Here is a 144,179-nt window from a genome sequence, read left to right as displayed (position 1 = left end):
AGAGTAAAAAAAATATCCCATGAAGATCTGAAGAATTAAGTTTTGGACCTTGTTAAAGGTCAGCAAGAGGAAAGTGAATCTAGTGGGTCAAGTGACCGCCCACGCTCATACCCCCATTAAATGCCTGTGCTTATACCACCATTAAATGCCCCAGTTAAAAGTTGAGCTTTCATCTTCTCTATTTCTTCTGCTCTTACTCTCCCAGGTTGCTTTGGGTGCTGCCTTGCAGGGGTGGCATTGAGCTGCCAGAGTGGATTTGGGGTGTGGGTACAGGTGTGTACCTGTAGCCTGAATTGAGGCAAGGTGCTGGGCCATCTGGAATAAGAGGAAGGCGCTCCTTTGAGGCGATGAGACTGAACACATGCCACTCCGCGTGTAGAAGCCCAGCTGGCTTCGGCTGAGAGTCAGAAGAAGCTGGTTGGGCGTTTCTTGATACTAATCCCCAAGCCTTATTTCCATCTTCTGAAGCGTATGGGAACAGGGAGAGTAGGGCACAAGGAAACACGATAGTTGTTTCTTTAGCTTAGACTCACCACACCCACATTATGAAACAGGACCAGTAGGGAAAAGAAACTTTCCCAGGCTAGATAGCACATAGAACGTAGGGGGAAACCCTACTTCCTGGCAATGCACACAGCGTGGCTGGAATAATCCAAAGGGTAGTGTTTGACTTCAGTGTGCATCTCAGGCCGTGTGGAAGATGGCATGGTTTCATTATGGCTCCCTGCTGCTTCTCCTGTGATGTTCTCTCATCCCCCGTGGCACAGAGGCTCAGAAGTAGAGCACCGAGTGCAGCCAGGCTTCTTGAGTTTCAGTGGTGTCCTCCACCCCGATCAAGGCCGTGGTCACGATGCTTCCTGAGCCTTCATGTCCTTGTGTATGAAGCTTAGGAGCAGCAATATCTGTTTTTCACAGGGACAGTGAATTAAATCAAGAATTACACATCTAGTACTTAATGCCTAAAACAAAGTAAGTAGTTGATTCATGTCAGCTACTGATAATATTTTCCTAGCTCTAACATTTCTGGTTCTTAAGTCGAGCATCCACTTTCAGAAGAAAATAAAGTCATAAAAAAAATCAGGTATTTTTGAGCTCTGGTATGGGATTCAGGGCTTGTTGATCCTATCTCCTTGAATTAAGTTTAGCAAAGTTGGCCCTTCTCATGTCTAATTTACAGCATGATGCTGCGGTTTTGAGTTTTTAGCATGGAGCTACTTCATTTCTCAGTGAGCTTGTACGAAGGAAGCTATAGTGGGGACTGGGAGTGTGTCTTAGCAGTAGAGTGCTTGCCTAGCATGCATAAAGCCCTGGGTTCCATTCCTCAGCACCACATACACAGAGAAAGCTAAGAGACTCGTGACAGAAGCTGGATATTGTACACTCCAGTGCTTCATTGTTTTATCCTATACTTTGCCTCCTCCCTTAAGAGAATCTCATAAAGTTGGCAGGTAAAATGATAAACCTATATCCACTTAAAATTAATTCTACTAATAAACTGCCGTGTTGGCTCGTGTCTGCAATCGTAAGTACCTGGGATCTAGAGAATCATAGTTGGAGGACAATTCAGCCCAAAGCCTAGTGGGATCCCATCTCAATGAATAAGCCAAGCTTTATGGTACGCGTTTACAGTCCCAGGTATGCCGGTGACCCCATGTAGGAGGTTTACTGCCCCCAACTGGTCCTGTGCGAAAACACTAGAAGAACTATCTGAAAAATAAATAAGGCAAAAAAAAAAGGCTAGGGGCATGGTTCAAATGGTACAGTGCCTGCCAAGCAAGCATGAAGCCCTTAGTTCAAATCTCAGTATCTACAAGAAAAACAACAACAACAAAACACTGCAATAAAACAAAAAAAAGCTAGGTAATGGTTCTCATCCTAACTACTTAGGAGGCTGAGATTTGAAAACTGAGGTTTGAGGCCAGCCCAAACTGACGAGTACTAGGTACTCTTATATCCAATTACCTAGCAAAACACCTAGAAATGGAGACGTGGCTCCAATGGTAGAGCACCAGCCTTGAGCCAAAAAGCCAAGTGCTCGAGGCCCTGAGTTCAAGCCCTAGTACTGACTTTTTTTTTTAAAAAAAGGGAAAACTAGAACAAAACAAGAATGAAAAAATACCTTTATACCTACAGTTACACATGTGTGATACAAATCATTAAACAAACTCCCCTTTCCATGTCTAATTACTATTATTTTAATTATAAATTAAAGTCACCTTAGGAAGATTTTTTTTTTTTTTTTTTTGGCCGTCCTGGGCCTTGGACTCAGGGCCTGAGCATTGTCCCTGGCTTCTTCCCGCTCAAGGCTAGCACTCTGCCACCTGAGCCACAGCGCCCCTTCTGGCCGTTTTCCATATATGTGGTGCTGGGGAATCGAACCGAGAGCTTCATGTGTAGGAGGCAAGCACTCTTGCCACTAGGCCATATTCCCAGCCCACCTTAGGAAGATTCTTGGAGGACTGCTGTCCTGGTTTGTCACCAGATTTGATGTATCTTCTTTAGAGGAAGACGTGAAGAAGTCAAGAGCACCTCACTGTGTTGTGTAGTCTCTGGGGGCGCCTGTGTTCACACAACCTCGCATCTGTAACTGAGGGGTCTGATAGTGACTCAGCCACCATTTGCTTCTCCAGCTTTTCAGAAAGAAACCTCGTTTCCACACGAGTTCAAGGTGGCAGGCCACATATGCATAAATACTTCTTTGCTCTGGTCAACAGTCCTGTAAGATGTCTCAAGTGTCCTTGCAAACATAACCTCCATAAAGACCAGTAGTTTGGGATCTTCTTTCCGTAATATAGTCCTAGAACATAGAACTGTACCTGACATATGTTACCAATTAATAAATGTTCTTGAATACATTTCTGTTACTTCCTTTTCTATGAAAGATAAATACCTTGGGATTCAAAAACATAACACTTCCCAATCCCATGCTTCAAGGACTAAACATAAGTTTAAAAGTTAGTTTAAAAGTTAGATTTCCAGCTGTGACTAAATGCCTTAACCACTATACTCTGCTCTTCAATGAGTGGTCTCAGGGTAGCTTGTAAGAACATAAAAGTCATCAAAAATAAAGTTTTTAAGAGGCTATGGTTTAATGAAAGACAAACACATTCAGTACACATAAACCACAGGGTGAGAATACTGTCATGATGATTTTTACAAAGCACAAAATCCTAAAATGTGAAGAAAAACGGATTTTGTCTTGGTGCCAGTCCTGGCCTTGAACTAGGTCTCCCAGTCTTGCATGGCTTTTTTGGCCAAAGTTGGCCCTGGATCCCTTGAACTACACCTCTGCTGGTTAATTGGAGCTAAGAGCCTGTCAGCTTTGTCTAATCAGGAATGGTTTTGAACCGCCATCTTCACGTCTAAGTCTCCTCGGTAGGTCAGATTCCTGGTGTGAGCCACCAGTTTCCTGATTAGCAACTACATTTTGTACTTGGAATCTGTGACTTCTTCACGGAGCTCAGTTTTGCAAGGGACTTCAGGAAATGATTAGATTTGACAGAAAATGGGGGTGTTTGGGGACTTGGGGAATAGACATTGTTGACAGAGGAACAAACGCATGCACGGGACGGGGATGACGAAAACATGAAAAGAAAGGGTAGGATATTCAGCAAGTGTCTGAAAGTGGCAATAAACATGGAGAAGCTGAGAAAACCTCGAGCTTTCTGGACATAATTGAATGGGTACAAAGCTTCCTACGATAAGAACAACATTGCTCCATTTGTAAGGAAATGGAAAGACTGGAAAAAAATGATAGAGTGAAGTGAGCCAGACCCAAAGAAACATAGACTTTATGGTTTCCCTCCTTGGTAATAATTAGAGGACCGATGGGGTAGTTATGAGAAAAGGGAAAGAGCAGAGTCTAGGATGATTAGTTCTGGAAGCAAACTATAAAGTAGAAACTGGTAGAAACCAGGTGTTCTTGCTAAGCTCAGAGCTTGCAGTATTTCCTTAATGATCCAGTTTGTAAACCCTTTCAGGTTAATGCTGGAAAATGTGCCACTTCATGTGTAAAAAAGTTCCCTAAGGAATGGAAAGAGAACACATTGTCCCATTGATTTACTTCTGTGTGTGGCTAATGGGACAGTATTAATTCAGCTGGGGTCTCTAATCTGTACTTTGTATACTTCTTTTTGTTTTTCTTCTCATTTTTATCAGTGATCATTGGGAAGGTGCAAAAGCAACCAACATAGAAATTGTAACCGTGAAAACGAAGCACCTGTGACTTTCAGTAACCGCGGAGATCACTTGAGAGCGACATACGACAAGAAGATCCGCTTATTCCCGTGTAGATATGGCTTCTGATGTTGATCATTATACTGAAGAACCAGACATAAGTCATAAATTCAAACTCAGGAAAAAACTATAAGAATTCATTCATATCTATCTAAAATATGAACAAAAGTTTAAAGGCTGTGTAGAACTTCCAGGCCCAGCAATGTAGCTCAGAGCATCTTCTGGAGTATGACTTTCAAAATCATCTGTGAAGCCTTTTCTTGTTCTTTTAAAAAAATCATCAAGTAGTTGTACAAAGAAGTTACCGTTCAACAAGTTGGTTTATAAATATAGAGCATCTGATCTATGTACCCTTTCATCTTTCTCCCTGCTCCTCCTAACCCTACTCTTTCCCAAAAGTTTCTTAATTTTTCAGGATATGCATTGTTTTATAACTGCGTTCTCCCCTCCTCCAAGCTAGGTAGACACAAAGTGGGATAGAAGGACCCATCCATTTAAAAAATAAATAAATTCGACAGTAGCTCCTGCAGCAGGTGGATCATCCATCACATTTTCTGGAACTCTCATAGGAAGTCTAGGTAAGAGGGCACGAGAGAGTAGAGGCTTCAATGGTGAGAAGGAAACCACCTAGAGAAGTACAGATCAGCGAATCGGATCGTGGAGAGCTGGAACCAGAGGAATGACCCGGAGGAAAATGAAGCCGAAGGTGCAGGAATAGTGTGAAACCAGAGATGTCTAGGCAGGGACTTAGAAGTTGGCTGAGAACTCAGAAGGACGTTAGGATGGGTGAACTGTCTCTAAGGCAATCCATCATGATCAAAACACCCAGATTCACAGGTTGTCTAAGTTGCCTCCAAGGAGAGATTACCCAGTGTTTCCATTAGCCCTTTTGGGCTACTCGAGGTGCAAGCCGTACCCAGCACTCAAGGTGTCTTTTACCGAGAGCCCTGAGTCAGGACCAGAGCCGTCTCCCTGTACTCTGGTCCAATGACTTGCCTCCTGTCTCTAGTCCTGAGATTAAAAAATACTCTGTGGAGCTATTTGGTGGCCATGAGCTTAACCCAAAGATTCAGAGCATTTCGTTCAGAGGCAAAACACTCAGGTACACGTGTTCCAATGAAAAATAATGATTTGGCCTTTCCCACCTATTTTTTAAAATTAATTTTAATGCAATGTGATTATTATCGAGCTCAAACAGGGTGAAAGCAAAGTTTCTCTTAGTGTTCAGGACCCCCCACGCATGGACCGTAAGACGAAGTCCAGTGCATTTTCAATGATTTCTGTGCCCAGGATGCTTAGGAATTTGGGGAAATCTTGGTCTTTTCCTGAGTCATCTGGTTTGTTGTCTTGTTTGTCTTCCGAGTTATCACTGGGTTTGTCCTCTGAAAAAACAAAGCAGAAACTCAGATACAATTCTTTTCTAACCACTGAAAGTGTATATTATTACTTTTAATAGTGTATATGAACTATACCAATGCACGATGATTTCACTGTGATATTTCCATGCATTTCACCCTTCTATTACTCTTTTGTGGTTGTAGGCCTTGAACAGGCCTGGGCCCTGTCCCTAAACTCGCTTTGCTCAACAATAGTGTTCTACCATTTTGAGCCACAGCTCTACTTCCAGTTTTCTGGTGGTTCATTGGCGATAAGAGTCTCCTGGACTTTCCTGCCCTGTCTGGCTTCCAACCCTGATCCTCAGATCTCAGGATCCTGAGTAGCTAGGACCACAGGCGTGAACCACCGGTGCCCAGCCCTTCCATGACTCTTTATCTTCCTTCTTTCCTTTGTAAGATCATTTTGACCGAATTCATTCTTTTACTTCACAAGAATATAAAGCATTTTGATCATATTCATAGGGTCTCGCCCTGCCCCAGGCTGGCCTGTAATCACGATCCTCCCAATTTCTCCCTTACAAGTACCTGAGATTGCGGGGGGGGGGGGGGTAGGGGTGGTGGGGTGGTGGGTGGGGGTAGGGTGGGGGTGGGGGGGAGGACTCACCATACCCAGCTCATTCTTTGTAAGCTAGATCCTGCATATGAGAGAAAGAGGTGTCTTTTCCCACCTGTTGAGCCCTCCGAAGCTTTACACCTCCACTATTTATATCACCAAGAATTAGTCATTGACTACTAACTACCTGAAGTCTTCACATGTGCTAGCTCAATTGTTTCTATAAATAGACTGATAGATAGGATACACAGGCAGAAAGTCGAGGCTCACAGAGTGAAGAGGTTAGTTGCGGTTGAAATACAGAATTGCCCGAGTTTTCCAATGAATAACCAGATACCTATTTTTCTATTTAATTCCTAGGTCCATATAACAGTGGATAGTATTTGCTCAGCAAATATCTAGAGCCAACAGCCTGTAAGTCAGCTCATTTTATCCACAAAACAACTCGGTGAGGTAGGAGAATCATGATACCAAGTTAATGAGAAGAAACAGAATTGGAGAGAGGTTTGCTTTTTCTTTCTTTCTTTTTTTTTTTTTTGCCAGACCTGGCATCTTGAACTCAGGTCCTTGGCACTGTCTTTGAGCTTCTTTTGCTCAAGGCTAGCACTCTACCACTTGAGCCATGGCGTCACTTCTGTCTTTACCTGTGTATGTGGTATTGAGGAATCAAACCCAAGGCTTCATGCATGCTAGGCAAGCACTCTACCACTAGGCCACCTTCCTAGTCCTGGAGAGAGATTTTAAAGCTAATTCAGAGTTAGTGAATTGGCAGAAGTATTATTTAATCTGGTGTTTCATGATACTTCATACTTCTCTGATGTTAAATTCTTGAATTTTAAGCACTCAGTGATACTATAGTTTTTGACACAAGAGTCATGTAATTATATGTGTGTGTGTGTATGTGTGTGTGTGTGTGTGTGTGTGTGTGTGTGTGTGTGCTGGTCCTGGAGCTTGAACCTCAGAGGCTGGACACTATTCTTGAGCTTTTTTGATCAAAGTGAGCATTCTCCCAGTTCCACTTTCAGTTTTTTGGTAGTTAATTGAAGATAAGGATCTCATGGACTTTCTTGTCTGAGATGGCTTTGAACCTCAGGATTCAGATCTCAGCTTCCTGGGTAGCTAGAATTACAGGAGTGAGCCACCAATGCCCATCGATTACACTTCTTTATATGATTAGAAATAGTATACTAATAATGAGTGCAAAGAAATTCTGTCACTTGTACATCATCATTTAGTTCTATAACAAATAATGACTTTATAAATGCTGTATAGCATTACCTTCAGGTGATCTTGTATTCTATACATCTTTCAGCTCATAGAAGAGAGACATTGGAAAGATTAGGACTTTAATGATCTTTATTTCCAGGAGATAAAAGTAATATAAGCAGGACAGCACCCTGCCTCTGGACTCTGGTGGCAGGTGATAGGTTAATCTTCTAATTCTGGCCTAGCCTGAAAAGTAGTATGACCAGACTTGGTACACAAAAACATAGGATTGTCTCTCTACTCCAGCACCTTAGGAGATTGTTTATTGGAATTTCTAGTAAACAACAAATGCTTTCTTATGAAATCATAATGCTAAAGCACCATTTATTGCTTTTTTGAGAGCTCAAGAGGGGTCTTATAATTTAGCTGGCAACCCACACCCAAGTTTTGACTCATGAAATCTCAACTTCTAAATAATGACTTCAATGGAAAGACAACAGCTCTTTGTGGAGACTGATGAATGATATCTGAAGTATGATCAGAGGGGGACACACAAATGAGGGAAGAGTGAGCAAATGTAGTCATGTAATTCAATGTATATTAAGTAAAATTTGAACTATATAACTTGAGGGTAAGGATAAGATGAGGAATGATGGAAAGAGTGACATTGATCAAGATGTGCTCATAGCTTGACTTCTGGAACTGAAACTCCTGTGTACAACTATCTAAGAAAAATAAATAAATATTGTAAGCCCATATCCATACTATATCTTAAGTAGAAACTATGCATTTTAAAATGTCCATATCCAGTTCTACAAGGTATTGCTACTAGGCCAAATCTAAAGCTTTTACAGGCACACTAGTTTGGACCTATAACCAAAACATATACTAACTGTTAAGTATCCACTGACCTAGCCATTAATTCTTTCATTTAGAAACTGATTTCTTTATTTTTCATCTTAGAGTTATATGAACAGCTTCTTTACCAAAGTGTTAAGGTTCAAAAAGGACAAATACAGACATGACTTCCACATGCAAAATTCAGGGCCACCATCTCAACCAGGACTGGTTTGTTTTCATCATGAGAAAGGAGAAGGAAACACACTTCTTTTACTGGATGCCTGTTGTTCAATCCTAGGCTACAGTTTTGTCACATAACTTTATCCTCATCTAGCTTAGTATCAGTGTTACAGTGTCACTCAAGAGAAAAAAGGCTCGGAAAAAACTTTATATGAGTCACATAAAGCCATTCTGCTGAAAAGTTGCTGAATGAGGGCTCAAACATACTGTGTGAATCCGTACAGAGCATGTTTTTTTGTGTGGTCCCAACTGTACTACTTCTGTGAAATTGTTCTCTGAAGGCATTTTCTAACAGCAAAGAAGTAATCCCCTACACTTAAGGTGAGAGATGTTTATTCTTTGCTATGTTCCTATCTACCTACTTGTATAATCATTTAGTTTTGTTGACTTCTAAATTTAATACAGCATTACTAGTTTTTTGTTATTTGTGGAGGTTGAGATTGGAGCATGAAGAGAAGAATCTTAGCCTCAATCTGAGAACAACATATACATTGAGAGGTAAAAGAATGTAGTCTTCCAAGTCTTCCCATTTCCTTACAAATGGGGCAATGTCATTCTTTCTGATGGAAGCATAGAATTCCATTGTGTATATGTACCACATCTTCTTGATCCATTCATCTACTGAGGGGCATTTGGGTTAATTCTATATTGTTTTTAGCTATGGTAAATAACACTGCAATGAACATGGTTGTCCTGGTAGCTTTGGTGTGACCTGGTTTGTGGTCTTTTGGGTAAATGCCCAGCAGTGGGGTTGCAGGGCCATAAGGAAGCTCTATATTTAGTCTTTTGAGAAACCTCCACACTGCTTTCCAGAGTGGTTGACCTAGTTTACACTTTCATCAACACTGTAGTAGTGTTCCCCTTTGGCCACATCCCCTCCAGCATCTGTCATTACCAGTTTTCTTGATTATGGCCACTCTAACTGAGGTGAAATGGAATCATAGGCTGTATGGTTTCCCTCATTTGTAATAAGTAGAATATGTCTATGATAAAGCAAAAGATTACAATAACTCAATAGCGATGTGTATATGTCCACACAAAATGATGCTTATTGAAATGAACTCCAGGAAATGGAAACAGGAGGGATTTTTGTTGTTTGTTTGTTTTTCAGCGTACTGTTTATAGTTATTTCTTTATTCTTTTTTCCTTTGATTTATTAATTGTTTTCCCTGTTTTTTTTATTTCTGTACCTTATGTCTTGTGTATAAGTTTATTCGATTTGGGGAGGGGAAGGGAAGCACAGAAATGATGGGACAAAGGGTGAACCAATTCAACAGTGACACTCACTAGACACTGTTGGAAATGAACCTTACAGCTTGGAGTGGAGGGGAACTGGGGGCAGGGGAAGTGGGAGAAAATGAGGGAGAGGGTAACACTGTTCAAAAAATATGTACTTGTTACCTTAATTATGTTAATGTAACCCCTCTGTACATCATCTGTACAGCATTTTTAAAAAAAATAATATAGTCTTTACAGGGTTAGCAGTCAAAAACCTGAGTTTGTTTCCTGTTTCCAACAGAATATTAATCAGTCAGGTAAACCTGAATGCAATACTCAACCACTGTCTCCAAGTTCCTTCATTGTGTAATGAAGGTATTTTTGCATATCTCTCTTATATATCTTATATATTCACGTACACATGCATTTATTTACATAATGCACATACCAGTTACCACCGTGTTTATGTTCTTCATTATTATTACTATTATTCATAATAATGCCAACAGAATTATATATAGCTTCTTCTCTCCTCTGAAACTTTAGGACATTACAAAGATTAAAAATGCTATTAAGGACTAGCAGAGTGGCTTTAGAGGTAGAGCACCTGTCTAGAGAATATAGGGCTGTTAGTTCAAATCCAAGGACAACAAAAATGCTATTAAAATTCTAAAATTTTACATCTATAAACAAAGCATCAAATCCTATAGGAAAATATTTTTCTTTTCAAATGTAGGGAATATCTCTTATTTATATCAATTCTCTGGTTGATTTTTTTTAGTCAAACGTGATTATTTAATTCCGAACAGGTATAGTTTTTCTGCTATTTATAGTTTACAGTGAGGTTATAAATCTTGCTTATTATCTGGTGAAAATGAAAGCTGCCTCACTTTATTGATGAGGAAACTGAGGGCTAACAGGCAAACTCATTTAACCATAGTTACAGGTTTAAGAGAAAATGGAGTTGGTTGAAAGTAGTGCTTAGGATAAAAATCACAACGTTCACTTCAATATATTGATTATTTTAGTATTAATCAATGAACTTCTCTGTGTTCTACACTTGGGTAATTCCTTTGCTGTACCTGCAAATGATACAGCAATAGAATGTGTGTTGTTCTGATAGACCACACAGCCTGGGATGAGAGCTATGCCACTTTACATGGACTCTGTCAGTAAAGATTCTCACTCTATGTGTCTGTGACCTATCATTCTCAGTAGAGGCAAATCACCAACTTGCTCTCTTCTGCAGACCAAAAGAATGCAATTAATGAGAATACTGTGTGTGGCCTTATGGACCTTTATATCTGTGGACCAGCTATGAAAGAAGAAGTTTAACTATCATATGAAGACTCTAGAACCTCAAAAGTCAATGCCAGATGCTATTTATGCTTCTATCTACGCTCAAGCAACTTCCAATTTATTAACATGTATAAACTTTCATATTTGTTTAACGAGATTGTATTATACATTACTATAATGAGTTGCTATTTATTGTTATTATTGACTAAGTACTATCCCAATTTAGTCATTCTCTTTCACTTAACTTTCATGGTACCTATGTGGTAGTAATATTGCCTTGTCTCTATGATGCCCAGAAAGATTAAAAAGCATTCCTAAATTTGTATTTCTCATTAGTATTGAACCGGAATAGAAGTCTCAGTGCATAGTACACAGTTCTTCACCACGGAATAGTGTTAGTTGTGATCATCAAAACAGCCACAAGTCCTCAGAGAATTTATAGTACTGAAGCGTCATGACTACCTAAGAAAAACAGTTATTCCTAATGTCACACGCTAAGGATGGAGGATTTAACTAAAGCAAATTGGGGCAAAAAACACTTCCTTTGTTAAAAGAAGTGCTCCTGCTCGTTTCCCAGTCCAGTGCTCCTTCCGTGTGACTGAGACCCGTCGCCCTTTGGGCTTCCGATCGATGCCAACTTCCTCCAGGTCCCCGCTAACCCCTGAAGAGCTCACGGGCGACGCTCAGAGAAGCACTTACCTGCGTGGCAGGTCAGGATTAACACGAGCAGTCCTAGTGCGATGGTCTGCCGCAGTCCCGAGACAGCCATTCTCGCCGTGCCGGATATTGATGCAGATAAATTGCTCCAGCGCACCTGAAGCGTGGCTTCATTTATAGGGCAGGCAGGGGTGACTTCATCTGCTGTGGAATTTAGGTTGTTGCACAAGCAGCCTGCACACCGTGCTCCAGGATCTCTACCAAGGAGCTCTGTCTTATCTTTCAAAACCAAAAGGGTGTTGTTGTTGGTTTGGTTTTGTTTTGTTTTTCCAAATAAGAGGAACAAGATGTTTCTTTAAAGAATAGGCATCTCTGAACGGCACCTGGGGGGACGTTCTAAGGTCATTGTGGATAGTTAGATGGCCATCAGGCAGAAGTGCTACTGAGGATCGGGTGGTGAGCAGCAGCTCCGTGCGGCCCCTGCCGTTTCCCCGCGCGCTCAGCTCCCCCCTCGTGCTCCGTGGACACGCGCGGGCCTGCTCCTCCAGCCTCCACGCCTGGCCTTTGCTTTTCTCCTCCATGAGATGCTTTTCTCGTCATCGGCCCTCCCAGCGTTCCTGCGTATCCTGTAGGCATGGGCCCAAATGCTCCTTTTCTGTGAGCCCTCCATGATAACCATTCCACCCGGCTCCTGCTACCGCTCCTCCCTTCATCATCTGCCCTCCGGGACCCGGGAGCCACAGTCGGTAAACCACGTCTTGCCATGCTCTCTTTCTTACCCAGCCTGTGGATCCGCCTGTCTGCTTGAGCGTAAGACACGTAAGAATCACAGGTACCTTATGGCACACAGCACGATGACTTAAGATCTGCACCGAGCTCAGGCCTCTAATTCTAGCTACCCCGGAGAGTGAGGCCGGAGGATCATGATTCCAAGGCACCCCGGGCAGGAAAGTCCACGAGTCTCTTATCTCCACCTAGCTACCAAAAAGCCAGAAGTGGAGCTGTGGCTCAAGCGGTAGAGTGCCAACTTTCTGCAAAAAACTACCGGAGAGCACCTAAGCTCCGAGTTCAAGCTCCAGTAGCAATACGGAAAAAGTATGTGTGCATCGTCAATGGCTAAGCCAGACGAATTAACATATTAATTACCTCATATCTGTACCATTGAGTTGTGGTGCAAGATCTTAAAATCTACTCAGAAATCTTCACACATGTAATTTTGAATAATTATGATCACCGTGTTGTATGATAGGTCTCTTGAATTTATTCTTTTCGTCTAACCAGTATTTTGTGTACCTTGACAATGTCTCGCTAATCTGCTTTGTCAACCTCTGGTCACTAATATTGCAGTTTCTGCTCCTATGAGTTTACTTTTTAAATGTTCAACATAAAAGAAAGACCATATCTTTTTGTCTTTCTAGGTCTGGTTTATTTCAGTTACCGTAATGGCTCTTGCAGAAGACAGCCCTTGCTGCCTTCCTTTTAAATCGTGAACGGTTTCTATTCTGCACAGACTGCTCTTCCTGTATCTAGTCAGGAACACCTAGGACGACTCGGAGCCCTTGGATTCCTTATCGGCAGAGGATCATTATTACTTTTCAGTCCTCCAGGAACAAAACCTGTCACTGGCATAGATCTCAAACACAAACAGGAGAATCGTAAATTTCAAAATGACTCGTGCCGTGTATTTACGTAAAAATTTGGAACTGGAGTGAGATGGGGCTCCGTGGTAGACTGCTTGCCTAGCAGGTGGAAGACTTGAGTTCAAATCCTAGTGCCACAAAGAAGGGAGGAGGAGAAAGGTAGTTGAGTTTAATGTCTCTCCTCCCCGTAGGCCCTCCTGGTAGTGAGTGGTCCCTACATCTATCACTCTGGGCTGCTTTCAAAAGGAAAAGGAAGACAACAATTAACGGTGTTAAGTTTATTTGCATTTGGGGAAAGGAGATCTGTGCAAAGTGAACTGCTGATACATCTCACGTGTTTAAAATGCCTTCGTGTTTTGAATACATAAACCGTAGATTATTTCCCCAGTAAAACACCATGCAACATTTAAGAACTGATGGACCGAGTCTAAGTCATTGGCACGGATCTCAAACATAAGCAGAACAGCAAGTTTCCAAGTGACTCACGCAGGGCACGGATGTGAAAATTGAAACTGGAGTGAGAATGCTGTTAGGGCACCAAAACAGTCACGGTCATAAAATCAAATTCCCGATTGCGTCTGTGACTCTGTGGAGGAAGACAAAGGTAAGTGCTTAAGAGTACTAAACTCGGTTCACGTTTAGATGTAGGCATTATCCTCAAGAGCACTCGCAGCGTGGAGGCAAAGAGGTCTAGGTTGACCCAAACGGGCACTCTGTGGCGTCTTAGAGGAGTGTGGTTATGAATATGAAAACCAGCTGAGCTGTGTGTGGGAAAAGCAGATGGGTCCAGGACCCCAAGTCCGACGTCGGGCAAGGCCTGTCCTCATTTGTACGCCGAAGGGCACCGAACTACTTCTTGAAGGAAGTCAAGCGGCCTTGCCTGCACCTTGTGTCAGGTGGACTTCCCGGTCCTCTCCGCACGCTGTCCTGGGGAACAGGCCGGCCAGTCCTGTGCTACGGGATCACCTGGAGACAGCCGCCTGGTTTGGAACACTTGTGTGGAGCACTGGGCTACCAGAGAAATGACTCTTTTATTTGCCAGTCCTGGGCTTGGACTCAGGGCCTGAGCACTGTCCCTGGCTTTTTGCTCAAGGTTAGCACTCTGCCACTTGAGCCACAGCGCCACTTACGGCTTCTTGTATATTTGTGGTGCTGAGGAATCGAACCCAGGGTTTTATGCATGCAAGGCGAGCGCTCTACCACGAGGCCACATTCCCAGCCCCTCTACAAGTGACGCTTTTGAAGCCATGGGTTCTGATATACATCTGTATCATTTCTTCCTCGACCTGAAAGAAGGTCTAACGTGCCTTTTCCTAAGACATGTGTAAATCCAGAAGCGAAGGGTTCTGGACTGCCTCGGTCACAGCTTCGGTCACTGGTGAGGTAGTTTGCGTGTGGAAGATACCCAACAGATAGGTATTGAAGAAATGGACTAATGAAGACATTTCAGAATGGCAGCCAGGACACCTCTAATGGCTCTGTTTGCTTGCATCTGTGTACCACTGCCAAATAAAATAACATCCGGAGCCACACTTAGTTCATCTGTTAAAAAAAAAGAGATATACAAATTAAAGAAATGTTATTCAATTCCAGTGAATATTTTCATAATTAAGTGAATAAAGGTATGGCTCAAGTGATGGACTGTCACCCTTGAGTGGAAAAAAACCACCTAAGGGTAAGAAAGAACTTTATCTAATTTGGTTACTGAACTTAATGAGAAATTTTAGTATAAAAGTTAATGTTGAGACATTCAGATATTTCCCAATTTATCTATGTCTTGGATGCAAGTCTACAAAAGAGAAATGATGATGTCTATTGGGGCTGTTAGGTGAATTGAGTGAGAAAACAGATGCAAGTAGGAGAATGCCTTGATCATACAAAAGAAAAAAATAGATGAGATCCTTCCTCATTATTCTATTCTATTCTATTCAACATTGGGTTGTCCCAGAGAAGGAAGTAACATCTAGCCACACAAACAGTATTAGGACTAGTAATAATAACAGGCTGAATACAATAGACAGGTAACATACTAGGTACACCATATCCACAAAGCAACTGGGAGGTTACTATTATTACTGAAGGGTTGACCCTGGGCCTAGCGGGGCGAGGCAAGTCCTTCAATTACCCTCATTTTATACAATGCAATTCAAGCTTGCAGAGGTTAAGTCATCTTGTCCAGGGTTGTAAATCATGTATGAGCCAGGGTAGGGGATTAGACCCAGTAACATATGACTCTAAAGTACCTGCTCTTAATTAGTACATTCTACTGTATGAAATTTGCTGAGCAACTGCTAGCTAGCAGAAGGCCTGGGCCAAGCCAGGAACTTGGTCGATTCGTCTCTGTCTGTTCTGTTTTCTTCCTTGGCTTCCTGATTTCCTGTTGGCCCGTTGGTGGAGTTCCAGTACACTTCACCCACCTATGCTTTAGCTCAGTTGCATCTGCTCAACATTCAGAATCCACAGTGCCTTCCTTCTTAACTCTTGGCAATAAGTAAACTAGAGATAGGACTATGGAATACATTACATGGTGATCAATTGAATTTGAATTTCAAGTTAACAGTGGGCAACTCATTTAATGTAGGTGTACCCTAGAATGTAACTATACTAAAAATTACTTGTTGAGCTGAATTTGCTCATTCTCTGGTGACTGAAATTGAAATTTAACTGGAGACTCTGTATTATTATTTGCTAACTATGATGACACTATCTGGAGCAACCCCTCTAACTTTTGCTACATAAAATAGAATGCTTGGACAGTCCCTGGTGGCTCATGCCTAGAATCCTAGCTTCTCAAGAGGCTGAGACCTGAGGATTGAGGTTTGTATCCAGCCAGAGTAGGAAAATCTGTTGTGTTCTCATCTCCAAGTAACCCACAACAAAACCAGAACTGGCACTATGGCTCGAGGGGCAGAGCGCCAGCCATGAGTGGAAAATCCAAGAGACAATGCCCAGGCCCTGAGGTCAAACCCTCAGTAACAGCACTAAATAAAAGACAGACAGATAGACATACTGTAGGCAAGCCATTACGTTCACATATGGAAACTAGAATTCATTAAAGCGCTCTAGTTTCTCTTTTATAAGACGCCCAAATATATTTCCCCTATATGTCTCATAGAGAAGCGTAAGCCCATCTTTTTTTCTTTGGTTTATTCCAACTGAAGTTTCAGAGCAGCTCTGGAAGGGGTGTATAGGAGTCCAAGCAGTTTCTACTTGTGGAAGAGTGACAATATTCTCTCACCTTAAGACCGTACTGTCTGTAACTTATAACTCCGTTTCCTGGTACAGAACTGTTTATCGATTCCTTACTGAGCTTTTATAAGTTGCCAGGGGCTCTTCTAAGCACTGGAGGCACAAAAATACGACACACTCCCCCCCCCCCCCCCCCCAACCCGAGCTCGTACTGTTCAGCCCACATGCATGTAATCCTATAATTACAATTTAAGTATGCAAGATGCTAATGGGCTTAGGAACAGATTCCAAGAGGAGCGGGCCGGGAGTGGTTGCCATTTCCTGGGGAGGGTCAGGGGATGCTATTTGTTTGTGCATGGAGAGGTCATCGGGAAGGTGTTTGCTATGCATGCGAGGTGCAGAGAAGTCATTGAAGGTAGGAGGATAACACCTGCCAAGGAGGTGCAGCGCATGACCAAGAATGAACCCCAGAATTCCTGAGCGCTGACAGGAGAAGGGAAAGAAAAACATTGTGCAGGGGATGGACAGAGGGGTGACAGTTACACAGGTCAGGTAATGAGGACGCTTTTTAAAACAGTGTCACCCTTCCCTCATTGTTTCCCAATTTTTCCCCTCCCAGCCCCCCTCGCCCCCCAAGTTGTGTAGTTCGTCTCCTACATGGTGACTAGTGAGTTTCACTGCTGAATTGATTCATCCTTTGCCCCTCAGTTTCTGTGGTTTCCCTGCCCTTCCCCAAATCAGATAAACTTGTACGCAAGACAAAGGGTAGAAATCAAAAACAGTGACAAGAGGGAAAAAAACAGAAGAAAAGAAAAAGACCTGTAAACAGTACCGTAAGAAACAAATTGAAGCGAGCTTACTAAATTCTAAAGTTTGTTTGAACTAAAGCACTCCTTAAGAAGGGATAAAAGGGAAAAGAAGAGAGCAGGGGAGGAGAGGGGAGGAGAAGGAAAGGGAGGGGAGGGGAGGAGAGGGAGAGGAGGATTTGGGGGTAGAGAGTAAAAATATCATGAAGTATTTAAACTCATCGCTCACAGATCTTCCTGAGTTCTCTAATCAGAATGTGAAATAAGGGCAGTGTCATCCATCCAGCTGGCCTTAGAAATGATTCATTTTCTTTTTTTTTCTCCAGAGAATCAATGTCGTCACAAAGCCCTATCAATTCCCCTCTCACAGGAAAGGAGACAGACCGGAGGTGCCAACCTGGGAAAAAGTGTCATTGACACCTCATCTCAACCAACAAGTGGAGCTTGGTGGCACATTTCCTCGGTCCAGGTGAGGTGAGGAACTGGAGGTAGACGGGGCTTGGGAACGGAGCTCCGGCGGCTCCTATCCGCAATGCTAGCCGGCTACACAGGAGGCCGAGCCCTGCAGGTGGCAGTCTGAGGTCAGCATCTTCCTGCCAGCACTGGGCTTGAACTCGAGGCCTACCACTGTCTTTTAGTGTGTTTACCCCCCACATCAGCATCATTCTGAAACACAGTTCTGTTTCCGTCCTCCGTCGTTTCTTTGATCTAGTAAGTCCCAGGGCTCTTTGCTGCCCAGGTAAGGCCTTGTCTCCTTTACTCGCAGTCGGTGTCTCTAGCTGTGTCTCGGGAGCACTAAGTAGGCACCGCTCGGCTGCCTGGCCCTCGTCGGTCCACCGTGGGTCGGTCGTGTCCTGGAGTGCACAAAGCGTGCACGCACCCAGCCCCGCGTGCCGGGATGCTATCCGCAGCCGAGCTGTTAACAGTGAGGTAGCCTCTCCGGTGCCAACGGACGGCTCCATCGGTCAGGGCGCTGATGCTCTGTGAACCTTGGTTCTCCATCTTCAATAGGAAGATATCCAGGTATCAGCCGCATGAAAGAATCTGAGTATCACGAAGGCTTCAGTGCAGATGGTTTGATACCGGGGGTGCCTGATAAAGGTCGGTTCTGCATTCTAACCTCCAGCCGCCTTCTAAACATGTCACTTCCCCTCTTCCAACACTAGGAGTACTGTCATGCCTTCATTTACCAGTTTGTTTTTTTGTCCTATTTGGAATATCCAATCCCCACTAATTTATTGTATAAATGCTACACCCTTCAGAAAAGACATTGAGATTATATCACTGAATGGAGCCCTGGCAAAATTAATCACGTCTGTGGACTCATTCTACACACACCTCTATTATCGTATGCATTATGTTGAATCATAAGTCATTGTTTATATATCTGCCGCCTTAATTGAGCCACAGGAGCCTCAAGAATGAGCCAGGCCTTATTTATCCCTAAGTGCTTCTCGCTTGCAAACATGACCGGTGAGTAGAGATTGTTGAATAAATACAGCGAATGCCCGGTGGATGCTTATTAAATGTGTGGACGGGCAATTGGGTCAGTCAGTAGTGGAGGTGATTCCAGCGCCCTACTGAGAGGTGAGCTGAGGCTCGGGCCAAGAGGCCAGGTGTCAACAAGGCAGGGGACTTGTTGTTTTTAGCAGGTAGAACTAAGAGAGCCCGGGGAGGAGACGAGGTTTGCATAGGGTACTTCAAGATGAGGTGCTTTGTCATACCTCCCGCTCACAGTTGGCTTGGAGGGATGGAGAGAGAGATTTAGATAGATAGATAGATAGATAAATAGATAGATAGATAGATAGATAGATAGATAGATAGATTATTTCCAATTAACCAGAAAAAACCTGGAAGTGGCCATGTGGCACAATTGCTTTTCAGGCTTGGATGAAAAAAACACGTGAGGCCCTGAATCCAAGTCCTAGTCCCTGCACATAGCAAACAGCCAGACCCCAAAGCAGGCCTACCAGGCCTCAAGGGTCACAAACGCACAGAAGAAACTAGGCCTCTTCCTCTTCACCCGGGCCATCCAAATGAAAAGCCCTACTCGTTCCTTGAACTTGGCCCGTCCCTGTCCTGGTCCGCTCCCGTAGGACATGATGGGGTGCAGGGGTGTGCTCCCCAGGGGCCAGCGTGGCCTGGGAGGCGGGACTTGGCAAATCCGCCCCCGTGGGCAGGCGGGGCCCCACCGAGGGAGGGGTCGGTGCTGCTCACCACCCGTCCACCCAGCAGGAGTGGGTACAAATCCCGAGGTGAAACCCAGTTTCCAGGGCAACACGGAATGCGGAAACCCTCGCGTGGCACTTATTTATGGACGTATTTGCCGTTTTGTTGATACTGGGGGGTTTGAGCCCAGGATCTACCCATATCGCCGGGACTCACAGGAGAAACGGGTGGAACAGGTTTGGGCACTTAATCAAAGCCAGAAGCTCCTTGGAAAACCAAATGTAGGTCACGTCCGTCCTGGCATTGAGAGAGGAGCAGCTTTCACTGGGGAAGCGCTGCTCCCGGACTCTAGGGCGTGTCTCTGAATGTCACGGGCATGGAAATATGTCTTTTTCCTCACATGCAGGCAAGAGGGGATCCTTAGGTTCCTATACAGTTCCCACACAGCTCTGGCTTTGGAGACACTAGGGTATCCCCACTTCCTCTCACTGGTACAGAATCCGAGGACAGAGACTTGCTCAATCTCAGACACAAACACTGCTCGCAACCTTCAGTTTTCCCATTAACCTGGACGCCTGCTCTTGGGAAACCAGCAACCATTGGACCAACCTGGCCACCAGCTCTGAGGGACTTGGCAAAATTCTCTTTTCTTCTTGGCTTTCTAAAAGAGTCTCTCAAAGTACTGTATTCATAAATGTCCTTAGAGACACACCTAACGTCTTCACTCGTTACTGTGACAGAATGAAAGGAGAAGGAAGGAAGGAAGGAAGGAAGGAAGGAAGGAAGGAATGAAGGAAGGAAGGAAGGAAGGAAGAAAGGAAGGAAAAAAGGAAGGAAGAAAGGAAGGAAGGAAAAGGGAAGGAAGGGAAAGGAAAAGGAAGAAAGTGAAGAAGGGAGGAAGGGGAAAAAGGGAAATAGGGAGAAAAAGAAGGAGGAGGGAGGGAAGGGAAGGAAAAAGTACAGGGGAGTAGAGAGAAAGATAGGGAGAGAGAGGGAGGGAGAAAGCAATATCTTCATCAGAAACATTGAATTATACGAAGTTAAAGAGCTGTCTCATTTGGCATTTCTTGAAGCCTTTCCTATGTCAAGATGGCAATTTGGTTCTCTAATACAGAAATAAGGTCCTAAGCTTATTTAGGCATAGAGCACAACTTGGGATATGCCAATGTAGCACCTGCATTTCTTTTAATTGTGAAAAAGTCTGTCTTCTCAAATCCCGTATGCGACCTGACCATGTGGGCAGCTCTGAGGCTGCTGTGCAACCGGAACAAACCTAGAACACCGAACCCGGAACGACGGATGGAAAGCTGTACAAGCAAGTCTATTCTGCCCGGGTGCAGTGGGCACATAGTAGGTCCCAACGGCAGGTGCGTGGGACTTTCCGGGAGCGCTTGAAGCGCGCGGGGACAAGGGAGCGATGGGGTGCCAAAGGACTTTGGCCTCACAGTGAAGGAATAAAGCTAACGCTGGTTGCGGCGGCTCAGGCCCGTCATCCTAGCCACTCAGCAGGCTGAGATCTGAGGATCCAGGCTTGAAACCAGCAGGGGGCGGAGAGTCCACGGGACGCCAATAAATCCCTGAAAGTGGAGCTGTGGCTCAAGTGGCGGAGCACTATCCTTGTGCAAAGAAGTCCATGGACAGCACCAGGTTATGAGTTCAAGTCCCAGGACCAACCCCTCCCTCCTCCCGCCACCCCCCCCCCCAAAGAGTGAATTTAAAATCTGCCTCTGGCACCTCCTGACGTGATTCTCATGCAAAGCATAACACGCGTAGGAACCTCCTGACCCTCATTTTGGTGTGATAGGGTGAGGACGACCTTGTTTCCTTTCCAAGAATGTTCTGGCATTCAAATGAGATGATCAAGCTTAAAAATTAGAAAGATCGGGCTGGGAAGGTGGCTTAGTGGTAGAGTGCTAGCATGCATGAAACCCTGGGTTCGATTCCTCAGTACCACACACAGAGAAAAAGCTGGAAGTGGCGCTGTGGCTCACGTGATAGAGTGCTAAGGTTAAGCAGAAGCAGCTCAGGGACATTGCCCAGGCCCTGAGTTCAAGCCCCAGAAGTGGCAAAAAAAAAAAAAATTATGAAAAGAAGCAGACATATGAGTTCTTTTTGTTTATATTACATTTTAAAACGGCGAGGGAACTTCTTTGCTTAGTTCTGGCTTATCAGTAAGTTTAGAAGGATTTGTTTGACAGGTTCTGCTTTGAATCTAGGAGCACGCACGCGATGTCAGTGATTGTGTGAGCAAGACACGAACACGTGGACAGCGCTGCTGGCGTTGAGTAAGCAGAACAACCCGGGAACCAGAAGTTCCTGAAGCTCCGGGAGAATCAGCTGCCAAGAAGCTAAGTTGGATATTCAGTGACAGATCTTTGCTTCCTCTTCTGGCAAAGATCAACGGGCACTTCATTCATCACTCACATCATTTTCCCGCCTTTGCTTTTCCGTCCCTCCCAGCCCTCGTCTCGTAGACTCTGCCACCAATCTAAGCCTTTGCTTTAGGCCTTTCTGATCGCACGGATCACACGCTCCCCCACTGAGTTTAAACAGTCCCGAAGACGCAGTCCTACGGTCGAAACGGCTTCTGCTTATTTCAGCTTCTATGCGTTAGTCTCTTCTTCTGTGAAGTCGTTTCCTTCCTGGTGAAAGTTTCACCTCTTCACGTCTCCCTTTCTCTTGCCACTCCTTTGCTAATCCCACGGCAACATTTAAAAAAAGGAGCAAAACTGTGGATCCTCTTTTGGAATTGAGGAAGGAGTGTCGCTTAGTGGAAACTTAGTGGGAAAGTGCGAATAACCACAAGGTAGTATTTACATATATTAATTCACTGTGGCTTGTTTTCATCTTTCCAAAGGCAAGGCTAAACTGTAGCTATGCGCGTGTGACTTTTGTATTATGCGTAGACCTGGGGTAGCCGTAGGAAATTGTTTGGTTTTTGTTCCTCATTAGGACTTTCCCTTCACATCGTCTTTAAACATTTATTGAGGGCCTGTCTTGTACCCTAAACTTTTACTTTTGCCCAAATCCCCTTTAAGATTGGCTTAAAATATCTTTACCTAAGAGAAGCAGATATTGCCAAGTACTAGTGGCTCATTGTCGTAATCCTAGCTTCTCTGGGATCTGAAATCTGGAGAATGTCAGCTTGAGGCTTAGCCGAGGAATAGAAGTCTGCTAGGATCAGCTTCCCAACGAATCAGCAAAATGCAGAGCTGGGGATGCGGCTCCACAGGTAGAGTACCACGTCTCCCAGGATCTGACTTCAAACTTGAATATTGACAAAGGAGAAGGAGGGGAAGGAGCGGGGCAGCGGCGTGTATCTTCAAGCACGCTCCTCATGCTCCATTTTTAATAGGGGAAGGCAGGGCTCCCCACATTGGAACATGGATTTGGTTACTGGTTGAGGATTGCTTGACAGACAGGGCACACCACTCTCTGTCTTTGTGTGCCATCTTCTGGACAAATATCTAAGTAGGAATCCCCAGGGTTTTGCAATTTGCCATCTGCACAAACCAACGACTTAACCTGTCTGAGTTGTCTCATCTGCAAATAAGGACAATCTCCTAGCTTGGTAGTGGCTGACTTCCTAGAAGCACATCGACCTACTAAAAAGACGCCTTCGACGTTCTCAGTTTGCGAGACATTCACAATTAGCTTGCTATATAGAATCAAGTAGTTATACAAGTGTAGCTAGCAGTGACCCAATGCCCACCTGTGGCGGTCATTATGCAGTGACCCTGAAGGGATTCATTTACTGTGCACACAGGTGCTCCCCACCGAACACTCTCGATGAATGCGCTCAAGTCACAGCTGAGAGAACGGGAGCCCTGAAGTGAACTGATTCGTCCTCGAATCTCAGCGTCCCGCGGAGCCAGGATTCCAGGTGTGTGAGAAACAGGGTTTCCGTGTTGAAAAGTGTCCCCTTTGCCTCCGCCTTCTCTTCCTGCCGGGGCTTCCAGTTCTGAGTCCGGAGGCAAAGTCGCTTTACTTATTTGAGTTCAGCCACAGGTAAAACAACTGTGCCCGCAGGGTCTCACCGGACACGCTTTATCTCCGAGGCAGGGAGTGGGAGAGGGGCGCTTTTCGGGGGACTCTTGTTTGCCGTAGCGATGTTCAAACACTGAACAGTAAACGAGATCGGGCGCCCTGGCTACCGGCTGGGGTTACGGGCTCCTTTGCCTCATTCCGTTGCCTCCAACTTGATTAGCTGTGAACCCAGCAGGCCTGGCGGTTGTAATTATGACCTACGTACACGCGAGGGCGCCATAGGACCGCCGTTCTCGTCTTTAAGTCAGTTACCAAACTGGAAAAACAACAGCAGCCATATTCCCTTTCCCGAAAAGCTACTTACATTTGAATCGAGGCATTTAGCCTTAGTGTTTAGATTTTAAGATGAACTGAAGTTCTGCTCCAGAGCTCTTGACGTGTTTCTATCATTGTGCACAAATGCAGTAGCACTTGGAGCAAGTAAGAATAGTTGAGGGGCTGGGGATATAGCCTAGTGGCAAGAGTGCCTGCCTCGGATACAGGAGGCCCTAGGTTTGATTCCCCAGCACCACATATACAGAAAACGGCCAGAAGCGGCGCTGTGGCTCAGGTGGCAGAGTGCTAGCCTTGAGCGGGAAGAAGCCAGGGACAGTGCTCAGGCCCTGAGTCCAAGGCCCAGGACTGGCCAAAAAAAAAAAAAAAAAAAGAATATTTGAGATTATCTTTCCTTTCATCCCTTCTCGCTCTTTTTTTCTCTTCCACGCTTTTCATTATATTTGTGACACCGTTAAATAAATCTTTGTAGCCTGGAAAACAGCATAATATAAGTGTGTGTGTGTGTATGTGTGTGTGTGTGTGTGTGTGTGCGTGCACGCATTAGAGATTAGATACTGAGGTCCAATCTCTGTCCTTAATCAGGTCTGGAGATGTTTGTATAACCTCAGGTTGTCACATGATAAAGTTTAAAATAGCCTTGCTAAAGGTCAGGTGGCTAGCACCTATGACCTCAAATTCAGCTCTACTTATGTCTTTTAGATAGATAGATAGATAGAATCAGATGACCACTTTAAAGTCATGGAGGAAGAAAATCAAAGAAGAATATCTATTATATGGAGTTCACATTTCAGTGTCTGTAAGTAAAGTTTTATTGCAATACAGAAATTTTCACTTTTATTTGTGTTGTTCCTGGCTCTTTTCATGTCTCAGATACAGAGTTGAATTCATTTACAACCTCGACTTCCCTAATAGTCATGTAAAATAAATAATTTCAATAAACTATTATTGGATTTGTAACATCTACAGTGTACAGATGATGAAAAATGGTGAGATATGACTTAATCTGTAAATAGTCATAGCACTATAGCAGTACCGGAGTAAGATTTCAATGTATCGCTTCAATGATGTTAGTGCAAACCTGGAATACATTGTAGTAAGTTATATTGTGTGTAATAAGCCCTATCACAGTCACCAAATGCCTGCTAAACATTGTGAACGAAAGGAATTAAAATGATATATTAGAATATACCCACTTAAGGGAAAAGAGAGCCTTAAAGGAGAAACAGAAAGATCAGAAAGACCCACTGTGTCGTGTGGACGCCTCCTCCTTCCGTCAGACCTGGTCCCTGCCGCTCTGCTCTCTCCCCTCCTCTGCTTTCAACCATGTCAGACACCATTAAGTGAGGTGTGCTGCAGCTGTCCTTGTACGCGCATGTGTATCTTATCTCCATCGCCGGGACACACTCTGTATCGGTTGACTCATGTGGGTGCAAATGGCAGCCTGTTCTTATTTGTAAAGCATAGATGGCACATCTTTATCTGACGGACCTTGGCTTGTTCCCACGTCATAGCTGTTACGATTAGTGGTCGGTGAACACGGGTGTGCAGACCCATCCCTTCCACTATTATGATGCATTTGGATGCATGTACCCAGAAGTGCAACCTTTAGAGCACATGGGAATTCAACGTTTAGTGTTTAGGGGAATGCCCCTATTGTTTTCCAAAATGGTTTTATTTATATAAACCCTCACCAACCTATTACAAAGGTTCTTTTCAGGAGGAGAAAGTGAATTATGCAAATAAGTCAAAGAATAGAGAATGATATGCAAATTACAAGAAAACTTGAAAAACTATACTAGCATAAAATACAGCCCTTAAAACAGAAAACATACGGCTTGAAAAACCTAAAATATTTGCTATCTGTGTCTTTACAGAAAATGCTTCCAACCTTGGCTCTTTCTTATGAGTCACAAGGATGGAGGAACACATTAAAATATTGTTACATTAAAAATCTAATTATTTAAATATATTTGGTTGTACTATGTTTTATACTAGGCATACCTCTCCAAAGTGTTTTCCTGAGCTCAGTGAGAAAGTAAATGCTTTAGGAAACCGCTCTAGACTAATCCCACTGTCTTCCAAGCAGGAAAAATAAAAACAAGGTAGGTTAAAAAGTGATTTTTATAGAGCGTGAAGCCAGTTTTGGTCAGGATAAGGGAGACTTCCACTCTGTACAATGTGGCTTTGAAGACAGGCCCCCTGCCTTTCTTGTTCCTTCTATTTTCAGGTTCCAGAAGTTGGGTCTACCTGTGCTGATGTCTGGCACTTCCTATTGCTGGATTTATTCGTGGATAATACCTTAGTCTTTACATGGGTCTTAGTATATTCTGGCGTTACAAATGCCCTCTGAACTCTAGAGGGAGGTTGAGGCATACCTTAAATTGATCCCAGATACCTTCTCTAAGTTGAAATTACCTCATAGATGAAGTAGAAATCTGTATCTAGGTGGTCCCACCATGCAGCCTTTGATTTAAGAGTCGGTGTTAGGAATGAGACCATGAACGTTCCTGTAGTTGAGTTCGGACTTCTTTGATTGGAATGATGCAAGTAACTTGTCGGAAGTCAGCTCGTACGCAGTAATAGATCCACACATGCAGAAGAAGGCTCAGGACGGGAGGAGAGGAGCTGCACCGTGCTTGTAAACATAATCGCAACAGAGACCGGGACGGTGGAGGTGACCAGACAGTTCTCAGAATGGCTGTCCCGGGAAGAAGGCGCTGCTTCTCCTGGGCCCAGGGGGTCCCACGGGTGGAACTGGGGTTCCTCAGAGCCGCTCACTGTGAGAGGAGTCTAATGATGGCCTGGATGCTACATAGATTCTGACATCAGAAAACGCGTCGGTGACTCTTGTCTTCGCACCGAATCCACCGAATGACCCTGGAAGTTATACTGACGAAATGTAGTAATAACTGCACGAATGCATGTCTTTTCTACGCTCTCCCACGCATTCTTGCATCCCAGTTTCCCACTGCTACCTAATATGAGATTTTTGAAGCTCACTATTCAGAGACTACTTTGACAAAAGGCGTTTAATTTTGAGATTATCAAAGGCCAGCGAAGGAAGTAGACTCTAAAATATGTGTAGAGTAGCTAGAGCTCATCTTTTGCTGGTTAATTGGAAATAAGAGTCTCATGGGCTTTTCTACTTGGATGGCTTTGAACCTAGACACTCAGATCTCAGCCTCCTCAATAGCTAGGATTACAGGTGTGAGCCACCAGTGCCTAGCTTTATGCCTGAATGAGTTAATAAAACTGCTTTGAGGTCCATTCTACCTCAGTTATCTCTGAAATAGCAACCTCAGGTACTTTTACTCATCACGACCTGTTATATTAACTCTCCAAGATCTTTCTATTCTATTAAAGATTGTAACACTACTTTTTTCTAAGGGTCCTGTGGGGTTAAGTGACATAATACACGAGGACATTGATTATCCAAGGATATGTAATAATAAATGGGAAGGTGTTATTATTGAAGCCACGATAAGACCACAATCCTTTAGGTATTCTTGTGAAATTTGATGACCACTTGGTATTTTTGTGGTAACGGGCACTTACAGTTCCTGGACGGAATAGTGGTTGCTATTCTAGATTTACCCATTTTCAGCCAGTTCTGCACACAGGCACGGTTCGGCTCTTAGGCTTTGAAAGTCATCTACGTCTGGGCCCCCATCCAGGTAGGGTGACTTAGCAGACGCAGCGCAGGGTTCAAGAGAATGCATTATTCAGCACCTGCTTTCTTCATGAGCCTCGAGGGGAAAACCCGGCGGCCGCTCCCAACTCCGAGGCTGCCCACGCTCCTGGGCTCCCGGCACGGGACCAGTTTCTGCTGGCCTTGCCACACAGCCTTCTCCGCCTGCTCCCTCCTGGCCTCGGGATGACCGCCGTGCTCATGTTGGGCCCCTTCGATGATCCCCGGGACTCTCCCCATTCCGGGGTCCTCCTGCGAGTCACGTTTCCAGACGCACCTTTGGGGCTCAGGACGCGGGCATCTCCTTCAGTCTAGGCTGTCAGGGACCGTCAACTCCACGGATGATTCCTTTCTTCCCCACCCACGGCCATGCACGAGGGGCTTTTGCTTTTTCTCCCTCCTCTAAGCACCCAGTCCCCGAGCGCACATCTGTCCCGCGGTGCGGGTGGGAAGGTGGCCATTCCAGGGTAGCCACAAATACAAGTGGGGGACAAACGAGCGCTGCGCTCAGGTGATGAGGGCCTGCTGGGCGGCCGGTGCGGGAGGCTGCCCTCGTGGAAGGAAGGCCTCCGTCAGCGTCTCCCCGCAGACGACACGGGGCCATGCAGCCCAGGGAAGTAGCTGGCGTCCTTGAAGCGTCCTTGAAGCATGGCCGCGTGTGCCGCGCACTCTGACAGACCCCGCTGGACCTGCACTCAGCCATGGACTCCGCACTGCCCGCGGGGTCTCTCTGGGGATGTCCCTGGAGTCCTTCTTCCATGAAGCTTTAATCCTCCCCCGTTGCGGCCACCAGCCTTTGCCTTGGAAATGAGAAGTTTCTCTCCAGAGAAGCTCTTCCAGGCGCGTGCCAGGACAGCCTCGTGGGTCTGTGGTGGAGGTGTAGCTGCCCAGCTCACTCTGCAAAGGGACACGTGGACTTGTGCTGTGCTGTGCGTTCACGCTGAAGGCCAGGACAGAGAGAGATGCTTATGTCCAGTGAATACTCAGCAAGTGGGGATGTGGCTTCAGTGGGAGAATGGCAGCTTTGAGTGAAAAAGTCAAGTGAGAGAGTGAAGACCTGAGTTCAAGTCCCACTATGCATACACGTGCACACAAGACAAATAACAAATACACGCAAATAAATACATATGATAAAATAAATTCAGCATCCATCTGTACACAGCTCTGATATCTACCACTCACGAATGGAGCAAGGAAATGTGCCAACTATCTCTCTACATGTATAAAAATTGATCCCACCATTAAAAGTCCAAGATCCAGTTTCCTCAACGGACGGTGGGAGTTTGCTCCACTATGTGCGCTTGATGTATCCATGGCAATACTGGCGTTAGCACTTTGTACCTTTACCAACAAATCTCCACACTGCTACTCAATCCCTTTTCTCACTGTTGGGAGAGCATCCTGTTCTCCAACTCCTGGGAAAGGCTGGAAAAATCCAGAGAGGTGTACCACCCTGGCTACGGCTGCTGGTCTGCCTTTCCATCATCCCAGCCAACTGTCTGACTCAGCGTTCTGTCTGCAAAGCCAGGCGGTGACTGGTAGAAAGCATCTCCTGCCACTTCTCTGCTCCCAAGGAGAATAGGATTAGCAGGAGATACATCCGGGCATAGGGCAGCTCCTTTTTAGTTTGTTTTGCTGGTGTTAAAAGAGGATGAGCAGTCGCTTAAGGTCTAGCATGAGCTTCTTCCCACAGGGTCCTGCCCACCCTTTAATATCCAGGTTCACGTCAAGAATGTGGGCTCCCCGTAGCAGTTCAACTGGTCCTGCTTCCTTCCTGCAAGCGGCTGCATGTCGAAGCCCGCCTCACCATTCCACTCTTCGCTTCCAGGTTTATGGTAAAACAGTGAATGCAGGGAGGCAACTAGATTAGCGTGCGAGTTACCTGGCATCTGCATCAGACAAAACATGGACGGAGTCTCAGTTCTTCTGCTCCCTAATTATGTGGCCGTGGGCAAGTGATTGAATTCCCGAAAGTTTCAGTTTCCTCCCCTGTAGAAGGATGAGACACCTGACACTCCAGGCTTTCTCTTGTATGTGGAAGTGATATCTAAGTTATCGATATATACAAAAACATATACGGGAATATATACATGTATACACAAGCATATTAACTCGAGTGCGGTATACATAGGGAAGAACTGCAACGGTGTGACTCCTTTCAATAACTAGCTTGCAGTTTAACAAAACGAATACCAGTAAGCTGGAATATCTATAATCAGAAGGGAAGAGGACCAAGGGGAGGGAGGATAGACAAATGAAGAGAGGAAGGGACAACAATCGCCATCATCGTATTCAGTGTCCACAGAGGTGAATGGATCTGGGTAAACTGAGGGCCGACGAGGTTGGGAGAGTTGGGTAAGAATGAAGGTAGGGTGACATTGATTAGGGTGGACTCACAAATGGGCATAGTGAAATGAAAGTCTTTACAAATGGCTCGTTCCTGTAATCCTAGCTACTCAGGAGGCTGAAAGCTGAGGATTGCGGTCTGAAACCAGCCCAGACGGAAAAGCCTTTGCGACTTTTATTTCCAATTAGCCAGCAAAAAGCCAGGAGTAGAGCGGTGGTTCAAGGGGCAGAGTGCTAGCTTGGACGGATCAAGCTCATGACAGCACCAGGACCTGAATTCAGTCCCCAGTACCTGCACAAAAATGATAATAATAAAATATTTTAAAACTGGGCTGGGAATACGGCCTAGTGGTGGAGTGCTTGCCTCACATACATGAAGCCCTGGGTTCAATTCCCCAGCACCACATATATAGAAAATGGCCAGAAGTGGCGCTGTGGCTCAAGTGGCAGAGTGCTAGCCTTGAGCTAAAAGAAGCCAGGGACAGTGCTCAGGCCCTGAGTCCAAGCCCCAGGACTGGCAATTTTTTTTTTAAACTAATATGTGTACAATGCTTCTTGGTCAGTCCCCCTCTCCTGACTTATGGAATTGGAACTCCTTTGCTCAGCTACATACTACTACTACTACTACGACTACTGATAATAAAATGAAATAAAATAAGGCCGGCGTAGTAGTATTGTTTACAGCACACATTGCTGTAGAAGCAGTATTTTTGTATTTTGTCTTATTTATTAAGATTCTATTAAGTATCTATGGTGAAAATTCATGTTTGGTATGATAGGAGGAAGGCGGAAAAAGAAATCGTTTCCTTCCAAGGGATGCTGGAGACTAAGAAAACTACCAATGTCCCAAAAAGTAAGAGGTAAAGAAAGGAGGAATGGACGGCAGGGCGGTGAGGCGGAGTCGCAATTGGAAGGAGGGCAAGAGGGAAAGCGATTTGTCTGGGTGGGAAATAGCCAGTCTGGCATTGTTTCCTGCCCCTGAAGATGAAAGCTCCCAACCCCATGTTCTGTGTGTGTGTGTGTGTGTGTGTGTGTGTGTGTGTGTGTGTGTGATTGAGAGGTCCTGAGGCTTGAACTAAGGACCTGGGCGCTGTTCTGGACCACTTTGCTCAAGGGTAGGCCTCTCCCACTTGAGCCATAGCTCACTTCTGGCTCTTTTGGGTGTGGTTAAGTGGAGGTAAGAGTCTCGTGGACTTTCCTGCCCGGGATGGCTTCGAACCACGATCCTCAGACCGCAGCCTCCTGAGTAGCTAGGATGACAGGGGTGACCAACCAGTACGTGGTGTCTGAGTGACGTTTGTGCTCAGAAAGTGTGGTATCACAACAATAAAAAATGGATGCTTCCTTTACTTGATATTTCCTGGGATACACCCAGGTTAGAGCTACAGTTAGGACCTGTAAAGAAATTAACCAAAGCATAGCCTTTTTGCAACCATCTATCTTACTCTCACCCTGACATGACAATGTCCTTCGTCATCAACACTTCCAAATTTGGGGGAAGTTGGTATGCGTTCGTAGCTGCTGGTTCGCTCTCAGATCTGAGGTGGAAGTCAGCTGAGTGTGTGTATGCCAAGCTAAACATGAGCACCTTCTGTCTACTCCAGACAAGGGGTGGAGATTCTCAGAATAGTTGGCCGCGCTGTCAGCAGCATGCGTGGGCCGAGTCCTCTGAGTGGTCTGTGGCAAGATGGCTGGTTCATTCTTCAGCCAGCTTGCACAGAAGTGCCACGAGTCCCCTCTGCTGGGAATGTCACAAGGAGACAATGGGGTCTGATGACTGACCCCCCCGAAACACCTGTGCTTTAGTGCTAGCCCAACTGTAGCAAACCTAGGTCACACGGAGCACATTTTCTTCATGGCTTTCTTATTTGTTTATTTGTTTTTTTCTTCATGGCTTTCTTAATCAGAAAAGTAAGTAAAAAAAAATGCCTACCCAGGATCCTATAGAATACCAGCATAATTAGCTCTGGATAATTCAATATTATTTAATTACAGAATGGTGGGAAACAGCATGTTTATATTGGCTTACTTTACCTGGTGGTGAAAATTTGACAAGATAACATTTAGAAACTTCTACAAGGTGGGGGTTTAATTGTGAGGATTGACTGTTTCTCCTCTGAGATGTTTCCGGGTTGCTCTTTAGTGGGTTTATTTCATTTTTGTGTCAGCTCTGGGGCTTAAACGCGGGGCATCACACTCTCAGTTGGCTTTTTCCACTCAAGGTTGGCACTCTATCACTTGCTCCACGCCACAGATCTGTTTTGCTGTTGGCTAATGGGAGAGCAAAGTCTTTTCTGTCTAGGCTAGCTGCGAATCGTGATCCTCAGATCTCAGACTCCTGAATAGGTAGAGTGGCAAGCATGAGGCACCGTCTTCTTGATTTTCCAACCTCTTGGCATAGTTTCTAGACCTCCCTGGACCTTCCCAGGGAGCACTCTAGGCCTTCGAGTGGTTGTCTAAGCCGGGCATTAATCATCCTGAGGTTTTCCAGTAGAGGCAGAGAAGCCACGGGACAAGAAGAGTCTTCCAAAATTCGAGTTCCTCAAAATAAGGTATTTTGAAGAGATAGTAAGTGCATTACGATGTACTTAAGTCATCCTAACGCCTTCTTGCCTGTGGGGAGAAAGGGCAGACTACCAAAGACTGGCCGCATTCTCTCACTGTAGGCCCCGGTTTAGCTGGAGCAACCGGCATTCTGACCTAGTCACGCGGCCTTCCCTTTGTTCTCCATAGCTGTCAAACCCACCCCTGCCCAGGGCTCTTGTTCTTTTCTTTTCCTGTAAGACTGTTCCTCAGATCTTTGCGTAACTACGTCTCCTTTTGTCTCGTCCTTCTTGTCTTACTCAAATCTTACTTGGTCCTTCAGGTCATTTTCTGAGGAAGCGCTGTGAGACTCTTATCTGGGTCCCAGCTGATTCCGGGATGCTCTTATCAGGATCTGCTGGCTTTCATTCCCTGTGCTACTTGGTTGTTTCTTCTCAGTAGAACAGAACCTGTTCTCCCAGAGTGCTATTCCAACGACTTAATCGACTTAATCGCCAGTAATATATGATGATCATCCATCAGAACTGACCTTCAGAAACACTGATTTATGATGTTGAAAGCCTGGGCTCTAACACACACACACACACACACACACACACACACACCACACACACACACACACACACACACACACACACACGGAGGTGAATTCATAGCCTTACCCTTACTTGCTAGGCAAGTAAGTAGGCTGTATCACTTGAGCCATACCCTCAGCCTTTTTCTGTTTTTAAGTTTTAGGTTTGGACCTTGTTATTTCTTTCCACCCACTCTGCACTGCAGTCCTCCTATTTAAGATTTCCGAGTAGTTATGATTGTTGGAACATAGAGCACCATGCCCAGCTTTGATTGGTTAAGTTGGGGGTACCATTAACCTTTTTTCCCAGGTTGCCCTTGAAGTGTGCTACTCTCAATTTCTGCCTCTTCAGTAGGTGGGATTATAGGAAGAAATCACTATACACAGCTCTAATGGTTAGTTTGTTGAGGTTTATGGAGGTGTAAGAGTTCTGAGAGAAGGGCTAGAGCAGAGAGTGGTAATGTAGGTAAAATGAGGGACTCAAGGGGATGTTGTTTTACCACTTGGTATAAAGCTTTTTCAACCTCTTGGCGATCCTTATGGCTTACTGTTCCTACTGCAACATTGTATTCCAGAGCTTAGAACAGCAACTGACAGAGTATTCTCTCACATGGGGAGCGACATTAACATCATTGAAACTTGGGCATGCTCCCTTTCTCCCATTTTGTATTTTCTAAAAGAGTCAAAGTGTCTTACGTCCATGCCACTCACTCCAGAGGTGAGTAAAGAGGTATTTAGACCATAACTTATCCTCTAATGATAACTACTATTGATCACTCTTCATAGTTTATAAAATCCGAACACTAATTTCTCATTTTATCCTCATACCCATCTTAAGAGGCCATCAGGACAAGACTTACTATGTTCAATTGCAGCTCATTCTGTAAGTGAAGTCAAAGCTCCATGAGGGCAAAGACAGAGGTATGGTAGATAGGCACTCTACCCCAGCCACCTTCCCAGTCAAGGCATCTGAAGTTTTCTTTACAATTGGACTGTAAAAGAACAAGAATTGTAAACAATTGTAAAGATACTTCTGAAATAAACTACAAAGTAATGAACAGGTGACTGGTGTTTGTGACAACTATGTTATTGGAGGACAAGGCTGTCACTCCGAGTGACCAGCAACACATTCCTAGCATTGTGATACGTGTTACCACATGGAGATGAGGTGGAAACCTGTTTAATAAGTTTGTGGAAAGTATTCAATGGTTTAATGCATGGGAAATAGTTAGCACAGAGTTCAGCACATAGTGAACCTAATAAATGTTAGCTATTGTTTTTTTTGTTTTGTTTTGCTTTTTTACCTTTTATCCATAACCATGAGAACACTTAAACTATGAAAAGCTACCGTGTGAGGCACAAAGCTCTTCATCCCTGAAGATGTGCCAAAGCACTAGGTGAGATTTACCAGGGAGATTCTTTTCTGGAATTGAATATTTTTTAATTGTCATGATAAGTATAATGTACAGAGAAGGGGGCCTCTGACATTTGTGGCGGAGAGCTCCAGCAGAGTTCCCCACTTATGCCTGGCTCTTTGGTGAATCCCAGTTGAGCAGATGACTTGAACCTGGAGTTTTCCTCCCACGTTTCAGGAGGACGCTTGGTTAGTGACCATCAAGACTCCCAGGGCCTTGGCTCTGTAAAGCCACTGCTGACTAAGACACTGAGAGGAGCCTTCTCCTCCCCCACTCCTCTGTCAGGAGGGAGAGCCATGTGTCAACCACGCAACTATTGTCACACCGCTCTTGCCCAACCGGGAAAAGTGCCCGCTCTGTCCTCCCAAGCGTGGGAAAGGCCGCGAGGGCTTCTCAGGAGGACACAGGGATCCATCCCGTCTCGCTTGCCAGTGGAACCTGGCCGTTACCCAGTGGTGGCTGCGGACAGGCAGCCCGTCTCACCCGGAGAGCTCTGGGAAATCGTTGTTTAAACAAGTGGAAATCTGTTTCTCTGTCCCTTTCATCCACGTGCCCTACTTCATCTCTGGAAATCACAAAGAGCCATTCTTTCCCCGGCCTTCCCGAGAGCCCTTCAGAGATTTGCAGGCTGCTGGAGTGTTTGCCCTGTGTTCTCTGGTTCTTACCTTGTTTCCAGTCCTCTCCCCTGCTTTGTCACCATCTTCATGTTCAAATAGAGGTCACTGATGACTTCTAATAAGGCAGAGAGCGTGGAATCTGGGCCCCCTGCTTTCTCCAAAAGGGAAGCTGACCTACCCTCCGTAACCAGTCACTTGCAGAGAACCAAGGGTGTGCTTGGGTGAATTCTTCAGAGACAGACGGTGCTTTGGTTTGTGATCTTTAGTGCTCGGTCCTCTTTCCCACACTGCACGTGTTCTGGAAGATCTAGTACTGCTACCTCAGTTTCCTTCTTCAGACTGAAGACTGTAATGTGTTATTGTAGCGCCAGTTCTCTTCTGAGGACCAGGATCACGTACAGTGACCTGCTGGAGGTGTATGTGTGTTTCTGCCTCACAGAGTCCAAAGCAGAGCCCATCCACCTTCTCTCCCATTTCCCATGTCTGCACACGTGCTCTATCGTCATGCCACGGTGAAGATTAAACACGTGCATATGTGCAAATACTGTGCTTAACCCAGCACTTCATTCAGAAGAGGAAGACACAGGAGAGGCGGACAGGTGCCGGACCAGACTTGACAAAGCTGCCGGGCATGTTTTTTCTTGCTTTCAAGAATTACCTCTAAGCAGCTGTGCAAAGAAGTTTCGGATCAGCCTATGTTTGTGAGTAGGCTGCATCTTGACCGCTGTTACCCTTCCAGTGTTCTCCCAAATCATCTCTTCCAACCCCACCCGTCCCTCCGTTTCCCTGGTCCCATTTCCACCTGTGTACATGGGCTGCTGTCACTGCATTCTCCCTCCCTCCTTTCCTCCCCTGACCCCAGTCCCCTTGACCTCAGCCCCCCAGCGACACACGGTCCAGCTTCCTGGTCTTCATCTGCCAAAAGGAAATGTTGGAAAATGGATATTTCTCAACATGTGCTTATATGATGTAAGTGTCTCAAAATATTCATAAATAGGTATGACATTGACAACTACCTATGCTTATCTTTATGCAATCCCTATAATCCTCACATATATGTTGTAGGGTTGGTTGGGCATTGTCTTTTTCAAGTTTGTTCGACACATTTCTCCTTTTTTTTTTGGTCAGTGGTGGGGCTTGCTCTCAGGGCCTGGGCGCTGTCCCTGAGCTCTTTTGTTCAAGGCTAGAGCTCTGCCACTTTGAGCCACAGCGCTACTTCCAGTTTTCTGGTGGTTCATTACAGATGAGAGTCTCATGAGCTTTCCTGCCCAGACTGCCTTTGAACTGTGATCCTCAGGTTTTAGCTACCGGAGTAGCTAGGATTACAGGTGTGAGCCACCAGACCCGAGCTTTAGCATGTTTCTTAGGGAGGGCTAAAGTCACTACTAGGCTGAAGATCCTTTTCTCTGGACTCCTGGGTGGAAACGAGTTCATGGTGAGGTTAACATCCCAGGATTAAGGGATTGCATTTGGAGAGACTACAGCTTGCTTGGGCGCATGTAAATCAAGCACCAGCATGTCACGGGGCGGGATCTTGTGAACCTGGGATGGTAGCTAGCTAGACCAGACCAATGGAGCGACGCTACTCACCCACCAGCTCCCCAAACTACTGCATGAAGTGAGCACCTGACTGAGAGTAAGCCCTTCAACAGCCATGTGATCATTTCACAGAGAAACATTGTATCTATTGAAAAGAACAATGAAGACACATATTTGGCATATGCCTATGCATTTTCATTAAGTTCATTGCATTGGTATGTGACGAACAGAAAACAAACAAAAGGAAAAGGATAGAAAGAAGAAGGAAAAAGTGATTGATTGTTCATAAGAATTTGTTTGACTTCCCTGAGGCCAGGGTGGCTCTGTGAGCTCTCAGACAGCCTCTGGCATCGACTGCAAGGCTCTGCGCAGTTCTTTGGGAATTATTTCCCTCACACAGAAATTAAAAGACTTGGAATAGCTTCTCTTACATTTCTATTTATCTTAAAGAAATGTCCTGCAAGTATGGAATTGCATAATAGATAAATAGGAAGATTTTAGGGACATACCTGTGTGTGCAAGTTGGAACTCTGCTAGTGCTATATTCGCTCTCAAATATTAATTACAAATGTCAATGACATTTCAATGGGAGAGATCAGATGTGGTAGGAGAACAAAGGATCGCAGCGAAACAATGAGACAAATGCGCAGCTTACAGGTTGGATGAGGTTCTAAAACAATTGCTTAATTTGTACAAGGTTTTTGTCTAAAATTCTAGGAAATGGTGATCATAATATCTACTTAATGTAAGCTGCTCAAGAGGCTGAGAGCTGAGCATCCCGGTTCAAGGCCAGCCTGGGTAGAAAGCTCTGTGAGATTCTTCGATTAGCCATCAGGAAGCCAGAAGTGGGGCTGTTGTTCAAGCGGTAGGGCACGCCACCCTTGATGAAAAAGCTCAGGGACAGCACCCAGGCCCTGAGTTTAAGCCCTACCACCAGTCCATACACCCGGACCCAAATAGTATTCTATGGACATGAATGCAAGTGAAGCGAATGTCAAATCTTTGGCTAGGATAGCTCAGTGCAGATGGCCACGTGTGTAAACAAGTAAAAGAACTTCTCGAGCCTGTGCCGTCTGCGGCTCTATTTCTTTGCCACCTGACCTCTTTCAGAACAGAAATTGGCCATGGGGGAGGGGTGGGTGCCCAGAACTTGGGAAGGAGCAGAGGAAAAGAGCAGATGTTTGGGTGACCTCTTCTGAAATCGCCCAGGGGGTGCTGCAGCTGGACAAGCGGGGAGACAGCAGCCAGGAAAGCTCTGTGTCCTCCACTGAGGGAGGGACGGAAGAGGGGGACTGCGGGCTGCCCTGGGGAAGAACCACAAACGATAGCAGTCAACGGCTCTGATGTGTTGCAGAAGCAAAAGCCGGTGCCCAGCGCAGGTCTAATACTGAGCATAGTTGGTTACGTTAGTTAAGTTTCCTGTGAAACATAACATGGAGACAAAAATGCCTTCTCCTTCTTAGGAGGGAATGCATGTAAAGTGACATGCACATATTTTTGTTGGGTGCTACTTTTGTTACTTTGAACAGCGAAGAACCACTTCTCTTTTTTAAAATGTATAATGCTTTCCCTCACATTGTCACCTTGTTCTTACCCATCACACAGATAAATGTTCAGTTGGAACATGCCACCTCTCATTTTCAAGGCTGACATCATCGAAGGAAAAGCTTTTGCGGGTGGGTAAGGTGGCTCACGGGTGTCCTCCCAGCTATTTGGAAAGCGGGGGTCAGGGAGTTCAAGGTTTGAGGGCCACCCAGAGCAGCTGGGCGCAGGGGTTCACATCTGTAATCCTAGCTCCCTAGGAGCTTAAAGTGTGAAGAATCATGTTTGGGGAGCTACCTGGAAAAAAAGAAAAAAGTAAATCCCCCCAGTCTCTCACAGTAAATCACTGGGGGTGATGGTGGGCGTCTGCCATCTGGGCCACGCCAGTCCAGGCAAGAAGAAAGATTCAACTCAAAAGAAAAACAAGCCACAAGGACTGCGTGGTAGCGCTGGGGTCACACTTTTCAGTGAGGGAGGGTACAAGGTCTACTCCATCCCGCACAGAGAAATTTTGACAGATATGATGAGTGAAACTCCCAAGAGAAAGGAGACGTGTGGCCAGGCTTGAAGCGGAGGTGGACAGAAGAGCCGGGCCTCTCTGCAGGTGATTGGCGGCTACTGATGTCGCTTTCCAAGCCTGGTGATGCTTGTAGTCTGATTTAAGGACAAAGCATTGACAGCTCAATACATTTTTTTTTTTGGTTCTCTATTTCTTTTGTTCACAAATGGTGATATTAAACGGCTGCTTTGAATAAGTTTAAAAAAGCTGACATTATTCCTTGCGTCCCGTCAGACCACGACATAATAAAATTAAAGTTCAACAGCAAAAACAATCACAGAAAACTCTCTAGGCTCGTGGAGGCTGAACAACACATTACTGAGTGACCAGTGGGTCATTGAAGAGGTTGGAAGGGAAACTCAAACAGTTATGGAATTTAATGAAAAGAATGCACACAACGCCAGCCCCTCATGGGCACAGCAAAGGCAGTACTCAGAGGAAAATGTATAGCCGAATGCCTATACCAACAAATTGGAGAAATCTCAAATTAACACTTTAATAATGCATCTCAAGCGCCTTGAAAAACAGGAGCAAGCCAAATCCCAAACCAGTAGACACACTAGATGGTTAACAAAAAATACACTGGACATCGTAAATTATACAGGTGTCTAGACAGTCACACGGTGAGACCATAGGAGGATATTCTTAGAAGAGGACCACATAGTTATGTACACATGATCTTCTAAAATTATATTTTACAAAATTTATTCCAAGAAATGGAAAAATAGTTTTTTTTTGTAGTTGGTGTTTCTGTTGTCTTTTCCTTTGGTCTTGTTTGTTAGTTTATTTGTTTGGGGGAAGGTAAGGGGAGCACAGAAAAGGTGGGACAAAAGGTGAATAAATACAACACTAGTCGCTGTGGAAAATGAACTGTACATCTCGTGGGTGGACACAGGAGTGAAAAACTGAGAGAGAATCCAGGAAGGGGTTACATGGTTCAAAGAAATATTCTCAATACCTGAAGTATGTAACTGTAACCCCTCTGCACGCATCTGTATATCCCTTCTACAATAACAATAAAATATAGGTTCAAAATTTCTCCTTTCTGTATGGGGTTTATATTAATAATTCTTTCTTCTATGTTGAGATGTACAATGTATTATTGCTAATTGGTTCCACCCTATTGTGTCTTAGAACACTAAGTTTGCTCCTCACATCAAACTAGTACTGGAAAATCCATCTTCCTCCCTCTCCTTTCTCCCCAATATCTCCAGTCACTGGTAAGAATTCTCCTCCCAATTTCTATAAGATTAACGAAGAGCACCATTTTCATGCTATATCTTCATAAATGTGTGAAGTAATCACAAATTACAAAGTTGAAGAAATGTTATGGAACTTAGACTGAATTCTCTGTGTATGTGGGAACATATACATACACACATTTATTTATATATATATACACACATATGCGTGTTTATTCACATATGCTCATGTATACAGACCTACACATAAACTTTTATACACCGACATGCATATACACGTATTCATATATATACCTATGTTCACACACACCTGCCTACATATCCATGCATGCTCATATATATGGGTGTGCTTATAGATATGTGTATTGTGACATATGTACACTGTATTTTAAGTATGAATGCCACAAGAGTATGAAACATGAATGTAATACATGTGAAACACAGAGCATAAAATTATGTGTGCACTATAATTACAACTGTCTAAACTGTGTAAGCGGTAGTAGCAGGATTAGAACAATTTACAGGAAAGCAGAAATGGTTCGCAGGTTGGATACATCCCAGATTAAAAAAAAATACATGTACAGCTCTTTCAATGTTTATAGAGTGTATTACAGAACATCAGGTTAGAGTCCCAAATGTCTGTGGTAGGTGTGGACCTTTTGGTCTTCTCTCTTCCATGTGAAATCTGCTGAGCTCTTACCAAGGGACGGGTGAAGTCTTTGCTGCCACTGATGAGAGCTGAGTGAATTGTATTGGGAGGAGTCGAACCCGGCCCTTCCCTCCAGAGGATGACTAACTGAGCCACCTTTCCTGACTGGGTGTGACCGTGGCTGACCCTCCGAGACCAGGAAGGACAAAACACAGAGTGCTCACTTTCCCTGCTTTTTAAGTGCGGTCTGAAGTGGGTCTAAGTTTTATGAACAAGAGGGATTTACCAGGGCCTTTTATTGAAAGCATCAGAACCAAAGAAGGCAGCTGAGTTCTTTCAGCTCGCGTGGAAATCCTTTGTGACGCATAGGCAGAATGAGCCCGCTCACGCGAGCCGCCATCGAACCCAACCTCTGTTTTGACAAGGAGTGTGTTGACTTAACAGCTGACCACACTTCCCATGGAACAAGTCCTAATGTCACTGTTTTCTGGAACATAATTTAGAAAATGTTGAATAATAAACGGGACTTTAAGCTTTAAACATCTATGACAAATGAAGAATCTTGAGATGTGAAACTTGGATTATATTCATTTTTTCACAGTACCCAGGGGATTAGGATGAGATCGATGAATGAAAGCAAACTAGACATCTATAAAATATTATTTTGTCTAGAAGTCAAGCTTCCTATAATTAGTAGTCCTTTAATGTGGACTCGATGGCTGTTTGTTGTTCATCTTGTTTGGATAACTCAAATTTCAGGCTAGAGGTTAGAGGAATTTGGAGGATTTGGGATTCCCAACCCCAACTGAGCATCAGATTGGGAGGGAAAGGAAGAAAAGAAAGAAGGAAATGAAGGAAAGAAAGAATGAAAGAGAAGGAGGGAGAGAGAGAAAAAAAGAAAGAAAGAAAGAGAAAAAAGGAAGGAAGGGAAGGAGGGAAAGAGGGAGGGAGGGACCAAAGGAAAGAGGGAGGGAGGGAAGAAGGCTGGGGTTAGCATAGAAGGTAGAGAAGAAGAAAATAGAAGAAAGGGAGATATCTGGGCCATTTAAGCATGACTGAATACTAGTATCTGGAGTTGGGATCTAGGAATATAAATGTTGAATAAACTGCCTAGGTAGTTCTTATTTTTAGGGCCTGAGAGTGAAATAAAAATGAATGGCCTAGATACATGTATAGGTATGCATGATTTTGTGTGTGTGTGTGTGTGTGTGTGTGTGTGTGTGTGTCTGCTTTGGCAACCAGGCATGGTAAAGAAGTAACATTGCTCTTTGTCTTCTGGGAAGGAGAGAATAGGAACTTCATCTCTCAGGCTTCCAGTCTGGGGACAATGGAATCAATCTTTTCTGAGCTTCTCACCTTCTTCTGGAAGATGGCTGGAAAGAAATGGGAATGAAGGAAGGAGGAGGAGGCCTGGGAGGGCATTTTAGAAACAGCTTTCTCCACCCATGCACAATCCCTTCCTTGCATTCTATTGTACAAGCCTAAGGTTTTGATTGCTGGAATCAGTGGCTATTGCTTCACGGTGTTTAATGAAGTTCATTCCATACAGAGAAGCTGCTGGATTTCTCAGGTGGTTATTACAGGGCGTGGCTTCTTGTATCACAGTAATTCATTTAATCCCTCTCCCAACCAGGCAATCACCAGTCCCAAAATATAGCTAGTTCCCAGTTCAGAAGGTGGCTTGCACAGCTGGCTAGTTCTTGCAGGATCTAAGGCTCTTTTTCCACGTCTGTGAATAATTCCTGCTTCTCAGGGACGCCCTCATTCTGGGAAGCTGGAGATCATTGGAAAAGCCATTCACCCATTTATTTACCCAGTGCCGATCACTATAGTAGGTACTGAGCAGAAAACACAGAATTGATCAAAACCAAGCTGGCTGTTTACAGACTGGCGTAAGTCCTGTATTTGCCGACCAGCTACACAATGGCTACTACCTCTCGGCGATCGTCATTCTCACCATCATCACTGTTGTCATCATCATCATTATGATCACAAAATAAGCATCATGGTGGCTAATATTCATGGACTGAGAGCTATGATCTAAAAGCATTTTAGAGGGCATTTCCCTAATGAGATGAGTCTGATGACCACAACCTTATTTCAGATGAGAAAATGGAGACATGTAGATAAGGTCATTGAACCAAGTTTCCTGGCTTTAATTCTTTGTGAAGGTGGCAAGGGGAAAGTCGATTTTGTGTTCATTTGATCAGATGCACGACCTTGGGCCTTGTTTGCTCTTGACCTCTTAGGATCTAAGCTGTCAGGCTCCTCTAGGACTGGGCCAATAAAGTATAGTCCTTATTAGCAAATGAAGATGAATCTCAAGTATTGGGATTAAATTCAACTTTTAAATAAGGGAAGAGGAATGAAATTGCCAGTGCTATCTTAGACTCTAGAAAGGAGGAAAGAGTTTGGAGTATCTGGAGATGGCTGTAGATGAGTTTTCTTTTGACTGACCCCAAAGGTGAAACTCTGTCTACCAAACTATCAAGGAGCCAAGAGAAGACTCCTCACGACTTCTTATGCTTACAAGGGTCACCTGGGCCTGGCCCCAGTGGGTCAAGGAGATGCCAGACTTGAAGAGCTGGGTCCTGACCAAGCAGCTCAGATTCAGCGAAGTTAAGCCTAAAGGATGTGATTCACTTTAATGACCTTTAGGTGTAACTGCAGAGTGAGGTTCTTTCCAGCCTGTAAATTCTGATCTAATGAAAATAGTAACTTCTTATCATGTAAGTTACTCTTTGCTTTTGAACACAGAATTTTTCTCTAGGATCTTAAGTTAACCTTTCAGCTGTCCCTTCTCAGAAAGGTGCAATATAGTTTAGCTCTACCCTCAGGAAGCACATTCTAAATTGTCCCTCAGATGTGTCCTGTCCTTTGTTTTGTATTCCTGCTGTAGCTGGTGTTCATGTATTCATCCCACGTATCAGAAACAGCGCCTCTAGTAGTCTTGTACCTGTCCCATCCTCTACATCCAATTAGTCACTAAATCCTATAAATTTGCAGTCTGAAACAGTTATCATTATTTCTATCATGTATTATACAATTAATCCTATCACTTCCCTAACTGCCCTGCTTCTGTAGTTACTCAACTAGAATGATGACTGGGGGAGATTTCAACTGGGCCTCCAGCCTCACTCAGTCTCAACACCAAGTTTTGCATAGCTACCAAGCTGTCTATTTATCTTAGTCCGATTTTAATGGCCATGGAGCAATGTTACCAAATGGATGCCTTATGAAGACTGAACGCTCCTTTGCTCCGCAGTTTGCCAGCATCTTGCCTGGCCTTCATGCTGCCTCCCAGTGTAGCAGAAGGGCAACCAAACCCGAGACAGACCGAGCTGGGGGCCACAGAGGCCACTCCCCTCTAGACACAGGTGGCTCACACCTGCAACCCTAGCTCCTCAGGGGGCTGAGGTCTGAAGACCAGCGTCCAAAGCCAGCCCAGGCAGGAGAAAATCTAAGGAACTCGGTCTCCAATCAACCAGCAAAAAAACGCTGCACTGCGGGCCTGGCTCATGTATGGGTGCATAAGGCCCTAACTTCAGGGCCCAGTGCAGACAACAAACAGACAGACAAACAAACACCTACTCTCAAAGGGCAAACTAATGCAGCAGTTTTACTCAGCAGACGCTTTGTTGAAAGTGAACTACTCAACGTGTGGGTGTGGTTAGGTTGGGAGAACTGCGAGTGAGGGAGGGGTGTCCCCTGTCCCCAAAGAAATGTACTCGTTACCTGACTGCAGGAATGGCGACCCCCTGTATGTCTCCTTCATAATAACAACCAAACACAAGACGCACTCTCTTGCCAAGCATCCCATTTCCCCGCTAATTCATGGTCTCTGTCCGTTTACGAGGGCAAAGCCCTCGTGACTGAATAATCATCTCTAAGGCACGGCTTTCATCTTTTTACAGTGACCATTAAATTCCCCAAAGCGTTTTGGAAAGGATTCCCACAACCGCGGAAACCACAACCGCGTTCTGAGGAAAATGAATGGAATCAAATCTCTTGTAAACTTCGTAACCACTTCACGTTCTCCTCCATTACCTGTAGAACGTACCACGTTTTCCCTAGTATAGCAAATGAAGCTCTTTTGGATGACTTAATTCCAGGAACTCTACTCATTCCATAAACATTCAGTGGATAGTAACCTTGTATCCATTCTTTTCTGGCCTTGTGGGAGACATTTGGTACCCTATCTGGGGAACACATGGGATATCTCCAGGTACAGACATATCCATATATCTGCTTATGTTTGACCTATTTCATTATGTCATATTCATCAGGTTTTATGGACATTGTGTTGCTCAGGATGAAAGGAACAGGGTAAAGCCTCAGAGAAGCTAATTTCAGTAGAGAAAAATCCCTGAGAAGTCTCACATTGTGATTAGGCCTGGTTATAGGAAATGTACAGTTTCGTGGGCTTGGCGGGAGAGAATCTGCTTCACAAAGCCCAAAAAGTCACCAGAGGGGAGAATGCATTCGAGTAATTGCATAAGAGTTGGCCGAGTCGGCTGAGGGGAGGAAAGCACCCCAAAGACAGGAGCAGAGACTAAGGGAAGGAGGCCTGAAAGCCCTTGCCACGTTTAAGGAGCTAAAGGAGTCCGGGGTGGGAGAGGGGAGGTGGTTGTTTACAGGGAGCAGCAACCTCTGGAGAGACTGGCAAAGTCTGCTGGGCTAGATTTGAAGGAACCTATCTGCACAGGTAATTACTATGAACTTTCTCTTAAAGACCTCATTGGTGCCCTGTTACTCAGAGCAGAGAGAGGCTAGCATTTGCATGTCAAAGGGAGAACTTGCTAATCCAGTGTGCTACCCTGGGGAAGAGACATTGGAGCCCAGAGAGCAGTAGGAGATAACTGAATTGGGCTTTTTATGATTATGAATACAAATGCAAACTAAAGTGTTGATAGCAATGAACAGCAGATGGTGAGTTTAGAGAAAGGATTCTAATATTTGAGTTCATAGAATGTGGTTTTCAGACAGGATGAGAGAGAATGGTGGAAAGGCCAACTCTGCTCTAGAAACACTAGTCACATAGATGGACATATGATGCCCTGAAGTTCTGAAAAAATAAAATTAAAATTATACAAAGAATTTAGTGAACTGAGGTACAAAAGGAAAGAGAGCAAAGAAGATGGCACAAGAAGAGAATGCAGCATGATTCTTCCTCTGTCACCAGGAAGGCTGAACGCCCCTGATAGTCAAGTTCATGAATGAGAAGTTTAGAACCGAACAAAACATAACAAATAAATAAACAACATAAGATTACCCTGTAGTTGTAGTATAGATGAATAGCTGCAATGTTAGATGAATAAGGATTACTATTGTTCATTTCTAGACCCTCCTCATAATTGTGCAGGTGACTCTTGCAAGAATACAGAGACAATAGCAAAGCTGAGTAACAAAGCAATACGTACCAATTAAATGTAGATTAGGGGGTTGGGCTTATAGTTAGTAGCACTTTCCCACAATGCATCTCTTCTTTACCCCTCAAACTCTATAATCTCATTTTCTGAGCCAGAAGTCACTTCTGTCTTCACTTCCCACAACTAGACATGCTGTGTTTCAATTCCTTCAATTGCCATCCTTCCTTATTCATACAAATTTCTGAACAAAGCCCCTCTGCTGTACCTTCAAGTGAAAAGTCAGACAGTTTCTCTGCTGAAGAAGCAAATCAAGTTCAGCCCTGGAAAGTGAGACCACAGCTACGATTGCCCCACTGTTCACTGAACTCTAGTTGGACATGTTTTTAAATTAGGTAATTGGGCAAATTTATAATTTGTAAATTTATAATTTATAACCTGGAACATATATTCATTTCTACACATAGATTTTTGAATATTGTATTAAGACTAACGTTATACTTAGAAAGTTGAGTCCCTTATCATGTTGCCACAGAGCCCTAGGAAAACACATAATACTGCTTGAGAATCATAGCTAGGCCTATAGAGTTCTTGTAGCAACAACTCCACAGAGTTGTCATAGCAACAACAATAGAAGGTTGTATGAAAGTTGCTGGAGAAACTGAGAATTGTTGCTCAATGGATATAAAGTTTCATTTATGCAAAATAGGTAAGTTTAAAACATCTTCCCTAATCATAATCCCATATTAAACAATTGTGCACTTTCTATGAATTAATGGGATCTATCTCAAATTAAGTGTGCATATTATAAAACATATGCACATACAAACATACCATATATAATATCATACACAAAGAGAGAGAGAATTCAAGATATTTTTGGATGATTTTATGAATACGTTTAGTCTTTAATTATTGTGATGTTATCATGAATATATTCCAATGTCCAAACTCAAAATGCCTATATATTTGGGGGTGAGTGGGAGAAAAATAAGGGTGGGGGTAACAATGTTCAACAAGAAATGTACTCATTACCTCATGTATGTAACTGCAACCTCTCTGTATATCACCTTGACAATAAAATTAAATTATAATGCCTATATATTCAGCATGTACAATATTTTACATACCAATTATCTCCCAGTAGAGCAAACAAAACAACATAATAATTTTCTACTACTAATTAAAAGCAAATGCCTACTCTTTCATACTAAATATATGAAAGGAAAGTATACAAGTGCTTTTCGTTTGTTATTTGTGCTAGTACTGGATCTTGAACTAGCAGCCTGGGCACTGTCCCTCAGTATTTTTGCACATGGCTAGCACTCTGCCACTTGGGCCACAACTGAACTTGTGGATTTTTGCTGGTTAATTAGAGTTAAGAGGCTTATAACTTTTGCAAACCATGCTGGTTTGCAATCACAGCCTTTAGGTCTCAGCCTCCTGAGAAGCTAGAATTTCAGGTGTGTGCTTTCGGCATCTGGTTCAAAGTTTATTTAATGCATTCTTCCTACCAAGCTCTGGCATTAAAATAGAAAAAGTTAAACAAATTCTACATATATATACATACATATATATATATATATATATATATATATCAGTAGTACTCGCAGAGAGTTATAGAGTTCCCAGATATTCCAGTTCCTCTTATTATTGCCATTTTACGTTGGTGTGGTACATTTGTTAAAACATATGAACCAGGGTTGACTCACTATTACTAACTAAAGGCTATAGTTTACATTCGCCTCATGCTTTGTCTTTTTCATTCTGTGGGTTTTGACAGAACCCCCAAAGTCAGCTTTCTCTCCTGACATCATCACACACCGTAGTGTCACCACCCTGAGCAATCTCCTCGCGTCTACCTAACTCATTATTCATTCCCACATTCCAGTTCCGTGGAAACAATCATTTTATTGTCTCCATTGTTACCCTTTCCAGAATATCTTATACTTGGTACCAAATAACATAAAGTATTCTTCAGGCTGATTTATTTCATTTGGCAACGATCATTACAAACGTTGTCGCCACAGACGATTCCTCCGTACTTTCCTGGATTGATGGCTATGTTTTTCTTAACTAACACTCCCTCCCATATGTGTAAAACAAGGTGTTTTTTTAAAAAAATCATCCATTCACATATTGAAGGGAATCTTCATCGCTCCCCATTTTGGGTGAAGATGAATAAATGAAATATCACTGCACATTTGTGTACAGATTCTGGGGTGGGCATTCCTTCTCAACTCCTTTCAGTAAACACCAAGGAGCATGATTTCTGCATAAGAAGAATATGTTTGGCTTTACTAAAAACAAAGCAAAACATGCTGTTAAAGTGTTTTCCTAAAGAACTACATCCTTCAGCATGTCTATCAACCACGACCGAGATTTAATGAGGGTCCTCATTGCTACACCCCATTGGGTACAGCTACTGTTCTATGATACCATCACAATCTGTCTTCTCCTTCTAGGGAACTGGAATCTAATTTCATCTGGTAGCTACTGTTCTTCTTTCCTCAATTCACTTTTCTAAAGAATGAAGTGGGCTGGGAATGTGGCCTAGTGGTCGAGTGCCTAGCACCCATGAAGCCTTGGGTTCCATTCCTCAGCACCACATACACAGAAAAAGCTAGAAGTGGCGCTGTGGCTCAAGTGGCAGAGTGCTAGCCTTGAGCAAAAAGAAGCCAAGGATGGTGCTCAGGCCCTGAGTTCAAGGCCCAGGACTGGCAAAAAAAAAAAAAAAAAGAATAAAATATTTTTTAATGGAAATGCATTTTCTATGATGCATTGCATATTTGGGGTGGACTCTGGAGCAAATATTGCCTGAAGATGTAAAGTGCAGCATTGTATGGATAAATCACAACATGTTTATTCACTTGTCAGACATTTTGATTATCCCAATATTTGTTTAAATATAAAATTCTAGAAATATTCTAACACAAATATTGATGTGAACATGTTTTTATTTCCCTGGATCAATATATACTTAAGAGTAGAAAGACTGAACTGCATAACACATTTGGGTTTAACTATGTAGATAAGTTGTACTTTTTTTTTTCTGAAGTAGTTATCTATTTTTATGTGAGAAATCTAGTACCGCCACATTCTCTCCAACTCTCCGTATGGGTAACCATTTTGAGCACAGACATTCTAGTGGGAGTGTGGCCTGTAATTTATATTTCCCAATCATGAACGGTGTTGAGCATCTTTCCATGTGCTTATTTGCATTTTTGGCCAAACACCTGTTTATATCACTTGATATTTTTTAGTTTGTCTTTTATTTTTCATAAGCGACAGGTGCTCATAAGAAAACTTGGGGCTGGGGGTATGGCCTAGTGGCAAGAATGCTTGCCTCCTATACATGAGGCCCTGGGTTCGATTCCCCAGCACCACATATACAGAAAATGGCCAGAAGTGGCGCTGTGGCTCAAGTGGCAGAGTGCTAGCCTTGAGCAAAAAGAAGCCAGGGACAGTGCTCAGGCCCTGAGTCCAAGGCCCAGGACTGGCCAAAAAAAAAAGAAAACTTTGGGTGGTGAATGTGTTTATGGACTTTGATTGGTGCAGAAGGATCCCACAAGCCCAGGTCTATTTGCCTTTAAAGCTCATGGCTTAATTACAACTGAACTGTCCCTCCTGAGCCTTGGGTGGGCGGGCGGTGTCCTCACAGCTGTTCCGTGGCCAGCTCCCCGAGGAGTCCCCGTCGTTCTCCGTGCTCTCTGAGGTTTCTCTTCTGTAATGTGTTGCTGCTGCTGTCCTGTGGGTCAGTTCTAAGCGTGTGCTTGCATGTTGCCCAGCCATTGGCAGGACAGAGTTGAAGGGAACAGCTTCCCTTTTAAACCTGGTGTCAATCAGACTTCCCCGCCCTCTGAGAAGGCGCCTGCTCGATTGGCTGCCTGTGTTTGGTGGTGATGTTGTTTTATACTTTAACTCAGAACTTTTATGTTGCACTTTATAAAAAACAAAACAAAACAAGCAAATGAACCGCATTGTATGTTTATATTTCTAAGCGAGCTGAGACTTAGATGTGCATTCCGAGAGCCATGCAAAGACTTCTGAAAGTGCATTTGTAGTTTTCTACGAACACAATCGTAAAAGCCTGAGGAAGAACCAGACCGTGCCCATTTAAAGGCGATTCCTCACGAGATGTCTGAAGAATTGAGTTTAACTTACAGCTTTAGAACTTTGCTAAAAATTGAGCAACGGTAGACAATAAGTTTTTGCCAGTGTGTGTGTGTGTGTGTGTGTGTGTGTGTGTGTGTGTGTGTGTGTTGCTAAAGGCTGAGTCCATAACTTCACGTGTGGTAATCTCTAGCACCCAGCTTCACGCCTAACCCACAATTGTTTGGATTTAATTTACAAACGAGATTGACAGATTAGAAGGAATGCAAGATTTATTTAGCCACTTAGAAAACAACCTGCTTTCTTGTATTACCATATAAGTGATTCAATATTATTTTTTGCCTTTGCTTTTAGACTACGTAAGTTTGCTTTTAGACTACATAAGTTCTTGGTTATTTAGGGAAAGGTCCATTTCAGAAAGAAATTCTCTGAAATGATTTCCCCCGCTCTTCTGGAAATCATGTTAGAGGGGATGGATAGCAAGAAGAAACTGATACAGATACCGAATTTGGAAAGCCAACTATTGGAATCCAGGAACAAGGAGGAAGAAAATAGAGTTTAAGACAAAGGTAATGGGAATCCAGTTAAGAAAGTCGGAAACATAACTGAGAGAAAAAAAATTAATTCAGACACGAAACATGGGACCTGTGAAAAAGGCAAAGAGGAGGCAACCAAAGGAGAGACTGGAAAAGAAAGGAAGGAAAAGGGATGTCCAGAGAGGGAAGTGAGTACAAACGTAAGGAGCTGCTACAGAATGTGAAGCATGAGTCAGGGAGTCAAAGCTGGAGGGGAATCCATAGGTGGGAAAAAAAAGCTCAGCAAGAATTACTGAGAACTAGTCTGTGTGAAAGGAAACGTGCTCATTACCTAACACATGTAACTGTAATCCTTCTGGACATCGTCTCTATAATAATAATGAAGCACACTTATAAAAAAGGATAATTGAGAACTGGAAAGAAGAAACTCAAAGAGAGGAGAGTGGAGGAAATGGAGTTAAGAGTAGATTCCCCCACACCTCTTTTCGTTCTTTCCACATTTGAGGTCATTTCCAGAGGCTAGATTAACTAGGCATTTTTTATGTACTCAGAAGGCATGTGGTATAATTGTGAATACACTCCAGTCAGGATAAATTACTGCCCGAGTGCGCTGCGTACAAGTACACCAGCCTTGAACTAGTTCCATCGGGAATGCTTTTCATCTCGTTAGCATAACGACAGCATTTCTCTTTACGTGTGCTTTTATCGTTGTGAGTGTGTCAGTCCTCTTCCTGTCTCCCCCCTCCTCACCCTCTTCCTTCCTGGCTTCTCTCCTCTCCTCCCTCTCCCCCCTTTCTCTCCCTTCCCTTTTCTTCCTCTCATCCTTAAGTTCCCTTCTGGGTTGACAGTGATTTCACAGTTCTTGGTGTCCACTCCTTGACGACAAACAAGTTAAGCTTTATTAGTTTTTTTGAAGATAAAGTGCCCTAAAGATTTCTTAAATGTAGTCTTCCATCTCACTTATTGGACAAATATTGAGCACATTTAGTAACTGCCACGCGCATGCGTGAAAGAGATGACACTGAAGAACAAGACAGGTCCAGCCCTGGTGGCTCACACCTGCAATCCTGGCTACTCGGGAGGCTGCGATAGGAGGATGGAAGTTTGAAGCCAGCCGGGACAGGCCAATCGGAGAGATTCTTAGCTCCAGCTCACCAGCACAAAGCTGGAACTGGAATGGCAGACTGTTAACTCTTGAACAATAAAGCCGAGGTCCAGGCCCCGGGAGGGGTAGCAAAAAAGAAGAAAGAATTAGACAAAGTCCCTGCCGGCACCGCCCTTCAGAGCTTGCGGCCCAGTGATGTACGCCGCTTCCAAGAAGTAGGGCGATGAGGGGGCGCCCACAGCGATGGCAAGCAACGCTGAGGTCAGCTGTGGAAAGCACAAGTAGGACATGTGCCAGGTGTTCAGGGAGGGTGGTTAGAGGACAAGGAAGGCCGGGAAGAAAGTAGACAGGAACCGCCACGTGGAAGGTTACGAGCTGTGGAGCCAGGCGAGAGGAGAAGGGTAATGGGGCTCCAGGCAGAGAACTGGCACGGCTTGCGGGGAGCAGAACGGAGTGCAGCATCCTGGAGAGGAAGAGCTGTGGTTACGCCATGCGTGCTCTTGATCTGCGGGGTCTTAGTAGATCTGTGCTCCACACAAAGCCTTGGCTCGTAATTTTTGCCAGTTGAGATGGTGTTCATGTCTCCACCACGATCAGCTTTAGGCTGCCACTCATTGATCGAGTGACTTGTGAAATTCCAACGTCGTGAACCAAATTGTTTCTCAGAGGCTTACAAAAACCCGGGTCTAGTCTGCCAGAGGCAAACAGTAGCCAGACAAGGATTTCCCAGGACTAGATTTCTCTCAAAAGCAGATGATGAATCCCCAAGTGTCCAGGTTAAATATTTCCATCAGGAAGGTCATACCAGATGGAAACAACGTAGGGGAGTGACCTGAGGGAGGACACGGCTAGAGGTGGCCCTCAACCTCCCTTGGGTGCCACTAGGGTTAGGCTGTGCACTAGGGGCCTGCCTTGTTATCTGCCTGCCCACCATCCCAGCGCCTTTTCTTGGTTTAAGCTTCAGCTCTCTTATAGATAAGGTCTCCTGTGTGTCCAGAGCTTGCTCAAGATCATGTTCATTGTCCCCGTGACTCCAGTAGAGCTGACCTGACAGCCACGCTTCCTCCTTATTTTTGGATGTGTCTCGTGAGCTTCTTGCCTGGACTAGCTGGCAGTCAGCTTGCCATCTCCACTTCCTGAGTAACTGAGATCGGGGGTGTGATGTCCCTTCCACAGCCGCAGCTTAAAAGCCCAGCGCTGCTCCTTGAAGCTATAGGAATTGGGACATATCATTTAAACTGTGTGTGTGTGTGTGAGAGAGAGAGAGAGACAGACAGACAGACAGACAGACACAGAGACAGAGATTTTCTTTTATCAAGGAGGCATTAGCCCAGTGCTGGCGCCTCAGACCTGTAACACTGGCTACTCAGGAAGCTAACATCTGAGGATCTTGTCTCTTATTTTTCAGTTAACTGTCAAAAAAGCCAGAAGTAAAGCTATGGCTCAAGTGGTAGAGGGCTAGCCTTGAGCAAAAGAGCTTCCAGACAATATCTAGGCCCTGAGTTCAAGCCCCAGGATTAACACAAAAGAGTGGGGGGGGGGAGGGGGGAAGAAAAGAAACTATTAAATAATATTAATGACTCTATACAAGTTCTTTGGCAGACTGGAGTGGGTATAGAATGAGAAGTAATTATATGGAAGTGTTTTGCTAAATGTAAAATCATTCATTCACTCCTCCTCTAATGTTCCTAGTCTTATCCTTTTCTTTCACTATCTCTTCATTTCTTCATTTCCATAATATTTCTCTCATCCTGTTGACTACAGAATACGTTAAATTGGAAGAAGACTTTCTTGGACCTGCATGTTTCTTAACTATAGTCTTAATTGCTCTATTTATGTCATAGGTTTTCTTTGGACTCTGAGGAAATAAAAGCAGTTGTTGCTTATATTACATATACAATTATTTTAAAATAAATAAATAAAACAAATGAAAATTCACCTTTCATTATCTTTATGTCTTGTACACAAAGGATGGATTGAGAATGAAGGAAGAGAATGAAAGTTGCTTTACTTTTCTCTTTTTGCTGATTTAACAAGATAAGAATTATTGTGAGCAACAATGCAGTAATACTTATCCCTGAATAAAATACAAATGTGGGAAGGGAAAAACTGGCAGAACATGAGAGAGGGGTAATATTATCAAGAAAGTAATGTACTCTTGACTTATGTAATTATAACCTCTATGTACAACACCATTATGTTAACAATAACTTAAAAAATCTAAATGTATTTATTCAAATTAGATTTCATTTCCTTAAATAATAATTCCAATCCAATAACAAAAGGTAGGAATAAAATAAAAATGTGTTCGGTAGCCAGAGAGTACTATATAACTGAGGAAAATCTGACTACATTTATGTTTAAGTGTCTTTTTTTTTTTTTTTTTTTGGCCAGTCCTGGGCCTTGGACTCCGGGCCTGAGCACTGTCCCTGGCTTCTTCCCGCTCAAGGCTAGCACTCCACCACTTGAGCCACAGCGCCGCTTCTGGCCGTTTTCTGTATATGTGGTGCTGGGGAATCGAACCTAGGGCCTCGTGTATCCGAGGCAGGCACTCTTGCCACTAGGCTATATCCCCAGCCCTGTTTAAGTGTCTTGAATCTTAGAAAGTATTTTGCTTCTGTTATCATTTACCATGGTTTGTAACATAGATATTTTTCCAAGGAAAACATGCCACGATTAATTCACTCCTATTATTATTATTATTATTATTATTATTATTACTATTATTATTATTTTTTGGTCAGTCATGGGGCTTGAACTCTGGGCCTGGGTGCTGTCTCTGAGCTCTTCAGCTCAAGGCTAGTGCTCTACCACTTGAGCCACTGCACCACTTCCAGTTTTCTGGTAGTTAAGAATCTCACAACTTTCCTGCCCGGGCTGGCTTTGAACTGTGATTCTCAGATCTCAACCTCCTACGTAGTTAGGATTACAGGCTTGAGCCACTGGCGCCTGGCTACCAGGGGGGTATAGTTTATATATATATAGTTTAATGTATAGTTTTAGTGTATAGTTTAGCACAGTGGTTTCTGTGTCTGTCCATCAAGTGCGAATGGTTGCCAGTGGTTTTGGACCCCCGGGACGATCGTGGAATGATGGTCCCGGGAGCCACGGTGTAGTAAGGCTACGGGACAGGGGTCTGTACACGTTCTGTGGAGTGCAGTGAACACTGGGACTGCTTCCTTCCTTCCTTCTGGCTTCCTACTTAGAAGGCTCATAAATGCAGAATCGAAAATGTGTTGGGTTACAGAAAAGAAATTAGATTCAAATGCTATGATATACTTTTTGCAGATTTAATATGCTAATGATTCCTGAAGTAACCACTGAAATTTGTAAGTAGTGAAGAATTAAAATGGTGTTTTGGGTATTGCAATGAGAAAATACCTAGGGTGTCTCCTGGTGACAGGTTCGGGGTCCTTCATATTCCTTTTACAGTATGACCTGTCTCATTATCAAGGGGCACACTAAATTTTAGTTTGATATTCAAGAAAGGATTTAAGTTTTTAAATTGAAGGTCAAAAACTACAGGCTATAATTTTTCTCCCCCAAACGTACTCTTAAGCACGTTGTCAGAGAAACATTGGATTGAACGAACTGTAGAGATTTTTCAGAAATATTCCCCAGGTTTTATGATCTGTGGCTGTAGATGGAGCCTGTGTGAGCTTTCCTCTGGCAGGGCGAGGTTGGTCCCTGTTGATTGTAAACTAGCAGTTCACAATTATTCAATAACCACGTGTGTAATGATCATCTTTCATGGACGGATGCTTCCATAAGACTTTCTCTTGATAAATCCCCTTAGTGAAAGAATACCAAGGCCACCTGAAATCATAACAGAATTTGGATTAGAAAATCAAGGGTGTTCATCACCAAAGTCTGTGGTCAAACTATTAAAGGGTTTGGGGATGTGTTGGGTTTTTTTTTTTTTGTAAGATAAATTCCAGGGCTTTGTTTGTATGCTCTTCTTAGTAAAATTTTAACCACCTATTCATAATCAGGTCTTGAATTTCAGAAGGCAGCCATATGTTAACAATACACACTTGTTAAAAATGTAATGAAGCGCGGAACTCTTTTATCCATCCTAGAGATATTGATTCAGGAGGTCTCGGTCAGATGGAAGACTGCATTTTCATAGGCAACCTAAACGATTAGGATGTAGATAAACAAGGGACCACATTTTGGAAACACCATCCGTGATGAGAAGCTCGTATTCTCACTCAGCATCGCTTACCCACCTGGGGCAAGCGGCTGCATCTCCTCTTGCTTTCAGTTTCCTCATCTGTAAAAATAACAGTGCCGCTGCTATTGGTAACAACAACAACAACAATAAGCCACAACTATCTGGCAGTTTTCTGATAATTAAATAAGGTTTTATTTATATTGCCTTAGTGCCTTATATAGGGGGATTCCATTCTTTATTATGAATTTTAGCTACGTTTTAGGCTTGCTCTTTAGACAGAGTACCCTTCATAGAAAGCTGTCCGTCACGTCTTCAGCAAATTCAGCTTGTCCTCTGTCAGCCTCCTTGGTCTTATTAGAAATGTCTTTGGGAAAACTGGCCACGCTATCAACCAACATCTTCACACAACTAAGTGGAAGAAACTATCTCTGACAGATTGCAGGGATAGGTACATAGCACGGTATTTGTTGTTTTTACATAATAGAGTATAAAGGTTTTCCAGTCTACTATTGCTAAGACAAAAGTATTTTTTTGTATGGAAAGCATTTGTTGTATTGATTCTTGATTTCTCTCTCTCTCTCTTTCTGTAGTTGTTCATTACCTTGACCCAGTGAAACAAGCCATCTCCGAATACTATTTTGTATAGTATAGGAAGACACCTGCTACTTTAGAGGAGCTTATATGTCTGTTTCCTCTCAACTCTAGAGCACACACGCATCGTGCTTGCATTCCCAGTGCCTAGAACACTGGCAAGCATAAAACATTTGCTCGGTGAATGCTTGTTAAATCATTTAATGACTTATGTGAATGAACTACTAACAATACTATACTATTATTATTATATCTTACATCCTCCAAAGTAACAATTTTCTGTCATTCAAGTTAATAAACCATGAAAGTATATTTATTATGTCATTACACTAAAATATCAGGTATGGGTTAACATTATCTACCTGTGTCTTCTGAGTTAACATCCACTGATCTACTTTTCCCATCTTTCTTCTCACACTCTCTCAGACTCTTAATTTCCATGAGATCCACTGGTTTGAGTTTCACAGAGGAGGGAGGCTGGGTAGTGCTGGGGTTTCTGTGTCGGTCCCAGTTAATATCATGTAATGACCTTCAGTTTCATCGATGCTGTCACAAATGACAGCATTTCATCATTTTTATGACCCAGTGACATTCCATTGTATCTATGTACCATATTTTCTTAATCCGCTCATCAGTTGGTGGACACCTAGGTTATTCCATTTCCTGGCTCCTGTGAATAGTGTCGCAATAAAGGAAACTCTGTCATCTCGTGTCAGACTTCCACCCGAGCAACCTTTCTTGCAGCATGGCCGTGCTCGTGTATTGGCTTCTGCTGAGCACTGCTGTCTCTCTGTCACCAGGCAGATAGGTCTACCCGCCTCCTAGAATATGGGCTTTGTTCTCCTCTATTCATTCTTTCACAGTCCCTTCCCTCTAGAAGCCGAGCTTACCTATAGCTCTAGTCAAGGCCCCTTTGCTGGGAACTGGCTCAGAAACGACCCACACTCGATGTAGGTCAATGGGCCGTGTGGAATGAGCTTCTGGGAAAGGTTCTGCTCTGTTGCAACGACGCCTGAAGATGAGATGGTCTTTCTTTCCTGCGGCTGAACACGCAGAGTCATCGAGGGCACCTGGACTCTGCCTGAGGAGGAGGCAAAGTCTGTCACTGAGTCACCCGGTCTTCAGGCTTGCTCTACCCCGGAGCTTCCTGTTATGTGAGATAATACATTTCTTGGCTGTTAGGATTTTAAAAAGAAACAAGGCTCATTTTGAATAGGGCGTTAAGAAATGATCTGCATGTCGTGGTTCTTGATCAAGGGGCCCGTGTTCTTGTGATGGGGAGTGGTTTCCTGAGGTTCTGCAGGTTACTCTCGACTCTAGGTGGGTATTAAGCATTCTTGATAGATCCCATAGATGCAGACACAACTTTAAATTTGGAAGTTTACTTATTTGTTTATGGCGCCATGACTGGGGTTTGAACTCAGGGCCTCATCTTCTTGCTTAGGTCTTCATTCACGGCTGACCACTTGAGCCGCACCTCCACTTCCAGCGTTTTGCTGGTGAATTGGACGTGAGAGTCTCGTGAATTTGTCTGTCCAGTCTGGTGGCAGAGCTCAGCCTCTTAGCCTCAGATCTTAGCCTCGCGATGACAGGACTTCAGCTTATCCGTCACAGTTTTGAAGTAGGGTGCGCTGAGAACAGGGAAGACAAATGAAATGGTTGCTCTTCAGTCTTGCATGATAACATTCATGCTGCAGAAAAAAAAGGCAAGAATGATTAACTAGAAGTCTGATGGCCTCCAGTTCTTACAGAGAGAGGGGCTCGGGAAAAATACTGACCCTCACTGAACTGCTGCCATCTGCTTGTAAAATAAGAAAATCCCCTCACTGGCTTTCCTGCTCAGTCGTGTGGGGAATGGAGCGAGATGTAGCCGTCAAAAGGGCTTTGTGTATAAAAAGGTGGACTCGACCTGGGGATCGGTTACGGCTGTCTTCATTCACGACGCTCCCAGTCCCCCTTTCTTTAGTGGCTTGAAGACTTTCTCCTTTTCTATGTTTGCCATTTACTTTCAATGTTAATAGTACTTTACCATGATCACGACACCTCCTCTGATCTTAAACCCCTAATTTATGCTATATATATTGCATAAACCCAGTGGATTACGGTTCATGATGTCTGCTTCATGTAAAAATAACAGCCTGGGTGAATAATCATATTCTTAGCTCATGGTTCACTGGCTGTTTTTATTTTTAGATAGGATTGGTACAGAAAAGATGTGCATGTATATTCTACCAAAAAAAAAACCCTGGTAGATAAAGGAAAGATAAGGAAAAACAAATATAAAACCAGCCATGAGTGGTAGCTCAGACCTGTCATTCTAGCCAGGAGAGGTTGAGATTGGGAGTTCCACAGTCAGGAACCCATCCAGGCAAGATCCCCTTGTCAGCCTTGTCATTTAAGTTCTGGGGAAAGTGATGGGTGCCTGTCTGTCCTCCTAGCTACATAGCAGGCTGTGATTCCAGGGCAGCCAGACAAGTAAGCTAGTTAATACGTTAGCTCAGTGGCAAAGGTTGGGCATGGTGACACGGGCCTTTCAACCCGGCTATGGAAGAAATAATGAAACAGGGGGACTGGAGTCCAGAGAATGGCTTGTGCAAAACCCTATCTGACATAAACCAATGCAAAATCATGTGGCTTACAGGCATCGGTCAAGTAAGTATAAATCCTTGAGTTCAAATTCTAGTAGTATCTGGGTGTCCGTGGTTCACACTTACAATCTTAGCTAGTCAAGAGGCTGAGATCTGAGGAAAGTTCATGAGACTCTTATCTCTAACTAACCAGTGTGTGTGGGGGGGGGGGGGGAGGGCACAAAACAAAACAGAATTGAAGCTGAAATTCAAGTGGCACAATGTTAGTCTTGAGCAAACAAAACAAGCTCAGGGTCAGTGCCTAGGCCCTGAGCTCAAGCCCCAGGACCAGCACACACACACACACACACACACACACACACACACACACACACACACTTAGTACCACCAGACAATATAAATGTACATATTCTTTTACAAATCATGTGAAATTTCAATTATGAGACAGAAAACTGAAAATGCCAAACTAACCTTTAAACACCATAGGCCCGGAGGGGGTACCGTCTCTCAACTCCTTTCGTGTGCAGCTTATAAAACATACAGTAAAATGAAGAAAGATATAAGGCATAGTTGAATCAGGTTTGGTACAGAGGGTCAAGGCAGAAGCGTATGAACGCACCTACTAATACATACGTCTTTATGCATACGTGGGTACCGTTCTAAGGAGCTTAGTGATGCACTGTACATCACTCTGACCGGGGAAGGCGGCAGATCAGTTATGTTTGGAAGCTTCTTTTCTCTTAGGATTTTCTTCCAGTGGAATATTGCCAGATCGTGACAGAGATAGTCATGTTTCAGTTCAGTTCAGTGGTGTGGCTGGCTTCGGCTTCTCTAAGACATAATCTAATGTGGACAGGACTCTGCCTGGGCGAGCCAGGGAGGAAGATCTAGTTGACCACGGTCACCTTTCAATTCCCTTCACAGAATCTGTCTAGTTCCTGCTGCGAGCCAGCCAGGGACAGCACCTCTCCTCGGTGTCCCTTGATTCCTTCCTCCTCCCCTTCCTCCGGTTACGTGATGTCACCTACATCTACTGGGTCACAGACTCTGGATGGTGGAGCATGGCTCCGTCCTACGCCGAGGCGGTGATTGGTCTGTCACATGGGTTAACGTGGACAAAGAACTAACGCGGAGTGGTGGGGAGACAGCTGACTTCACACCTCCGAGCCACCACGCAGAACTCGTCAACAAACGGATGGCGGGACCTTTGTTTGTTTTCCATATTCCTCCCCTGGCTCAGATGCATTTGAGGGAGAATTTAATATACAGTGCTCCCGTGTCTGAGTTAGCAAAATGGAATCTATGCATAGATTTGTCACTGGCTCGTTACAGTAAATCCAGACTAGTTATCCACCTCCCAGCCATCCTTATCTAGAATGTGGGACTGAGGAACATGATGTTATCCCTTCCACGGATATTTTAGGAGCCTAGATTACGTCGGGTCTTTGGGTTCGCATTCACTGTTTGTCTCCATGAGTTGTTTCATCTGTAAGACAAGGGAAGGAGGACCCGGAAAGGAAGCCTTTCCTGTCAGAGACTACCCAGTGCTGGGAATCCCAGGGCAGAGAAGTGTGGTCGAGTCAGGGCGTGGCCTGGGTAACTGCCCTGGGGTTTGAGGACCGGGAGAGGCCGGAGCCTGGAGGTCCATGTGCCCAGGGGAGTGGAGAAGGGACTCACCGGGACTCGACCACAGCAGGTGCGGCTAGAAACGTCAGGCCGCCCGTTGCGCTTTGCTCTGTTTCCACACGCTATGGCAAAGGGCAAGTGGCGGAGCCTCTAGCTGACACGTGAAGATCACAGCTACCAAACGTTAACCGGCCCGAGTTCAGAAGCTCCGCGCATTAGCTCTAGCAACTTAGCAAGCACTGAATCCCCCACGCTTCCGTTCACTAGTCTGTGAAACCAGAGCAGTGTTTTCCTCACACTGCTGCTGCGCGATGGTGCACACACAACCCGCGTTGGGCGCCTACGACACGGTGCATTGTGCTGCTGCTAGCAGGTGGCTGTCCGCCCCGGAGGACGTGGCCTGAACTGGAGACGTTGCCCGTGGAGGACGCCACGCATTATTACAGTGGGAAGTCCAGGGAACATTGCGTGGGCATCGTCTGCCACCACAGAATCAGATTCCACGGAATGTTCTGGGAGTGGACTCTGGGGAGTGAGAGTACGAGGGGGAAAGCAATGGAAAACCCAGGCTTGCGGGGTCGGGGTTTTATTCAGGTAAATAAGACAGAGGAGGTGGAATTCAGGTTCACTGGGATCCGTACATCCTCAGGACCCCAGGGTGCAGCAGCTCTGGACGAACACAGCAGCCAAGGCTTTGAGCTGACGAAGAACTTGAAGACTCTGAAAAATCACAAGGAAGAACTGCCAGGCGCCAGTGACTCACAGCTGTAACCCTAGCCACTCGGGGGGCGAAGGTCTGAGGAGCTCGGTTTGATGCCAGCCCAGGTCAGAAAGTACATGAGACTCTTACCTCCAGTGAACTTCCCAAAACAAGAGAAATCAGAACTGGGGCTGTGGCTGAAGTGGTAGAGCTCTAGCCTTGAGCCAAGAAGCTCAGGGACAGCGCCCAGGCCCTGAGTTCAAGCTCCAAGACTGGCACAAACGAGTGAACGAAAATGACAACGAACGAAACTCATTGTAAGATATTAGTAGTCACAGAAGGAAGAGAGACTCTCATGTCATCCTAGGGGAAAGAGCAGCGTGACCCCCCAAACACCAGCCAGGAAGCACCTGCGGAGAAAAGGACACACATGAGCAGAGCGCAGTTATGGGGGGGAGTACTCCTGCTCCCTAAGACGGGCTTATTGTGTGACAATCTAAGGTCATTCCCCCATCTGCCTCTGAGGGAGGGACGTTCGACCTTTGCTTTTCCTTGGCCTCCATCGCCCTCGGAGGCAACATCAATTGTGATCTCCTGTGGATTAGATGGATGAAACCACCATCGGCATTGACAAGAACCTGTTGCATTGCCCACACATAATAAAGATGATTCCCAACAAGTATAAATCCGTGTCTGTTAGAGAAGAGGAGATTCTGGTACAGGGAGAAGGAATGTTTGACTTTTCTCTCAGCCATTAGACTGTTGCGTAAATAGTTAACCTTCATGTAATCTTCTCGGATGGTGGATATTAAAAAGATCATCGCCGGAGGCCAGTCCAGCAGAAACAACAGCAAGTTCACCTCTCAACAACAAAGCTGGGCATGGTGGTGCAGGTCTGTGCCTTCAGTCATATAGGAGGCTATCTACGTACAGGGTCATTGATGTCCCAGGCGGTCCCTGGGTAAAATGCCCGACTCCATCCCAAAACCCTTACGGCCAAAATCTATGTCAACCTTTCCATATCTAGCAAAAACAACCCTCAATATATTTTGCAGAAGTAAGCAATACATTACTTCTTATGTAATTCTTGTCTTATCTTGATTCACGACTTTCATAGAACATTCTATGTTGTACGCATTGAAAACACCATATTCAGTGACACGTTGTGATCAGGTAAGGTGGAGAAATCTCTAAACGTCTTTTGATAGTGTGGACGTGGCTGTCCTCAGCTGGGTAATTTGTTTTAATTACCTCTCTTTCTTTTCATGAAATGAAATTGTTTTCCATTAACTTCTGCCCAGGGGCTCACTCCACAATTTGCAACCATATAGATTAATCTGCCCACTTTCCTTGGACCACCTTTCAGTATTTTAAGGTATTCTTCTCTGGAAGAATGTGTAATTTTTTCTTATTATTTTACAGGACTTGGGGAAAATCTTCCTTTTCTAGAAGTATCTTATTTAATTATCGTTTAATTATAGTACCCAAATTTGGGACCTATCACTAAGCACAATGTTTTGAATGCATTCTTGTCAAAAGATTCTAGCGTAATACAACCGTATGTAATGAAGTAATACTCTCAACAGGCTCAGGGTTTATGTTGACTTTATGTAGCTACTCTAAGCTCACAGGATTGAGTCAATTAGAAGTTTGGGCTATTGACTTTTGTATAATTCTCTAGTGGTGGTGATTCTCAATGTATACATCTAATAAAGGCCCATGGAGAACTTTGTGTTACTTATGTCTGGATTTCTGCAGAGCCTGTGTGCTGGAGAAATAACTTATAGTCACATAAGCTGCAAAAATTCAACTGCTGAACAGTATTACCTATTCAATTTTATGATTATTGAAAGTACAATTTCTTAACAATGCTTTATGTTTCTTCATTTCATTCTTTATACCTATTATAAATCAAAAATAAAATTGTTATGGACTGAAGGAAATATTTAAGCGTCTGAATCATCTACAGTAAGTTACCCTTGTAGGTACCCCTTACATTAAATCATGCCTCTCACTGCCCTAACTTATGTCTTTATGAAAACTTCTATAAGTTTTAATTAGTTTATAATGTGTGTTTATATGTGTGTGCGTACGCGCATGTATATGTATGTATGTGTATGTGTAACATACGTATGTAAAATATACATATAACAGATTTTAAATTAGATTCCAAATATAATAATACTTGTTCAGGTGGCATTTTCTGGTCCTTCTAGTCGCTGTCGTTCTCAAGGTTGATAACACTCTTCATATGTAAAATTACAGGACAGTTCCGCCTTGTGATGAATTCTATTCATGAGGATTAGTGCTTATAATTAAAAGTCATTTACGCTCGTTGCTGTACACCGTTTTATTCTGTGACCTATCCCATGCTCTGTATTGTGTGTTGAGTACTCTCTATTCTCTATTCTGTCTTCTGTCTCCTATAGTCTGTATTCTGTATTCCCTATCCTATATTCTGTATTCTGTAGTCCCTACCCATATTCTGTATTCTGTATTTTATATTCTACCCTCTGTATTCTGTATTCTATACTCTTTCTTGTACATTCTATATTCTATGCCATACCCATTCCAGAGCCGATGGACCTCTCACTAGTTCTAGCCTTTGGGTAGTATGACTAGTGTGTCGTAGACATGCAAAACAGGTCTTGTAGCGAGTCTCCGTATGCACTGAGTTGGGACTGCAATCAGGGTGGAACTGTTGGGTAATAGAATGCCTATAGGTTACTACTGCTTGAGCTTTTCAACTACAGACACCTTCTGTCTGGAATTTCATACAAAAGGAATGGTAGCTGGGCGCTTGTGGGTCATGCCTGTAATTCTAGCTATCCAGGAGGCTGAGATCTGAAGGTCTCGGTTTGAAGCCAGCTGGGGCAGGCAAGTCTGTGAAATGCTTATCTCTAATTAACCACCAAAATAATCCCAGAAGTGGAGCAGTGGCTCCAAGTGGTAGAGAGCTAGCCTTGAGCACAAAAGCTCAGGGACAGTGTCCAGGCCCTGCATTCAAACCCTATAACTAACTAACTAACTAAAGAAATAAAAATTAAACAATTGTTAAATAAAGAAACTCTTGTATGCCATAGAATATTTTTTTTAAATCTGGTTTCCTCTATAATATGTCTGAGATGAGTGCAAGTTTCTTCTGAGTGTTTTAATGTCAAACGACGTAGTTTCTTAAACGACACAATGAACATGTGTGGGCTCAATGAACTCTGAAGGCTTCTGGGGATTCGGAGAGTCAGTGACACAGCTCTTTCCACTGTTGGGCAAGAACTGAACGCAGGAATTCTGACCTGAATCGGTTGCTAGGAGACCACGGCAACACTGGGAATGACAGTTTTGAACGTGTCACCGGGCAAGAGCACTGGTGCGGCATGTCTGGTCAGGGAACATTCTAGGCCCCTGTGATGTAAGGTCGGAGCCCGAGTTCTAACCCGGGGTGCCCTCGTCGACATCGGAGCCCTCCCACGTGCGGCATTCTTCCTGTGTGACTTGGGTGCGTGGCCCACATGGCAATTAAACATCGTTGATAAACAGGATTGGAACAGAACTCTCTGTAAAGCTCCCGTCTCGCTTTGCTAGTTGATCCGTGCGGGTATTGCGGGGGAATCCTCTATGGGGTCGGGCCGGCTGGTGTTCAGATTGTGGCCCTTTGCTTCTCTGTGTGGACGCTGGTAACCTGCTTACCCACGCAGCCGGGCCATGGTTTCTCACCTGGGAATGGAGGCGATGGTAGTAAGGTCACCCGGAGTTAGGAAGGACTGAGTGAGCTGAGGCTCAGCCGAGTTCTGCTCTGCAGTGCGTCATCCTGGGCTTCGGGGGTCTGGGTTTCTCACTGACGTTCCATGTCTGTGCCGGGCCTGCTGGTTCATAGTTGCTGGGCCAAAGGTGTGTGCAAACGTGACGGTGCGAGCAGCCATGGGAACTTGGGTCAATCCCGTGAAGAGGGAAACTTTCAAGGGAGAATGGAGTGGGGCAGTTGATGAAGCAGAATAAGCAATGGCCTGGATACAGAGAGCCCTGGGTTCTAACAACGCATTGAGTCATGAACCGTTTTATTATCTTTAAATGTGACACTCAGGGTCTCTGGGAAAAAAAAATGGCATAGGCTAAAGGTTTAGACTCTGTGCTCTTCATTCACTTCTTAAAATTCTTCCAAAAGAGATTTGCTCACAAGGAGAAGCCAGTATAGGACAGAAGTTAAGAAAATAAATTTAAATCAGATGAATTAGAGTCTTGACTCCTGATGTTTCCATTAGTTATATGAATAATGTCTCAGACAAGGTAGTGCGTTTCCCTCCTTCCTGGCTTCCCTCTCTGTGAAACAGGTTGCTATGGAGATGGTTAATGGAAGAATACTTTTTTGTCATAGTGCTGGACACAGAAGAATCAATCAACAAATGTTCATAAAATAGGTATCATATTTAGCTCTTCAAATGGTTGAGGATATTAAAATGAAATAGGAAAGTTGAGCAACTGATACAGATTCTAAAGATACAGCATGCTCTGTTGCTCTGTAGACATTGTAATTTATGAAGCCATGCCTGTGAATGTTATGCGAGGAGATCTGAAGGAAAGTTAAAATCCTCAGTAGCACATTCATGGGTTTACTGTTCTTAATGGGAGAAGATAAAAACATGGAGAATAAAAGTTACAATTACAGCTATGTAAAGGAATAATATCAATTTTGCTTTGAAATAGAGAAAACCACTTAGAATCCTAATTCAAACAATAAAATAAGAAAAAATGAGAGTGATCACACTACTAATCCTTACAAGATATATTTCCATGAAGTCAAACAAGGTGTATTTTCATGAACATACAGTTCTTTCGAAGGTGTGGTCCTTGCTCTGTAGATCTTATTTTGTAGGCAGGAAGATATCATAAAGTAGTAAACATGTTAATAAAAAGAAGATTTCACCCAGCAGTTACTCTAAAAACATGAACAAAATTATGTACCTGAAGGTACTAGGCTTGGAGAAGCAGTAGAAGAAGCCTGATCTTGCTAGAATGAAATGTCTCCAATAAACCCAAGGTTTAGGTTGAGCTACGTTAATGAAAAGGAATCCACCATTCTTAATCTAGGGAGGGAATGTTCCAGACAGGAGTGCGTGGTACACACTGCTGAGGTGAAATGGTCTGGGTGTGTTGGAGACTCCAGGAGAGTGCTGATCATACTGAGATACCACGAGCGAGGGTTGCACACACTGATGTTGATATGACTTGTTGGTCAACGGCCCGGACTTTGTATGTAATTAATTCCGCATGTGAGGTTTGATGGGAAAATGATGGAAAGGACCGTGACATGTGGTTTACTTGTCTATCTTCTGTTGTTCTATCTGTTTGAAGCCTGTCTGTGCGCCTCACCGGCATGTGACAATGTCACAGGGACCAACTGGGAGAAGGTGACGTCTATTCACAGGGGAGCAGTTATTCAGACACTGAAGGAGGCAATTCTGTTATGCTGCTGCGTGAGTGACATATGAGAACGTTATGCCAGGGGAAATACGCTAGTCAAATCCTGATTTCACTTCTTCGAGATACACAAAGCAGCCAAACGCACAGAACGCATGCAGAAGGGAGGGTTGCTGCTGTTCACCACGAATGAAGTTAGAGTTATACAAAGTGAGGAAGTCCAAAAAGCCGGCCGCACCATAGCATGTTTATAGTTAACAACACCATAGCATGTACTTCAGCTTCCTTAAGGGAGTAGATCTCAAGTCCCAGAAGCACAAGCACAATTCCTACAGGAATTCTGGAAGGCTCTTTATTGAAAAACAAGCTGCTCAAATGGTCCAGTGAGCAGATTGAGACTGTTTAAAGACCGTTGCCAAGTATTTTCTTTTTTAAAGGTTTTGGTATTTCAGTAGCATTGTCGCATAGTCTCGAAACAAGAACTTAGGCACACGGTTGCTGCTGTACACAGGGCTTACGCTTACTGATTGTTTTCCGTTTTGAGCTCCACATTTTCATAGGGTTTTATCAGCAAAGTCACAATAGCCCCAAGCTCTGGAGAAACGGGATGGCCTTCTGCCCTTCCCATCTGTTCTTCTGATGGCAGAAGCTGCGGCTTGTCACTGCTCTTCCCGTCCACGCGCCGTTAGTCCTCTCCAGAGCTCACCGCTGGGATGCGAACAGCGCGGGTGATCCCTCCTGTCCCTCTCAAGCAGAAGCCTCTGCCTTTGGATTGGGAGTGGCTGACAGCCTTGCGGCCCCGGCCCTTCCCCTCAGCGCACCCCAAGGCAATCAGGGGGCAGCAACTCCTGGCGGAGGAGTCGGATGGCAGGAAGACCAAGTTGCTACGTTATACAAAATGAAAGGTCCTCCTGATGTTCGCGTTTTCCACTTTTCGCTTAGGCTATCGTGTGCTGTGCTGTGCTACCGCCATTGAACCTTCCCATGGAGTTAGGAGGGAAGGGGTGTACCACTTTGCTCCTCTTGTTTTTGAGATAGGAGCCTCATGACTTTTTCACCCACGCCGGCCTGGAACTGTATTTCTACTGGTCTCTACTTTCCAGGAAGCTAGGATTACAGGTGTGAGCCAACATGCGCAGGTTCTGTTTTTATTAGCATATTTTAATTATTAGAAGGGGTTTTACTGTGATATGCCCATATATGAATATAATGTGTTTTGGTCAAATTTACCCTCTCTATTCCTCTTTTCTGTGTAAATAAGGAATGTTTGTTCTGAGAAGAAATGTGATTGGTTGGTCCAGATGACTTGAAGTTAGGAACCAAGCTTATAATCTATATCTCCAAATTTCTACTTGCAATGTTTTTTTTTCTCTATAGCATATTATCATAGATTATTATCAGCCTTGTAATTATCATTGTTAAGGAAAGCTAGCTTGTGCCCAACACTTTTTCTTAGTCCCAATCTGTTATATTACATAGGTCATAGTAACTTTATTATTGATGAATGTTTGTATAGGTGAATGGAGAGAAATAAGAATGCCTGGTTGGAGATCCACATTGTCGTGTAGTACTGACTGGTAAGAACCATAGGCTTGCAACATCTTTCTTTCTTTTTGGTGCTGGGGATTGAACCCAAGGCCTTATATCTGAAAATCAAGTATTCTACCCCTGAGCTTTATACCTCATTCTGGCAAAACAATATTCAATACTTTTTCATTCAATTTATTCAAAGTATGAAACTTGGTTCATATCCACCAAAATTGTTTATGCAGCAATTTTAAGTACTCCCTTTGGGCAAGCTTCTAATAATGACATGTCATTTTATTACATAAAATTGACAATGATTTTACTGATTATATTATTTAGGAAGATATAACAAGTTAGTCTTCAAATTGACACACCAAAATTTAGCCACATCGCAAATATTCAAGGGAGAATTTTTAAACAGAAGGTTATGTAAATATAGCAAAAGAGGCATGTCGTTTTTTAAAGAAAACATTTATTATTAGAAAATTATTAGAAACATTTATTATTAGTAGAAAAAATAAAATAGATAAGGATTGGACATATCTGGATATTGTGTCCTTTATTGAGTCCTTTGGACTCAACTTCTATTTTTAATACCTATCACTGTTTCCATCCTTTTTTTTGTTACAATCAAATCAACTTTGAAGTATGCCAAAGTATTCTGCGCTTATCTTTGCATACATATCATGAGTTACATATCTCTTAGGACGTGTTACATATCTCTTAAGACGTGTTTTAAATTTCATGTCTTCCATGAAGCCCTTTCTCCTTCTGTTTGGTGGTGGATTATCACTTGACCTTGATATTAGGTGGTATCCTCACCTGATAGTATGTGTATTGCTTATCTTTGGGCATCTGTAACTTTTTGTTTGAAGTAGAGCCACACTGAAAACATTCCTTATCTGTGGTAATTAAATGCAAGGTCCTTGAGGGTGCCACTTTAGCTGACTTCATCCTTAGTAATTTCCACCAAACTGTGACACTGCAGTTCAGTGATGACAGAGCGGCTGAATAAGCAGTTTTCAGGGAGGAAATGAAATGGTTTTAAAAAGGAAGAGAGAGGCAGCAACAGTCGGTAGAAAAGACACAAGTTTTTATCAACCAAGGAATACTCAAGTGATACAAATAGAATACACCTCAGAAGACAGGGAGGGTCCAGCGATGGGGCAGGAAGCTAGTGTTCACAAGTGGCGTCATCGTGATCAAAACTTTTCTGATCTTCCATTTGTAATTTTTATCACTAAATCTATGATAAGAATATGCATACATTTCTTTGCATATACTCACTGTGCTAGGAACAAGTTATCTAGTCTAGGGGCCATTTAAACATGCTCTCTGCGTTTATGGTAAAGGAGAGGCTAAAGGAGGTGTCTTGTTCCTTACATCCACGTGTGATTCAGCTCGGCATGGTAGAGACAGAAAATTGGACTGGGACATAGTTCAAGTGATATAGTTTGGACCTAGTAAGTGCAAGAGCCAGAGCTGAACAAGGAAGGAGGAAGGGAGGAGAGGAGGAAGGAAAGGAGAAAGGGAGGAGGGTAGGGAGAAAGGAGGTAAGGAAATGTGAGAGAAATGGAGAAAGGGAAGGAGAACGGGGGAGAGAGGGAGGGAGAGAGAGAATGATTTGTCAAGTCTCAAAAAAGTGTCCAAAAGTTATGTAGGAAAAAGGAACAAGCAAAGAGGAAGCTAGGAATGTAGACTTTGGAATAAAACTTTCAGATAAATCAGGCTTTTAAGAATGAACATCAGAAATAAAAAAGGAGGAGAAAGAAGAAGAGAACTAGCCTGAAAATGGTGTAACCCAGTGGGAGTCCCTGGGTGGTTGGTAAGGTTTTAGTAGCTAAATACCCCCAAAGAATGATCTTCTATTATAGCTAGTAAGAGTGATACACAAGCACTGTGTTTATTGATTCATTGTTCATAACCTATAAAGTATGGAATCATAATCAGGTAAATGGACAAAGAAAAGAGTACACACATACACACTGTAATATTATTCAGCTTTCAAAAAATTATAAATTTGGGTATTCTGGGGAACCTGTATGGAATTGGAGACTCACATAGATAAGTATCATATATGTTTTTCAGATATGTGAAATTTAGAAAAAAGCCCAATTGATTAGGGATTTGACCTTTAAAGTCAGAAATAAGAAGTAGTCCTATCTAGTTAAATCATTTAAAATTAAGTAGTATTTAGCTTTTCTGGTAAGTTCCCATGCCCCATTTCGGTATCATAACAAAGGTCTTTGTTACACCTTCCCTAGCTAATCACCAAGCTAGTTAATTTAGCTTTAAAGCTAATCATGCTTGTTGGAAAGAATAAAGTGGGTTTCTGAACCTCCTTTCTGGCTCTTTCTAGGGGAGGGAGCATTAATTCTGGGGCCTGAGCTCAGGGCCTTGTGTCTTGCTCAGCTTGCTTGTTCCTGGTTGCACTCTACTACGTGAGCCACACCTTTAGTTCAGCATTTTGCTGGTTAATTGGAAATGGAATCTCATGGATGTTTCTGCAGGGGCTGGCTTCAAAGTGTGATTCTCTTATCTCACCCTTGCCAGTAGCTGTGATTACAGTGTGAGCCTTTGGTGCCACTATTGGCACTTTGACCTGTGCTATTCTTTGTGTGTAGCAACATCTGTGATTGTTCTCTCTCTGTACTTGCAATAACCAAAAAGAGTCTTCATTGCAAACCACTGGAATAAAGCTTATAAAAAACACAATCTAGAGGTTAAACCCACACGTAAAATGCCACGCATGAGGTAAGTCTCTTGTTCTTTGAAATACAACATGATAAAAATAAGAAGCAATTCTTAATTCGGGCACAAGTCTGTAAGTGAAAAAGAAATTATATTCCGGGGAATACACATAGATCTGTCAGCTAGGAATGTAGTTCTGCCATCCCTAGGTATTCGTCTTAGCTATGTTGCTTGCAAGGACTGGCTGACCATACCAAATGATCTAAGTATCTCAGCCCTTACGAAGGCCCATACCAGCTCCAAGTCGAGCTCATGAATCTATGCCCCATTCTTTGGGTACTGAACTCTCTCAAAGGCAAGAGGAATGGGTGTGCTTTCTTGTCTAAATCAAACCCAAGACATTTCCTCTCCTCTCTTTCCTCTCATTTCTTCTCTTTTCTCTGCAGTCATTCTCTCGGCCTTCTGAGAAATAAAGGAAGAAGAGGGCTCTGTCGAGGACAGCTGTTTGTTCTAGAACAGTACTGACTTTTTCCATTGCAAAGTAGGGCAGAGATAAAGCAATCCTGGGTATGTGAGCCCTTGCTGTTGAGCCAAAAAGACATGGAAGTGAGCAAGGAATCAAGAATGAGCTTTCTTGGGAACCATGCAGCCCACACCTCGAAGCTTGCTTCTCTTCCCAGAAAGTGGACGTCAGAAGATATTCAGCATTTCCGCCACAGGTAGGCTGCCATTTGTCTGTTGCGTCATGACTCTAACACGAGAGATTACTCTGACTCCCGAGGGTTGTTTTCCATCCAGCAGCTAATTAGGCAACACGACAACAGGGTGGAGCGATACTGGTATTCTGGATATCTCCACGCCCACGGTGCACTTGGCCCCACGCCGAACGAAGCCAGCCACCCTCAGAGCCGGGTGGCACCTTAGCCAGCCACACCCGGACAGCAGCAAATGGCATTCTTTCAGCGACTGATGTTCATGTAGACTGTGCAAATCAGTTCATCTAGATGCAAAACAGAAAGGTGGCAGGTCTTTCTCTTCCTCTTACCTTTCTCCCCTCCTCTCGTAAGATTTCCAGATGTAAGAAGCTAGCCTGGTGATGGCAGAGGAGGCAGCTGGACAGACAGCATCAGCTTACCCCAGAGCAGAGTTGGGAAGAGAAGGTGCATTCATTCAGCACCTTGCAGTTCACAGTGTGCCTTAAAATAGGCTGCTTTATTTAATATTTATGACAACACGGATGTGCAGGTAGTACAGCGTTTTATAATAGAGAAAATGGACTCTGAAACGTAAACATGTCTAAAATTACACAGACATACTGAAAGGTCCAGTCTTTGCCCTTTAAACCACAGACTGTTTCTTCTGTTGTTTTTTTTTTAAATTAATTAGTTAATGAATTAATTGTCAAAGTGATATACAGAGGGTTACAGTTTCATACGTAAGGCAGTGAGTACATTTCTTATCAAACTTGTTACCTCCGCCCTCATTTTTCTCCCACCTTACCCCTTCCCCAATTCCCACCCTGCCCCCCAGTTGTACAGTTGGTTGACAGCATATTGTAAGTATTGCTGCTTCATTGGTTTGCCTTTTACCCTTTGTCTCTCCAATTTGATGTCCTGTTGTTTTTTTTTTTCCATTTTTCTCTATAGCTTTTCTGTAAGTTACTGAATGGTAGAATGTCCTGGAGGAAAAATTCATCAACTAATTCAGTATATATGCAGTATTATTATGTTCCAAACTTTTGCTTTTGAAGACAATGTTTTGTTTTTTTTTTTACATTGGCTGCTAAACTGAATGAATGGAGTTTAAATTGAGTCATTTAGGAATGGCTTCAGTACTCACAGACTGATTTCAGCCAAAAGTGATGGGCAGAATTAAAATAGACTTGCAAATCCTCATCAAGTATGTCGGTTTCGACTATATTCCGTGATCTTGCTAGAGGCTTAGAGATGTAAAAGGACTCCATTGCAATGTGAAATGCACGGCTTACCTCTCTAGCTCTATTAAAGAAGGGAAAATGTTTGCCTACTTTGGAGTTTAGACTGAGCCATTTGATTTTTTTCTTGGTCCTATTTGTAAAGGTGTTACTTTTTCATGGTTCAAATGACCTGTCACTCTCTCTAGTCTTCCGAGGTCATTGCTTATGGCAGGTGACCCAAGCCCTTCTGAAGGCTTCGCCATCTGGAGCTGTAGTAAGATGTTGAGGGGAATGACTTCTCTGCTCTGTTAGGTTATGTTCCAATGATTACAAATTGTTTCCTGAATTTTTTCGTGAAATATCCAGTACTTCAGGAGACCCCCAAGTGGACTTCCTACTGTGCTCTGTCATTCAGTGCCATCAGTGTGCTATCTGTAAAGGCTTCCAAGAACAAGTAACACTGACCTTGTCCTATGAGCTAGGGATCGCTGAGAACTTTACATGAATTAACTCGTCTGGTCTGGAGGGTAATCATGACTACAAGACTCCGTTTAATGGTGAACATTGGGAGATGTGGACTTCCATGATCACACAGCCAAGATATCTGTCTTCAAACACAGTTAGTGTTGCCCCCAAAATCCATTCTGAACGTCTAGGTTCCCGGGTAGGCTTGGCTGTGTCTGGCATGGACTGTGACCCTAGCAGTCGCTGGGCCAGCCGTCTCTCCCTTGTCCTTAGCTGCTCAGACATTGGGTCAATCATGTGGCATTCTGATCATGGTTCGCCTGAGGTCAAACTGCCAGAGAGGCAGCGCTTGCCCAAAGCCACTGAGCTCCAGTAGTCAAGATGAGGACAGTCCATCTTCTAGGACAGTCCATCTTCTAGGACAGTCCATCTTCTTGCTCCAGGCACTGTCTGAATCCACTAGCAGGGGATAACCCAGGAAAACCTTGAAATGCTTTAGCTTGGGGATCTGGAGTGAGAGCTTCTCTATCCGTGGGAGGAGGGGAGCCTGCCAGGCCCTGCTTTCCTGATTCGACTCCATTTCTGCCAAAGCTTCCCTTGGAGTCTAGGCTAGAGGCCTTGAACTCTGGGAGCTGCACAATTGGCCTGCAGAGGGGTCCTGGGCCCATAGCTCTGTCTCTGGGCGCTGGGCCACTGACATCTCTGGTTCTGAGGCTTCTGGCTCGTTGGGCTGCCCTGCACTGATCCACCCTCTGGCTCTGCAGCTTGGAAATGTCCAAGGGGGACTCTTCAGAGTCCAGGACTGCCAGGGCCAACCCCCAAAGCAATCCCCTCAGACACAGGAGGAAAGGGGTGCTTGTGTCTTTGTACTGATAATCCCGTTTCATTAGCTGTCTTTCTCTGGCAACCCCTGTCCCATACAAGGGAAGGGAAGGGAAGTTCAGGGTCTTATCCAGCCCTAAAAATACCCACGAACTAACTCTGTCAGCAATAACATTCTTATCTTGTAAACTATTTGCTGCATATAGAGACTTAAACAACCAAGAGAAGTAGAAAGAGAAACATCACCGAAGTAATGTCATCAAGTCGTCAGAGATAATAAATGTTAAGATTTTATTTCCTTTAATACATAATAGGCCAATATTTTTAAAAACATAATAAAATATGATTTTTTTCTTCTTGAAGGTACTGATTGGGGCTTTCACTCAGACCTCAGAATTGTTAGGTAAGTTTTCTACCACCGCATTAACTCAGCCCTTTTGCTATAATTTTTCAGATAAAGTCTTGTAATTTTACAGGCTCCCCTTTGATGACATTCTCGCTCCCTATGCCTTTTCTGTAGCTAAGATTACCGTTTCAAACCACCGTGCCTACTTTATTTGTTGACATGAGATTTAAAAAATAAAACTGTTTTCTTAAATTTTCCTTCAGCCACAATTCCAATCTCTATCACCCGAGTACTTGAGATTACAGATGTTTCACCATGCCTTCCTTGAATACAACTTGATTTCTAAGGTTGAATTTACTACAAAGAATTGCATAAGAGAAAATCAGTATCATCTACCTCTTTACATAATTTTGCCCTGTCAACCACTTGTTTATATTTTAAGTGTACTTCTTACAGTAAGCAAATAAGCAGGTCTTACTTTTAACTCATAGAGTTTACAGATTGACAAAGAATATTAAATTTTTCTCAAAATGTGCATTATTCTACACATACTATACGTGTATAATGAAAAGATGAATGCCATTATTATTAATAATAATATAATTAATATTAATAAGGAGTAAACAATTTCATGTCCAGTTGAAAAATGTAATCTCTCTGCTAGCAAAACTAGTATTTTTTGTAGAAGAGTGAAAAAAACAACATTATCCCTATGTAGTCCCATAGAAAATAGAATGAAGGCACCCCAAGGCTGTTCATGAAATAACATTTATTCTACATACAGGTTTTTGGAAAGAATTATTTAAATTACTTTCCATTGAAGCTTTCTTAAATGAAGCAATTTCATAGTAGGATTTAGTAATGGCTACATTTCTATCACAAGGGACATACCCCTTCCAATAGTGAAAACCTATTATGTGAAAAATGATTTTCATATCCAATTTTAATTTCAGTCCCTTCCTCCCCAGTACCGCTAGATAATCAACTAGTTATATAATGGGTTAAATAGCATTATATAGTGTGTGGGTAGAAGCTAAACTAAAAAGAATTCAGGTAGAACTATGAAAGTAAACCTCTGACCTTCATGATCTGTGAAGGAGTGACCCATTCTCATCAGCTGATATTTTTTTTTCAGATAAATAGGCTTCTTGTATAAGTCTACAAACTTACTTTTACATATTCTTACACTTTGTCCATCCATGATAGTTTAGATAAATTACGGCCTGATGTCACAGGTGAACTGAATGTTCCTCATTGAATTAAGCCAGAAAATAAATCTATTAGGAGACTGTAGTCTTACAGAAGGTTTGAACACGGTTCGAAGAAAGCTCCCTACATTCTTTTGCCATCTTGTCCAATTACAATTCATGAGAACCCTCTTGATCTCGGGCTAACAATACTTAATTTCCTTCAGTTCTTAGAGTGTAACGCCCACCCTCATTTGAACAACAGTACTTGACCATTTTCTTCTCTCTTCTCCATTTGATGACCTGTGCTAGAAACTACATATCCTATTTCATCCACCAGTTTACCACTATGCTTTTAGCACCAGCCATATGAAGGTAGGCATTCAGTAAAGGCTTGTGGGATTCCTGTGGAGACTATTACTTAACTCACCTGGGATACTATGGTAAGCTTGCCCCATGGTGCAGGCAGAAAAGAGGAAGGAAGAAGAGAAAAAGAGAGAAAGGAGGGAAAGAGAGAGTAAGAGAGTAAAGGAAAGCGAGCTGGGTTGCATGGGAAAGGAGGGCGGTGTGGCCAGTGGATTGGATGTGACCTCAGAGAAGGGGGAGGTAACGGCCTCCAGGTGTGCCAGTTACCCAGGTAACGCAGGTACTGGGCGCAGGCTTAAACAGGGCCTCTGCCTGGAGCCCTCCTGGGGGGGGGGGTGGACCTCGCAACTATAACATGCTCCTAGCCTTAGGTTTGTGTCTTTAATGTTTGGAATCACCTTTTAGTACGAATACTCATTAGTCACTCTTTTCTTACTACTTTTTCTGTCTGATACAAGGGTTCGTGTTATTTAACTTGCGACCACGGTCATTTTGTAGCCTGAGGCCTGTGTAGGAGCTTCGGCTTGCCCCCTGGTAAGCAATGTGTGTGCTTTTGAGACACTTTGTCATTTGGCTGTGAGTCTCTCTCCTCCTCCCCCTCTGCCCTTCCTCGTTCCCCTTTTCCTACTCCTCCCCGTTGCCCTACCTCCTTATCTTTCTCTTCCTCCTCCTCGCCTCCTCCTCTTCCATTTTTTGTGAGCCAGGTTGACCTCAAACTCCTAATCCTCCTACTTCAGCCCCCTGAGTCTATGTGTCCCAACATGGCTTCTTTGTTAAAGCAATTAACATCAGATGGGATCATCGATGTGGGAGTTTGTGGTGAGTCATAAAGCTGAATTCAGTTTTCATGTATTTTCAACAAACACGCCTGTAATCCTAGCTACTCAGGAAGATGAGATCTGAGGATAGTGACTTAAAGCCAGCCCAGACAGAGAAGTCCATGAGACCCTCATTTCCCCTTAGCCACCAAACAGCAGAAAGTAGAGCTGTGGCTCAAGTGGTAGAGCGCCAGCCTTGGCAAAGAAGTTAAGGGACAGCATCGGGCCCCGATCTCAGGTCCTCATACTGGCACACAAACAAACAACAATGATGGAGTGAACCTAATATGCAGATAGGAAATGTTATAATTAAACCCACTGTTATTCAATTAATATATGTTAACGCGACAAAGAAGTATACGTCTTCTGTTTCCCTGTGCCCCTGGGAAGGTAAGAGCCTAACTTCAATAACTTCAAGTTAGACAGCAAACGGCCTCACGACAAGGACCAACCTCCGTCCTGACTCTTCTTGACTCTACAGCCTGGAGTTCAAACAGCCACCTTGACTCTGGGGATGTAGCTCAATCGGCAGGTTGTTTCAGAGCTGGTGTGAGAGCTGAGATTCAATCCCCGTGGTTAGCCTAACCTCCCCCACCTGATGAGCCACCCTGCGGTCTTAGGCCCTGACGTACAGCGTGGCCTTTCCCGAAATCCGGTGACACCGAAGCCCTTCCCCGAGGTCCGCTGAGTCAGGCCTTTTCTTATCTCGTGTGACACGGGCAGCAACAACCAGAAGCCTTAGCTCCGCCACGAAATCCAACTCCACACCCCACACAAACCAGATGGCAGAATATCCCCTCCTCCCCCGCCCCAGTGCAGTTCTCCACCCCCCCCCCCAGCCATATAAACCCCCTTGCCCAAGGACAAGAGCTACCCCTGGCCCCAGAGGGTCTGCCTGCCAACTCGCTGACAATCAACTGGACTGAGGCTTTCACCATTACCATAAAAGAGAAATCAAATGATATGAAGTCCCCTACCCATAGCTGGGCATTGGATAGAATGGGATAGTGCCAGAAAAAGAAGAGAGAGAGAGAGAGACAGATAGACAGACAGACAGACAGACAGACAGACAGAGAAGAGGAAACAAAAGCCCCTAAACAAAGCTTGATTTAGACTAGAATTTCTTCTTTGCTTTAGCAGGCTGGTCAAAATTTCTTATCTTCCTCTTTGAATAAAACATCCAGCTCTGTTTCTCTTTCCCACAATTCCACGGGTTCTTAACTTTAGTAAAAGGCAGACTGAAAGAATCAGCCAATGTAAAGTTGAACAACTACCAACGCATTTGTAATCCCTGTACATGTTTCTGCATTGACACCTAAGGGGTGTTGTTTTTTTTCTCAAGATGCTGTAATAAAATACCACAAACTGAGAAACTTTACAAAAATGTGTATTCCCACATTTCTGGGGCCTAGTATTCCCCACACATAAAACTTAACCCACAAAATCAGACATTGAAACTTTTGTTTTCTTAATCCTAATCTAATCAAAGCAACAATTAAGTCTATAAATAGCAGTCTACTCAGTAAGCAAGCAATGCCCATCCCATATTATTCTTAGATAAAATTAGATGCTTATCTCTATATAGTTTTTTAGTGTTTCCAGACAAACAGAAAGGAATTCTCACACAGAAACTAAGTTACCAGTTTAATTAAACATTTTGAGATAACAAAGTACATAAAGAATTTTCTTTTCTTTTGCCAGTCCGGAGGCTTGAACTCAGGGCCTGAGCACTGTCCCTGGCTTCTTTTTGCTCAAGGCTAGCACTCTGCCACCTGAGCTGCAGTGCCACTTCTGGCCTTTTCTGTGTATGTGGTGCTGAGGAATCGAACCCAGGGCTTCATGCGTGCTAGGCAAGCACCCTACCACTAGGCCATATTCCCAGCCCCCATAAAGACTGTTTTGTAGTTTATATCTTTGACAAAAGATCCGAAATGCATGAAGTAAATATTAGAATTATACAAACGTGAATTAAAATTTTTGACAGCTATATCTATTAAGATACATAGATGCTCCGCAGACACCTATAGCTGGTGCTTGTAATCCTAGAAGCTGACATCTAAGGGTCCTAGTCGTCAGCCAGGGTAGAAAGTGTGGGAGATGCTTATTTTCAATTAACCAGTGCTGTTATCAGAGGAGCACGGTACACAATCACCAATTCTACTGCCAGGCACTGAAACTTCCTACCCAAAAAAACACGTGTTTTGAGACACATTTGATACAGCCTAACAACACAGATGAATAATGAAAAAAATTAATATTAGCCCATCGGCAGTTAGAAGAGGGTTTTGTGGGGACAAAGAATCAGGGATTGCAATTATGAAGAAAAAACATCATACGTTTTCCCTTTAAGTTTGCTTTTGGAGTGTGCTGAGTTATTCTGCACTAACTTCTGTGCTCAAGAGACGTTTACTCTTCTTGGAATCTTAGAAATTACCTAGTAAAACCACATCATCATAATGGAGAGATCAGCTATCATTAACTATAAAGCTCCTCACCTCTACCTGGTATTGTTCTGAGCAGTAAACACAGACACACATGCATGACAATATATGGATTATGCTTAAGCCTCGCAACCATTGTACAATGCGGGTATTATTACCTCTGTTTTACACGTTAGGGAACTGAGGCCCAGAGAAAATAAGTGACTCGCCCCAGGCAGCACAGCAATTGGTGAGTCAAGTGTTGGACCCAGAGACACCTTGTTCTAAAGCCTGGTTCATTTCCATCGCACGGTTACAAGGACGGGAATAGACACAGACTTCCTGGCTCCCCGCTCCGTTCTCGGTCTATGAGCTGGTGAGTGAGTTTGCTGTTCCAATCTGTGACCTCGCGCCCTGGGCTCCCGACATTCATCACGCCATTGGGAAATGACAAAGCTGCCACCACGGGGCAGAGCCTGCCACCAACAATGACGTGTGTGTAGCAAAGAAATGATGCAAAAGAAAGGATCCACTCTTACTTTGGTGGTGTCAAGGCCGTTGTCATTGGCCGGCTCACACCTGCAATCCTAGCCCCGCGGGAGGCTGAGATCTGAGAAGCCAGCCCCTGCTGCAAAGGCCCCGTGAGACTCTTACCTCCCGTTACCCACCAGAAAACCGGAAGTGGATTTGTGGCACCAAGTGGTAGAGCCCTAGCCTCGGGTAAAATGAGCTCGGGGATAGCACCAGGCTGTGAGTTCAAGCCCCACAACCGATTTTTGAAAAGAGAAAGGGAATAGTGTCACATGACTGAAATTTTAACTTTACCTGCTACGTAATTATGAAGAGGCTATTGATCACGTACAATCCAGATCTTTTGTGAAGACTTGCAGATTACTGGAGTAGTATTTTACTCGACTTTCAGTGGTTTTGTCTGTTCTGCAGGTCAGCTAGCAGCATAAAAGAGGCTGATAGGTGAAAAGTAGGATGGAAGAAAGGAACCAAGAAAACGCTCTATAGAAAAAATGTCCTGCTTACATTCCTACAACCTTTCTTTTTTTTTCTTCCTTGGGAGATTAAATAATATAAACTACACTTTAACTTAGAGCCAAGCCAACTAGGCCATATTTCTCCAACAGTCATTGGGATAGTTAAGAGCTATGGAAAGTTCAAGGTTGGGTATCCACTATGTATGACTACGATGTTTGGTTAAAATATAAGATTGTTTTAGGGTGTAAAATAGTGTGGTACAAACTTTATTTTCACGAAGCCCTTGCCTTGCCTGATGCGTAAGGGTGAAACGGTGTGTGGAGAAAACCGCAATCCCGAGCCGGTGACCTGCCGTGAGCCCAGCTCCGTCTCTTCCAGCTCTGCTCTGAGCTCTTGGGAAAGTGCTTGCTCTTTCTCCGAGTTTGTTCTCCAAGTAGCTGGTGTTTGAATTTTTCATTCACCTCGAATCCCGTCTGAATCTGGGGTAATTCGTTCAGACCCTTCAAAATACCTAGGGATGGGCTCAGCAGCTGCGCTGGGTTCTCCCAGCAAAAGCAGCTTTCTCCAGATGTGGAAGCCTGATCGGTAGGCCATCTGTCTTCTTTTCCCCTTCCCTCCCTCTTAGGAAGGAAGCACAGTCAGAAGCCTATCTGTGTACAAGGCAATATGTCTGATGTTGACAAGAATCTCAGGGCCTGCGTGATTAGGGAACCTTCAACTCTGAGTGGGGTTCTGGGACCCTGCTGGGAAAAGCATCATGGAAGTACCTTACCAGTCGGAACAGACATTAGCTGTTTCTCTCTGCCCCCCCCCCATGGAATCCCACAGAATGGAAGCTGAGCTGGCGAGGTCTATGAAGACGTCTCCCGTAAGCCTGAACAACTGGTTCTGCATGTCATCAGTACTTGTATAAAAGTGAGCTGCACGCCAGGAGTTCAGTCGTAGAGCACCAGCTGAGCAATGCCCAGAGCAGACCTGTAGCCGACTTACATCATCTTCGCTATGAAGGCAGCCACAGTGCCAGTGCTTCTGACCCTGGCTCTTTGCCTCATAAAAGGTGAGCAATCTGCATACAATGGAAGCCTTTGGCGGCACCACTCAGAGCCAGGGGAAAGGAGTCCCCTTGCCCTTCACAGATAGAAACATGAAAACGCTACAGGAGCTTGCCTGACACAGATTCACATTTACACATGTGGGTTTTAACTATTCTCTCCTCGGGAAGGGCAAGCAGTTAGAGAATATGCGAATTTTTATCCGTGGTGAATCCTCCTCTTAAATTTATATTAGTTCTGAAAAGTTAGTAGGTCATTATACTATATCTTTACCTCACCAAACATCAATTTATACTACACATATATTAAGTACTTAAAACCCAGATGTAAGCAATATATACTACCTATATAAATAAAAAATTTTAAACTCAAGTATCTTTTTGTTTTAAAGCAATAGAGGTCTAGCTTATTTTATATGTATGTTTTAAAATTGGCAATGGGATGAAAGTATTGTTGCTAAAGGATGTGAGTGAAGATACGTATTTCTTTCATTTGCTGTTTGCCATGGAAATATATATTGTTTAAATTTATCTTCCTGTAAACATTACACTTTTTAAAAAACAGAATCTCAGAAATAAAGCCAGTGAGTTTTTTATACGCAGATGATTCCAGGTCTCCTATATGAATTGTGTAGTTGTTAGAGAGTCAGAGAAACAGTGTAATACTCTGTGGCTGTAATTAACCTTAACTCTTTGCCATGTATCGAACATTTGTAACTATCATAAGGAGGTAGAATGATCAGAATTCAGAAAATGGAATCTCATAGGTATAGATGATGGAATCTTCCTGCTACATCACAATTTTAAGTTATATTAAGATTGTATGGTGTATTGGGTATGTGTATGGTGATGTGTATGTTATGTAGTATAATACAAGGAGGCTGCCGTACTTTGTGAGGAAGGACCTAGTGGAATTATACTCTGTGGTAACTGTAAAGCAGGAGTATTATTGTGCAAAGTAGTTGTACTTTGCTGTATGATTCACCATTGAGCTCTCTTGGTGCAGGACTTCATTTATCTGCCGTGGGAAATCTTAATGTGTTTAAAATAATTCCCGGCTGTACCATGTGTTGTCATGAGAAGAGTGGAAACCCTGCATTGGGTGAATTGTTTGTTTTGCTTGCTAAATGCTTGACATTCAACGTGGCTTCTGCGTTTTGTTCCAGATGCCGTCAGTGAGGATGCTAATCAGGTTAGTCTTGCTTTTTCTCCTGGAAGCCATTCCCAGTTCCCTTCAGAAAAATGGGTTGTGGGCACTTGCATGTTAATGACACAGGCGGATCGCACTGGGAGGCACTAATAGCTTTTGTTAAAAACATAGAAAAAAGTCTTCCTGTATCAAGACGTGAATCTCTCTCACCCTTTCCTGTCTTTCTCTGTCTCTATTCTCCGTCACCCTGTCTCTTTCTCTCTCATGCACACATACACTCAGTATGTTAATGGGGGTAGATGTCTGTAAGTGGCAAGCTACCATTTTACAGGAGTGCTCCAAAATTCCACACACAAAAGAAGCTAACCGGAACGTGGAACTTCCGTTCCATTTAGTAGCTGATAAAGCCATAGTATTCCACATAAGAAGTTAAGTGTTTTGGGGCAATCATTATGCCAAGAGGGCCTGTCTGTATCTAGTACAGACACAATGTGTGTATTTTATTAAATAAAGAAATGTTTATTGAACATCTGTTATGTGTCAGATCCTATTTGCAATGCTGGAAATAGTCTAATATTATTTCTGAGAGTTATGTTTTAGTGGAGGAAAACAGAGACCTTTAGAGGCAAATTATTGAAAACAAATAAAATTGAAAAGAAAAGAAAATATATAAAGAAAATAAAGCAAGGTATAGATAGGAATTCCGGGGAGTGGAGGTGGTATCTGTTTCTCACTAGGGTGGTCAAGGAAGTTTCCCTGGAAAGACCATGACTGGAAGTCATTAGGACTGAGCCAGGAAGACCTGTGACATTTTTATCAAACCAGGTAGAGCAACAGCCATGTCAGATACCTCAATGAGGGGTGCTAAACAAACTATCAAAGGCCATTTCTTTGATCAATTAGATGATCCCTCTCTATAGAAATTAAACATTTCTGTTTGAAAGGAAAATTAAAACTAGCAGTCTTCACACACACACTTCTGTTTGTACATATAGCAATGCATCTCTCTAGTTTAGTGACGAAGTAAATGTAGTAACAGAACAAAATCCCTCCTCTACCCAAAAATTCTTTGGACTGTGCATACAATATTTTCTTGCAATTAATGTTTATAAGAGAAAGTTTCTATAGAAATGTTTTAGAGAATTGCATCTTATTTCATCCAAATTTGTTGTTTAAGGATAGGTTCAGAAATTATGGTAGGAATGAAGAACAGTGGGATGAAATTTGGGGAACCAGAAAGAATTATTCTCAAGAAGACTTGTATCGTTGAGCATGAGACCATCATTTTCTTTTCCCCAAATTCACGATGATGGCGGCTGAGTGCAGATTTTGTACTGACTTCTCCCTATCAATAAATTGTATTTCACTGGGGGAAAAATGCTTTTTAAAACACAGGGTACCATTTTAGCCACCTTGTCTTGGCATAAAAGGCAAACAGCGATAGACAGACAGACAGATAGATAGATAGATAGATAGATAGATAGATAGATAGATAGATAGATAGGAGAAATCATCATTTCATTGGGAATGTTTCTAAATCACAGACTTGGCATATACTGCCTTCAAAATGCTGAACTGTGTGTTTCCCAAGTTCGATACAGTGGCCCCATGGAAACACATTGAATGCTGCAGACCCAAACCTGAACAAAATGGAAAAAGATGGATCTTACATATATGCCTAAGTTTGTCAGCAGAGAAGATTATGAAACCAAAACAAACTTTTTAGTGTGCTATTCCAAGATGGGAAAATCCTAAGTCCTGGAAGATTTGGTTACAAGGACCAGAAATGGACAATTATATAAAAGACAGTGAGGTATCAGGATCTCATGATCAAGGTGGGAAAACAAGAATAGCAACAACAACAAAACGAACAAAAGTACACTGAGGCCTACAGTTACAACAGTTACTGAAGTCATCTCCCCTCAAGATGACTTGGTCTAGATCTGTTCCTGTTTCAAACTTGCTCTTAGGGTAATTGCAAATAATTTGCTTCAAAGATAGCACAACTTCTACTTTCCATTTGTATGGTCCTATGTCCCAAAAGAATACACAGAATCATGCCATAACTCAGAGAAATGGGATTGAGCCTTCTCTTGACAAATTAAAGATTGTGAAAATGTTTCTTACCCTATTCTGGAAATCTCTCATGGCTATTTGTAAAAAAAAAAAAAGAAAGTGTTCTTTTTCCCCTGAGAATTAATCTTTGATCAAATTGTGACACTGGAGAAGTCCAATTTCAAAATTTCCTGATTAATGCTTTTCTTTTTATTACAATTAATGGTTTTCTTATGCTTACTCATTAAAATCTACTTAGAGCTTCATTCCAATATTATCATGAGTCTTCATTCTAAATTCTTTGTCTAAAGTTCACATTACAAGGGTTATACTTTTATTATAGACATTGGGCTTTACTGCCAATAAGACTTTGGGGGAGCACTTATACCTGGCAAGCTGGGGGGGGGGGGTAAGTTGCAAAGTTAGTACAAAATAGAGAACCAGAGACCAGGCACGATTCTCAAAATGCACAGTCATTCATCTATTGCAGAAATGATTGCTTTGCTACCCTGACAGGATCACTGGCAGGTGATAACAATCTGAGAGAGGATTTAGCAGGTCAGTCTTAGCAGAAGTTCCCAGGGCTGGCCTCCTATGTTATTATTCTCCACCATTAATTATTCTGTAAGTACTGCCAAATGCGTACTACATTTAAGAGACTAGATGAGACTATGGGCCTTTGATAAATCAGGATGGAGAGGTAGGTGGATGGATGGACAGATGGCTAAGAGGACGCCTTTCTCACATTGAAACATGTTTCCACTCTACTTTGCCCCATTGATTCTCTCATTGTTCCCCTTCCCGTTGATTTCCCATTACTCTCCTCCAAACTTGGAACTCTGCATCCACACTGGCACAAAGAAAGAACCCAAACCAGACAAGCATAGAGCAATAGCCTCAAGGACAAGTTGTAAAATAGTAGTATCAGAAAATGTGACACAGGTTTTAAAAAATGAAAGAGAGAGAGAGAGAGAGAGAGAGAGAGAGAGAGAGAGAGAGAGGGGGAGGATGCAAGTGTGGAAACAATGACTTCATAGACTTGCAGGTTTTTAAGATGGTGACTGTGTTGGTGGCATCGTTTGTTGATTCTGGGTGTGAATACATCTACAGAAAGAGTGCAAGATTTTGGGAGGCGTTAACAGTAAGCCCAGAAACTTCAGCTTCGTTAGCTTTAAAGTTAAGTCTGCTTGTGCATATATGACAAATGCTGTGCAAAAGGATCTGAGGTTTGCCAGAAAATGAATCACTGTAGAAACTTGTTTGCCAAATATATATGACTAAGGAGCCCTTAAAAATAAACAACTGCTAAGATAGAAATATTAGGAGGCTTAGCAGTACAGATCTGGGAGGGGAGGGGACTTACACAGGTTCCCATGATCCTATTAGCTCTTGTTTCCCCTCTACCGCTCCAGCTCCATTCACAGAAATCACTACCACGTTACTGCATGCTAATTATTTCCATGCCAATAATAATGGCACCAAATGCCACAACAATAATAATATAAGAAGATAGTTTACTTGTTGAATATCTGCAATGGGTCAGCCATTCTCTGAGGATTTTACTATAGACTTACCTTCAATCTGCCTACATCTTAGGAAATGTATACATCTCTATCTTGTGCTTTCAGTGGCTTAACTGAGGTTTAGAAACATTATCTTGCTAAGGTGTTTGAGGTTCTAAATGTGCACCCTAGAATATAAGCTCAGATCTTTCTACTTCATTCATTATAACAGATAAGTGCCTATAAGGGGAATTTACCATAGGGTCCTTCAAGCAAGACAGAGTCAAAAATTTTAAAACATTTGTATTAACTGACTGGGTAGCTTTGGTGCAAGGAAGTCAACACCATTAAGCATGACTGTTGGAGTAAGTGGTCCTTAAAGAAATCTTGATTTGTCACCAATGGTTCATGCTTGTAATCCTAGATAGTCAGCTGGGATTTGAGGATCATGTTTTGAAGCCAGCCTGGACAGACAAACTTGAGAGACTCATATTTCCAATGAACCACAAACATGCCAGAAGTGGAGCTGTGGCTTAAGTAGTAGAGCACCAGCCTTGAACGAAAACACTAAGGAACAACAGCCAGACCATCAGTTCAAGTCCCAAGATGGAAGAAAGAGAGAGAGAGAGAGAGAGAGAGAGAGAGAGAGAGAGAGAGAGAGAGAAGGAAGGAAGGAAGGAAGGGAAGGAGGGAGGGAGGGAGGGAGGGAGGGAGGGAGGGAGGGAGGGAGGGAGGAAGGAAGGGAGGAAGGAAGGAAGGAAGGAAGGGAGGAAGGGAGGGAGGGAGGAAGGAAGGAAGGAAAAGGAGAGAGAAATAAAGAGGGAAGAAAGGAAGAAGAAATCCTTGCTTTGATACAGTTTCAGTAGAGACACTGGTTTGCATTCTGTCTTTCCCCCCCAGGACGCATGCAATGAGTTTCAGGCATTGATGAAAAATGGAAAACTGTTCTGTCCTCAAGATAAGATCCTGTTTCAAAGTCCTGAAGGAATAACGCTCATCAACAAATGTGCCACATGCAAACTGACACTGTGAGTACCTCCTCCGCCTCACGTCACCCAGGAACCTATTCCCTGAGCCCCCAAAAAGCATTCTTTTTTCCCCACTGTATTTTTATCCAAACATGAAGGAGTCAATACATGTCCCAGAAGAGCCTCTGCCATCACCCAATAGAGAACACTGGCATTTGCCCCGCACGTGGCCTGAGTTCCAATGAGGTCAGGTGCAGTCTCAAAGGCATTTCAGCGGGTCCCCTAGTGTTACCTTCGAGTGCACCCCGCAGTCAGCTGCACTGAAATACATCTTGGTGCCTCTTGGTTCTTGGAGAGAAAGAACAGGAGAAAGACAGATTCCTTGGGCCTAGCAGGACCTGTTGTGTTGTAGTGGAGGGTGTGGGAAGGTCACGTGGAGGGGGGCACCGGGCACCTGCGGGCTCGCCGGCAGAAGTGGTCAGCTGCCAGGGATACGGGCAGCATCTTCAGACCTCTGAGATTCAGCTAGGAAGAGACGGATACTGGGTCTGTAGTAGACCAACCTCTTCCAGCCCAGACAGTATTCGCTGGCTGGACTCTCATTAGATACCACTGTAATTGCTTCCAATATTTGACCTTAATTTCCTCCTAATGACACACAAACCATAGAAGGTTTGATTTATCAATTACAAATCCTCGAACCAGAAGGGAATACATCATTTTTTTTCTTTCTCTTTGGATTTTTGTTGTTGTTGTTGGTGGTGGTGCAAGTCCTGGACCTTGAACTCAGAGCCTGGGCACTGTCCCTAAGCCTTTTCTCACTCTCTTGGGAGTTTGGTGTAAGCCACTAGACCAGGTATATTCATTGCCATGAAGCCCTTTTTGTTAGATGAAATGTTTTAGGAGAGTAAAACTATGAACTCCTGACCAATAATTTTAACAACAGTGAAATACTTTAAGATCTGCACATTTATTGCTTGAGAGACACTCCTTAGATTATTTTCAACACATATGTAAGTTATATGTGAATAAAGGTATTGTTTTCACTGGAAAGAAGGAGTCTGCAATGGAGAAGTGTCATCTTCATGTTACTGTTGGCTCCAGGTGATTCGCTCTGTGAGGCTCCAGGGTGTGGGTCTGATAAAGGCCTTTAAATGTTTCATTCTGTCAAAACGTTATCATTCAACAACTGCACTCTAATAATGGTACGCATCGCTTCTAGAGTTGGAGGCCTTCTTGCTGTTGGATGTACTCGTGAGCGGTAGTTAGTTACGCAGTGAAAGCCAATGATTTTTGCATGTAATGGACTGTATTTGAGGTTTCTTTTGTTGTTGGCGGCACTAAAAGGTGGGTTCTGATAGTACCACGGTTGAGGACTTTTTATTTTTACCTCTGACTTGAGAGATGGGACTCAGAAAAGCCATCCAAAGTAAGGTCACCATGCGAGTGTTTATCCCTAAATGTTGTCCGGGCTGTGCTTAAACGATGTTATTCCTTGTTCTCTTCTCAGGGAGAAAGCAACAAAATCTCAGAGAAGAGCCAGGCATTTAGCAAGAGCCACAAGGGACACTGCTCCAGCCAAGGTGAGACTACTTGGCCTCCACCTGTCATGTTTACTTTCGGGATGGTGCCTGACTCTAGTTAGAGCTATCTGTTTATTTTCTAATTGCTAGGTTATACTAGTTTTGAAGCCAATTACTTAGAAGGGAGGGAATGTGGCTCAGTCCAAGGGTGGGCTAAATACCTGGCACATCTTGTCCATAGGCCCAACCCATGACCCAACTCTCTGAAAACATGTAGAGCGCTGACAGGCACTCAGAGGTGGAGTAAGGAAGGCAGGGTGATGTGTGATTTCTGTGACAATTTCTCACACTGCTATCCTGTCCACCTCGAGTAGGAGCTTTCTCGGTTCTATAGAACTCATTGTCTGTATAACTTGAGAAATGTGTGTATCTCAAGGTTCCATGTTCTCATCTTCTACATGGTCCACGTGTGGGAAAGAAAATTGAACAAGTCAGCCACAGTGTCTAATACGAGTCGTCAGAAATTGGATTTCTTTCCTTCATTTTTTTTTTCTGGTTTGCTTCCTACTGTATTTTCCTAGTGCTCGGAATTTCCCTTTGGTCGACTAGAGTTACTTGTTCATATCTATTTTTCAGACTGAGGCTCGAGCTAATATTTTGCTAGAGAAAAGGACCCAGTGGTTTAAAAAAAAAATAAGTAGCAAAAACAAAAGGAAAGCAATTGTACCTCATTAGGCCATCACACAAACTCTGACTTGATAGCTAAGTTTAATTTGTACCAGAAGTATAAAAATAAAATAAACAAAAAATTAAAAAAAAAACAACAAACAAATAAGAGAGCAGGTCCACGTGAGTGGAAATTCCTCGTCTGAAATAGCTCATCGTTAATTGACAGAACCGGTGTTGCCACTAGCCAGGGTGGCAACTATGTCTCCAGTTCACCTAGGTGGCTTCTCTGCTTTATTCTTTCTCTTCCTCCTCTCCTCGCCTGACACATAATTAAAATGATCAGCCAAGGTGGAAACACCCTACTTAGAGCTTCCGTGGCTTGCCACGCTACTGTCTTCCTGGGCAGCATCCCTCGGGAATGTCTGAGGACTGCAGGCTCTGCAGTCCACATAGTTAACTAAATTCTTATTCTGGGTTCAATTGGTCTCACTTAAAAAAAAAAATAGCACCGTCACCCGCAAGTCCTTGCCTGTAACAGAAGATGGCCATGATGATGCTGTAAGACCTAAAGCAGGAGAATGTGTTGGTCGTAGCTTTTCAGTTGCCACATTTGCTTTGCCACATTTGGAGTCAGGCTTACTCTATACAAGGCCTCACTCTCCTGTCTTCTTAACTTTTAAAAAAGGGTGTTTAGAAATGTCAAACACAAACAAATGTCGAACAAGCCAACAAAACACAGACCACGTTGCAATCTTCAGACATCTCCTGTTAGTTCCACATACTAACGCACGACCACCACCCGCACGTTCACATCTGTAGACTCACGTGTATTTTGCCCCCCGCTAAAAATCTATTTTGAATCCACTAGGAGTTTTAAGAAATAGAATCACAGAGTCATGCTTGCATGCCGTTGGATTTGGGGGAAGAGTGAGAACCGTCACGTTCCCCCTCGAGGACCTGCCCTTCCCACCCCTGCTCAGTCAGCGTGGGGCTTCCGGGCGGAGCGCAGGCCCCGTGGTCAGGGTTGGAGGCAGCTTACCTACCGCTCGCACACTCGCTGCGGTGGAAGAGATGAAGTTCATGCCCCAAGCTGGGTTTGCAGCCATGAGTGGAATGTTCTCCTCACTCTTCACACAGGCGTGTGGGGAACTAAAGCTAGGCCTAAACAATTCAGAAACTCCAGTCGATGCCAGTGCTACAGAGCTGCACTTAGAAGAACGTAAAAATATCCCCCCGGAAAGTGAACGTAAAAACTGCCTCTTGCTCTGTACAACCGTCCAGCTGAAGAGGATGCTCGCCTCCTTGCTAAAGGTGGTGGACACAAACTGTATCCAATCATTCACTGGCCACTAAGCTCATAAAGTTCATAGGGGAAAGCCATACAATAAAAACCCAGAAGCTGAGATTTAAAAATAAAACAAAGCAGACGCGTCAGGAGTGGCTAACGATGGTAAAGCAAGATGCCAAAGATTTAGTGTGGCTGACAAAGCAAAAGGAAAAAAAAAAAAATAATAAAAAATTAAGTTTAGAAGAGAGATCGTAATCCCAATTCCTTCTGAGTCTCTGATGTGTTCTCTGATAGATCCTGTTCCAAAGGCCATTATACTGATGCAAATTAATAAGGTGCAATTCATACTTCGAAAAACATCAGATTTTTTACTCGGGAGAAATTACCTCTGAGTGTTTGTAGATACTAGATTTGCAGAAAAATTCTTTTGTGTATGTGTCAGTCCTGGAGTTTGAACTCAGGGCTTGAGCTGTTTTGCTCAAGTGCTCTACCACTTGAGCCACAGCTCCACTTCCAGCTTTCTGTTGCTAACTTGGATATAAGAGTCTCAAAGACGCTCCTGCCCAGGCTGGCTTCAAAACATGATCCTCAGATCTCGGCTCCCCAAGTATTTAGGATTACAGCCGTGAGCTACCAGCACCTGGCTTGCAGAAAAAAAATTGAATCAGTTACTAAAATGTGTTAAAAAATACTAATCATGTTGACCATAAGAAGAATGTAAAATAATAGTAAACAAACAAGTTACTGAGGAACATTATTCAAAATAAAATGTGTTAAAATAAAAACATATCAATATGTTTAAAAGGATTAAAATCATATACACATTCAAAATTAACAACAAAAATAAGTCGCAAAAATCTTCAACGCTTTAGAATTTGTGCAACACACTACTGAAAAAGTAATGAATCAGAGAAATACCCATGGGAGGGAAAATAAAGTGAGCTCTATGAAAACAAAATACGATTGAATACATGGACTTCCAATAAAGGAACATGTGCACATTTAAATATGCAAATCATCAAAAGCAGACTTCAAATCAATTTAAGCATCAACTCTTTGGAATTAAGAAAAAGGAAGCAAATAAAAAGACAAATTATCCTTGAAAATTAAAACAGAAATCAATAAAATATGGGGAAAATGATTTAAAAAATCAGAAAACCAAAGCTAATTCTTTGAAAAGATGAGCAAAGAAGAAAATTTCCTTAGCTAAATTGTCCCAGAAAATGAGAAATAGAATTGAAAGCCCGAAACTCAAGAATTAGATAGGAATGACCAATGTGCTTTGTAATCAAATGATTACACTGGAATACTATGAACAATGCTACACCAACGAATAACCTGGAAAACAGAAAAATACCTCAGAAGAAACTTTTAAAAAGTGGCTTAAAAGAGAAACTCAGAATCAAGCAATGTCAATTTAACAGTATGAAAGAGCAATTAATAAAATCAAAGCAAAGCCCAGCTCAGATGATTCCACTGGGGATTTCCACACAATCCAGGCAGAAGAAATAATATCCATGCTTTAAAAAGTCACTCCAGAAGAGGAGACAACCAGCTCATTCCAGAAACACAGAATTATTCTGAAACGGAGTCCAGGTGAAGATATTGCTAGAATATTTTACTACCAACAAGCATCCCTCAAAAACTTAGTTATGGACTTCCTCAACCTTGAGCAAGTCGAATCAAATAAGGATGAAACCATGACAAAGTGGAATTTTCCCAAGAAGGCAAGACTGACTGAACAAAAAGGAAATCCACTAGTCTAACACACCACACTGATGAGAGAGAGCAATCTCATGGTATAGGTCAATAGGTGATACAAGGAAATTAACCAATTCTGTTTTGCTTGCCAGTCCTGGGACTTGAACTCAGGGCCTTGGGCACAGTCCTTGAGTTTCTTTTGCTCAAGGCTAGCCATCTATCTCTTGAGCCACAGCACCACTTCTGCCCATTTTCTATATATGTGGTGCTGGGGAATCGAACCCAGGGCTTCATGCATGCTAGACAAGCACTCTACCACTAGGTCACATTCCCAACCCAAGAAATTAGCAAATTCTATCACGAATTCCATATTAAAACTTACCCATTAAACTGTCAGTAAAAGTACTGTAAACTTTCTCAGCCAGACAAAGTACACTTATGGTCATTAAGCATTTCTATCCCCAGCTAGGTGTGGTGGTAAAAAAGCAACAGGTGACAAATAATGTAATAGTTAGTGGTCAGAGGTCAATGCTTTGCTTTAACATTCTTGCTCGTGTGTGTGTGTGTGTGTGTGTGTGTGTGTGTGTTCCTGAGGTTTCGACTCAGAGCTTTGTGTTTCTTAGGCAGGGTGCTTCCCTGCTTGGTGTCCCTCGGAGTTTTGAGGGATGGTCATTCATTTAGGGTCTCCTCCTTCTAATGTAAGTTTAGAATAAGCTGGAATAACTAGGTTTGGGTAATTATACACTCTAGTGTTCTCAGAGGGATGAAACCATCTAATGATGCATTTCTCTGAAAATAGACTTATCAGTACATGGCCTATCACTGTAAATGGCACAGTAGTGTGTTTTATATAATTAAAAAGTAAATATTGGTGGGCTGGGAATATGGCCTAGTGGTAGAGTGCTCGCCTCATATACACGAAACCCTGGGTTTGATTCCCCAGCACCACATATATAGAAAATGGCCAGAAGTGGTGCTGTGGCTCAAGTGGCAGAGTGCTAGCCTTGAGCAAGAAGAAGCCAGGGACAGTGCTCAGGCCCTGAGTCCAAGGCCCAGGACTGGCCCAAAATAATAATAATAATAACATTATTATTATTAAAAAGATGGCAATTCTTCCACAAACTATAAATGCAAAATATTACCTAGAAAAAAAATCTGTGAATGCCTAGAAACCTGTATAATTGGTCATGTCCCACTGCGTTTTGTTTTACCACCTGGTGTGTTTCTGTTTAGATGTTTAGCCGCATTCTAGTGACCACAGACGAGGGGAACCATGCAGCCTACGTTTCTCCAAGTCTGGCCTACTTCACTTAATATCATTTTTCCTCAGTCTTTCCAATTCCCCTCTGGGCTGCTGCCAGGCCATGAGAACAGAATCTAATCCGTGAGCTCCCGTGACCCCCACCATCAGGGACAGGGGCCTGCGGGGGGCTGGGATCCACCCGCCCCCCCCCCCAGGGAGCTTGGGGGTGGAAGGAGGGGGTGGTGGAGGATGTGTGCACCTGCTCTCGGCTCCGCTCACGAGGCTTCCGAGCATTGCCTGCCCACTCCCGTGGCCCAGCGTGTCCTGTGGGCTTCTGACGGAAGGCCAAGGCCCTGGCTCTCCAGGCCGATGGTTGTGTGATCCAGAGCAGCCCCGTGCTCCTGCGGTATCCAGAATGGTCTTAGGAGAAAGCCGGCCACGGATGTGGGTTTGATCGAGTCCCCCCCCCCCCCGCGTCCCTGTCATTGATGCACAGCAAACTTGACCACCCCTAAAAGCCCTCCGTGTGCCAGGTGTGCTCCTCCTTCCGCTCTCTGTCATTCAGCGGCTTCGCACCGACCCCGGGTCACCTACAATGCCATCTCCCGGGGACACTGCCCTTGCGGGTTTACATTCGCAACCATCCTCACTCCCAGGCCCTTTCCTACGACTTGGTTTATTTTGTGCAAAGCCTACCATGTTCTGACATTGTTGTGTCCATGACCTGCTTCCTCCTAGCAGAACGCGAGCTTTTTAGGAACATGGGTCCATTTCTGTTGTGTCATTCGATCTTTCTTGTTTTGTGCCAGTCCTGGGGCTTGAACTCAGGGCCTAGGTGCTGTCATTCAGCTTATGCTGCTCAAGGCTAGCGCTCCACCACTTGAGCCGCCGCTCCTCCTCTTCTGCCTTTTTGATGGTTAATTGGTGATAAGCATCTCATGAACTTCCTTGCCTGGGCTGGTTTTGAACCACACACCGTGATCCTCAGACCTTAGCCTCCACAAGACTGTAGTGCAGCTCATTGAATACATCAGCAAATGAAGAAAATAGCATATATGCCCAGAACTTGTTTTATGTTTTCAAACGTGTTTCTTCCTAAATGTGTGGTTTTTGAAATATGCTGAGTCTCTTAATGCAATGTCAGATTGAAATATTCACTGCAAATTTACACCTCCCTTACTTTATTTCTCATATCTGAGACATGTTATTTCATCTCAGGTACATAATCTAAGTGCTCCATGTAGACCATTAAAATCTTTTTAATAACCTCAAACTTGTGTTTCACAATGTGCCATCCTACAGAAAAATCTCCAGCTGCAGTCGTTTGATTTTAGATAGAAGTTAAGTTCAAGTCCACGCTGTGTTCTTTAGTTAGCTTATGTCACAATAACAATGTTTCATAAGTATTTATTTGATCTCTACCGCAAATCTGGAATGTGGGTAGGGTGTGAATTCCCATTTTTCAGATGAGGAAAGTGAGGTTCACGGAGGTAAAATGAGTGGGTGGCAGACTTGAATTTGAACAATCATCTTCAGTTACCACCTGCCGTTTCCTCGCCCTACAGGTTTGTCCTGTGCATTTGTCCTATCATCAGAGCACAGATTCTAGCATTCCTCTGGTCATCGCTAAAAGACACGCAGTTTTCTTATCTTGGCTATCAGTAGAGAAAACTATTTCAAATGTCAACAGGAATTTCAAAAAGATGGTTATGCATGCTCTCACTGATATGCATGTATCCACATGTCCAAATTCCCTTCCAGGTCTGAGAAGTTGGTGAAATTACAGCCAGCTTTCAAATAATTTGAGATCCTTAGATAGAAAGAGGGTTTGCTGCTTACCCAGATCACACATCCAAGTGACTGTCATCTTTATGAACTCTGAACCCAGAAATTTATGATTTTAATTACTAGAGTTGTGATTTCAGAAATCTTGCTTTAAATTACAATCGCAATCTGTTATAATGGAAGCACTATTGTCGCTTGTAATTTGCAGAACTTTCATATCCGTTACTGGCAGCTCGTCAAGATGGGTCTGTAAAGTAGACAGGCAGAATTTGGCAGAGAGACATGGATTACATTTCAGAGAGGTAGCTGGGCCTGGCTCACCAAGACAGCAGATGGTTGTTTGGTTGTTTGTGCCGGTACTGGGGCTTGAACTCAGAGCCTGAGCTCTCTCTCCCTTAGCTTTTTCCCCTCAACGCTGGTGGTCTTCCACTTGGGCCACAACTTTACTTCCAGCTTTTTGGTAGTTCATTGGAGAGTCTCGCAGACTTTCCTGCCCGGGCTGGCTTTGAACTTCTATTCTCAGATCTCAGCCTCCTGAGTAGCTAGGATGACAGACAGCCACAACGCTGTAGCACCCGGCTACGATGTTGGTTTTGAAACAGACCGTGAATTATGTTATTGTGAGTTCACAATGCTAACTTGTTGAGGTATGCAGGGAACAGTTTTATCTCAGATATTTTGATATAACTTGATTACGATCGTGTCTCTTGCAGCTGAATTGCAATGAATTCAAGAAAGACGGACAGGATGGGGAGTTTGTCTGCACCGACGCGGCGGCGGCTGTGTGTGGCACGGATGGGAAGACGTACCGCAGCCGCTGTGAGCTCTGTGCCGAGAAAGCGTGAGTGCCCTCCAAAGCAACCATTCTCCACTCGGCACGGCATCTGCGCGGCTACGCGGCCCAGCACTCCCCAGGGTCATTAAGACAGGAACTGGTCATCCGTGAGCTTTGCATCACTCACTCTGATTCTTTTACTACTCTTAAGAAAAAAAAAAGCTTCTAGAATATCCTAAACTTTACAAAACACGTTTGTGTTCGCTATGAGGTGATTTCCGTGGCTTTAATGAAGTCAGCGTGCACACGTACGGACACGCCTGTGTACACACATAGATGTTGCTTGCATGCGTAGCTGCGTCTTCTCGCTATCTATTTATACGCTAGTATACCCTTTTACACAAAGTGCTTTCCTTAGCGAATGATATATGTTTTCATAATTTAAAATGCGAATCATTGACACTTTTGACACTGAACGGTTTCCCATCGATGTAAACTTTACCAGTAGATAAAAAAAAAAAAAAGATCTCAATGTCCTAGATCATGCCCTTGTTTCATTCTGCCTCCACCCTGGGTTATTGATTGTCCTCCACCAACAAAATGCATACCTGCTTTGCAAGTTGCATTTGTGACCTCGATCTTCAATGATAGGCCCTTTCACGCTCGAAAATGTAACAACCAATTTTTGAGAAGGCTAGAAAGGTAATAATAGTTATTCTTTGAGGTTCTGGAAGTTTTATTCTTTCTCGCCATGAGTACCTTCATCAAAAATAAAACTTCATTAAATCATTTGGGTCCCTCACATTGCTTCATGCCCAATAAACACCCTAAGATAATGGTTTCAACTCTCAACAAGGGTCAATATCATAAACAAGTAATCAAGGGCTGGTTAAGTTGCCTAGCAAGCTCAAAGTCCTGAGTTCAACTCTTAGTACCAGAAAGAAAAAGGGAAAAAGAAAGAAGGAAAGAAAAGACAGGAAGAAAGGAGAGAAAGAAAGAAAGAAGGGAGAAGAAAGAGAGAAAGGCAGAAGAGAGAGAAAGGAAGGAAGGAAGGAAGGAAGGAAGGAAGGAAGGAAGGAAGGAAGGAAGGAAAGAAGGAAGGACAGGGTTTGTATATTTATATATGCGTGTATACTTATCTACAAACATAACTATGCCTACAACACATATTTTATTTTTACTGTTTGAGGTGGGAGAACTCTGTTAAATCTCTGGTTTAGGGGAAGGTTTCTCTTTTTACTCTACACAGAGATCATACCACTTGTCTGGGTTCTTAGCTCTGTCTACCAGTGGACTCTCCAATCATATCTCACTATCATTTAACAGATTCCCCTGTTTTATATAAAATTATCTTACTATATACTTAGTCTCTTCTTTACATTGTTTTAATTGTATTTATATTTTCCTTGTTATATATCTGCTATATTGTAAGCTGCTCTTTTAGTTGTTGTTGTTGGTGGTCATGGGGCTTGAACTGGAGGCTTGGGCTCTGTCCCTGAGCTCCTTTGCTCAAGGCTACTGCTCTACCGCTATGAGCCCCAGTGCCACTTCCAGTTTTCTGGTAGTTAGTTGGAGATAAGTCCATGCACTTTCCTGCCTGGGCGTGGCTTTGAACTGCGATCCTCAGATCTCAGCCTCCTGAGTAGCTAGGATGACAGGCGTGAGTCACCAGCACCTGGCCAAGCTACTATTTTAGAAAGTAGAAAATGCTTACATTTATGCCTCTGTATTTTCAGATGTTCCTTCAAGCTTAACAGACTGAATAAAATTAATTATCAGGACTTTTGATAGCTTTCATAGAAATAAAACAGTAGCAGTAGGATTCTGAAGAAAGTGGTATTGTAATTCAAGCTTGAATGTGCTTATTTAAAATGACAACAATGTTCCTAGAGGACTCTTGGCATCTGGTTATTAGACTTGCTTTTGCCATCTTCCTGTGTGAATTGCCACCCTAGACACAGGGAGCAGAAATATTTCTGGAAATTATATTTTTTTGTTTTTTTTTTAATTTTATTTCTTTATTGTCAAAGTGGGATTACAGTCTCACATGTAAGGCAGTGCGTACGTTTCTTATCCAACATGTTACCTCCTCCCTATAGAAATTACATTTTTAAGTCAGAATCTGATTAGTCCTCCACTTATCTGGCTCCTACTTATAAACATAGGATCTCAATGAACAAAGTAAGGAAGGAAATATTGGAGCACGCCCGTAATCCCAATTAGTCGGGAGGCTCGTATCAGAGGATGGCAGTTCAAAGCCAGCTAGAGCAGCAAAGTCCGTGAAACTCTTTATCACCAGTGAACCACCAGAAAACCAGAAGAGGCGCTATGGCTCAACGTGGTAGAGCGCTAGCCTTGAGTACAAAAGCTCAGACACAGCGCCCAGGCCCTGAGTTCAAACTTCACAAATGACAAAAAACAACAACAACAGAAATAACCGAAGGGAACCTTGTTTCCAAGAGGGAAATACAAGCCACAACACAACTAAGAGAGAAGCATCATGCTGGAGAGTTCTACCATACTAACTTTGGGGTCTAATAACTTTTGTTTCCAGGAAATCCGGGTCCCAAATTGACATCAAAAGAGAAGGAGAGTGCGAAGGAGGTAACGCAGAGCAGGTGAGGACTGGCGTTGGGAGGCGGGGTGGGTTTATTCCGGGGCTCTCCTCTCTTCTAACATGGGGTGCTTTCAAGAAACGAATGCTTGCCTTATGGACTGGATACTACCTGTTAATGTGAGAAAGCAATGAGTTCCTGGATCTAGGTCAAGATCCAGACCTTTCAGCTCCAACTCTGCCTTTTATTAACGTAAAGGAATCCGATAGAAAACAGAATCCGAGACCTCAGCATGGTCCCTTACTGTCAGACAGGCAAATGACTGAACTGCAAGGAGACTTGGACTAGACAGCTCCTTCCTAGGCTGGTGGGGGCCTGTGTTGGTGTGGAGAAGAAGGCTCTCACGCGTCACACCTGACTTTCTCTAGCTGGACCACATTCCGGTTGTCGGGGTTCGATCCCCTTGCTTCCTGCTCTTGGAGCCTGTGAGGTTACCTCCGCCAGAGCTCTGAGCACGCGCTCATTTCCAATCTCTCTTCCTCCGCATCCTGTAGGATGTTGTAAGCACACTGAAGGCGAGCAAGGCGTGTGCCCCACTGAGTGCTAGCACCATTACCCATTTTTACCAGACAAAAGAGGGCTGCAGCGCTGCTCTGTGACCCCCGCAGTGCCCCAGGGAACAGGGCCTTGACGATGTCTGAAAACGGCGCCGGTAGTTCTCACATCCTCTTGCGCTCTGCAGGATGTGTGCAGTGCCTTTCGAGCCTACGTGAAGGACGGAAGGCTTGGCTGCACGAGAGAAAACGATCCAATTCGCGGTCCCGACGGGAGAACGCACGGGAACAAGTGTGCCATGTGTGCCGAGCTCTTGTGAGTATCACCACCCCCTCGTGGAGCCACGGGGGGCTCTCGACTCCTTTCCTGAGAAACCCTCGGTGGAGACATGAGCTAACTCCTTCCCGTGAATCTTTCTCATGTGCAGAAGGCCGCGCTCCAAGAGGAACGTCTTTTCATGGTGCCATGTGTAGAAATTCCTAAAGAGGAGCCGGTGGATGGTTAGACTAGTTATTAGGCCGCAGACTTCACTTTAAAAATACCTTGGAAGCGCCTGGTGCTTAATCAGGCATCCTATTCCGCAAGTTAGGAAGTCCTTCCTTGTGGAACAATCTCAGGCCGTCATTTGACATGCCTTGTTTCCTTTGGGAATGTAGAGATAGGCTTAGTGAATAATAGTTAGGTTTTGAAATAAAAATAGCAACGATAATGGAATGCACCTGCGCTCCTTCTTCACTTCAGGGTGAATGATTTGAAAGCAAAGAGCTATTGCGTTCATCGTCCTCGAATCCTGAGTTCTAGCCGAGGCACTAAGGACCCAGATAGGAGGAAGAAGTAATTCTGCTTCCACATTCTGCCTTCTAAACAAGGTGTAGACTCGAATCTTGCAGCAGCAAGCCCGTACAGTGCTATATTTACATCTCTGGATCTTTAAGATCAGGACAGAGGAAGATTTGCCAGATTAATACGCGTCACAGCTGCATGTGAAAGTCAGTGAGATACTGTAGAAGCCAGAGGCAGGTGATAGCAAGTTCACAGGACAGCGGTTGTGACGGGATCTCAGACAGGAAACCAGCCGGATTTCCCCTTGGTGACTTACGAGGCGTGAGCTGGAAGTGTTTAAACCTGCCCCAATGCCTGTGGTTTTCCAGGCCCTTTTCATGCAGTAGCTATAAATGAGATTCCTGCTTAAACCTTTGAAGTGAAGCAACAAGGTCATTATCTGTTATTACTACTTGGATTCCTTCCCAACCGTATGCTCGCATTTACACCTTTGCTATTCATTATGCTTCTGTAATTCATCACTGTAAACATACTATTGAAAAATAATAGGGGAATTCAGTAATATGATAACTCACCACAGCACTAATCAGGTTGTCACCTTTATTGACCACTTGGATTTAAAAAATCCACTTAGATCTTTAAAAAAAAATTGAAAATTCTCCAAATAACTTTTTCTAGGATTATTATCTTTAGGTTGTGATTTCTAAACTTTCTGTTTCTTCCGTCATAGAACTGAGGAAGCACTGCCTGTCTCCAGGTTGAGACTGTAGCTAGAAAACAGGTGTGAAAGGGTTTTGAAGCTCAATTCAAATCTGGCGCTTACTAACAACTACGTTTTTACATGAAGGCACAGCTAACCTCCCCCGGGTTTGGAAATCGAAACATGCGGGCATGGGTAGCGATCCCTCCGAGGCTGAGTGTGGTCTCACCCAGTCACCGTATTGTTTCAAACTCTTGGTTCTGCCTGGTAGAGGGAATGTTCCTGACCACCTCCTGTTTGTCACTCAAGGTGACACACCCAGCCCAGTCTGCCGAACAAAGCTTGTAATTGCCGGCCAGTGAGTCAGGTTCACTCCCTTCCTTATCTTTGGCAATGTCTCCAGCACAGCCATTCAAGACAGGGTAGGTCTTGTAAGTGGATCAGTTACAACAAGTTATGGCACCGGATATGCCAGTGCAGAGTGTGGCTGGACACAGAAAATGCGATTGAGCACAAACTGACCAGCTCCTTGCTTGAAGACCAAGTTCTTAGCGTCACGGTGATCCGCACAGGGTTACAGTTACGCAGGTCAGGTGAAGAGCGCGTTTCTTTTTGAACAAGATCACCCTCCCCGCCCCCCCCCCCCCCCCCCCCGCTCTCTCCCAGTTTTTCTCCTGCTGTCCCCACCCACAAGTTGTATGGTTCATTTTCAATAGAGTGTCTAGTGTGTGCAACTGCTGTATTTGCTTACCCTTTGTCCCCCCATTCTGTGCTCTCCCCTTACCTTCCCAAAGACAGATGAACTAACAATAACACAAAAGAAAAAGAAAACAAAAACAGCAACAAAGAAAAAAAAGCCCTCTTTTTTCCATTTCCTGGAATTCATTTTGATAAATATTATTTTATACGATCAGAGGCACATAGGCATTGTGACTTTCTGATCCTCTCCTAAGAATATCCTCTTAGGTTCTTGGTGTAAATACCTAGAGACCAATATCATATCCCAGAGTTTTCTCTTTTTTTAAACCACCCAGTGTGTTTCCTCGTAGATTTGTAATCATATTCACGTTATCGCAAATGAGTAGAATTACATTGTGTATATAGACCACATTTTCTTGGTCCACTGAGGGGCATCGGGGTTGATTCCATATCTTGGCTATAGTAAACGGTACTGCAATGAGCACAGTTGTGCTGGTGGCTTTAGTGTGGCCTTGTTTGTGGTCTATTACATACAGGCCCAGGAGTGGAAATGCTGGGTCATAGGGGAGCTCTATCTTTAGCCTATTGAGGCATCTCCTTACTGCTCTCCAGAGTGGTTGAACATGTTTACACTCCCACCAAAAGTGCAATAGAGTTCTCTTTTGGCCATATCTCTGCCAGCACTAGTTATTGTTAGTTTTCTTGATAAGGGCCGTTCTCCTCTATAACATAGTGCTTTCTGTTAACAGCTTAAAAGAAGCTCAAGAAAATGCCAAACAAGGAGGTGAAAACAGAATTCGACGAGATGCTGAAAGGGTAAATAACTCATCAACACAATTTGGGGTGTGTGTGTGTGTGTGTGTGTGTGTGTGTGTGTGTGTGTGTGTGTGTACTGGGGCTTGAATTCAGGGCCTGAGTGCCTTCCCTTAGCTTTTTCCTCATGGTTGGCACTTTACAACTTAAAACCCCAATCCTCAGATGTCAGCCTCCTGAATAGCCAAGATTAAAACCATGATCCACCACTGCCTGGCTTAGAATTTGATTCTTGTAGTCATACCATTAAAAAAATTAGGTTGATGATTTTTAAAGTCATACCATAAATATCGACTTTTTAAACACGAGTCTTAAAAACACTAAAACTCCTCCAATTTACTATTTGTTTATCACAGTATGTTAACCATTAGGTTCAGATTAAATACAGCTTTTTCATCTAAAGATGAAAATATGCAATTTCAACCTTGACTCCTCACTCTATCCCAAAAGGACAGGTAAGAGAAAGTGTGCACGCACAATATTGTAATTCCGATCAAACTTCTCTCCGATACAGTGTAATCTACTTTACTTTCAATATCTCTTAAAAATTGCAATGTAATAGAAATTCGATGGGAATTACTCTCAAATAATTTCCAGTTAAACAGTATATACATTGGTTCATTTTACATAGAACTCTATTAGACAATCGAGAGCTTGTGACTGACGCTTGTCATCCTACCTGTCCAAGATGCTGAGATCTGAAGGTTGTGGTACAAATCCAGCAAAGGCAGGATTTCCAATGAACCAGTAAGAGGCCAAAAGTAGAGTATTGGCTCAAATGGTAGAACACCAGCCTTGAGTCAAAGCTAAGCGAGAGCACAATGCCCTGAGTTTAAGCCCTAGTACCATCATCAAGATTACAGTAAAAAGGAAACTCATCTGACAGAATTGGAGTTCCTCGTTTTTCCATATAGTTACTACTTTCAGTGAATCGTGCATAATAAAGATCTTGGTTCATCTTAAATGGAGACGGCATATCGTGAGATGGTCTTTGAAAATAATGCTGTTTATTTCCAACTTTTTCGATAATATCATTTTTCAGTCTAGTATAAAAAGTGATTCTCTCTCTCTTTTTTTTTTTTTTTTTTTTTGCCAGTCCTGGGCCTTGGACTCAGGGCCTGAGCACTGTCCCTGGCTTCTCTTTGCTCAAGGCTAGCACTCTGCCACTTGAGCCACAGCGCCGCTTCTGGCCGTTTTCTGTATACGTGGTGCTGGGGAATCGAACCTAGGGCCTCGTGTATCCGAGGCAGGCACTCTTGCCGCTAGGCTATATCCCCAGCCCCCAAAAGTGATTCTCTTTTGTTAATTAAATATGCAGTGTAGAATAAGTTTACCAGCTGGGCTCTTAATTCTCCCAGATTATTAAACTCTATCTTCAGTGGGACGATGATAACCCCCTGCCCTAAATGGCTGGCCTTCTGTTTGGAAGTCCAGACACCTGTCATGCTCTGGGGGCGGGAGACGGACAGGTCCTGTCCTCTCTGGACCTCAGTGTTCTTCTCAGCCAAATAAGCAGGTTGGATCAACGACTTCAGCTGTGCCTTCCCGATGGACTGCTGTCTGCATCTATCACCGTATTGTTTCAATAAATAGATGACTTCCGTAGGCTCGGTTTTGCATCATCAAAAGCTGACCTTCCTTATCACGATGCTGCTTACTGAAAATGAGCTCCCAACTTACATGAAGTGGCAGTCTGAGATCAAGTTTAGATAAGTCAGACGACCTGGTCTCTCTGTAGCTTATTCAGCCATGACCAAGTATCGAAAATGCGATTCTTCTATGGCAACTGGTAAATTTCAGTCTCCAAGCCACTGGGTCATCCTGCGATCATTAACATCTGTTACGGGACAAACATAGATGGTTGTTTTCTCTTGCTTGTATTGCTGGGGCCATCTTGGCCTCTTCCTCTCTGCGGCTGGGTCATTAGGCGTAATTGTGTAGAATAGCACTGCTTTACAGTGATGGCTCAATACATGCCCTGTAATTAACCTGTCAGTGAGCTGCTCACAAAAGCGCTTCTTCAGAATCTTCCTGGATGAATCACAACATATGGACTGAAATTATCATTCTTTCTATTATGGGGATCATGGAGCATGAATTTTATTCTCATGCTGTGGTTATCAGGGGACTATTTTCTATATGAGTATTCCTAGATTGTTACCCCCAGGAACTTCGGAGTATACTCACGACTCTTCCAGAAACAAATAACTTCTTAACAGCAGGCAATAAGAACTCTGCTTAAAAGCATCCCGATGAAATTAGAATTTCAAAGAAAAACCAGAAACTATTTATCGAGGAGAGGTCACAATGGGCACCCATTCTAGGTTGGCGAAACAGATTCTGAAGTTCAGAAGCACCAAGGGGTCAGAGCGACAGTCGAACTGCGCAGCGCTGATCCCCAGCCACACTTTAGCCTCACATTTTCTTGGGTAAAATAGAAACACGAAGATCACACAATAGAAAGAGATTATTTTCCTAGCTTATTATGTAATAACATATGCTGTCACGGTACATGTTTAGAGTAGTTTGGGGTATGTATTTTGTGAAGTTTAGTCTTTATCAAATAATTTAAAATTTCCAAACACTGGTAGAAATCTGCAAAATCTTGAACCCAATGGGAGGAAATCTGGGAATAAATATCTCTTTCAACTTCTTTGAATTAACAACGTGTCAAAGGTGAAACCAAAGGTTTAGATGCACTTTCTCTGAGGTTCACGCCTGTAATGGCAGGAATGAACACGGGCAAAGCAATTTAAATACACCTCGTGTTGTTGGGCACCATCTCGTTTTGTCCCCTTGCAAATGAAGATGGGATGTTCTTGACTCTATCCACATTTATAGTGAAACTTCTCATTTTGTTTTATATCGTATGCTCACTGGCAACTTTGAGAGGGGTGTGTCTTGGTTACTATATTGTGTGTGTCTTGGTTAGAACTGTACGAAAGATTCATTTTTATTTTCCCATGGATTGGAAAGTTAACAGGATTTATCTAGTTCTGGTTTTAGGAAATACTTGTTCAATCACATTTCACTATTCTCCCTTTTTCTTAACTACACCACAGTTTGCAAGTATCAAGTAATTTGACAAAATAATGACTTTTGTATCAATTCTCATTACTATATTGTGTTCACTTTTACCAACATCTTCATACATATGAATTTGTGATCACACATCTACCATGTGACGTTTATGCACCACAAAAGTAGGAAAATGGGAAACATGACTGCGTGTCTCTTTTAAAGGAACTTTGCAAGGAATTTGAAGGCCAAGTGAGGAACGGAAGACTGCCTTGTACCCGGGAGAGTGACCCAGTCCGTGGCCCTGACGGCAGGATGCATGACAACAAGTGTTCCCTGTGTGCTGAGATATTGTGAGTAGAGCCGTGGCGTCTTCGGAGTCACTGACAAGGCGCAAGAGGAGACTGAGCCAGCTGATGACTAAGAGTATCATTGCATGGAAATCTTTGGCATTCAGAATTGCTGAGTTTCATGTCCTTCAAACACCCATCCAGTCCTGTATAAGTAGACAATAATGGTGACCATTTATCTCTCAATACAAATGGATTCCATTTTCTAGTTGGAAGGCTGGCTTACAGAATACTTCTCAGCATTTCCAAACCCTCAAGTGGTAGAGAAAGTGGGAGGCCCAAGTGGTAGAGCACTAGCTTTGAGTGAAAAAAAAAAAGTCTCAAGAACAGTGGCCAGGCCCTGAGTTCAAGCCCCAGGACAAGCACATATATAAATGACTGCTTGAATCAGACCTCCTAAATGGCTAATTGAAAATCAGTCCTCATAACACTTTGCCTTCTTAAGAAAAGGTAGTATGTAAGCTGGGAATAGTTAAATGAAACGGAGATAAGGAAGAAGATTGTTGCAGGGGAATGATATATGTAATATATGTAAGCTTGAGAAAGGGGCACATCTCACAACATCTAAATTATGGCATTTATAGAAGATTTACCAGACAGAATTCCATTAGAGTCCTTTCCAGTCCAAGGCTCCCAGAAATTCTTTCATGCTTATTGTCATACCACACACACACCAACATGTATGTATGTGCGCGCACACACACACACACACACACACACACACACACAGATAAATGAAAGAGTATTGGGAAATTTAAAGTGACTTAAAAGTGCTTGCCTTTTGACTCAGGAAAACTTAGCTTAATGAATATTTTTCATCATGAAGATTTGAAACACCTCTAAATTCATTCATTTCTTTTTCTTTCTCCAGTTTGCGCCAGTTTTCAGAAGAAAAAAGTCAAGCGGGTGAAAACCTGACCAAGGATGAAGAAAAGGTCAAAGTGAAACGAGAAACCGAGGTGAGGATGAGTTTGATTGATTTAGCTATGGCTTCTGGGGTGGGGCTGGGGAATGGAAGCCCCCAAGCACAATACTCTAGTATACTCTTGTATGCATTTGCAATATTGCTTGCTATTGTAAACGCTAACATTTTGATAGGGATAGGTTTTGTGGAAAATAATTTTAAGTTATTGTTTTATTTGTCAAAAGAAATTATGACATTGTAATTTCTAGCTATTTTGGAAGAAACGAATCAAGTCACAATTAGTAAAATATTTGCACAACGTTTTAAGCATATACACACACACACATATCTGAATTTAAGATGCAACAAAAACTCTTCGTGCTATTGGAGAGGTAGCGTGGATCACGAGGGCTGCATAGCTGTGTGGGTATGATCATATAAAATGATGCTTAGTGAAATGAACTCCAAGAAATGGAAACAAGGTGTTATTTTTTTATTGTATTGTTGCGGTTTTCTCCCCTCTCCGCCCTTGACTTATTCCATTTTGTCACTATTTATTTTTTTATTTCTGTACCCTTTGTCTTATATATAGGTTTATCTGATTCGGGGAGGGGAAGGGGAAGCACAGAAACGATGGGACAAGGGAGAGCTAATTCGATCGTGAAACCCGCTGCTATGTTAGAAATGAACTATGCATGCGGCGGTCAGGGAACGCAGGAGGGGAAAGACTGAGAGAAAAGGAGGGAGGGGTGACACTGTTCAAAAGGCAAGGTGCTCATTACACCTATCAACTAACTTAGGTAACTGTAACCCCTCTCGGCATCACCTTTACAGTAAACCTAGGAGACATAAAAGAAGTGGTGGCATTTTTATGAGTCCGTGATATCACGAAATTCCTATGTATCCTACAGCACATTTCAACCATTTTAATTGTTAATTTATAGGAAAATCCTGTGTTACTCGCCTCCTACAAATATTCAGGTTTATATAATGCACAGCTTACCTTTAACAAGGTAGCCCACCTCATTGGACTTCCTCCTATTTCTATGCTTCTCTGTTTTATCATTTACATCTTATTTTCAACTTCTTCCTTTCTTATTACCATAGGTTACCAAGTTCTTTGAACTGTAGCACCTAATGTGTCTCAGCTATTCTTTTCTCTTTCATTTCCCACCCTTCCCTTCCTTCCTCCTTCTCTCCTCTTTCCTTTCTCCCTCTCTTCTTCTTTCCTCCCTTCTTCATTCCGTCCTCCCTTCTTCCATCTTTTCTTCTCTCCCTTCGGGTTTTCCTTCCTTCCATTTCTCCTTCTATAATCTAAAAACATAATTTAACCTCAATCCCTACTCCCTCAGTCCTTCCGCAAACCTGGCTAGCAGTCTTTTTCAAACCACTAGGTTCTGTTATTCTCTACTGCAAATATTTACCATGTTCACATTTCATAAGACTAAAACTTAAAATTCCTTTCAAAGTTGAGTGGTCTGGATTTGATTTATTTTTATGGTCTTCTTTATGACCATTTTTCAATCATTCTATTTACCCCAACAATTCTTTAGTCACTACATTAATGGGAATGTTGGATTGTCTTGAGCAAATGTGCTGTTAGTGCCTCTATGACTTTATATGACCTAATTTTTCTTGGTGGATATTTCTTTGCCACACTGTATTCCTGAATACATCCTGAAGACAAATCCTCAAGTCATAATCAAGATAACACTTCAGGTCATAAGTTTTTGGAAAGTTCATAAATCATTGCTTATTTTGTATGAGTTCACATTTACTTCAGATCTATATTTGTATAACACCACTATTTACTCTTTCCAGTCGGCTCAGAAACGACCTCTGTCACTTTTCTATGTATATTTTCTTCCCTTAATATATTTATTTAATATGTTAGTGGTTGAATATTACAAGGATGACAATGACTAATTTTTGAATGACCCTAAATCTTGAAAGTTTGCTTTTTTTATTCTTAACTCCTCTTTGGTACATTTGTTGGTAAGCAATAGTCAGATTTCCAGATAAAGAATGAAGACCTCTGCCTGAACGCTCTCATTTTCATTACCTAGAAGCTCTGCAGTGAATTTCAAGGTCGTGCGAAGAATGGAATGCTTTTCTGTACCAGAGAAAGTGACCCCGTTCGTGGTCCTGATGGGAAAATGCATGACAACACGTGTTCCATGTGTCAAGCCTTCTTGTGAGTACTGAGCGTTAAGGCATCGAGGAGAGAAGAGAACTCGTAGATAGATGCTCTGCCTTGCAGATAGACACTAGCTTGTCACATCGATAACAAAACTGGCTCCAGGGTCTGGGGATATAGCCTAGTGGCAAGAGTGCCTGCCTCGGATACATGAGGCCCTAGGTTCGATTCCCCAGCACCACATATGCAGAAAAACAGCCAGAAGTGGCGCTGTGGCTCAAGTGGCGGAGTGCTAGCCTTGAGCGGGAAGAAGCCAGGGACAGTGCTCAGGCCCTGAGTCCAAGGCCCAGGACTGGCCAAAAAAAAAAAAAAAAAAACTGGCTCCAAATAAGAAAGTCAGGGGCATGGAATCTGTGATGTGGAGGCCGGGACAGTACGTGTACAGTACAGAACCACAAGTTTTTAAGATTTCTTGTTTTCTATGAATTCCTCTCTTAGCATTGGGACCTCCTGACAAATAAAAACGTGTACAAATACTGGTTGCCCTTGATTGCCCCATCTTCATATGTGAATTTACTTCAGCAGTTTATAGGCATTTCGTCTTTCGTGGGGTAGAGCCCAATCGCACTAAACGCGGAGACCGACTTGAGCCAAACGACCCAAGAAATGATCGTAAACCCCAATAAAACTGACCTAAGTCTTATTTGAAGCACGGTGACATTTCTCAGCAAGTTAGAATTAATGACTTTGTTCCACAATTTAAAATAGCTTTTACCTTATGAGGCTGAACATTGTTGTTGTTTTTTATTACACCTAGAATGCAGAAAAGCCTTATTTGTCTTTTGATTTCTGTTTATTATCATCGATGGTTGAAATAAATCAGTTAACCTTAGAGACTACACAATTCCATCCTAAAAACAAATGTAGGTGTATGCTTTATTAGTATATGAAAGTTGTTGGCTTTTTGCCTATCCATCTTATCATTGAAAATAGATTTTAGGTAAGACAGCCATATATGAACAATGAATTTAAGTCTATATTAAAGTTAGTGTATATGTGACGGAAGAAATTGACCAGAGACTTGGGGGAAGAGACCCTGGGTGTGGTCATATCCTGAGAATAGACCAAAGGCCTTTCTGTTTCTCATCCTGTCTGAGACACAAGAAGTGCCATCACTATACTTGGTTACGGTCAATTCCAGCCTCTGGATGTTATGTGCCGTGATTCCAGTTTTGATACCTTCTTTGTACATTGATGATCTTTTTATCATCATGGGAAATAAAAATAATTCAGAGAAAGTAAGTTCTCAAAACCTATTGTCACCATCTTTCTTTCAGTATTTAGCAGAAATTATAGTCATGATATCAGAGCATTCTGCAGGCTATTTGCTTCTTTCTCACTGATACATAGTGGAAAGTGGGACTAAGCTCCTTCTCTTTAAGGACGGATGAGCCTTGCAGGGACTTGGAGACATTAAAGACTTGACCAGAACAAGTGGATGCTTTTCTTCTTTTATATTCAGCATAGCCGAGGCTGAAGAAAAGAAAAAGATGGAAGCCCAAGCAAGAAACAGAAGAGGAGCTGGAAGAAGAACGCCTTCATATGCAGTGAGTTGAGTTTATCCAACAAATTCTACAACACTTAGTAGTCAGCTTTGCTTACTACTTTCCAGAAAAACTCTCCATGTGTTATTTCTATGCATGGATTCCTACAAATTTTACATCTAAATTGAAATACAAAAACAAATCCCTCAATTACACACACACACACACACACAAAAATAGGACTTACAGTTCACTATCAACTAGAGAACATCTCAATCTCCTTATCTTTCTTCCTACTTGCCTCCTCGTCTCCATTCAGAAATTCATGTCCTGCTGTGAGTCTCTCAATTTATTTTCAGTCCCCAATCCAGGTTTGTTCTCCCCCCCAGAAAAAGATCCTTTTGACTCTAAAGAGGAGGACTGAATAATGCTTGCTGTCTTCCTGGTTTTCACAGTCAGATCTCACAACCCCGACCTTTGAGTGATCAGTTATTCATGCACATACGTGACAGTACTTATTTCACTCTATTCAGCTTGTGCTGGGGCTTATCCTCGGTTATACTTGTGACATTCTATTATATCTCCCGGGTGTCCATTTCCTAGCAAAGGGTTCGTTGCCAGTATTAAATTTGAATTTTACATGAAGAGAAACACAGTTATGCTGTTTTGTCTTATTTTTAAACCTAATATGGAATTCTGCGACCGTAGAGATCTGAGATTTCTGCTCCGATCAGAAATAAATGAGCACCCATCTTCCTTTCTCTTGCACGGCAGGAGCTTTGCCAGGAATACCGCCAGATAGTGAGGAATGGTAAACTGCCCTGCACCCGGGAGAACGACCCCATCCAGGGCCCGGACGGGAAGATGCACGGGAACACCTGCTCCATGTGTGAGGCCTTCTTGTGAGTAGAGCCGCCCCTGGGCCGGCAAAGGAGTCGTTCGTCCTGTCTCCTCCATTCTCAGGTTCAATTTTGATTCAGCCCCTTGAGCCAGGGAAATGAAAACAAGCGTAGAGAACTTGCTTGTCTAGAGAAAGATATAGAAGCCATGTCCTTTGAAGATTGTTAAGATAGGGTCACATTTAGAGAAAGAGTCTGTCTTCAACTATCCAAGTTGTTTTTATTTTTAAATGTGGGGAAGCAAGACTGTTCCTGTGCGTTCTCTATGGATGACAGCGAGCCCATTGAGTCAATGGGTAGAAATCCTGCAGGACCGGTTCCATTCAATTTTAAGAAGAGCACTTCGATTGTTGGGTGATTTCAAGGGTGGAAAGACTTTGCACTGAGCAACAAGCCTGATTCAGGAAGAGAATTTGCTAGCAGATAAATCAAAGACTAAGTAGTCATCGAAGATCTGTAGTATGCACTGGAGGCTTTCAAAGAGAACTCTAAATCCCTCTAAATTGTGCTTGCTAGCTACTTGCCCTTGGATAGGAGATGAACCCTAGCAGATTTCTCATTGGTAAACAGGGCTTAAACAAAGAATTTTGTTACATGCTGTTGTGATCATTTCACAGTGTGAGCCAGCAGTGGGCATATAGTTGAATTTAATAAATGTTAACTGTGATAAATAATATCTGAGATCACTTCCAATCTGAAAATCATGTAAGTATTTCTCATGTCTTTTTCTCACCATTCTCATATAGTCAAGCAGAAGAAAAAGCAAAGAAAAAGAAAGAAAGTGAATCAAGAAATAAAAGACAGTCCAAAAACACCACTTCCTTTGAGGTAAGGGCACTTTCTCTATCTAGTAAATCAGAAGCTTAGGATCTTTGGGGTTCCGTGAGTGATATTCTGTTTTGTTTTTTTTTTTTTTTGGCCAGTCCTGGGCCTTGGACCCAGGGCCTGAGCACTGTCCCTGGCTTCTTCCCGCTCAAGGCTAGCACTCCGCCACTTGAGCCACAGCGCCGCTTCTGGCCGTTTTCTGTATATGTGGTGCTGGGGAATCGAACCTAGGGCCTCGTGTATCCGAGGCAGGCACTCTTGCCACTAGGCTATATCCCCAGCCCGTGAGTGATATTCTCAAAGCACGTAGAAATCCATGAAGTATTCATGTGAAGTGTGTATTTTGGTGTGTGTTAGCGTACGTGCGTGCACGCACGTTCCGATGTACTATTTCTTTCTTCACTGACTTTTATCATTTAAGAACTGTTCTAAAATAGGGCAATTCGAGTCTAAGTTTCAGACATTCCTCTCCAGTTGGATCCCAGCCTCTGCTCAACACGCCCGCTCCCCTCCTTGATTTGGTAGGAGCTGTGTAGTGGATACCGCAATTCCAGAAGGAATGGACAACTTGTGTGCACCCGGGAGAACGACCCCATCCAGGGCCCGGACGGGAAGATGCACGGGAACACCTGCTCCATGTGTGACGTCTTCTTGTGAGTAGAGCCGCCCACACGCCAGCCTCCATCCACGCGCGCTTCCGCAACAAGCTCTGCTTTTAGGGTTTTAGTTAATGGAGATGGGATGATAATGCATTTTCCTCCTCAACGGAGTTTTAAAAGTCACATTTAAATGGACTGGGAGACAAACAGCTTCAAAGACAAATAGAAAACGTCCAGATGATAATGATTACAGGATAAAGAGATGCAATGTAAGCATGACTCAGAAAAAATCCTAATTCCTGACTCCAAGAAGTTTCCACAAGTCTGACTCACAGATGTGAAGTCTGGAATGGAGGCTATCAGCTTGGCCATGGAAAATGCAGAGAGGTTGATTAATGGATTTATTTTCAATGAGATGAATAGGAGATTGAGGTACTGTGTACAAGATGGACTCAGTCGTTAATAATAGGCCATTATTGCAAAGTTTCTTAAAGCGTATATTTTAAATGTTTTCATAAAAATAGTTATTGGTAAGTATGGAAGTTGACTGTTCATTAGAATAATTTAATCATTGTGTAATGAATACATATGGAAAATATCATGCTGGGTCCTATGTATAATTATTATTTTGTCAGAAGTATTTCTAGGGAATATGGCCTAGTGGTAAAAGTGCTTGCCTCATATACATGAAGCCCTGGGTTCGATTCCTCAGTACCACATATACAGATAAAGCCAGAAGTGGCGCTGTGGCTCAAGTGGCAGAGTGCTAGCCTTGAGCAAAAAAAGAAGCCAGGGACAGTGCTCAGGCCCTGAGTCCAAGGCCCAGGACTGGCAAAAAAAAAAAAAAAAAAGAAGTATTTCTAATGTATTTATAAAGAGAGAGAAAAAAATTCTTCGATGGCATTTTAGAAATAATCAAGCATCTTTCACCCAGAGGGAAAAATTCTATAGTAACAATGCTAGCTGTTTGAGTTTTCTTTTTTTTTTTCTTCAAATTTTTATTATCAAACTGATTTACAGAGAGGTTACAGTTTTATACGTTAGGCATTGGATACATTTCTTGTACTGTTTGTTACCTTGTCCCTCATACCCCCCTCCATCCTCCCCCTTTCCCTTTCCCCCCCCGAGGTGTTCAGTTCACTTACACCAAACAGTTTTGCAAGTATTGCTTTTGTAGTTGTTTGTCTTTTTTTACCCTGTGTCTCTCAATTTTGGTATTCCCTTTCAATTTCCTAGTTCCAATACCAGTATACACGGTTTCCAATATACTCAGATAAGATTACAGAGATAGTGTAGGTACAACCACAGGAAGGCGATGTAAGAACATCATCAATAATAGAAGCTACAGATACACACGGGACGTTGAAAGTAGTTACAACTGTGATATAACAATTGTTTCCATAACATGAAGCTGTTTGAGTTTTCTGAAAAAGTGTTAGCCAAAACAATTGCGTAGATGAGACCAGAGATGAAGTCTTATTGTAGTACATTTTACCAGGATTTTCTTCTTCAGTTCATTGTTTTCTTGGGACTCATTGGATGTGGACGTCAGGAACAGAATTAAGTTGCATCTGAGGTAGAAAAAGACAGACATGAACTCAGTAGGAAGACAGACTACTCTGTAACAGTGCAGGATAGGACTCGAAAATAATGAGGCTGATGTTTAAGAGCCGCACACCCACTAGTGGGGGACTTGAAGCATCAATGAAAATTTCAATAATAGATTATGACTTCTCTGAACTCTTTATTTTTAACCAAGAGCACATACCAGTGCATTTTCTATGTGAACGCAATATCTCTGAAAAGAGTGAATTATTCTATCTTCTCTGACATCGATATTGTTCAGTAGATCTCTCTCATAGAGTTTGAACCATGGAACACTAAAAATGCATCCCATTGAAGTTAAAATAATGACCATGTGATGACCGTAACCAGTATTTCCTTAGTGCATAAAGTAGGCTGATACCTGTGAAGACCTTTGCTACTTCCTCCTATTTAATTTTTACCACTGTCATGTAAAATCAGCCCTGTATTGTCACAAGTTATAGACGTAAAACTAAGCCCCAGAGAAGTTGAGAAGGGTGGAAAGTCAGCATAGGCCATACATTATGTAGGCAAGGAAAATGCTAATGTGTTTCTCACAGACAGCAGATAGCCATTTCCAAGTCTTTTCTGGACTACTGGTAGATTTATATCTATATTTACACTGGTTTTGGAATGCCACCTAGCGGTCAGTTCTCTTGAAATGAGATACCTTCTACTTAATTCTCAAATGCAATGGCAAATAGGATGTGTGACTATTTATTCGGAGTTGCTTGAGAGTTGTCAAAGCACACAATGATCAGGGCAAACTCTACTGAACTAAGATCGATTTATTCTTTCTTGTGTTTGTTTTTGTTCCTTATAGTAAGCAAGAAGAAAGAGCAAAAGCAAAGGCTAAGAGAGACGCTGCAAAGGTAATTTTACCAGAAATGCTAACAGTGGGTCCTCATACATTTTCTGCACGTTAGCAATGCAGTCACCCCATTTGCATGCATGTTTTCTGTCTGAATTTCATGTAGGGAATGAACTGAAAGAGTTTTAACATTAATAGTCACCAGTTGTGTCAGCTTTTCCAGAGGCTGAGACTGGGGACTCGCCTGATCTTTTAAGTGTAAAACCCACTAGGAAAAATCTAGTGACATTCTGTCTCAAAAGACAGTAGAGGAGGAGAATAAAACTTTTAACCTGAAAACAGGGTCTTACTCAGATGTGTCCAGAGCACTAGTTGGATTTCATCATGGTTCCGTTTCAAGGCTCATTTAATGTTTGTTTTTCAACGGAGGTGTCAATTCCTCATGCGGGATTTACAACACAGCTTTGAGCCGAAGTCGGCACCTCCACCCTAAGTACCCTTGGTAGAACGATGAGGACACACAGATTGCCAATGACTCAGGACGCTCCTGAGTTCACGACAGAAGCCTTGGAACTCCTCACCCAGCCATCACGACACGCTAGCACCTCTTGCTCTTCCTAGGTTGCGGTTTACATACGCCTTACAGTGGTTAAAATGCAGGGTGGGTAGAAAACTGCCCAGCAAACGGATCTCCTTCCTTTCCTAGGAAACATGCAATGAGTTCCGGGATCACGTCAGGGAAGGCATGCTCATATGCACCCGGGAGAACGATCCTGTCCCTGGCCCCGATGGGAAAATGCACGTGAACAAGTGTGCCATGTGTGCAAGCCTGTTGTAAGTGCCCAACCAGCTCTCCTGCTCTGACACTCCCGGGCCTCGGGTTCTTCCTGCCCGTGTACAGTGCACACCAGAGGGGAATGCTAGAAAGTCTTAGACGTGGACAAGACCTTAGGTAGTACTGAATCATGCACAGGGAGTTTCACTTTTATTCAGCAAGTAAGTTCCACTAAAATAATACCTGCAGTATTTTATACTGAAACATAGTTTGCATGACCATGAAGTAACTTGGCGTCATACTTACTTTGTTTGTGGTAAACAGTAGTACTCATTTGGGTATCAAAAGTTTCCCAGTTTTTAAAAAGTCAAGACAATTGTGGTTTTTATAGATTGGTTGAAGTAGTCACTGTCCTAGGGAAAAATAAAATAAGATTACATGATACTGATTTTAAAACATTTCATACGGATTTTTAAACTGCACACTTATTTCATTATTATTGTTCTTTGGCAGGGGACATGCAACTGAATTTATCTACATATTGCCAAAGAAATACAATTTCTTGGGATAGATATGTTGTTGTTTTTTTGTCCTGAACTCTTCTAACCCTAGATTTGGAAAATCCTTATTCCTTCTTGAAACCTTCTACCCAAGTCGGTGAATTGTACTGAGCTTGTATCTTCTATTGCAGCCAGCTAGAAGAAGAAGAGAAGAAAAATAGTGAGAAAGAAGAAAAGGAGACAGCGGAGACTGAAAAGGTCAAGAGAGAAGCAGTCCAGGTACTCGTCTCAGATCGGCAGAACCATGGGACCGTTAGGTGCTCGTTCTCCCAAGGAGAGTCCTCTTCTTCTCTCTCCTGATCTCAGGGTCTTTAGCGACTTTGCGGACGGAGCAAGTGGGCCCAGACCCTTCTATATGCGAAGAGACTCAGTTTCTTATGCAATCCATTCACTCCTTTGTCGTCTGCGATACTCCTGCAAGCTGTGGCGCGGGTGTTTCGGGTATTCCTTTCCGGTCTGGCATTTTGCTGTTTCATTGGAGATGGAGTCTTGTGAAGGTTTCTGGGCTGGCTTCCGACCGTGACTCTCCCGAGCTTAGTAGCGCTGACCTCAGGTTGCTAATAATGTGTGACTGACGCATGTGAAAGGAGCTCCGTGGGTACCGGCCTCTCACGTCACCTTTCTGTGCATCCGTTGTATTTTCTGACACCAGGCCATAGTTTCCCAAGGGGCAGTGCATGTATGAATAGCTGAGGTATGTAGTGACCGTACCTAATTCTTGGCGATTTTCTTCTTGCCTCCTCTTCCCCTCGGCAGGAGTTGTGCAGCGAGTACCGCCGCCACGTGCGGAATGGCCGGCTCCCCTGTACCAGGGAGAACGACCCCATTGAGGGTCTGGATGGGAAGATCCACGGGAACACCTGCTCCATGTGCGAGGCCTTCTTGTGAGTAGAGCTGTGGTCGCCGTTGCTGAGGGCGGAGGAAGGCCTGGGCGGGGACGGGGGGGGGGACGACGACATGGAAACGAGAGCCAGGCTCTGTTTGCATTGAGCCTGGGAACCTGTTTTAATAAAGACACACACGAAGCACATTTCTTCCTAGTGCTTCCACAATCACAGAGGTACCGGGAGCACCATCGAGGAAGGGCCCTACGCTAATAACAAATTCCCCAACAGTCGATGATGCGTATGGACTCAGCCTTCAATTTGCTGTGCACATTGGGGCACAGCCATAACCAATGCAAAGGTCTGGCTATTGGTTGTTCAGAAGCAGCAAAATATGTAAATACCCAATCCTATTGGAGACACTTTGTGGGGGAAAAGATAAATATCTTCACTTCCCAAAGAAAATGTGTCATGTGAAAATACATTTACTTGTGTGATATGTACCATATGTCTTGTTTTCTAAGCGACGTTAAAAACAAGAGCAATCGTTCTTGGAGGTTGTACTTACCATCGAATTCCCAAGCTACACTGGCAGTTGTATGGAAGCAATGGAATCGTTGTATCTAGAAAGATTTTCCCTTTCAGGAAATATGCATTACGCTGGGCTCTGGTGGCCTATGTGGAGATAGGCATTTTGCTGGGCTCTGGTGGCCCGTGCCTATAATCCTAAACACACAGGAGCATGCAATCTGGAGAATTGAGGTTCTAGATCAGGGTGGGCAGAAAAGATTACTAAACTCTATCTTTAAAGTAGCCAGCAAAAAGTAGGGCTGGAGGTTGTGTGTTGCCTAACAAGTAGAAGACCTTGAGTTCAAACCCCAGTATCATCCAGGAAAAATAAAAGGAAATGTGCATTATGTCCTAAAAATGATTCTCCCTTATTTCTCTCTTACAGTTTGCAGGAAGCCAAAGAAAAAGCTGAATCTAGAGCTAGAAGAGGGGCTGACCAGGTAGTTGTCCTGGAATCTTCATACCGTCATGAAAGGGTGCAGCTTGCTGTTGCTCTGTCAAAGTCACTCTTGGAATTGTGGATGGCCCATAGCTATGAAGGAAATAGATCTTCTGTTAGTCCAGGGACTGTCAGCTTGTTCTTTAGGACCACGTAGTGGGTTATTTCAGCCACAGCCTCTTGACTACCACTGCTGAACTTGGTATCTGTGGCTATAACACTGCCATAGATTATATGTTTCTGAGAATGCTTAACTCTTGGAAGAGAATACTGGGAGGAATGGCAGAGAAAGAAGAAAGATGTCTTCAAATACCTGATGAACTCTCATGTTGCAAAAGGGCTGTGCATATTCTATTTTCAATAATCCAGGAAAATAAACCTTACACATAGATACTTATTAGGGTGAATGTCCAAGATCCCAGCAAAGAATCAGTTTGGCTAGTTTGTGGGAGCTATCTAGTAGACACTTTGGAATGTGGCATCTGTAAGATAGTAGGATCCTTATATAAATGCAGGCCTCACAGGAGAACTTGGATAACTTCTGGGTGGGGATGACATGAAAGGGATTGGAGAGTTACACCACAGGAACGCTGAGGGTTTTCTCAAACTTGTAATCCGTTTTTTCTATGACACACCGATGTTTTTGCACTACGGTGCAATAGAAATGGACAGTAAATCCCAGCGCAAGGACAGTCCCCAGGGGGCCAGAGTCACCAAGAGCATCTGACTTGTATGTGATTGTTGTTCCAGTCTGAATTTCGAAGCTAGCTCTCAGTGGCAAAGGTGCAACGTTCTCTGTTTAATTCTGAGGCTCTTAGTAAGAAATGAATGCTACGACTGCCAGCAAAGACATTCTTAGGCCATTTTCACTTGGAAATGCTTCCTAGAAACCAAACAGACTAAAATCCAAGAACATACCCAAACTCACATCTTACCTCCCTCTTTTAGGATACTTGCAATGAATTTAGGAGCCTCTTGCAAGATGGAAATCTTTACTGCACACGAGAAAATGACCCCGTACGTGGCCCAGATGGCAAGACCCACGGCAACAAGTGTGCCATGTGCAAATCAGTCTTGTGAGTGCACGAATAAAGCTCTTAGGATGGGTGGAGGGTTGGGGGCACAAAGCCAGGCAGGTTCTGTATGTTATTCTCCCTTTCCTTGTGTACAAAAGAAACACCTAATCACTTATGAAGCATTTTCAAGTAAAACTTCCTTTATAATGTCCAAGATTCGTAGTGCTAGGAATAGATAATATACGGACAGCTTATTGTAGTCTCTGCGGTAGAGCCCACCGATACATCATAACATCTTTCTTGTTAAAATACTAAGTCCTTTACTAAGTGAATATTTCCTCTAGATTGGTTTAGAATTATCATCTGGAGGAAAATACACAGGTTTTTTTTTTATCATCAGTCTAACATCTGTAGCTATTTTTAATACCACATTTCAGAAAATGAAAAGTGTTCCTTCAGCCGAAGTATATTTATTTATGTATTCACTAGTAAATGGCCTAATGTCTAAAATGTACACCAAGTATAATGATTAGGAAAGGATGAGTAACAAATTCTTCTCAGGAAAAAGATAATGTACTAGGTATTAGACATGGACATAAACTAAGATGGCACAAAAGAGAAATTGATAATAGTAAGTGGTAAGTGTTAGAGGCTCTGGTGCCTTGGGAAGGCACTAAGTGTAGATAGAACTAGACCTTACAATCGAGATGAGGTACAGTCGTGACGAGGAATGAGAGAATGACAGATGGAGATCTAAATTAGGAAAACTGCAGTCAATAAGTTCCAAATGGTTCATTTAGTTAGAACTGGCCATCTTTACCAATAAGGAATGCCGAACCAAGCATTTCGAGGTCAGTTCTACATGCAGTGGGAAGCGGGTACAATTTTTCAGGTAGGAAAGGAAGTGGCAGAAACGTCATCAGCAGTAAAAAGATGAAAAAGAGAAAGTGGGAGGCTCATTGCGGAAGCTCGTGAGATTGAAGAAGGGTCGCTAACAACCCAGAAAGTTAAAACTCAATGTTGGTGGCAAGAGCTACGCAAGCTTCTTAAAAGAGAAGGATAAGTTCGAGGTGATTACAGTGTTTTCTTTTTCTTGACATGGAGAGCAGGAAGAATATAATGCTTGGCAAAGAAAATGATTATTGGAGGAGAATGTGTTTCTCTTAAACATGAGGAATTTGAGAGAAACACAAAAGGAAATACCCATGGACGCTTAGGAAATGCTCACTAATTACTCATCATGTCTTGTTTGCAGTCATGTCTGTTGGTTTCCTTCCACTGAAATTGAGAAATTTTCCCAGGCCAAGGACTGCACATAAAATGTCCTTTTCGTTCTAAGGGGGACGGTAAATTGAGTGCTGGAGAGAGAGAGAGGCTCACAGAAACGTGTTCTGCTGTCTGTAAGCTCTTTCTCCCTGTGTCCCACTTTCTAATTTCCAGCAAGAAAGAAGATGAAGAAAGAAAGAGAAAAGAAGAGGAAAACCAGAGGAACGCGGCGGGTTCTCATGGTGGTGGAGGGAAAGCTAAGGTGAGAGTAATGTCTATGTCCCACAACCGCAGTGGGCCAGACGCAGTGCCAGGGACACGCAGGGTGGAATAAGACTGAATGGCTTTGAGAAGAACACGGGGCGTTCCTGTGCGGCTGTAGCGGGAGATGTTTGCTAAGGAAGCTTCTCAAGGGGTCTTGTCTGACTTCTAGGAAATTATTAAGAATATACCCCTGCTCGGGTAATGTAGCCCTCATATCAATATTCTTTCTCATCATTATCACGTGCTCTTCCTTTTCTTTCATTATTCTTTCCTGCACTGGATGAAGTCAATGTTGTTTCTCTCTCTCTCTCTCTCTCTCTCTCTCTGTGTGTGTGTGTGTGTGTGTGTGTGTGTGTGTACTAGGGCTTGAACTCAGGGTCTCGTACTCTTTTTTTGGCTTTTTCACTCAAGACTGGTACTCTCATTTGAGGCACACTAGCCCTCTTTACTGGTTAACTGGAGGTAACAGTCTCCTAGCCTTGGCTGCTTGGGCTGGCTTCGAGCTGTAGGATCACAGGCGTGAGCCACCAGTGCCCCGCTGGACCAGGTGAAAGCATCCTTCCTCCTGCGGAGTGCAGGTAGTATGATGAAGAAACCCAGATGGTGAGGTTAGACTGAGAACAGTCCTGCCTTCCACCTCAATTGACATTTCGTCACGGCTAACTTCATCTTCCTTCAACACTTGGACGGAGATAAAATGAAATCATTTAGGCCAGTTCAGCACTGATCTTAAGCAATGTTATAGTGTGAACCTGACGGTATTACACATAAGAGAACTCTTGGAGCTTGTTGTGTAAGGTTGGGGAACACCATCTCTTTGCATCTGGATCCAACAAGCAGCGCCCCCGGAAGTACTTTTGATGAGCTCTGTCCCTTCCGTGTTGTCCGTCCGTCTCTCTCACTTCAGGAAGCTGGATCATTGCTTTCAAGTAGATGTGTTTAGACGTGTCTGTCATCTCCATAATCCCGGAAAGCCTGTCCTTGGCCTTTGCATTACTTGTGCTTCCCACCGCATTGCGCTTTCTCCCTTTCATTCCTACCACACTTCAGCACCTTTCATTTTTCTTGGTAAACACTGTAGACGTTGAAAGTCATATAGGGCATCGAATGCTGCTACTTGTTTCCACTGTTTTTTGCTGGAAAGGAGTTATAAATATCACCTAAATAAATGAGTGTTTCAATAAAATATTACATGCCAGAATACCGGCGGGGCAGATTTAGTCTGTGGGCTAAGTATTTTGATAGCCTTGAGTATGTGCCATTAGATTGCAGTAGGCATTGTCATTTCTCAGTGTGGGTTTTTTAAAGACAGCATTAGGAGCTGTAACAGCAGAGCCCTTATAATTAGAATATGGGCTATCTTGACTTCTCTCTGCGAATAGTGACCACATTTTCAGAAGACGCGGTTCTTATAAGGAGAGGTAAACCAGGACTTCTTGCGAAGGTAGCAAGCTGCTGGGCCATCAGGGAACGAAGTCACTCAGGAGGCTTGCTTCTTCCTCTCCCTTCACAGGACCAGTGTGCCGAATTTCGGGAGCATATGAAGAACGGAAAGCTCAGCTGCACACGCGAGAGCGACCCGGTCCGTGGTGCAGATGGGAAATCGTACAACAATAAATGTGCCATGTGTAAAGAGTTACTGTAAGTGCCTATCGCGTCAGGTGTGGCTAAACAACAGCCACACGTCCTTCCTGGACGAAGGGCTCTTCCCTATTCTGTGTCCCCCTCCCTGAAAATCACCCTGGGGATGAACACTGAATTACACATCTTCCTCTTGCGTTTCCTAAAGAAGCGGGAACCCTAGAAGGGCAGCCAACCATGGGGCTGGTTCCTCCTTTGTCTCATATAGTATAATTTTGGCTCCCTTGGTGCCTTCACAATAGATCATTGTTTCCTTGTGCCTGAATCCCACCAAGACTTGTGATTCCAAATGACCTTTCGGAATCAGTGGCTAATACAGCGGAAGAGAGCTAGTTTGTGGTCGTAGGTGCACTTCCTGCGTGTAAAGGCTGTGGATTTCTCTGTATATTTTCTCTTGGTTAAGAGTATTGAATTACACTGCTTCTCTATCCAGTTCAACCACATTACAGCAAGTAGCGTCATTATTACTCCTTCAGCCTATAAATCGAGATGGTCCTGGGTCACCTTGAAGAGTATGTGTGGTTCTATACTGTACTGAGATGCAGCAAACGATGGCATGTATATATGCATACATCATCTTATATAAATCATCTTATGTAAAAACACAAGTGAAATTTTGAAAGTGTTTTTAAGACTTGGGCATTGGGCTAAGGATGCATGGATTTCCTGCCTTACTTGTTAAAAATCAGGTTACTAAGCCAGAATCCAGATCTTAGAAATACAGTTGTAATGTGATCAGTGAGTCTGAGTTTGTAACCTTCTCTTGAGTGATTGTTATGCACATAAGAATCTAGAGATAACTGGCATAAATATTTTAGGACAAAAGTAAGACAAAACACCCATGTAGCATGTAGTACTATTTTGGGCTTTACAAATAATGTTATATTTAGCTTCAAGAAATAATATTATAATAGGTTGACTCAAATTTCTAAAGCCGGGATGGGGAATTGATGCCACATTAGAACTCATCTCTTAGGATGAAAAGTTGAATGAGGAATCTGGATCAAACTTGCCTTAAATAGCTAAAGGATGAACGCCAAGTAGCAATAGATTCAGTCCACTTGCTCTCCTTTGTTTGAAGACTGTGAATTAAGGCTAAAAGACAGCAGTCATAGAAGGATGTGTTTGAACCCACCTAACAAAAGCGTTGTAAACACGTGGGTTGATGTCCTCTGCGACCTCGGGCTGTCCGTCCTGAGGAGAGGCATCTTTACTTGCCGGGAAGGGGTGAAGAGGATGTGTTCTCGCATCCCTGAGTTTGTGCTAACAAGATGACTATTGCCCCTTTCCTCTTTCAGGCAGAGAGAAATCGAGGAAAAAAATAAGAATTCTGGCTCAAGAACAAATGGAACTGGATCGGGAAAGGTGAGTCCTTCACGTGCTTTGAAGGCTGCTCTTCCCATCCGTCTGTCAACTCTTGACTATCGACTAAGTGGAGAGAGGGTATTCATGTGGTCAGCAGACAGTCTGCCCTTAGAAGATCAGGAGACAGTGTCAACTGGCTCAGTGCAACATTCTAATGCCAATTGGAAGTATTTTCATCTCACATTCTACAGCATTTTCACCAATGCTAGTTTAGCTCATTTTTTTTTTCGACACCATGGCCAAGTAAGAATATTTATTTTCTGTCTTTACTGGAGCTTGAACTCAGGGCTTCACACTCTTGCTAGGTTTTTTCACTCAAGGCTGCTGCTCTACCATGTAAGCTACACCTTCCTTCCAGATTTTTCCATGTTTATTTGACGATAAGAGTTTCATGGACTTGTCTGCCTGAGCTAGATTCAAATCAGCATCCTCAGATCTCAGCCTCCTGAGTAGATAGGATTATGGGTGTAATCCACCAGCCTCTAACACTGGAATAAGACGTTAAATCTGTACTTTAAAGAAAGCAAGGTTATGCAAGTGTATTGATTTTCTGTTGCTAATCTAACAAATGACTACTTACAGTAATGAATACAATCACAATAACAAATACTGACAATAACACAGAGTTTTAAAAATTACATTTATGTTCTTCTGATGTTCTAAATGGTCCCACCGAGAACTAAAGCCTTGCATTCCTTTATGGCCAGTCTGCTTCTTTCCTCTGCCTCATTTGAGGACACTGCCTCCATGGCTTGCTTTATGGCATATTTAAGCCGGCAATGGCAGGTCTAGTCCCCCTCCTTCGTTCTCAGTCTGAAACTCTCAGACCTCTCAGAAATTAGAACCCGGACGGTCTCGCGGGCCCTAGTTCTGCTCTCTCCCGTGCGATTCGGTGGCTGAATGACTCGTGGACAGAAACGAAGACCTTTGGATTGTTTCACCGTCAGCAGGTAGTAAAATGGGAAAACGCTTCCCATGCCCTCTTCCCTTCTTCCCAGGATGTGTGCGATCAGTTTAGGAGCCAAATGAAAAATGGAAATCTCCTCTGCACCCGGGAGAGTGACCCCGTGCGAGGGCCGGATGGCAAGACTCACGTCAACAAGTGCTCCATGTGTAAGAACAAGCTGTGAGTACCGCCCCCCTACCCCCCCAAGTGGGAATTCTGCCCTGGGCGGGGTCATTCTGCGACAGTCTGAGGGAAAGGAAGATGTTCTAGAAGCAGATCTTGGGATGGGGGAGGTAGTTAATTCACGATGGTTGAATTTTTTTTTTTCTCGCGTGCGTTCCTGTAGGGAACGAGAAGCAGCTGAGAAGAAGAAGAAAGAGGACGAAGCCAAGAGGACGACGGGAGAGAGGAGCAAAAACAAGGAGGTCACACACGTCACTCGTGTTAGCCATTAAATCTGCCTGCCAGGCTGGGGAAATGGCCTAGTGGCAAGAGTGCTTATCTCGTATACATGAAGCCCTGGGTTCAATTCCCCAGCGCCACATATATGGAAAATGGCCAGAGGTGGCGCTGTGGCTCAAGTTGGCAGAGTGCTAGCCTTGAACAAAAAGAAGCCAGGGACAGTGCTCAGGCCCTGACTGAGTCCAAGCCCAGGACTGGCCAAAAAAAAAAAAAAAAAAATTAAATCTGCCTGCCACACTGCAGGGGGTGCACTCAGCAAATCGTTGTTGTTGTTGTTTTTTGAATACTTGGTATAATAGTAAAAAAAAAAAAAGGAAGGAAGGAAGGAGAAGAGCAATAAAAGAAAAGAGGGCTGAGAATGTGGCTTAGTGGTAGCGTGCCCGCCTAGCAAGCATGAGGCCCTGGGTTCGATTCCTCAGCACCACATGTATAGAAAAGGCCAGACGTGGCGCTGTGGCTCAAGTGGCAGAGTGCTAGCCTTGAGCAAAAAGAAGCCAGGGACAGTGCCCAGGCCCTAAGTTCATCAAGACCCAGGACTGGCAAAAAGAAAAAGAAAAGAAAGGAAACATGGCTGTCTTTCACAAAGTAATAATACGCAATCCAATGACCTGAAAGCAACTCTAGCTTACAGGACCAGCCAGTGACAATTGTTAAGTAATTATGACTCATCCTTCAGCGAATTGAATTCCTGAGGTTCAAAAAAACAAATCAATAAGCAAATACCAAAAGGTACACAATAGGAAACCTTTTACTACTCCTTAGTATTTAATTTGGGGATTTATCTGTAGACTCCAGCTAGAAGAGCAAAACTATTCTATGTTTATAAGTATATAAATATTAATACTTTGAATATGTGTCAAAAAAGAACTGTGGCTTTACCTCTACATGCAAAGGAAGACAAGCTTTACACACTCTCACAGTTAAACATTCGCAACAATCTATCTCTTGGCCCATTTCAATTTTACAATGATTCAAGAAACAATAAGTGTTACCTAATTTTGAAAGCAAGGTTTGCAATGCGGACAGATACCGTTGTTGTTGTTGCTGCTGCTGCTGCTGCTGTTGTTTTGACAGTTCTGAGTCTTGAACTCGGGGCCTTGTGTTCTTGAATTTTCCCCTCACAGATAGCATTCTAAAAAAAGAAGCTAGGAACGGTACGGCTGGGTCGTAGGTTCTGCCTATGGTTAGTTTTATTGAGGAACCTCCAGACTGCTTCCGTAGTGGTTGTTCTAGTTTGCATCCCCACCATCATCAACTTGGACTTCTTAAGTGTGCAGTAATGTTTACAATCGCAAGGAGATGGAGCTAAGCCTCAGCCTCACAGAATACGGTGTACGTTGTAATGACATAGGCAAACACGGTAGTGCGCATTTGTAATCTCAGCTGCTCAGGAGGCAAAAGCAGGAGGACCCGGAGTGGAAGGCCAGCCTGGAAACTTTCCTAGACTGTCTACGAGCCAGAATAGAAACTGACAGGACTGAAGGCCTGGATGGAGTGGTAGAGCACTTGCCCAGCCGACCTGAGGACCTGGGTTCAATCCCAACACTGGAATAAAAAGTGTCTTCAGGGCTGGGGATATGGCCTAGTGGCAAGAGTGCTTGCCTTGTATCCATGAAGCCCTGGGTTCGATTCCTCAGCACCACATATATAGAAAAGGCCAGAAGAGGCGCTGTGGCTCAAGTGGCAGAGTGCTAGCCTTGAGCAAAAAGAAGCCAGGGACAGTGCTCAGGCCGAGTCCAAGTACCAGGAATAGCAAAAAAATAAAAATAAAAATAATAATAATGATTAATTAATTAAATTAAATTTAAAAATTATTTTAAAAACGTGTCTTCAGAGCAGCGGGCAGCCTTAGGCAGCAGTAAAAGGCGCCACGCCAAAGAACGTGAAACTCTGAAATCTCTTTTTCCTCATCTCCCCGCAAGTGTTAGGAGGCCTCACCTAGCCGAGCAAACCGGCGTTCCGGAGGGCAAGACACACATGGTAAAATCTGATCTTGCTCCTGTTGGCAGGATGTGTGCGTCGAATTCCGGAGCAAGCAGAGAGACGGGAAGCTGGTCTGCACCCGGGAGAACGACCCTGTTCGAGGCCCGTACGGCAAGATGCACGTGAACAAGTGTGCCATGTGCCAGAGCCTCTTGTACGTGGAGAGGCTCGTCCCGGGGCTCCCCTAGCGTGCCCGCTTGCCAGGACAGAACTCCCGGCCCTTCCACCTTAAGCCTTGAGTGCATGCGCAGAGGGCCATCTCTTCTAGGAAGAGTTAGTTTCCAGAGTACTGTGACCGGAAGTGACTTGTTTGTTTGATTATTGTACAATGAGAAGAACCCTACCTGGAGCCTCTGGGGTAGGAAAAATGACAGTTGTTTCCCTGATGTGGGAAACCCTGAGAGTCAGGGGAAAGGCTCTACCTGTGCAGCCTGTGATACGGAAAGCATTGCAAAGCGATGCTGCTTCTCCAATACTTAGAAGCTGGAAGACACAACAACTGTCAGGAATAACCCCAAGGAAGGCTGTCGCTGTCCTTGAACTTGAGAAGTAGAGAAGGAGAAATGAAACCGTTTTCTCAAGGTGCAAGGAGAATAGGGGTATTCTGTTAAGGAAAACAGAAAATAACGGCCCTTTTGAACCCTACGATTCTGGAAGACCGTCCAGTCAATGAATCAGTGAACGCTGAGAACATTGTCCTAAATGAAAATCCCAACGATCAGAACTGGACCCCCTTCCCCAACCCCCCCCCCAAAAAAAATAAAAGATGTTTCAGTCATGGAAACGAGGGCTTTTAAAAAAAGGATGCTGCAACTTTGTATTTTGCAGTCAGCGAGAAGCCGACGAGAGGAAAAAGGACGATGGAGAAAGGAAAAAGGACGCTGAAGGGTCAAGTGCCCGGCCCTCCAATGACGCCAAGGTGACCCAAGCCCCTTGCCCGCTCCCTTCCCCGGGGGGCCGTCATGAGTTCGCTTCCAGGAACACTGCTTTTGCCCCCATGGTCGCTGTGGGTCACCATCAGATGAGCTCGCTTTCCTGGGTTGGGGATTGATGATGGGGTGCGAGTCCCTTCCACCCTGACTGCGCGCCCTCTTCTGGCACTGTCGGTGTGGCTCGGGGCTTGGGGTCACTTGTGGATGCGGGTGCCGAGCCCGCGGGGACCCCAAGGGAACCCCAAGCCCCCCGTGTGCCCCCCCTCCTTGGACGCCCCCCCTTGTTTCTCCCTCCGGATGGTTTTCCGGAGCGCAGAGCTGTGCGCTCCGTCCCGTGGCAGAGTCGATGGCCCGGGGACACCGGGGGAGGGGGGGGGGACCCCGGTGGGCAGCAAGGCCGCGGGGATGCAGAGGGCGAGGGGACCCAGCCTTGCCTGTGTTTCCCGCCCCCCCCCCCGCAGGCCCAGTGCAGGGAGGCGGCGGCGGGCGCGGGGGACGCGCGCTTGGCACAGCCGGGGGCCCCCTCGGCCTCCCCGGGCAGCGTCGGCGCGGTGAGTCCCAGCCCGGGCCAGGCGGGGCGGCCGGGAGGGAGGAAGGGGAGGCGGCGCCCGGCGGGCAGCCCAGGCCCGGGCTGGGACTCACCCCGTTCTCCTCTCTCCCCACCCAGGACGCGTGCGGGGCCTGCACCGGGGAGAGCCGGCCGGTGCGCGGGGCCGACGGCACGGTGTACCGGAACGCGTGCTACCGCTGCAGAGCCGTCCTGTGAGTGCGGGGGTGCGGGGCTCTGCGCCCCGGAGTCCCTGGGCCCCGGGCCCAAGGCGCAGCGGCTCCAGCGGGGACCCCCCCCCACCAGCCCGGGGCTCAGTTTCCCCTCCCCTCCCCCTCTTCATCCCACCACTACAGCAAATGCAAGAAGGAACTCCTCCTCCTCCTCCTCCTCCTCCTCCTCCTCCTCCTCCTCCTCCTCCTCCTCCTCCTCCTCCTCCTCCTCCTCCTCCTCCTCCTCCTCCTCCTCCTCCTCTCCTCCTCCTCCTCCTCCTCCTCCTCCTCCTCCTCCTCCTCCTCCTCCTCCTCCTCCTCCTCCTCCTCCTCCTCCTCCTCCTCCTCCTCCTCCTCCTCCTCCTCCTCCTCCTCCTCCTCCTCCTCCTCCTCCTCCTCCTCCTCCTCCTCCTCCACTGCTTTTTAAAATTAATTTTTCTGTAAAGATGGACGATTTTTGGGTGCAGGCCTTGGCCTTGACCTCGCCATCCCCAGCTCCTAAGATGACACATTCATTAAGGGATGAGAGCTCTAAGCCAGCCCCAGGTCCTCCCCCACCCTCTCTCCCTTCCTCCCCCCCCCCCCCATATGCCCCCCCTCCATGCCTGTGCTTTTCTGGTTATTTTGGAAACAGAGCCCCACAAAATGTTCTGCCCTTGCTGGCTTTGAACTGTCATCCTCCAAATCGCAGCCTCCTGAGCAGCTGGGCACACAGGCCTGAGCCACCAGCACCTGGCTCTTTTTCTCGTTTAGAGAAACACTGGATCTTCAAGGTCCCAGCTGGCCTTACACGCGCTGCCCTCCTATCTCAACCTCCCAAGTGGCCGGGATTCAGAGCCTACTTGGGTGCCTTTGTGAACATGTCGCCAGGGGCACTGGGTGAGCGAAGGCTGTCAGGGCTTAATCCGAGTTTGTGAAATGCCTGTGTTTCCTTCTCTAGTCAGCAAGAAGCTTTGGAAAGGGCAAAGCTTCAGGGAAAGCCATCCCACAGCAGAGCTTCCGAAGAACAGCAGAGCCGCGCCGAGTCCTCCATCGCTTCTCTGGTAAGAGCAAGGAGTCCTGAAAAGCCACTGGTCAGTTGCGGTCTGTTGACAGGCCAGGCTCTTGCCCTGCCCCCCCATCTCAGTCCACAAAGGGAGGGGGAGCAGGAGGCTGGAGTGCAGACAGGGACTGCAGGGAGGAAGGCCAGGGGCTGTCGCCATGGCCAGAGCCCAGCCATCGCTCCTCTGCCCTTCCTCAGCACTGTTCTGCTGTCTGGCATCAGTCATGGAGTTCATCTTGGAATGTTTAGAGGTGGGCGTGTGGTGACTGTGGATATGTCCTGTGCCTACGTCGTGTGTCCTGTGCACTCGAACACGTGGTCAGGCGGAGTCAGTTGTGTCTTTTCAGTAGATGGAAAGGCTCATCGCGCACCGTTTCCTCTCACCGGCCTCCTTCCTGCCCATCACTCTGCAGCAGCCTAAAATGGCAGCTGATCACTCTGCAGCAGCCTGAAACGGCAGCTGAGTGACGCAGGCGTTTGAAGGGTCAGCGCTCACGGCTTGGTAGCAAGGTCAGGAGGAGACAGAGCTGGTTTTTACCACAGTGGAGCAGAGGAGATGGGGGAGGCGGGGTTGACTACTACATGGGTTTTGAAGGTGCCAAGTGACCTTGCTCAGCGTGGAGGTGCCCCGCCGTATTTGCTATGCATTAGCAGTTTATGGTTGCTTTAGCATTCATTCTGAACCACTCTCTACATTTCCCATGATTGCTTTGGGTCGTACCAGATGTTCGTTTGTACTTTCAACCTGCCATTTTGCTTATATTTAAAGCACTTTTTTTAAACTCACAAGAAGGGGTTGGGGATTTAGCTCAGTGGAAGAGCACTTGCCTGGCGAGTGCAAGGCCCTGAGTTCAGTCCTCAGCTCTGGAAAAAGAAACACACAGTAAAGACAACCAAATAATTGTATTACTTATGTTTTAGCTCAACAAATTTTTGTTTTTAATCTGTTGTGCTTATTTACTAATATTTAATAGAATGTCTAATAGTGTTGGAGTTAAGTTTCCAGCACCTTATTTGCTTGCAAATTGAATTTTTCTTTTGTACCTAACCTTCTAGTCTGATTAACCTGGTTGAAATTATTATTTTCGTTGTTATGGGTAGTATTAAATTATATTCCCCACAGGCTATAAAAACAAGCATTTTTTTTTTTTTTTTTGGTTTAGAGGATTGAACCCAGGGCCTTTCCCATGATAAGCAACCTGCCAAGATGGAAAATGTTGGGGGCTTTTTGTTGTTGCTTTTTAAATTGACTGAGGAAATATAGTAAAAACTCACACCGAGCACTTACTACGTGACAGACATTGTGTTAACCATGCACTTGGATGCACTGTCTTATTTTATCCTTAAAAGCAGTAATACAAAACCAACTATTATTCATATGATAAAATTAATAAATGAACCACTTTCTAATTAATGGAAGAGCTGAATCCCCAAATCTGTGAGAATAGCTGAAAATTACCTATGAATCTCGTTTTCCTAAATCCTCTCTATAGCCAGTTCCTTGATTCAAGGAGAAATTGAATGCTATTTCTAGCACCGTTCATTCACACGATAGTTTTTCTTCCTGTAGGCAGGCTCCAGCTTACCATGCTTAGTACTTTATAAGATTTCCACTTTCTTACAGTTTTTGTTTGTGTTCTTTCTTTGCTTGCTCACTTACCTTGTTAACTAAATACGTGAGTGACATCACAGCACTGTTTCTAATCATTCCTTCAGATAGGAGTCAAGGGCCCAAGAGGTTTTCCCAGCCTGTGCTGTTCCTTGAACGCTAACAAGCAAATCCATTTTATGCTTTACTCACTCAGAATTCTGACATGTGCAAACACTACCAAATACTGCCCAGGATGGGTTACATTTGCCCGAAGGTCCTGAAGTATGTCTGTGGTGATGACGGCCAGACCTATGACAATCCCTGCATGCTCTGTCACGAGAACCTGTGAGTACACCCGCTACGTGTCCTCCGTGAACGGCAGTGCCAAGCGGCGGTACGCAGCCCTTGCTAGTCACGTCAGTGAAAACGCAAAAGCGGTTAAGCCAGGTGTAGTAGTGTATGTATGTAATCCCAGCAGGTGGGGAGACTGTGATCCAAGGCTAGCCCAGTCCCTGTACATGTTCAGATAGGGAGAGATCCTATCTAGAACACAAGCTAAAGCAACAAGCACTGGAAGTGTGGCACAGCTGGTGAATGCTTCCTGAGTGAGCAAGACGCCCCACGTTCAAGTACGCCTAACACCAAAAATGGAAATAATGTGTGAACGTTCTCACTTGCGTATAACACAGAAAGGATTTAGTGCTACTCCCTTTAAAAAGTTGCTTGCCTGTCCTGCTGTCCTGCTGACTGAGGTCCAGGGAGAGGAAGCTGGTGGCCTTCCAGGGGTTGTAGAGCATCTTTATAAGGGCACCGACCATCCAGCAGGAAGCAGAGGAAATCACCCAAGGACCGCTGCCCCGCGGATTCGGCCTCATCTACCGTATCTAACCCGCTTTTTGATTCACAAGAGCATTAATTTCCTGTCCTCTGTACGTCTTCCTCGTGAAGGAAGTGGGGCCATGCAAAAGCCTTAGAATAAATGCTGCGCTGCTGTCGGTTTTAAGTTCCTCACTAGTTCTAAGGATGCCTCCCCGCGTCATTCTGAGACTCAGTTTTTCATTGAGGAAATGGAGACTGTTCCGTGAGCAGCTAAGTTCATGGACTATTGACAACAACTTCAGGAAAAGAAACTGTTTTTACTTTGGGTTAAGTCCAAAGAGCTTACGTTAGTTCTTTTTTTTTTTTTTTTGGCCAGTCCTGGGCCTTGGACTCAGGGCCTGAGCACTGTCCCTGGCTTCTTCCCGCTCAAGGCTAGCACTCTGCCACTTGAGCCACAGCGCCGCTTCTGGCCATTTTCTGTATATGTGGTGCTGGGGAATCGAACCTAGGGCCTCGTGTATCTGAGGCAGGCACTCTTGCCACTAGGCCATATCCCCAGCCCACGTTAGTTCTTTTACTATTGATTTCCCTGTTGATTATTTGTTCAAATGCTGCCTGACTCTGGTTATGAGTTCTCCTTGCTTTAATACCCACCCTTCACCTTCTCTAAGCCTCCATGCGGCCACTTTTCAATGAGAAGATGGTGACACATCTTGGGTTTTCCATCTTGGTCCTGACTTACACTGCAGTCTGAATACTACTTAACTTTTTAAGAATGTTTTAAACAAGACCCAGAACATGAAAGCAGGGTGCATTGGTATACTGTCTTTTAATCCTGGAGCGATCCTTACATTTACATTAATTTCCCTCTGAATGATATAACACAGAAGAAAAAATGTTGTGCACTGGGTTATACATACTGATTTTTGTATTCATAAACTTTTGTTACGTGGCAACTCCTTTGTGCAACTACTTAATGATGATTTTAAAAACTCATGAGAGAAAAAAGCAAAGTATGAATCAGTGTGCTTGCATTTAAAAAATATTTGCAGCATATTCCTGAGGATGGATTGTTTGGTTATAAATCTGGGAGTTTATACTAGAGAGAAGACGAGATCCAGGCTATCCCCAGAAAAAGGGACCAATATTGGTTTGTGTGATGTGAGGAAGAAAAGAAAAAACAGCAATTTTAGCTTGAGCAACTTCTAAACACAGATTTTACTGTCTCAAGAGATGACTAGCTTCCATTACCACAGTCAAACAAACAGATGTTTGATTCACAAGGTTTATTAAAAGGCAATAATTTTTTTCTATGAATAGCTATTTCATATTTTAAAACCCATACTGTCTTATTGTGTCTTGTTCTATTTTCGATTCCCCAAATCCCCATTTAGATACTAGATAGACTTCTCTCTGGGATTCTAATTTTCCCCCCTACAGATCAATGGCTTTGGAAGTGGATAGTTTCCAATATTCAATAATTCTGTGAAGGTTTTGGTGGATGAAATCTGATCCAACAGGTCCAGAATTCGAGGAGGAATCGAGAGTAAAAGACAGAGACTGAACCTGAATAGATGCCTTCCGGTTAATGGCTCAGGGCAGATGGAATCCCAGTCCTTTTCCCTGACTTGAGTTTGGTTTGTTGCTCCATGTCACTCCCATTGACCTTACTCCGCCCCCCCCCCCCCGCCATTGCTGTGCATTTCCCCACCGTTAAAGCTTCCTCTGTTTTGTCTTAGGATGCGTCAAGCTAACGTTCACATCCGTAGCGAAGGGAAGTGCGAGGAGGCAAAGGCCGCAGAACCAGCGCTGGCTGCCGCGGCTTCTGTGAGTTCTCCGGCCTCCACGGTGTTGGGGTTAGAAAGAGTCGGCTCTGCTTCTGTGCCCTTGTAGTAAATGCTGGAAATTCCTCAGGCCAGAGAAGCCAGATGAGGTCAAGGGCCTCCACCGCTAGTCACCTTTGCCTGTGACAGTGGCTAATTAGTGAAACGTATGGGGACAATCCAGCAGCTTATGTTTAAAATATAATTCCGTTCTCATTAATGGAGTGTTTATAAGCAATGACTCTAAATCTCCTCTGATATCTTCCGGCTTTATTCTCTGTAATCTGGCATGCAACGACAGGACAGAAGGCAAGAGAGATCGCAGAGTAAACAAGCAATACGGAAACCGTTATTGAGAAATGTCATACCCCACGATGTCACACTGCATTCTATTTCTCCCAACATTGACAGTTGGCTTACTTCACTTAAGAGTCATAAGGATATTCCAGCCACAGGCTATTATTGACTCTGAAATTCTCCCTGGTGACTTTCGTTGAGGAATCTCTTCCTCAGGCAAGATGATAGACAACTTTAAGAATAAATATCATCTTAGAAGATGAATCTGGGTTCAATTTCCAGTTTTTGAAAGTTCTAGTGGATGAATTATTGGAAAATATTTTTATAAGCCACAGACTTTACAGCATTTGGCACTATGTCAGAAACATTTATTGAATTTTTATTACTGTTGTCATCATTATTACTTTGCCTAAGATTGAAGTATGAACTTAAAGATTTCAAAGTATGATCTTAGAAAAATAAACCCTGGCACAGTACTTGCTTAATTTTATTTCTTTTTCTTGGCATCATGACTAATATTATTGCTGGTTCTGGGGCTTGAACCATGGCCTGGTCACTGTCCTTTAGCACTGTCATTTTCCCTCGCAGTTGGTGCTCTACCATTTGAGCCATAGCTCTACTTCTGGCTTCTTGATTTTATTGGAGATAACAGTCTCACAGACTTTCCTGCCCAGACAGGCTTTGAACCATGAAACTCAGATCTGAGTCTCCTAAGCAGCCAAAGATTACAGGTGTGAGCCACTAGCACCTAGCATTTTAGAGGAAGGGTTATAGTTTTAGTAGTATATTGTAATGATCATGAATAAAATATTTTAACTGATTATATTTTAATAACCTTGTATTTGCTATTTAATTAGTATATTGAATACTTTGTTAAATTATATTGGGCATATTGCTTTGATATGAGAAACTGGGAACATAAGGATTATGAGGTAGGAGCCAGGCACAGGTGATCACCCAGTCATCCCAGCTACTCAGAGGGCTGAGAGCTGGGGGTCACAATTCAAAGCCAGCCCATCAGGAAAGTCCCTGAGACTCTGATCTCCAGTAAGCTACTCAGAAAAAGGCAGAAAGGAGGCTCAGATGGTAGAGCTTTGAGCCTGCTAGCTTTGAGCACAAAGAGGCTCAGCATCTAGATGCCAAGTTCAAGCCCTAGCACCAAAAAAATAAAACAGAGAAAAAATTTTGAGCTAGGATATTTTTTGCGTCAAACTAGCAGTAGGCTTGAAGGCTCCCCAACAACCCATTTCTTTCTTATGTGGACTTGGCATTCATTTATCTCTTCTGGTCTCTACATATCCATTAGAAACGGTTTAAATGTATATTCTAGCCACAATATCTTTTACTATCGTATTTAATAAAACTCTATGTGGTTTGCTTCTTATTTCATTGAAAGAATATACTCTTTTCCTTCCTCACAAATATATCTAGTTGCATAAAGTATTTCAGAACAAAAAAGTCAAAATAATCTTTGTGCAAATTTAAAGCCCTACACTTAACCCCTGTACGTCTGTACAGGAGACTTGCCACAAATGAAAGCACAAGGAACCTGCCTTAAAGTTATACTGAGAAGTATTTCCTAAAACCGTGAATAACCATGCCAGAGGTTAGTTAGCGTGTAAGCTTTTGTGGGAACGTTCCTTTCTTTCATTTCTGGGAGCTTCTTTCTACTACAACTCCTTACATGGGAGGCACTATTAACACCAGAAATGTTTCCTAGTGTTAGATAAAGCAGATCGTTACAGAAAAAGGCATTGTAGCTGGATGAAATTCGAGCTCCCCTCATCTGAGTTACTGGTGGTACAGATGGGACACGGCTTAAGATCAACTGTTACAGAGAGGTCGTCAGATTTATGTGGCTTTATAGTTGTCAGTGCATGATACAAGGAGATCTAAGGATACAGTAGTCACCTTCTTTACCTAGACAACTAGACAGAAGGACTCCTGTCCTTATCTAAGTTACTCATGCAATATTTTGAGTCCCATGTGGAGACCTCTCATTTCATTCTATGAGTCAGCTATGATTCTAGACTCATCAAGAGATTCTGCAAACCCAGGCCTCTAGAGAAGACACAATTGCCCTACCTGCTATATAGACAAGTAGGTTTCAGCTTCCAGGGTATACATCCAAAGTAGAGTAAGGTCAACTTGTCACTCATCAGTAGCACCCTTACCCAGATATTTTCCACGTTAATAGAAACACCAACGTATTTGTGTGAGACAGATAAATGACTGCTCTCAGTGTCATGACACGGATTTTGAAGGGTTCAAAAAGTCATACATCCGAGTAAAGCTTACAATAGAGTTCAAATGGGCACTGAAGTAGATGCTTGAGTTTGGAGCTGCTGTGGTACCAGCTGACCATGTACATTGTAGCTACCTGGAACAAAACTTCCTGATGCCTTTTCCCACCTTTAAATGATTTGTAAATGTTAACTTAATGCTTTAACTATTGACGTCAAAATGTTCTAAAACACGAGTGAAGTAGGAAAAGAAAACAACTAGCTAAGACAACAGTTAATACTAATAATGCATTGGTGTTCTGGGAGTCAGACTTATAATGACCTCATTGGAAAACCTAGTAAGACATCAAAACCTGAAGCTCAGTTTCCTCATCTATGAAATGGTGTTAGTGATACTTACATTTTTTTAAATTAACCTAAGGGTTATATATGATTATTATCAGTGTGAAGTATGTTCACTTTTGTGTCTGCCCCAACAGGAAATATATGGTAGGTGTTCAGATTCACAGAATCACAGTGAATAAATATGAATGTGATTTTAAGTTGATAGTGCTCATTAGGGCGCGTGGATTTGTGGCCTTTCTGATTAGTATAGATCCACATTTGTGCAGTGCGCCTGAGTTCTAGTATCTAACCTGCCCCTCCCCCCTTCTCTTCCAGGACAAATGAGGATGCAAAGACTGGTGAAAGCCACGAGGGAAAAGTCTACATCCTGATTCTGAACCGCCTACCCTTTCCATCTGTACATACAAAGTATTCTTCAGAACTTATCTTTTTACTATAGAAAACAATACAGAGCTGTTGGGATTGGACCTGCTGATTTTCAGTCTCTTCCATCTCTTTCCTCCTAGACTCTGTGGTCTGAGGGTACAGAGCAATCTCCAGCCTATCTGTGCCCTACAGATCTGATGAAATGTTGTCTGCCCAACTGCCTGTTTAATAAACGTAGAAACTCAGCAGACTCTCCTGTGGGGGTTTCTTTATCACTGCCTAAATAATAGGAACCTTCTTCTTTTTTTTTAAACAGAAGCTAGACAAACTCTATCTTTTTGTCATGCTAAGGCCTTTAGTGGACACAGAATGGTCACTTTTCCCATTATAAGTTGGTTTTCATGGTTGGAAAAAAGTAGTAAATGACAGGAGACACGGAGCGATAGGAGATTCCAGGCAGACAACAGCTCAAGTTTTGGTGAAACACAAAACTCATTAAAACTTAAATGGAAGACCCACAGCCATAAAAGAAGGAAAGCAGAGGGGGACCCTTCCTAACATTGACCTTCGCACTGAAAAGTTGGGGCGAGTCACCAAAAGCACAAGCAACTAAAGCGAAATAATCAAGTGATGACACCACACTCGAAGCTTCTCGGCAACAAAAGTAAGAACATCAGCAAAAGGGAGAGACACTGTGCCGAACAGGACCAAAAAAATAGTCCTACAGCAGGTGTTAGGGATGTAGCTCAATGGTAGTGTTTGCCCAGAATGCACAAGACACTGGGTTTGTTTCCTGGCACCCACAAACACTCCTCTCCCACACATACTCCCCCCTGCACGAATTTACAATAGCCTAGTTACTTTCACAGTAGCCTAGAGGCCATTCAAAATGGATGAAGAAAATTATATATATATATACAATTATATGTATGTAATTTTATAGTTATATATATAATTATATGGATGGGAGTCTTATTCAGCCATGTATATATGGATGAATAATGTATATATAATTATATAATATATATGGTAACTTTATTCAGCCATAAAAAGAATGAAATGACATCATTCCTTCCCCTCGGATAGCATGGGAGAGCCTCAGCTTAAGTGTAACAAGCCAGTTTCCTCACAAAGACAAGTATCTCATGTCTTCTCCCATGCGTAGAATCTGGTGAGGGGTAAGAAACACAAAACTCAAAGTGAGATGAGTAAAGATGGGGGGAGGGAAGGAGGAGCAGCAGAATATGAACAAAGTGCATCGTGTGCTTCTATAGAAATGTCATAATACACCTGTTACTCTGCATGATTAATGCATGCTGTAAGATATTCACAAACTATATAATATATAATACATGATTGAATTAATAGCCACGATATGGAAAGAATTACTATAAGTTAGGAAAAGATAGTTATAATGGGCTAATGATATAAAAAATAAACATTTTTCCATAGGAGACAGAACAAATTGTAAACATTACGAGACCAAGGTGCTCAACATCACTAATCATCATAGAAATGTAAATCAAAATCATAATAAAATGCCCCTTTAAGCCTTTCTAGAATGGTTATTATTGCAAAACCATACATGTTGAGTTGAGATTGTACAGATATAGAGATCCTTGTGTACTATTTATGGGAATGTAAGAATATATAACCACTGTGGAAATTGATATGGAGATGCTTCAACTTATTGAAAATACAAATACTCTGTGGTACCACACTTTGGTATATGTTTAAAAGAATTGAGATCTGGATCTCAAAGAAATAACCATGCTGTATTATTCCCAAAAGCCAATATGTTAAAATATCCAAGTGCCCACAAACAGATGGATAAAGGGAATGTGTTAAAATAAATAAATTAGGTGATTTTGCTAACCAGCAACTAAAAAAGAAAATGTGTTATGTACAAATAATGCCGTACCACTCTGTCATGGAAATGTCCTATGTGATGTCATGGAACCTCCTTGAGAACGAACATCACGGTAAGTGAAATACGCCACGTACGAATGGACAAACGCTGCCGGACCCTGTGCCTGGGGGAAATCTCAATCCAGTTCATAAAAGTAAGACACAGGGTGGTGAGCGCCAGGAGTCACATCGAGGGAGAGCTAACTATCTGCGTAATGGGTGTGGAAAGTCAGGCATCTGAGGACAGCATACTCTTAGGATCGCCTGTGCAATGTGCTTCTCTGTAACGATACACTTGAAACGTGAGGGAGGGAGTTCCCAGATGCGCTTCTGACACGCTTTTACAACTAAAACTTCCTGCTTTGGCAGCACCTGGAGGACGTGGAAGCCTCTGGCTCAGTTGGTAACCTGCGTGAGCTTAGCTGAGCAGCAGAGGCAGCGGACACTGATGGGAACGAATCTCCTCATTTTCTCCTCTTCTATTATTTTCTAGTCTTGCTGATAACCTAGTTCTCATAGCAAGTACTACTAAGAAAATGCAAACGCACTCATGAAGACAGCCATAGCTGCGTTAGTCTAAAGTCTGAGGAAGTATTATTGACTGTATTACCTCATCCTGTTTGTCAGGGAGGAAAAATGATTGTGAAAATTAAGTAGACTTTAAGTGCCAGAGATGCATTTGATAGTCTTCATCTTAACTGCACTAAGAATACATTTACATTATATTAGGACCTAAGTTTCAATGGAATTTTTGTGGGCTGTTTCTTCAAATGCTCCGTCTTCTTCTAGGTTATCTTAAATGAAGATCTATTGGTATTGGTATTGGTATTGTAGCTACTGTTTCATAATTGCTCATCTCCTAAGTATGTTTATAGGCAATGCTAGCCAATTAGAGTAATAATTTAAGCAGATCTCCTCAGTTCTGTGCAAATCATTTAATGAAGGAATAATTCATAAGATTACTTTATTCTAAATAAATCATGCATTCAATAAACCTTCTCTTTTTGTAATGAAGGAGCTCAACCGAAAAAAGTTTATGATATAAAAGATGCAGAAATGCATTGGTACATACTGACAGCAGCATGGTTTCACGTTCACAGAAAACAAGTAATGTAAAACAGTTTCTGGGACTTTTTCTGTGATAATGCATTGACATAAGTAAGGCATCCTTCTCGTGTAAGAAGAGACCTGGGAGCAGAGGAAACCTTGACCATCTTCTTATCCGTGCTAAACACTGGTGGTCACCATCTTTAATTTTATCTACTCAGGAGGCTGAGATCCAGAGGTTAGTGTCTCCAAGCCAGACCCGCCAGAAAAGTCGCCAGACTTCATCTTTATTTAGCCAGCAAAATGCTGGAATGGAAGCTCGGTGCACATGGTAGAGCACCAGCCTAGCAAGCACAGCCAACCCAGAGGCTGTTTTCCCGTCGGTCTGCTCCTCTGGGCAGCGAGCATGTACTGTGAAGTCGGTAGATGCATGATAAATGACAAAGGGCACGTGACAAATGACGAGTCTCCTATGAGATTGATGTGATCTCATTCCTTCCCTTTTTCCTCATTGGTGAATTTAAATTTAATTTTTCCTTAAGAAGTTGCTCATGAGTTAGAACACGAGGAAGCCATCCATAAAGAAGGATAGATCTCGCTTCGATCTCCCTTTAAGAAATATTTGTCGATCACCTGAGTTGTGTTCGGAGGTAGAATACTGAGGAAAAGCAACATTCCTTTCTCGCGTGAAGCTTACAAATGGACAGAACATAGAAGCAGGAAACACTGGGAGTAAATTCTATAAATAAAAGGGGGTTGGTAAACCAATGGGGGGTAGAGATACCACATCCACAACTGTCATCGGTGAAAGCTTCTCTGTCAGGGAAAATGGACCTGAGACCTGAAGGAGAAAGTGGAAGCAGGCAGCAGGTAGACACCCCTGAGGAAGCCCCCCCCCCCCATGGCCCTTGGTTGAAGATCAGGGAGACGTAGCAGAGTGGCGGGTGTCATAGTGTGGCAGCAAGGGGGAGCTTTCTGATGACTCCTTATCTTATTCCCGGGCAAGGGGGGAGTCTTTGATCGCTATATTCACCCATGACTCAACCCTAAAAGTCGACATGCTGCGCACCCACAAAACGGCCGGCCAGGCACAAACGTTCCCTTGTAGACTCAGGGACTTTCGGATTGTTGACTTCGTTGAGTTCTTACACAAATGCGTTCATACAAATCAGTGAGGGTATAGAAAGAAAGAATACGGAATCCTGATAGTATTGGGGGGGAATGTTTTTCATTTACTGTAAAGGTGATGAACAGGGGTGACCGCTACATGAGTGAGGGAATGAGCACATTTCTTTTCAAACACTGTTACTTTCCCCCCTTCATTTCCTCCCACCCTCCCCGCTCTCCTCCCCTCTAAAGTTCATTTCCCACATAGTGTCCAGTGAGTGTCATTACTGTACGCGTTCATTTTGTGTCCTGCTGTTTCTGTGATTCCCTTTCCCTTCCACCTATCAGACAAACATATACAAGAAAAAGGGTACAGAAAACTCAGAGAGAAAGACAAATCGAAGTAACTTCGTACAAGACATTATGGGAAATAGTTTTGAGGCACTGGGGATATAGAACCTATGATCTGCAGGCAGAATGATTTAAGGCTGAGGGAAAAGATATGGTCAGGTCAGGTAGCCACGACAATCTAGAAGAGTCTGAGGCGGTGAGGTCGTAGAACTCCAGAAGGATGGGGAAATTGGAGGAGAAACAAAACGAGAACAAATTTTGCCTCCTTAAATGGTAAAAGTCAAGGAGCATAAAGAACGATTTAAAGACCGAGGGGGATTTATACCACACGGGGCCTTTTATAATACGAAACGGGTCCATGTTTACAGTGAGGTAGAAGTAAAGATGTGGGGGGAAGGACATCAATGGATCAGTGGAGGTTTTGTTGGTGAATCTCCAAGAAATGATGAGTAGAAAAATTGGGGGGATTGGTTGGATAAGGAAATAAAGGCGCTTCTATGCTCAAACATCTCAGGCCTTTTCTTTTTAACTCCCAACCCCAAACTCTCTCCACCAAATACCTACAGAGCCTGCGACACCAGCCTGGACCTTAGCGATCTCCGTTATCACTGCTTCCAGCCTGGATCTTAGCGATGTCAGTTACCACTGTTTCCAGCTGGATCTTAGCGATCTCAGTTCTCACTGTTTCCAGATCCAGAACCTGAAGCTAAGTCTCTTCTTTTTCCTTTTTCCTACAAAACTAGAAAGATTAAAAAGAAAGAAAACCATCTCATGTTTCCGAGTCCGTTCACCCTTTACTGGATGATTGCAGAGTCTAATGACCCCTTTTGTCCATCAGGTGTCAGTAGAGTATGCTTAGAACAGTCTTGACAGGCTCTTCCACCAACTTGTCATTCCCCAACCGTGTGGTCTGCACAGGTTGCTCACACTCTCACGCTCTGAGGAACTGATTTCTTATCTCTTACCACCATGGCATCCTTCCTTCCAGGAAGGGAAAATCCTTACCATACCCCGGCTTTTGTGTTTTTCAGGTCTCACTGAATTGGGCAATGTTTCTAACAAAGTGTTTCTAATTAATGGAATGATTCCAACTGATGAGCTAAATATTACTCTTCTAACGCCTTATATGTTTTCGGATTACATTCTTTTATCAGAAAAAAGAATAAGTTAATCCAGAAGACAGATCTGAGTAAACAAAAACTAACAACGACAGTATGAATCTATGTAGGCAGCTAAAAAGTTCATGGTTAATAGAGATAATATGTTTGATTTAAACTGTGTTAATTTGCAAATGATAATTGTACACATGAATGCAGTACAATGTGATGTTCTGGTATATGCATACAAGGTACAATAATTAAACCAAGCAAGTAACGTATTTGTCTATTTTGGAGTCACAAATTTAAGTTTTACTCTTGTGTATTTCGAAACTCATTATTAGCTCTAATCACACTGTAGTGCAATTAACAGTATTAAACTTATTCTTCATGCCTCTTTGTACTCTCAAGCACGCCTCGGTGACCAGCTCAGCTCCAGCCTCTGCTAACTGGCCTGCGAATCTCTACTTCTGTGGCTTAGATCTAATTCAATTCTATACCTAAGTGGGATTGTGTAATATTTATATTTCTTTGCTTAGCTTACTTAATGCAAGGACCCCCAGAATCATTTGCAGTGTTGCTAAAAGGACAGAATTTTATTGTTCTTTCTTTCCCTCCCTCCCTCCTTCCTTCCCCCCTCTCTCTCTTTCCCTTCCTCCTTTCCTTCCTGTGGAGGGAATGAACAGATTCTCACAAGTGCTTATTTCTTTCTCTCGTCTTTTCTGTGGTATGAACAGATTTGGAGTTTAAGCAAAAAGCCTTCACCAGCAACACTACCGCCTTTCCTGGAAGAGTTTAGCTTTGCCTGCCCTCCCCTTGGCAGTATCAAATGGGCACACTATTTTGATGTAGAAATACGAGCTAAGTTTCCATCCGAGATGTCTATTCCCTTTCCCCAATTAGCTTTTTCCAATTCCATGTGTTTAGTAGCATTTCTTTCCATTTTTACAATCAGATAGTCTATCTATCAGAAGAGGACCATGACAAGAACGCCCTCTTCCTAATTTCCAAGGAACTAGAGTCTCATCAGTGAAAGTACAGCACAGAAACATATCAATTCACCAGGTCACAGCTCAGCTCTCCATTAAGCCCCTCTGCCTGTGCTGATATTAATTCGAGCTTAAAATGTTTTTGGTGCCTAAACAGGTGGCCACAACCCTTTACATTTTGTCTCTAAGCTACTTTTAGTTCTGTTGTGCCCGAGCCAATTGGCAGATAAAACAACTAGTAGGTAAAACACACTTTGGAACAGAAGTATTGCCGGGGATAAACAGGGATATTAAAAAGAGATGGCAATACTGCCATTTGTGACAACAGGGACGAGCTGGGAGGACAGCACGCTATATGAACTTACAAACACACGGGAAGACAGATGTTACAGGCTTTCACTGGAGTCAAGCTCAAAACTGGAAACGAGGTTGGGCCGAATGAGTACCCGAATCAGAGAAGAGCTTTGACTCCCAAGTTTACACCCGCTGAGTTTATTGTCTAAGTCTTGTCCAGCAATGACGCCGCCTGGTGGGTTGCCCTGGGACCAGTTGGGTGGCCCAGAGTTGGCACGTTTGAGAAGAAATTTGTCTACAGAAATAAAAATCCTTGCAGTCTGTTAGTTCCCACGGTTGAAGGTAAATTTAGCACTGAGTTCTTAG

General features: G+C 43.5%; 2 protein-coding genes across 2 annotated transcripts; one reads left to right on the top strand and one right to left on the bottom strand.

The window, feature by feature from the left end:
* Positions 1-771: 771 nt before the first annotated feature.
* C22H5orf46 (chromosome 22 C5orf46 homolog) lies at positions 772-11,758 on the bottom strand. The gene is made up of 3 exons (XM_048331630.1): positions 11,689-11,758; positions 5,475-5,618; positions 772-902 (listed from the first exon to the last, which is right to left on the bottom strand). Exons 1-3 carry the CDS (start codon positions 11,756-11,758, stop codon positions 772-774), a joined length of 345 nt encoding a protein of 114 aa, XP_048187587.1.
* Positions 11,759-81,208: 69,450 nt separating this feature from the next.
* On the top strand, positions 81,209-133,839 carry Spink5 (serine peptidase inhibitor Kazal type 5). Its single transcript, XM_048331629.1, has 32 exons — positions 81,209-81,263; positions 82,424-82,449; positions 86,865-86,992; positions 88,443-88,515; positions 95,855-95,982; positions 98,471-98,534; positions 99,214-99,341; positions 101,958-102,024; positions 105,265-105,392; positions 106,261-106,348; positions 108,360-108,487; positions 109,953-110,037; positions 110,749-110,876; positions 111,620-111,701; positions 112,224-112,351; positions 114,705-114,753; positions 115,399-115,526; positions 116,159-116,246; positions 116,784-116,911; positions 117,807-117,861; positions 118,809-118,936; positions 120,317-120,404; positions 121,920-122,047; positions 123,346-123,412; positions 124,411-124,538; positions 124,705-124,801; positions 126,830-126,957; positions 127,632-127,809; positions 128,403-128,497; positions 129,435-129,537; positions 131,342-131,472; positions 133,686-133,839. Exons 1-32 carry the CDS (start codon positions 81,209-81,211, stop codon positions 133,837-133,839), a joined length of 3,309 nt encoding a protein of 1,102 aa, XP_048187586.1.
* Positions 133,840-144,179: the final 10,340 nt, after the last annotated feature.

Source organism: Perognathus longimembris, chromosome 22, assembly GCF_023159225.1.
Source record: "Perognathus longimembris pacificus isolate PPM17 chromosome 22, ASM2315922v1, whole genome shotgun sequence".
Classification (NCBI taxonomy): domain Eukaryota; kingdom Metazoa; phylum Chordata; class Mammalia; order Rodentia; family Heteromyidae; genus Perognathus; species Perognathus longimembris.
This window is presented reverse-complemented; position numbering and strand designations above follow the sequence as displayed.

What these genes read in the sequence shown, in the direction of transcription:
- C22H5orf46 (XM_048331630.1), bottom strand. Translation starts at nt 11,758, where the DNA reads ATGGCTGTCTCGGGACTGCGGCAGACCATCGCACTAGGACTGCTCGTG. An exon ending in AATCCTGACCTGCCACGCAG is followed by an intron (nt 5,619 to 11,688) that starts GTAAGTGCTTCT and finishes TTGTTTTTTCAG; the next exon opens with AGGACAAACCCAGTGATAAC. An exon ending in CTTCGTCTTACGGTCCATGC is followed by an intron (nt 903 to 5,474) that starts GTGGGGGGTCCT and finishes TGTGAAAAACAG; the next exon opens with ATATTGCTGCTCCTAAGCTT.
- Spink5 (XM_048331629.1), top strand. Translation starts at nt 81,209, where the DNA reads ATGAAGGCAGCCACAGTGCCAGTGCTTCTGACCCTGGCTCTTTGCCTC. An exon ending in CTAGAAGAGGGGCTGACCAG is followed by an intron (nt 117,862 to 118,808) that starts GTAGTTGTCCTG and finishes TCCCTCTTTTAG; the next exon opens with GATACTTGCAATGAATTTAG. An exon ending in TCCATGTGTAAGAACAAGCT is followed by an intron (nt 124,539 to 124,704) that starts GTGAGTACCGCC and finishes GCGTTCCTGTAG; the next exon opens with GGAACGAGAAGCAGCTGAGA.